The sequence below is a fragment of the Mesocricetus auratus genome, unplaced genomic scaffold (genome assembly GCF_017639785.1).
Source record: "Mesocricetus auratus isolate SY011 unplaced genomic scaffold, BCM_Maur_2.0 Super-Scaffold_100691, whole genome shotgun sequence".
Classification (NCBI taxonomy): Eukaryota; Metazoa; Chordata; class Mammalia; order Rodentia; family Cricetidae; genus Mesocricetus; species Mesocricetus auratus.
The window spans coordinates 2,694,245-2,832,647 of record NW_024429267.1 but is presented as its reverse complement, the minus strand read 5'-3'; the positions used below and the strand labels follow the sequence as shown (position 1 = coordinate 2,832,647).

Here is a 138,403-nt window from a genome sequence, read left to right as displayed (position 1 = left end):
GAATATTTAAATTTCACTTAATATACAGAGTTCAGTTAATTTTTTTTCTTTGTCATAACATACCATTTGTAAGACTAACATAAAATAATCACATTCTAGTAGTAAACCAAAGGAAAAAAATCTGCATTGAAAATTACAAGATATCTCTGAGATAAACAAGATAACAAACAGAAACTAATGCCACATCTGACAGAGGGCTAATCTCCAAAATTTACAAAGAACTCAAGAAGCAAGTCTCCGAAACACCAAAGGATCCAATTAAAAGTTGGGGTACAGATCTAAATAGAGAATTCTCAATAGAAGAGGCTAAAATGGCCAAGAGACACTTAAGAAAGTGCTCAACATCCTTAGCCATCAGGGAAATGCAAATCAAAACAACTCTGAGATACCATCTTACTCCTGTCAGAATGGCTAAAATCAAAAACACCGAAGACAATTTATGCTGGAGAGGATGTTGAGAGAGGGGAACACTCCTCCACTGCTGGTAGTGCCAACTCGTACAGCCACTTTGGAAAGCAGTATGGAGATTCCTCAGGAAAATGGGAATCAATCTACCACAAGACCCAGCAATTCCACTCTTAGGCATATATCCAAACGAGGCAAATTCATACAACAAGGGCATCTGCTCCACTATGTTCATAGCGGCATTATTTGTAATAGCCAGAACCTGGAAGCAACCTAGATGCCCCTCAACTGAAGAGTGGGTAGAGAAAATGTGGTACATTTACACAATGGAGTATTACTCAGCAGAAAAAAACAATGGAATCTTGAAATTCGCAGGTAAATGGATAGCACTGGAAGAAACCATCCTGAGTGAGGTAACCCAGTCATAAAAAGACAAATATGGTATGTACTCACTCATATATGGATTTTAGACATGGATCAGGATAGTGCCAGTCTGCACTTCCACTGATAGAGAGTCTGGGAAACAGGAAAGAACCTAAAAGATATGCATAGTACCCAAGAGAAGAGGAATGAGGCAAGATCCTCTGAACATATGGGGAACACGGCGAGGGGTGTGGGGAGGGGGAGCTGGGAAATAGAGAGGAGGAGAAGAGGAAGAGAGAGTAGGTCATGGGGGAACAGGAAGGTTGACTGGGGGAGTAAAATAGGGGGAAGAGGGAATCATAGGTTAGAAGACAGATCAGGCACCATTGTGACCTCTAGTGATCTAAAGGGATGACACCAATTGGCAAGCTAAGCAATAGTGTAGAGACCACCCCGAATGCCCATTCCTGATAATGAACTTGATGTCTATAACCATCCTGGAGCCTTCATCCAGTGACTGATGGAAGCAGAGGCAAACACCCACAGTTAAACACTGAACTGAACCCAAGGACAGAGATAGAGGAGCGATGAGCAAATTGACAAAGAATGGGCTGGCAAAACCAGCAGATACAGCTGATCTGAACAGGGGAGAGCTCTTGGACCCCAGATCGACAGCTGGGAAGCCAGCATGGGACTGATCCGGACCCCCGAATGTGAGTGTCAATGAGGAGGACTGGGCAACCTATGGGACCCTGAGCAGTGGATCAGTGTTTATCCCTGGAATACAAACAGACATCGTGTGTCCATAGCACAAAGAGGGATGCTCTCTCAGCCTGGACTCTTAGGAGAGTGCCTGGACCCTACCCTGAGTGAAATGACAGACTCTAGATAATCCCCTATGTGGAAGGAATTGGCAATAGGGTGGGAGGCTGGGGGAGACGGGGGTGGGGAGTGGGGGAATGTGTGTGGGAGGAGGGGAGGGAGAGGGAATTGACATGTAAAACAAGCTATTTAAAATTAAAATAAAAAATTTACACCAAAAAAAAGAAAATTATAAACTATCTCTGAGATAAAGAAGATAACAAACAGAAAGACTCCAAGTTCACGGTTTAGAAGTCTCAGTAGCCTCAGAGTGTAAAAACTTCACTGAAGGGATCTCTATACATTTGCTGTTACCCCAGTCATACTCCTAGCAGGCTCCATGTGTATGCACCTGTGTGAAAACTGGCAGGCCATCCCTAAAAGTGTGTAAAAATATAACTACGATAACTAAGTGTGTTACTGATGCAAGGATAAAGTATGTATCAAGATAACATTCCAGAAATAAACTCAACTGACTAACGAAAAAGGCTCCAGTGGGACTGGGAATATAGTGTAGTGGTAGAATGCTTGCGTAAGGTGCATGAAACCCTGGGTTCAAGTCCCCAGCACCATGGAAGGAAAGAAAAACCCCAGTGAAATTCAGGTAGGAGACACTCTAAATAAACAGTGCTGGAGCACTGTATGGGAGAAAGTCAGCCTTTGTTCTTACCTCACATGGGCCTGGAAAGATGGCCCAGTAGTTAAGTTACTGATCTTCCAGAGGACCTGGGTGTAATTCCCAGTACTCCATAGAGGCTCACAACCACTTGTAACTTCAGTTCCAGAGGATCTGATGTGGCATACACATACATTAGGCAAAAAGCAAATACTTTAGAGACTCCCTCCCTCCCTCCCTCCCTCCCTCCCTCCCTCCCTCCCTCCCTCCCTCCCTCCCTCCCTCGCTCCCTGTCTTCCTCCCTGTCTCCCTCCCTGTCTCCTTCCCTCCCCCCTTCCTTTAATTTCTATCTCTCTCAGCCTAAGAGTTGACAAGATGGCTTAGTGGGTAAATGTGCTTGCCTCTAAGCCTGATAACTTGAGTCCAGTCCCATAAAACTATGCAATGGAAGGAGAGAATTGATTCCTGAGAGTTGTCCCCTCCCCTCCTACATAAATGTAAAAAAATAATTTTTTTAAAGATCATGGACTGCCAGGCAATGGTGACTTGTGCCTTTAATTCCAGTACTTGAGAGAGGCAGGTGGATCTCTGTGAGTTCCAGGATATATCCAGGACTACATACTGAGACTGTCTCAAACAAAAACAAAACAGAATGTTCACAATAACTGTATTTATAAAAGTCAATCCTTGGAAACAAAACTAAGAGGACAGTGGATAAGTAAACTGTAGAGAACTAGGAAGTAGTTAGTGGCCTTTAATACCAGCAATCAGGAGACAGAAGCTGGCAGATTTCTAAGTTCAAAGCCACCCTGGTCTATAGTTTCAGGACAGCCAGGGCTGCAGAGAGAAACCCTGTCTCAGAAAAACCAAAAATAAACTGTAGAACACTTATACAATAAAATGTTATATCACATTCAAAAAGAAATTGCTGATATGTCCAACTACATGGAAGACTCATAGATAGTGAAAAAAGCCAATTATGAAGTAGTATGCTGCATGGCTTCATTAATAGGAAGTTCATATGCAGGCAGATGATCTAGGGAGGAACTGACTAGAAAAAAGCACAAGAACATTTAGGGTGACCATGTTTTACACTTGGATCAGAAAATGAGTCCATATTTGTACACTCAAGATTCATGGCGAGATGGCTCATTAGATGAAAGTACTTGCCGCCAAGTTTAATTTCAGAACCTGCATAACTGGAAGAAGGGAGAACCAGCTCCCACAAATTATTCTCTGATTTCTACTTACATGCTATGCTACGTGATCACACAAATATACACACATGATAAATTAAAAAATTTTTAAATTTGAATTTTACTAGATTTGTAGTTCTATATAAGCTATATAGACTTAAAGAGGTATAGCTGACTTTAAAGAAAAATAGCTCAAATGTATCAAATTGTTCATATAAAATACTTTAATGTCTCTAGTGCTGTATTGTGAAGATTGAGCTATATTGTATACTAACTTGCTAATAGCCCTATGTGGTAGATACTTTTATCATGCCCATCCTACAGATAGGTAACTAGTAGGTTTACATAGGACCATATACTCTAGAAGGTCTTTGAATAGCATAAAAAATATCAACTGCAAGGAAACATTGTCCATCAACACTTGTTTCGATTTCAAAAGGACTTTTTCCAGACTGCTTATTAACACTTGTTTCAAAACACAAAGACAGGGCCCTTATTAACACATTGTATCAAAACACAAAGCCAGGGCCCTGCGATAGCTCAGCCAGGAAAGATCACTGTGACCAGACCTCATCTTTTGGTTCCATCCCTGGGACCCACATGGTGGAAGGAGAGAACCAGCTTCTTCAAGTTGTCCTCTCACTTCCAGATATGCAGTGACATCTGTGCCAGTACATTACATATGCACACATTTGGGGTACAGCTACAAGTACACATATACTATGTAGCCCTGGCTGGACTTGAAATCAGACCCACATGCTTCTGTCTTCTGATTGTTGGGGTTAAAGGTGTATAACAGTACTTCTGGCTAATAAATGTAATTTTTTTAGAAAAGGGATAGGTGATATTGTTTCTGTGGTGTTAATGGGGGCTAATTTACATTTTTCTAAATATTTTGTTTATTTTTGAGGTAGAGTTTTTCTGTTTGTCCTGGCTGTCCTAGAATGTACTCTGTAGACCCAGGCTGACCCCAGACTCACATCCACCTATGTCTGCCTCCAAAGTGCTGGGATTAAAGGTGTACACCACCATGCCCAGCTGCTATTCTAAGTTATTTTGTGCTGCTATAACAGAATATCTAAGACTAGGTGAGTCTTAGAGTGGAAATTTATTTCCCATATCATGGAGGCTGGGATGGTGAAGATGAAGGGCGGTTGGGTTGTCTGGTGAGGGCCTCATCCTGTAGAGCAGAATGCTTTTGTTCCTGGTAGAAGGCAGAAGAGCAGGGTAGCCTGCCGCTGCCAAGTGTTGAGTCTCTTTCATGAGAGCTGGAATTTGGAAGAGACAGGGAGGTGCCTAAGCTGCTGTGGTAACTAACACCTGACTTTTGGAGAGGCATTATGGCGTTGCACCCTCTCACTTTGTGGGAGTTGTAATTTGGCCTGCATCACAACATAAGGTTTGTGTAGTGAGAAGCTCATTAATAGATTTTTGGTGTGCTTAATTGTAGTGGATAATTATTTGGTCAGCATTCTACCCTAATATTGCCAGGTATACTTACTGGTTCTAGCACAGCAAATCTAAAAGATTCAGCAAAAATCTTTTTAGGTTTCATAAAACCATTATCAGTAGGATTAAAATTAGGAAAAGGAGATTGGGAGAAAAGTGGTAAAGGTTGGACTTGTCAGAAGAACTTAACTTGTAGAGGTTGCAAACCTTCTTGTAGCAGAGGCCCTGAGTAGCTGATAACCAAAGCTTCAGTGTCCACAATCTCAAGTCAGGGAGGTACTTGGGAAGTTTCTAAATGCTAGTGTTTCCTGCTCTTGCTATCCCATAATGGTTTACTTCAGCAATATATACAGTATACACACACGTCTTAACTTTACATGACATGCTATAAAGCTTATTTATTATATATAGCATTATAGTTACATGCTTAGCATATTTAATAAGGCTTCATCTGTATCCTGCCATCCAATACCTTTCGCAAAGGAAAGCACTATACAGCTGTCTGTATTTTTGTTGTTTGTTTGTTTTTTTTGAGACAGGGTTTCTCTGTAGCTTTGGGAGCTGTCCTGGAACTTGCTCTGAAGACCAGGCTGGCCTTGAACTCACAGAGATCTGCCTGCCTCTGCCTCCCAAGTGCTGGGATTAAAGGCGTGTGCCACTATCACCTGGCCAGCTGTCTGTATTTATGGACCAGTGATTGTTCATTCTTGTTGCTGTAGGTCAGGTAATCTTAGGTCAGTGCTTTTCAGCCTTCCTAATTCTGAGACCCTTTAATACAGTTCCTCTGTTGTGATGACCCCCAGCCTTAACATTTTCATTGCTTATATTTTGCTAGTTATGAAACAAATATTTTTGAAAATAAATCTTTTTTTGGTTGTAAATCTGTATGTGCCTTGGTATTTGACCTCACCTTCCACCTTGAGACAGGTTACTTTGTTGTTAGATGCTGTATACACCTGACTAGCCGGCCCATAAGCTTCTGGGGATTCTCCTGTCTACCTCCCATCTCACAGTAGTAACATTGGGATAGTAGACACTTGCCACTTTGGCACTGAATGTGTTCTGCATATTTGAACTCAGACCCTCATGCTTGCACAGCAAGTACTTTCCCCACTGCACCATCTTCTCAGCCTCGTGTGTGTGTGTGTGTGTGTGTGTGTGTTTTAAGGTTTCTCTGTGTAGCCTTGGCTATCCAGGAATTCTCTTTGTAGACCAGGCTGGTCTAGAACTCACAGACATCTGCCTGTCTTTGCCTCTCAAGTGCTGGGACCAAAGGCATATGCCACCACACCTGGCCCCAGCCCCTCTTGTGTTTTTTGAAGTGTATTGTTGCCAGTAGAGAGTATTCTTTAGATTAAAAAAATGAACTTGAGGAGTAAAAGTAACAATAATTTTATTGATTTCATACTAGTATAAAATGTTTTGCTAAAATTGTTTTATTTCTTCAAATTGATGCTTTATTAATATTTGGGAGAGTGGAGTTTCAATTAGTGTCTGTGGATGTACCCTCTTAAATATGTCAGAGCCTGTGAGCCCATTGTCTGACTGACTGTTCTTTCTGTGTGCAGGTATGTCATTGATGGTGCCACTGCTCTTTGGTGTGCTGCAGGAGCTGGACATTTTGAGGTTGTTAAACTACTTGTTAGTCATGGAGCCAATGTGAACCACACCACAGTCACTAACTCAACCCCATTGCGGGCAGCATGCTTTGATGGCAGATTGGACATTGTGAAATATTTGGTCGAAAATAATGCCAATATCAGCATTGCCAACAAGTATGACAACACCTGCCTAATGATCGCAGCATATAAGGGGCACACTGATGTGGTCAGATACCTTTTAGAGCAGCGCGCTGATCCCAATGCTAAAGCACACTGTGGAGCCACAGCATTGCACTTTGCAGCCGAGGCTGGTCACATTGACATTGTGAAAGAGCTGATAAAATGGCGAGCTGCGATAGTGGTGAACGGCCATGGGATGACACCGTTGAAGGTAGCTGCTGAAAGCTGTAAAGCTGATGTTGTTGAACTGTTGCTCTCTCATGCCGATTGTGACCGCAGAAGTCGGATTGAAGCCTTGGAGCTTTTGGGTGCCTCCTTTGCAAATGACCGTGAGAACTATGACATCATGAAGACATACCACTATTTATATTTAGCCATGTTGGAGAGGTTTCAAGATGGTGACAACATTCTTGAAAAAGAGGTTCTCCCACCCATCCATGCGTATGGGAACAGAACTGAGTGTAGGAACCCCCAGGAACTGGAGTCCATTCGGCAAGACAGAGATGCTCTTCACATGGAGGGCCTTATAGTAAGGGAACGGATTTTAGGTGCTGACAACATTGATGTTTCCCACCCTATCATTTACAGAGGGGCTGTCTATGCTGATAACATGGAGTTCGAGCAGTGCATCAAGTTGTGGCTTCATGCACTACACCTCAGGCAGAAAGGAAATAGAAACACCCACAAGGATCTGCTTCGATTTGCTCAAGTCTTCTCACAGATGATACACCTCAATGAAGCTGTGAAGGCCCCAGACATAGAATGTGTTCTGAGATGCAGTGTTTTGGAAATAGAGCAGAGCATGAACAGAGTTAAAAATATCTCCGATGCTGATGTCCATAGTGCCATGGACAACTACGAGTGTAACCTCTATACTTTTCTGTACCTGGTGTGCATCTCCACCAAGACACAGTGTAGCGAAGAAGACCAGTGCAGAATTAACAAGCAGATCTACAACCTGATTCACCTGGACCCCAGAACGCGGGAAGGTTTCACCTTGCTACACTTGGCTGTCAACTCAAACACACCAGTTGATGATTTCCACACCAATGACGTCTGCAGCTTTCCCAACGCACTGGTCACGAAGCTCCTGCTGGACTGTGGTGCTGAGGTGAATGCCGTGGACAATGAAGGGAACAGTGCCCTCCACATTATCGTCCAGTACAACAGGCCCATCAGTGACTTTCTGACCTTGCACTCCATCATCATCAGCCTTGTGGAGGCCGGCGCACACACTGACATGACAAACAAGCAGAATAAGACTCCACTAGACAAAAGTACGACTGGGGTGTCTGAAATACTACTCAAAACTCAGATGAAGATGAGCCTCAAGTGCCTGGCTGCCCGAGCAGTTCGGGCTAATGACATTAACTACCAAGACCAGATCCCCCGGACTCTTGAAGAGTTTGTTGGATTTCATTAAGTGACTGGATGTGTAAAATCGTTTAATGTGGTGCTAAAAAGTAAAGGACTTTAATCACAGACAATAGAAGTATGTGTTCATAAATTGTCCTTTCCTTTCCACTGCCCTTTCAGCCCCTCCGTCCTTGGTTCCGTTTGGCTCTGGTCTCATGTATTGATTTCAGCACACTAAACAGAAGCAGCACTGTTGAGGTGTAACTGGAAGGTGTTGGGACATTTCTTTGTTTCTTTTTTTTAAAGGGATGAATGTAAGATATTTTGTGTAATGGGGGCATTTGTGATTTAAAATTGATGTTTTAAACAGCTGCCTACAAAAGTATTTCTGTTAAGCTGGTGTCAGCATGTCATCTGTGCAGCAGTTTTGAGGATTTCATGAAGAAAATGAACTAAAAAGGAACACTGAGAGCAATGGGAGATGCTCGTGCCCTGCGTGGATGGTTCTCACTCTCACTGTGCGTGCAGAGTGGTACAGCACATTTTACACCAGGAGGACTCGAAACACTTAGCTACTGATTAATAATCTGGAAATTATGTGCAGTTATTGATGGAAAGTTGAATTCATGGAAATAATTGCATTATGCTGGGTAGTGTCTTCTAACTGGTAATCTTAGCTCAACCTTGTGGACATTGCTAGACTCTACCCTTAGGCTTGAGTTCTTCCGGTCTCTGTTTTAATGATGGATCTAAATTGCAGTCATGCATTTGATTGTTTTGCTCACAGATCTAAATAAGGAGTACGCTGTATTATGAATCATTGTCATAGTATAGCTAGATATTCTGTCCCCTTTTAGCCCTTTCCTCTTGTGTTGTATCTTTAAAATCTGGAAACTGCCTTTCCAGAGGGCATTTATTTCTGTCTCCCTGTTAGGTGTAAGATGAACGAGGACACACTTCTGTCGTTTTTTAACTTAGTCCATTGTGAGATGTAGGACACCCAGGAGTAGGGTATAGGAAATGAAGTATTTGATGAGGAAAATGATTCTCTGTCACATGGAAGGTATGTCTCAGAGCTGCAGACTTTTCTACCACAGAATGTGGTACTGAGGTCTTCGTTTTTTGCTTTCTTTTATCAGCAACATTTCAGTTCTCGTATTCTGTGATTTTTCTCTTAAGCATCACAGAAATTCAAGTTAAGGAATACTTGCTTCTACTGATGCTGGGAATGATAATGAAAGTAAAACTAGTTGTTCCTGTAATTTTTCTCTAGTGCCAAATGACTGCCCGAGCTACCCCTAGTGCATGGTACCGTAAGTGAAGACCCACAGCTTCTTGTTTTCTTTAGTGAAAAGCATTGTCATGATGCAACATCAGATATAAGCTTTAAACAACCTGTAAGATTTCACATTTTACCTGTGGATATTGCATTTTAAAATGTATGAGAAAGGTTGCAGTTGGAGCAGTATAAAAAAACGACCAAGCCAAAATCAGCACCTAGGGCCTTAACAGAGATATCCCACAAAATGAAATACCTGGGAGGGAGGGCGGGAGAGACTTGAAACTTCCTGCTCCAAGGGTGTGAGACACAGTTGCTGTACTTGTGCTTTGTGTGTGTTCTTGCTTCAGTTAGGAGTGTCTGATGGTGACTTCTTTCATGGTAATAGATTTCTATTTTCCTAACTTGAGAGTTTACAAGGAATGATGACTTAAAGGGAGGTGTTGGAATGACCCCAATTTGGGAACTTCTGACCTTGGCCTTCCTGACATGACTCAATGACTCATGTCTCACCTTGCTCTGGCAGCTCTCAGTGGCCTGGAAGAGATGACACACTGCACAGGTGAGTCAGTCCTGCCTCTGCCCAGGTTCAGGTCAGGTTTTCCCTTTTTGGACTCTAAGGCCCAATATGGACAGTGAGGAATAGCTGTGACACAGTATTCAGTTGGTTCCGTTTTTTAATGTGTGTGGTTTTTAAACACTCAAACTTAAAGTATCAGATAATGTTGCATGTTTTAAAAACATTTTTCCCCTTCACTTCCCAGGACCAACACTGTTCTAGACATTATTTATATATGAGGATAATGATAATATGTGCATATTCAGAGATAGAATTTGAGGACAGCTTTGAAGCAGGGAGGACAGTGCTGGAGAAGGTGGAGCAAACTGAACATGCTGGTGGTAAACTGGCTAGATTTGTCTAAACTATAGTTGCACATTGTGCACTCCAGCTGAGGATCTAATTCTGTGTCTAATGTCACTCCAGATTTGCTTTGGGGAACACCTGTGTAAAGCCATCATTGGAAGAAGTCATCTTCATGCCTGGTTTTTCCATTATTTTGGTAAAATTCTTTAAAAAAAGCTCAGCCAAATGTTCCATAAACTTCTGTTCTTAAAGAAAAATAAACAGGTGTGGAAGGTGATAGCTTTGTAGCTGGCTCACTGGGTTTCTCCTGTAGCCATGCCTGTCATTTGATGTTTGTTATTGGTAGAAATATGCTTTGAATTGTAACTCTTCCTTGGCAGTGTTAGTGATTTCCCAGAACACTTTCTCTGTCGTGTAATGTAAATTGTCACATAAATTTGGATGTGCCAGGAGTGCAGAAGGGTGCTTTCCACTTTTTATGCAGTTAGGAATTGAACACTTGGTGTAAGTGACTAACTCCAGTCTGGGCAGCAAACCCATCCCCTTACTTGCTGAAGAAGGGGTAACTGACTCTGACACCATGACTTTTTACAGTCTACCCTGATTGCTGTCACAGCCCAACCATCCAAAGATTCCCCACTGTGGGGACTTTAAACATGCAAACCCAAAAGCTGCCGGCCCATCTGCCAAGCTTTGGTTTTGCTAGTTTCTGAGAAGGGTTTTGATCTCATTATACTAATAGTTGATAAATGGTGACTGTGAGGACTTTAAGCATGACAGCATTGTTTGACTGACATAAACTATAATTTGGGAGCAATGCCTCCCTAAAGGCAACACTGTATATTATACACATGTTTCTGAAAATTCAAGTTCCAGAGAGCAGTTCTGGGTGGACAGCATTTTTCGTAGTTGAGGGAGCACCTTGGCATCAGGCTGCTTTGCATAATTCAAGTTGAAGAGCTTCCTTCTTGGAATAGGACAGCCAGAGCAGTGTAGTCTGTCCTTTGCTGGTTGAGAAGCGACCAGTGGCTGGACTCTGAGTAGGTGGATGACAGCATCTGTGCTTTATTATGACAGGCTTCTAAAAATCGGAAGTGTTCTTTCTCAGCTATCCAGATGCCAGTGCGCTCAGTAGCGCACCCTTCTCACTGACAAGACTTCCTGCAACGTTAATTGGGAGGAGTAAAACCTTCAACTCTGCCTTTTGCTCTGTGAACTGATTTCAGTCCAGATTCTAAGCTGTGCCCACTCCCACTTTGAAAGTGCACAGCTCCTTTCTGGATATCATCTTACAGCCCCTCACTATGTACATACTCAGAGGAGCTTCCTTAGACGTTTCTGGTAGACCTGCCCAAACCTTGAGATGGGACGGGGCATACAACATCCTTTTCCCAACCCTGGGATCTGGAACAAATCCTCCAGTGACAATGCTGATACATTGACTTTTACAGATGTAAAGTAAATGTGGTCTCTAGTCCTAGGTCTGTGGAGTATACCTTTGTATTAGTGTATTGGGAAGGGGCAGTGACTTGATGGTTATGGGGACTATATCTTTGATGTGTTGCAGGGGTGATTACTGCTAAATTACTGTCAGCTTTCCTTTAGGGGGTGAATCATGGAATGAATGGCCTCATCAGAAAAATGAAGGCATGAGGATGCAAGCCTGCAAGGCAAGGAAACAAGACAGGTTTTGTATCCCTTTCTTATTGGGTGTTATAAAATGTGTGCATGGCTTTTTTTGTTGTGCTCAGTAATTGGTAGAGGAGAAAAGACGAGGGGACCCTCCCTGTCAGCTTTCCTAACCAATCTTTTCAGAGGTACATAGCTGGGGAGTAAAATCTGACCTTAACCTAGTGGCAAGCCCCTGTCCTTTGTAATGTTCACCGCACCCTGCCGTCCTCGGTGCAGAGGAGCTACATCATTGTAGTCTAGTAATTCACCATGGTTTATTACAAGCCAGTGACGTCATTCTATCGTGCACTCTTGTTAAGCCATTTATGTGACTTTAATAAGCATAGTAACCTTGCTGACTGCACCCGAGGTCTAATAGTGATTTATATATTGCATGATGTCTTCTGTTTGAGTTTGACATGTAGAATCACTTTTGATTTCATGGCAATTGACAGTCCTAATGGCTCAGCTAATTTGAAACTAACAACTTTGCTGTGTAAAAGGAAAAATGGTGTTGTGTTCAGTAAATGTTTGAAAAAAAAAGTATCTTGAAGTTTTGTGTCTTTATTGTTCAGTGTGAGATCTTTTGTTGAGTTTCTTCTAGAAGGGTTGTTGAAGTTGTGTGTGTGTGTGTGTGTGTGTGTGTGTAAATCCTATATTAAAAGCTCAAATAGTAAAACCAAGCTCTCCCTGTGTCCCATTTGGACTCTGTAGAGCCAGTCATTGCAAGTTTTCTGTGTGTGTATATATAATTTCTTTTCACTTGAAAATGCAGATGGACTTATGCTCATTATTTAATATTTTAAGCATGTTTTCACTTCCATATATACATTTTAAAAATACAACTTTATAGCATTTACTTCTGTATATGGTCTTAAAGTTCGTTTATCCAGATTTTATTGGTGGGTATTTAGGTTTTCAATTTTCTAAGTAACGTGATAGTGAACGCTCACATGATTTACAGCCACTTAAGCTCGTTGCTAGCATTGGATCTTCTGCTTTAAGTGTCTAAATATATTTACAGTTCTGACAGATTGTTAAATTGCCCACCATCTTCCCTGTTCCTATATTGACAGGCACTAGGTATTACCCCATTTAGTTTTTGCCAGGATGATTAATGAAGAACAGTTTCATTTGGTTTTTATGTGTGCTCCTTTAACACAGTGTTTGTTTCCTTTGTGCTTGGGCTGTGGTCATTTTAGTGCTTATTAGAAAGTCTGTGGAAGCTTAAAATGAGTTTTCTTTCTCACTTGGTAATTAATTTTTTGAAAACAGTTATCAGAACTTTAAATTTTAAAAGTACATTTATTTTGCATGCTTGTGTGTGTATGAGTGTGTGTGTGTGTGTGTATGTGTGTGGTGTCGATTTTAAACTACTTTCAGAAGTCAGTAATCTATCTCTGCCATGAGCTCATGTCATCAGGAGCTGGTTCAAAATTTATAGTTTTATCAAATTTAGTAAACTGAATTTTGTATCCTGCCTGTCAGTCTGTCTTCATTCCACAATCAGAACATTTTTTTAAATTTGTACTTTCTTTGTTTGAAATACACAAGCTTTTATGGCTTTTCTTTCCTCCTTTTTTTAGTTTAAACTTTTAAGAGACTTTAAAATTGTTATGTGTAGGTGTGTGTGCCTGTGTGAATTATATTTGCCATATATATATATATATATTATATATATATATATGTGCCCAAGGAGGCCAGAAGAGGGTTGTGAATCCCCTGGGCCTGGAGTTGCAGGAGGTTGTGAGCCATTCGGTGTGGGTGCTGGAAGTCATACCCAGCCTCTCCACAAGAGCAGCGAGCACTCTTGACTGCAGAGCCATCTCTCCAGCTCTTTGACTTAAATTTTAATCTACCAGGAATTTACACAAGTATTCTGCTGACCAAGGAAGTATTTTCCATAGATTTGAATTATAAAGTAAATTCCTGTACCGTAGTTGGGTCTTCTCACTTCCTCCTCTGCTGTGCTGACCTGGAAGCACAGGCAGCTCTCAGGATTGTGACTTCTTCCTACTGTGGCAGAAGGTACTTCTCTGCACAAGCCTCAGGATTTGTAAATTGGGGCAGTAATATTATCTAACTTGTACTGGAGATCCAATGAGACAGTTAAAATGCCTGGCAGACAAATGACCAGTGTTTTTAGATAGTCTAGAATCTCTTCATCTGTGTGTGTGTGTGAGGGATGCACAGCCTTTTCATTGTTGTATGCTTATTTTTCCACATGGGCATCAGTGCCATGTGTTAAAATGTAAACTTCCACATTGACTTACTCTGTGTGTGCGTCTAAGCACATGTGTCATACTGGGTGTGGCACCAGGAACTTGCAAGAGGAGTTGTTTCTCTTCACCATGTGAGCTTCAGGGATCCAACTCAGGTTGGCAGATTTACTAGCTGGCACCTTTCTTTACCTGGTGAGCCAAATATAGCAATGGCTCCTTAGAAGATTATTTTGTGGGGTTGGAGAGAAGGCCCTGTTACCATCTTAGGAGCATTTGCTATTCTTGCAGAGCACCTGTGTGGTTCCTAGCACCCACATGGTGGTTCACAAGCCTTAGTGCCTTTATTTTCAGATGATCCAAAGCCTGACCTCTGAGATTACCAGGCATGCCGGTGGTGCACATACATACACAGGTAACACTCATACACTTAAAAAAATACTTCTTTAGGAAAGGATCATTTTCTTTAGCACTGAGTCAGTGGTCATTTAGAAAGTTGGGTTTATAATTCTAAGCTTCCCCTCCATGACTCCTAGTAGTTGGTCTTAAACTCAGTATGTAGTGAGGATGGCCTGGAACTTTTACTTCCTCCTCCACCTCCCAAGTGCTGGGATAATAGGTATATGACACCACACCTGGCCAGTTCCTGTGCTGCTGTGGATCAAATCCAAATCTTCCTCCATGTTAGGCAAGCACCCAACTAACTGAGCCACATCTCCAGCCCTGTTTGTTTTTTATGTTCATTTTTAATTGTGTGTTTGCATGTGGGCATGTGTACATTAGTGCATGTGCCCATGGATAGCCGAAGAGTGTCAGATCCTCTGGAGCTGGAGTTACAGGTGCTTGTGAGTGCCTAGTGTGGATTCAGTCCTCCACAAGAGCAGCAAGTGCTCTTAACCTCTGAGCCATCTCTCTGGTGCTTCTCTGCTGTATTTGAGATAGGGCTGTTATATAGCTCAGGCTAGCCTAGAACTATAGCAGGAGTTCCCACAGAGTTTTGCAGCTGGTTTGATTCTGAGGGTTAGCACCTGGGCTTTGATCTGCCTTTTGTGACTGCTACCTTTCGTGTCTACTACCTTCTCTTTGAAGTGTACACATCTTATCTGAGTTTCCTAAAGGATCAAAGCCCATGCACAACTTGGTTGCAGAAGAACTCAGAAAACCAAGAGGTTCGTGGCCAAGAATTGCTTTGGCATTTGTCTCTTTGGGGAGCTTTAGATAAGAGGTTTTGGTATGTGGAAATTGACTTGCTAAGGTGTACATTGATGTAACACTAAAAAAACCTTTGTAAAGCTACAGTCAGTTCACCAGCAGCTGAGTCCCTGGGGCCGCAAAGGCTAAAAATCATCCTAGAGTGACCCTGTTTCTTCCACTGACCTGTGTGAACCAAATACTTGACACAACATAGAACTCTCCATTCTGCCCGTCTTCTAAGACACCATACCTAATGAGCCCCCACCCAAAGAAAGATCCATCTCTTTAGTTGAGTCATAAAAATGTCTTTATGTACAGAAGTTTTTAAAACTTGCTGCTTTTTAAGTTTTTACTTTTTCAGGAGCAGGTGAACTCAGGGTCTCATGCTTGTAGGCAGGGTTACCACTGGGTTATATATGTATTTCCAGCTTTCTCTTTACTTTTTATTTGCATGGCCTTACTAGGTTGCCCAGGCAGGCCTTAAACTTGGAATCCTCCTGCCTCGAGAGTAGCTGGAATAGCAGGTCTATGCCATTAGGCCCGGTCTTGTTCTCTCTCTCTCTCTCTCTCTCTCTCTCTCTCTCTCTCTCTCTCTCTCTCTCTCTCTCTCTCTCTCTCTCTCTCTCTCTCTCTCTCTCTCTCTTTCTCTCTCTCTCTCAGGCCTAACAAGTATATTCCATTTATTATATAATTGTATATACACACTTCCAAGTGTTAATATGTTAGAGGCCCAGATTTAGATTTGGGTAAATTTATAGAGATCTGAAAAGATCACTTAGTGCAACCCTTTCATTTCATGCTTGGACATTTCTGCTTAAGAGTAAACAGATTCAGAAAGGTAGAATTGAGAAAAAGGAGAGAGTATAAAGGCTGAAGGCTGAGGAGGTACAAGTGGGCATGATTCATTTGCCTTTTGGCCGTTTAGTTGGTCTGGGGACCTGATGGGATAGGAGTCCTGGGACTGTCTGCCTCTGAGTCCAGAGATTACGACTGGAGCAGTTTAACATCATAGTAGCACAGGTGTCAGTCTCCAAAAATATGCCAACCTGTTGATGTCAGGCAGTGAGATCTGACTGATGGTGTTGGAGAGAGGACATGCTGAGTCTGGTAACATACTTTTTTGTTTTGTTTTTCAAAACATTAAGAGTTTCTCCATGTAACAGCCCTGGCTGTCCTGGAACTCACAGATCTACCTGCCTTGCCTCCTGGGTGCTGGGATTAAAGGTGTGCGCCTCCACTCCCAGCTTGATAACATGGTTTTGAGTGTGGGTTTCTTCATTCTCTTTTCCCCAGTGACCTCATTCCTAAGGACAGCCACTGATATTTCTTTTGGAGGAAAATGGGCTTCTGAGTTCAGGGTTTAGTTTCACTGTTTTAGCTTTGGCCCTTGGTTTAGCCCATCTGAAGCTGGGGAGATGGCGTTCCTGGCTTGAGTCTTGATTTTTGCCGTCCTCTCTTGGCCTCCTTGGGCACCTATGTTCTCTCTCCCTCTCTCTCTCTCTCTCTCTCTCTCTCTCTCTCTCTCTCTCTCTCTCTCTCTCTCTCTCTCTCTCTCTCTCTCTCTCTCTCTTTCTCTCTGTCTCTGCCTCTCTCTCTCTCTCTGTCTCTGCCTCTCTCTCTCTCTCTGTCTCTGCCTCTCTCTCTCTCTTTCTCTCAGAAAAAAAATAACCCAAATTATTTCTAGTTGTTTGTTGGGGTTGTGAAAAGTGAATAGCACGAGAATAGAAAGGAGATGCTTTGGTTTGAGAGTGGCCTCTCTCTAAAAGAGAGACACAGTCAGTATGTGGGAGGGTTGACACTGAAGGCCCAGCCTGGAGGAACTGGGACGCTGTGAGGGAAGAGCACCTAGCCAAAGATGGGGTGGGTGGGTGATGGTGGGGGGCGGAAGTCCACCACTACCACGGTGCATAGATGTTCTGGTAAGTGAGGCCAGGTCGTCCTTGGGAGAAATGGCCACACAATGGATAAGACTGTTGGTTGTTTTTAAACGCCTTTTAGAAAATTTTCTTAAATATATTTCTGACAGTAAAGGTTGTACTGCACAGGGAAGCAGATGGCTTTGATGTGTCCATTTCCATTGCAACACAAGGGCTAAGGCATAAATTACTCTGCTGGGCACCCGGCATGCCCCTTGTCTTTGGGGCTTGTCCTGAGAGCTGGTGAGATACCTGTCTGCCTCTGAGGGTTAAGATTCTGAGGGGCCTTGCGTGGGCTTTGCTCAGTGCATGACAAAGAGGCCCCTCCACAGTGCTCCTACAGGAGCCCTTCTCCCACACATTAATGGGTGGGAGGTGTGTGTGCGTGTGCGTGTGTGTGTGCATGAGTGTGTGTGTGTGTGTTTGTGTGTGTGTGTAGGGGCTGATGCAAGGAAAAGAGGCTCCCCATCTCAGTGCATCTGTGCCAGGGACAAGCTGCAGCTGTAAGACAAGTGGGTATGGAGAACCATGGATTTATATCATCCACAGGCTCCCTGTGAGTTGCCTAGCAACCAAAGCAGCTGGAAGGAGCTGCAGGGGAAGCAGGCGGGCAGGACTGTGTGGGTGGTGGTCATTGCTGGAGAGCTCTGCTGCCTTCTGATGTTTGGAAGGTACCCAGCATCCTGACTCCCACCTGCCAATCTGGCACAGTCCTCGAATGTCGGCTGTCACCAGTGGCCTGCAGTTGTCACATTAAGCCACACAACTTTGGTTCATTCATGAAGAACCTTGGGAGTTTGTCTGGAGAAGGGGTGGCTGTGGCTTGGGAATCAAGTGCAGGGGTGACAGGAAAGTTATGCTGCCAGGCTGTGGAGTCCTGAAGCCACAGGTCCAGGTGGAGCGTGCACAGTGGACTTGTATTTGCCTGCTTCCCCTTGTGTTTCTTCAGAGATGGGCATGATAACAGAGCCCTAGCACCTTAGTGTTTGGGGCAGCAGAGTCCCTCCACAGAGCCTGGGTCTTGGAGCTGTCCCTTTAAGTCCTTAGGGATTGGTACTGGAGGCATCTCAACCTCTAGGAGAGAAGTTGCTGCAAACAAGGGCTTGAGGTCCATCCCACAGGGATCAGGCGTCATCTCTCCAGAGATGAGCTCAACACAAAGTCCACAGGTGTCTTCTTCGCTCCAGCTCTGTGGGGCTACAGGCCTGGGCCTGCACGCCTCTGGACCGGTGCCTGACCCCAATCAACTCGAAGGCTCCAATAGATCCTCATTCCAGCTCTTTAGGGACAGGGCCCAGTCCAGGCTCCCTCTTGCGCTTGGCACTTTTAAAGAAACCGAGCTGTGGGGCAGCAAAGGTAGACAGTTTCAGAGGTGGACAGACTAGGTGATGTTTGTGTCACCTCCTACTGTTCCTCCACTAGCCCCCTCAGGTTTGCTCCCTAAGAGGGCATTTCTAAACACCCTGCTCACTCTGAGTACCCCTGCTCCCAAATTCAGTGTGTGGACTGGAACCAGGTGGGTAGAGTCCTGGGCAGGGGATAAGAAGTCATGCTGTGTCACCAGCCCTAGTTAACACCCCTCTCTGGGGCCTCCCTCACTTTGTCTGTTGCAGGAGGAGTTCTTAACCGGGAGCTTCATAGTTGGAGGAAATTTTGTGCAGTTTTATTGTTTATTTATCTGTTTGTTTTCTGGTACAAGGAACCCCGCAGGCCTGCAACCTCTGTGGGCCCTGACTAGTGCCGTGGGAGCAGGCAAGTAGCTGGAGGAGGCTGGGCAGTGCTGGCTTCCAGAGATAGGACACTATAACAATAAGCACAGGGCCTAGAACCTTGAGATCAGACAGGAATACCGTCCCTGTCCCCACCTGCAGGAGCCTCACCTTCCACAGTGCCAGGACCAGCAGAGCCAGCAGCAAGAGGCCCCCCAGAGTGCTGCCCACGATGATCCAGATGGGGACCTGCCAGTCTTCTTGCTTGGAAATTTCAAATGTGACCTGCAAAGGGAGGGGGCCAGGGCCATACTGTCACAACTGCAGGGCTTAGGCAGCCCAGGGAAGGAGGTGGCCCCCTTGCAGAAGGGAGCTGCATCTGTTCTTGCCGTAGGGAGGGGCAGGTGATACAGCTGCTGGCCAAGGTCCCTGAACAGCCAGCTCTAACCAGTGGAAGTCTAACTGGGTGAACGATCTTTATGAACCACGCTCCTATTGGCGTTAGTTGGCTGCTCCCCCGATTCTTCTATATGCAAGCTACTCTTTGCTAGTCCTCCTGGCTACTCCTCATTTCCTGGTGTTGCTCTATTGCATGTGTGGTTTCTGAGCCCCAGGATCACTTGAGGAACTCAGGGTTATGTATAGGAAGCTTGGGAAGCTGTTCTAATTGTTTTCTCCTCCTTCCTTCCTTCCTTCCATCTTTTCTTTTTCTTTTTGAGGCAGGGTTAAACTGACCTTAAACTTGCCATGTAGCCAAGGATGACCTTGAACTACCTTTTAAAATATGTATATTTTAAAAATTGTTTTAAATTAAAATTACATTGCCCCGCCCCACCAGTTTAGGCCAGCATTTCTGAGATACAGCCAGTTGGGGGCAGCAGAGGCTTATGCCCAGCTGCTTGATTTTTCTCTAAGACTCATGTTGTTTAGAACAGTAGCAGTCTCCCAGAGTCTCATCTCTTTTTCTCTACCCTGCAGTCAAGGTCATCTAGGCTTATGTGGTTCTGTCTAGTTAAAAAGGAGCACGGAAACCTCTCACCCTCCACTTCCACTCACACCACACACCCATCGCTGCCTACGCTTCGTTAGAGCTGAGGTTCCAGGCCTGGGGAGGCAAAGGTGGGATGCTGGCCTAGGCTCTACCATGCCCAGGACAGCCTCATTGTGGGGCAGCCCATTAGGGAGCCACCCTTAGGGACATGGGTGTGGGTGTCTGGTCTCAGTGTCCTCTGTGTGAAACTCTGTGTGAGACACACAGGCTCCCTCTTAACCAGGTGTGTGCACGCGCACGTGCGCACTTAAGGTAGTCTCTCACTGGCCTGGAGCTAAGCTAGCTGGGGACCAAGCCCAAGGACCTGTCTTCACATCCCGAATGCTGGCATTGCAAATGATCACACCTGGCTTCTTTCTGTGGGTTTTGAGTGGGATTCTGGTATTCATGCTTGCACAGCAAGTACTTTACTGGCTGAGCCATCTCCCCAGCACCACCTTGGTGTCCCCCTCTTCTCACCTGGCGGCTGGGGTCCTCCTCTCGGAAGATGAAGGGACTGTGGAATTGCCTCTGCAAGGCCGCATTGACAGTGATCTTCATAGATCTGTACTTGAGCTGCACAAACAGGGCTTCCTCAGAGATGTCTCTGAGAGCTTTTGTTCCTTTCCCTCCCAGGCAGCCCCATGTGGGAGACTGCCCACAGCCACCTCTTCCTTTCCTTCCAGCCCTGCTGAAGGCGGCTAACTTACTGCTTTCAGAGATCTCAGCCACAGGTTCCCCGTCAGGTAGAAGCTGATTTCCTGGTTGGGGACCAGTCTCACATTGCAGATGATGGAGACCACGTCGGAGTTGCTGTGGTTCTGGAAGAGAGTTGTTGGGGCTGAGCAGGGGTCTGTGTTGACAGGTCTGGTGACCCAGAATGTGAGCAGGAGCTTGGGCCATCAGGCAAACCCAAGGCTGGACCAACTGGGAGAGGGAAGCAGATGGTAGGGGCAAGGATAGAGATGTATGTGGGAAGAGAAAGGACACCTGGGGACAAACCAAGGAGCTGTATTTGAAATTCCCTTCGAAGTTGTGCATAATGACCAGTGTCCCAGAAACAGAGTCTCCGTTCAACATTAAGGATTTGGTATTATCACTTTATAAGCAGGTTAAAAGATAGATGATACTGCAGCAGATTGCCATGATAGATACAGAAAAAGCACTGCAGGAAATCAAATTTCCTGATGCATACCTCCGGAGAGCATCTTAATCTCCTAATCAAGCAGTCCATCAGTCAGTCAATCAGTCAATCAAGCACTCTCTCCATATGTACGTACCCAGAGCTCGTATCATATTCAGGATCAAGACTATCCTGTCCACCCTGCTATCACTCCTATTTCCACTGCCCTGGTGATCAGAGCCAGAGTGATATGACAAGAAAAGCCATTTGTACGGATTGCATGGGAAAAGTAACAGACGAATGGAAAATCCAAACATCTTCATCTTGGAGCAATAGGACTTTATTTGAGTAAAGTTATTGTGGAGGTGGTCTTGTACTCTCCCAACTCTACCCAAGGTCAAATCATGGGTAAAGTGCTGCAGGCTTCAAAAGATTGTTCAGTGGTATTTGCAAGCCAGAATACTACCAAATCTGATGAGTTTGAACCCTGGGACCCACATGGTGGAAAGAGAAAAATGACTCCTGCAAGTTGTCTTCTGTCTTCCAATGGGTGCCATAGCACACACATACCCCCCGGATATGAAAGAATGGATGTGAAAAAAGTTGAGTACTTCTTGTAAGAAATGTGTTTGGAGCCGGGCGTTGGTGGCGCACGCCTTTAATCCCAGCACTCGGGAGGCAGAGGCAGGCGGATCTCTGTGAGTTCAAGGCCAGCCTTGTCTATAAGAGCTAGTTCCAGGACAGCCTTCAAAACCACAGAGAAACCCTGCCTCAAAAAACTAAAAAAAAAAAAAAAAAAAAAAAAAAAGAACAAAAAATGTGTTTGGATAAATAAGCAACAACCCACTGAGAAAAGCTACTGAGCACATCTAGGAATTCAGACAGCCCCCACCTGCCCGGTATTCATGATGTTTGTACTTTGCGCAGCTGATCCTCCTGCCCGTCCCTACCTGGTACCGGGACTACAGGTAGGTGCCATCACATCCTAGCACATGTGGTCTAGGGATTGAGTCCAGGCCTCCATGTATCACATTCAGCTTAGTAAATTATTTTGAAAAATAATTCACACTAGGTGTGGTGGCTCATGTCTTTAGTACCAGTATTTGGGAGATAGGAACAGGCAAATCTGTGAGTTCAAGGCCAGCCTGGTCTACATAGTGAGTACCAGGACAACCTGAGCTACAAAGTGAGACCCTGACTCCAGAAAAAAAAGTTTTTTACTAGCATATATTATTACACATTATACTGGGTTTCATCATGACCTTTACATATGTGCACATAACGTATTTGGATCATATTCACTCCACATTACCCTCTCTTGTGCTCTTAAGACTATTGCTAACTCCTTCCCAACTTCAGACCATTAAACCATTTTTAAATTACATTTTAAAGTGTATGTATATGTGTGTGTGTTCTGGGGATGGAACTCAGGCTTTCAGTTTGGCACAGTCCTTTATCCCTGGGCCATATCACTGAAGGCTACTCACTCCTCAATAACTCTTATTGATACACACTTGGTCAAGAGAGAAGCCCCTGGAACGGGGAGGCACGCTAGCTACACTCCTTGGCACCTAGTTTGGAGACACTCACCCGTTGTGGGGCACGGCTCAGGTCTTCCTCAGTTGGGGCACTCCGGTACTCTGTGCTGTTACCCCAGATGTTACAGGAAGTGTTGACCTGCATGGAGGGGGCATACACATATACACAATTCTGAACCTCACCCAAGCTCCCCTTTTCCTTCCTCCACCCTGAGATGCCCAGGGCCCTGGGAGCACCTAGATGGTGGGGGAGTTGTTTGGAATGTCTGTTTCCTTCTCTCTCTCCCCCAGGTTGGCCCCTGAGGAACACAGCTACCTGGTCGGTGAAGAATTCCCTCAGCATCAGCAGGCGGTTGCCACCCCTGGTGGCAATGGGCACAGTGATCTTCATCATCACCCCGTGGATAGGGAAAAAGCCCAGATTCTGCACCTGCAGCCAGAGGGGAGTCAGCACATGCGCATTTGAGGGATAGGGACAGAGAGCCTTCGGAGACCAGTTAGCCCTGAGGACAGGCCTCAGCAGGCCCTGGGTGTTAGCACCACGGAAGCAAGGCAGTACTGACAGAATGGGTTCTGGGCCTCTGGAGACCAAGGACCTCTCCTACCACAGAGTCCTCTTGGTCAGGGGGACTTGGTGGAGACTAAGTGGAGATGATGTGGTCACCGATTGGGGAGGATGCCAAACTGAATGTGTTGTCTACCTGGCAGGAACACATTCAGGGGACTTCAAGCTGGGTTTTGGGGGTCAAGAGACTGGTAGATGGCTCTGAGCTTCCCCTGGATCAGCTGTGTGGCCTTGAGCAAGACAAGCCATGTGGGTGTCTGTGTGCAGACGTTTTCAGCCATTAGCCTACTCCAGCCCTCACTAAGCTTCAGAGAATCCGACACTTGCATGCAGGGTGAGGAAACCCTGGGGCTGCTCAGTGACTCCCTGTCATTCTCCCTCCTCATTTAGTAAGATCAAGAGCCACCCTTCCCAGCTTCCCTTGCAGCTAAACACCATGTCATGGACGTAAGAGGTAACTGCTGGTGTGGGATGAAGCGTCTTCTTCTGTTTTGCTTTTTAGAGGCAGGGTTTCTCTGTGTAGCCCTGGCTGTCCTGGAACTCACTCTGTAGATCAGACTGGCCCTGAACTCACAGACATCTGCCTGCCTCTGTCTTCCGAATGCTGGGACTAAAGGTGTGCACCACCACCACCCGGCTCAAGGAAGCTTTTTAACAGGTAGGGACAGACACACTTCTCTCCTCTTCCCTGCAGGCTGGGCCTAAAATGTGATGGATGAAGCTGCAGCCACCTGGGCTGTTAGATGAAGCTGACCCTTTCATGTCTAGGATGCTGTTAGATTGCTCAATGACTGTGGAAAGCCATCAAGTGTAGGTGGGAAGGTTTTTCTTTTCTGGAGGAACGTAGGCCTTGGTGTGTTTAAAATGCTGTTCTTTTTATTTAAAATCTTTTTGGAATACCCTAAAAACTCCCCCCACGCTAGCCTGGATGTCTTTCAGATGAGGGCAAAGCCCAGAAAGGGAAAGTAATTTTCTACAAGCCGAATAGTGAGTTGGTGACAGAGCTAAGGCTGAGCCCCAGCATCCGCAATGATTCTAGATTCTTCCCTCCAGTTGTGGTGTGGGGTTCTCAGTTCTGCCGCCTCACTGGTCTCTCAGGTGCCCTCCAGCCTTACCTTGAAAACACAGTTGAAGGGAGGCCCAATGCCATCATATCTCTCCAGGGAACTGTTGGCCTTGACCTCGTAGTGGCTCAGACTGCTGCTCCTGCATAGACAAAGGAGAAACTGAGTGTGGGCAGAGTTAGTGCTGACCAGATGGAGAGCCCTGGAGGCAGGCAGGCATGTGCCCACTTCCTGGGACCTGTCTTTTATGGCCGCTAGGGCCTCTGTGTTGAGAAGGCTTCATAGGCTTAGTGGAAATGAGTGCTCAGGGCGGAGCAGCTGCCTGCCATGTGGGTGGGCATGAGCCTGAGAGTCCTGGGTTGGGCACCCTGGCATGGCCTCTCTGTCCATGGTAGAGCTTCTTTGCAACCTTGTCCCAGAGCGCCCCCTACCCCGTGTTTCTGTTATGCCCTCCTTTCTCTGTTGGTGGCTGGGGACTTCCCAGGGGGCAAGGCTGCTTCCTCAGCAGACTCCGCCTAGTACCCTCTAAGAGGGGAGGAAGATCAGGCAGTGTGGCTGGGGCCTGAGTTCCTTCTCAGTGACAAGTGATGTTGGGAATTGCTGGTGTAGTGGTAATAAGAACAGTTTGGCTCCCTCCCTCCCTCCCTCCCTCCCTCCCTCCTTCCCTCCTTTCCTCCCTCCCTCCCTTTCTTTTTTTGTTGGAGACAGTCTCATGTAGCACAGGATAAGATCACTGTAGTACACCCTGAACTTCTCATCCTCCTGTCTCTACCTCTGGCATGCTGAGATCTGAGTGCTGGGATTATGGGTTTATCTGGCTTTTACGGTGCTGTTGATGGAATGGGGGTTTATGAACACTTGGCCAGCACTCTACTAGCTGAGCCACAATCCCAGATTAGCTCCGTGTGTCTCTTCACTCCACTTTTGTACTGTATACTCCAGGCTAGCTATCCCTCAAGCTTCCCGATGATTCTCTGTCTCTGCCTCTAGGAATTGAGCTGGGGTTGCTGGGCTTATGCAACCCCAGCCAGCCATTTCACTGGCCCCACACAGGTTGACTTTAAAAGAGTTTTTCTTTTATTTTGAGTTCTGTGTACATATGTGTCTGTGTGGGGGTGAATGCGGTGTCTACAGAATTCAGAAGAGGTGTCAGATACTCAGGGACCAGAGTTACAAGGGTGGTTGGGAGCCATCTGATGTGGGTGCTGGGAGCTGAACCCCAGTCCTCTGGAAGCCATTGCTCCAGCCTGCTACCTTGACTTTGAAGAGCTCTGTGTGCTGGGGACCTACTCCTGCCTCCCTCCATGCTGTCCTCACGCCCCTCCCCTCCTCCTCCCCCAGGTGCATGTCTGACTCACCTGGTGAAGAGGACATCTGCTTCGTATTTGAGGTGGAAGCGAAGGAGGGCTGTGTTGTCATCTGTGGTGCTGTCTTGCTCATGACTGTCACTACAAGGGGGGGGGGCGGTGTGGGATCAGAGAGGACACTGGCACAGAGATTCTAGAAACTGAAGGGAGGATGTGCTGGCTTTTCAGGCCACTGGGTTGTGATAAGGCCATCAAGGGAAATGCCCAAAGAGAGTGTGATGGTTTGTATTGACAGCCAACCGAACTGGTGGTCCTGGCTGTGAGGGGTTGTTGTCTAGATTGGCTTAAGTGAGGCAGGAAGACCCACCCCGAATGTGGGCGGCACCATCCCCTGGGCTGGGCTTCTTATGGAATAGAAAGGAGAATTGGATCTGAGCACGGGATTCACCTCTCTCCTCCCCGGATGCAGATGGATGTACTGTGCACCAGCTGCCTGAAGCACTAGCCGCCATGCCTTCCCCTCCATGGTGGGCGTGTCCTCAAACTACCAACCCAAACAAACCCTCTTCCCTTTAGTTCCTTGTGTCAGGCATTTTGTTACAGTAACGAGAAAAGTAACTAAAACAGAGAGGTAACCAGGACTGGAGGGGCATCAGATGAGCGGCAGGACTAACTGTCCAGCTCCCAGATGTCTTATTAACACACTGTGTTGTTGGAAGTCCACACAACCAGCTAATTGTGAGGGGCTGCTGTGTGGACTGACTGATGGACCTGAAGGGGTTCTAACCACAGCTGCCTAAAGCTCTCTCTACAGGACAGCCATTGTCGCTTGTGGCTGAGCTGCAGCATAGTAGGTGTGCAGCTTCCCCAAGCCCTCCCCCACGCATCTGCTCAGCTTGGCTCGACAGTGGGCTACTGAGGGCATAGGCGAGCACAGGGTGAGGCAGGAGCTGCTGGGGGTGAGAGAGGGGTGGGCCTGACCTGCCAGCACCCAGCTGGATCTGAAGGTGGTGCAGGAACACAGACTTGCTGAACTCGAAGTCCAGACGGAAGGCCACCTGTGGAGAAGCGGGCCTGAGTGGGGAGCTCTGGGGGTGTGCTGGTTTGCACCTGCCTTTGACTACCCTCAGAACCTCACAGAGAATGATGGAGGAGAGATGGGGTTGTAGAATAATGGACTGGGGCCACCATGGGTACAAAGACAGCAGATTTCCATGGGGGTGTTCACCCCCCCTTTTTTTTGAGACGGAGTGTCATGTAACCCAGGTTGGCTTCAAACTTGCTATGTAGCCAAAGATGGACTTTAACTTCTAACTTCTGTCTCCACCTCATCAGTGCTGGGGTTACAGGCATACCCCAGGGCTTCATGCATGCTAGGCAAGCACTCTACCAACTGAGCTTCAGCCCCAGCAAGAAACTAAGAATCCCCCACAAGCCTCCCCTGCTCCCCAGGCCTCTGTCTGCTCCCTGATTTCTGGGTCCCAGTTCTTGTCCCTCCCTGCTGGGCCCCCAGGCTCCACCTTGGCCTTGGCCCTGAAGAAGGGGTAGCTGACGTTGCAGACTTTCTTGTGTAGCCGCCTCTCCTCGTTGACACACTCAATGCTGTTGTCTGAGTCATCCTGGGATGGGCAAGACAGTAATCAGGCAGGCTCCGGTCCCGGGTCTGGAGCTCACTACATGCTCACAGCCAGCCCCTCACCCCACCCCAGAGATCACCCCACCCCAGAGATCACCCCACCACTGGTCATGGGAATTGGGTGCCTGGAATGCCACTTTCTGACTATCTGAAACACAGAGGGCCCCTGAGACAGAGGCCAGGCATGAGGTGACCCAGGGGAGGGCCTTACTCAATGGCCAGGTTGGTAGATAGGTGTTCAGATGTATGCTGATTGTCCCCTTGTGTCTGGGGAACTGGTTAGCTGCAGGTGGAACTCTGAAGTCTAGACCTCACTCAGCCTGTGGACAGTGGCTAGGCTGGTATCGACACTTGGTCCACTTAAAGGTTGGAAGCCACTTCCCATGCTCGGACCTCCCTGCCTCCTGAAGCTCTGAGGCCCTCTGAGTGGCCATGCAGTGTGTGTGTGTGTGTAGATCCTGGAGCCACACAATTATATTGCCTGGTCTCCAGTGACTGTGTGTGGACAGTCCACGCTGAACACAGCATTCTTTTTCCCCCTGCTTCCTTGTGGACACAATAAGATCCCTGCCCTGTTATCCTGCCATGATGGACTGTATCCCCCAACCATGCTACCACTTCCTCCCAAAGATCCTATGTTGAACATGTATTTAGTGTTACCGTGAGGCTGGGAATTGTGAGGGAATGGTATACAGGCAGGCATGCAGAGTAAGCAGAGGGCCCAGGGATGAATGAACGGGGCATGCTAGAAGGGAGTGGTGATTAGGGGTGGGTGTCAGGGTATCGGGGTAAGAAAAAGCAGGTGGGAGCCTTGAATATGACCATAAGGTATCTAAGCTTTGTCGTGAAAGAGAGGGGAACAATGGGGGTCTGATCTTTGTGGGCATGTACACAATGGTAGTACATGCACGCATGCTTCCAGGTCGGGCCCGGATGGCAGCCTCGGGTATTCCTTCTGCAGTCTCAAAAGACTGGTCCCCAGCTCTGGGTGCATGCTGAAGTCCGAGGGAGCTCTCAAAGCTGCCTGTGTATAGACCACCCACTGAGGTCCCGCCGAGGAGGGACAGGACATAGCTGTCATACCACGCTTGCTCCTCTGCCTTCGTCCTTGGTCAGCAGCCAAGGTCTTACCTTCTGGATCAGGCTGGCAAACTGCAGGTTTTCTGACTGCGAGATGTTGAGGACAGTGCTGTAGGCATTCTCCCCTCTGTTCTCCAGCGTGGCCTCCACTGCCACCCGGCGGCGTGTACTCTCTATGATGAAGACAGTGGTGTCGAAGGACAGCGTGTAGGCGGAGCAGTCCTGTGCAGTCTTCCTTAGCACCCGCTGGCAGTACTCCCTGGGGAGAGAGGCCGCCGGCTATCAGGCAGGCAAGATGGGCGGGGCATGAGGGCTGGAGCTGAGCCTCAGGACTACACAGGGATACGGGAATGGAGCATGTGGCCAGCCTGTGCCTGTGGGAACAGCCACTGAGAGAAGGAGGTGGATGGTGGACCTGCAAAGAGCTCATGTGTCTAGCCTACCACCTGCACCAAGCCGCCCCCCCCCCTCCAGTCACAGGCTCTGCCTACTCTGAAGTCAACTCTCTCATTTGACCTCACTAGTCACGTATGTTCTTTTCACTTCACTTTTGGCTTTGGCTACCAGGAAGCGCAGTGCTAAATCTTGATGGCTTACCGAGACAGTATATTCCTTTATCCTTCTGTCCTGCTTGGACGTGCTATTTCTATTGGCTGTCTGCATCCTGGCATTTACATTTTATCTCATCACATAAAAGTTAACAAAAATTATTGTAAGGTTTGTTCTATAAGTTAAAAATGAGCTCATGAGCTGGACAGTGGTGGCCCATACCGTTGATCTCAGTACTTGGGAGGCAGAGGCAGGCCGATCTTTGTAAGTGCGAGGCCAGCCATTGGTCTGCAGAGTGGAGTTCCTAGACAGCCATGGCTACACAGAGAAACTGTCACAAAAAAGGTGTCCATGGGCATTGCACCTCAGTTTACCTTATGTGCTCGTCTGTTTCCTCCAGGAGACTGTGGGTACTGTGTTTGGCCATGTCATGTGGAGGGCAGAGGACAATTTGCGAGGGTTGGTTATCTTATTTTACCATGTAGGTCCCAGGGGTCAAACTCAGGTTATTTACCCAGAAGCAGATTTACCCACGGAGCCATCTCACCAGCACCCCTCAGAGAGACTGGAAAGCCCTGGTGGTCAGCTGGTGGACCCTATCTATTACCCAGGGTCAGGACTTAGAGGACAAGACTCAGAACCCTGGCTCATTTGTCTTTTCCTTCTATATTTTTGTTGTTGTTTGCTTGCTTGTTTTTAAATTTACTTATTTGATGTGCACGTGTATTTCTTCTGCACATATATTTACATATCACATGTGTGCCTGGTGCTCATGGAGGCCAGAAGATGGCATCATATACCCTGGAAGTGGCGTCACAGATGTTTGAACTGGGTCCTCTGAAAGAATAGCCAATGCTCTTAATCACTGAGCCATCTGTCCAGTCCTGTTTGTTTTTTGACAAGGTCTCTTCATTCTGGCTGGCTTGGAATTCACAGATAACTTCTTGTCTTTGCCTCTCAAATTCTGGGATTAAAGGTGTGTGCCACCACACCTGAGCTCCCCTTCCCACTCTCTGAGAGGGTCTCGGGTAGCCCAGGCTGACCTTGAACTTACTAAGTAGCCAAGAATGCCTTGGATTTCTGACCACTTCCCTGAGTGCTGTCACCATGTATGGACCACCACATTTACTTTATTCTATGCTTGGGCTTGAACCTACGGCTTTGTGCATGCTAGGCAAGGGCTCTATCCTCTCAGCTACATCCCTAGCTCCCTGGCCCCATTTCCTATCTGTTTAGTAGCTTGGGCACCAATGGAAGTGTTCCATTCTCCAAGAAGCTGGAGAGGTTACAGTAGGTTAAAGCAGCTGCACTGGGACAATCCAGCCCCGAGGAGCTCCAGGCCACCAGCAGGGAGGGGTCAAGGTGTGTGAAGCAGGGAGCCACTCACGTGGCGGTGGGCAGATCACTCCGAGCATCCAGTACAAGGTCAGGGACACAGTGCTCATCCTCATTACAGCCGTTCCAGAAAGGCACCTGCAGAGAGAGCCAGTGGGGGTGACTGGAGAGGGGACCATGATCTCAGATCCTAGAATCTAGAGCCCCCAGCCTTTGTCTCTACACACCAGATGGTGCTCTTCCTGCCTTGTCATCCCCCAACACACCTCCTTGCTGATTTCTTCACCCCTGCGTAGATTCTCCCTTCTCTAAGAGAAGGCGCTCAACCAGGCTGGCAGCACAGGCTGCCCCGCCCAGCAGCACAGTTCCAGTCAACAGGAACTGCCCGTCTGTTGTGTATAAGATGCTGGAGATGTAGGCTGAGAATGACACGGCATCTGCTCTTGGATGGCGGGGATGACTGACATGTGAACAAACAGTTATAGTGTGAAATGTGCAAAAAGCGGAAACGCTAGGGCCGGAAGAGGCAGAGGGAGGGCGGGCTCTTTGAGTCTGTAGGTGTTCAGGGAAATTTCCAAGGTGGTGACTGTGGGTCGGAGTATGGAAGCTCTACCGGGTGAGTCGGATGCACCAGGGCAGTGGGAAGTCCAAGAGCAAGCTACAAGTACAACGGTCCTGAGGCTGAAGAGATGTGAATGCAGGAAGTGACTCCAGAGTTCAGAGCTGTGTAGAGAGAGGCCAGGCAGAGGGGCGGCCTTCCCATAAGGCCTTGGGTCATCTCTTGTACCTGATGGTGTCAACAAGCACTCTTGGCCCTGCTGGACAAGCGTGCTGAGGGACATGAGGAGGATGGACTGGGAGGGGCGGGGCTAGAAGCAGAGTGGCCTGGGAAAGTAGCTGTAATACTCAGGTCTCAGGGGCGGGGTCACTAGGACCTAGAAACTCTTAGAGCTGAGGGAGGGGCCTGGAATGTTATCTGACTCTTTTTCACATTCTGCAAGGCAGACAGCACCATCCAATCAGAACCCTAAGATATAGTTCAGGAGCTTGGCGTGTGTGTGTGTGTGTGTGTGTGTGTGTGTGTGTGTGTGTGTGTGTGTGTGTGTGTGTGTGTGTGTGTGTGGCTCATCTACAGTACAGGGCCTGGGTGCTGAAGCCTGGCTCAGCCACGGTCACGACCATCAGCACATGGTTACGGTCTTGACTGGGGGGTGGGGGACAGAAGATCTGGTCTCATTAGCTCCTCTCAAAAGACAGACTGGTGTGGAATATTCCTTTACACTGTGTGAATATATGTCACTATGATTGGCTTAATAAAGAAGCTGACTGGCCTATAGCTAGGCAGATAGGTTTAGGTAGGAGAACCAGACTAAGTGAATGGTGGGTAGAAGAAGGAGGAGTCTGAGCCAGACTCAGAAAAACAACAAGGGAAATTCATAGATGAGGTAAAACAAGCCTTGGGGCAGCACATAGATGAATAGAAATGGTTAATTTAAGTTGTAAGAGCAGGCTGGAGACAAGCCTAAGCTATCAGCAGAACATTTATAATTAATACTAAAGTCTTCGTGTGGTTACCTGGGGAGTGACTGGTGGGACAGAAAAGTTTGCCAATAGACTGGGTCCTGGGTTTGGACACATTGTTAGAGATACTCGTCCACAAAGATACTGTATACTCTTCACCAAGCCTGGGCTGGGGTCCTGGTGGCTCAGGTCTCCAGCCCAGCCATTGACGAAGAGTCACTCCTCAGAAGTTCCAGCCAGGTGATGAAGAGGGATGGTTATTGCACTCGGTGCCACAAACTATCTCAACCCAGGGCCTCGTGTAGTCTAGGCTGGCCTTGAATTTGTTAGGTAGCTGACAATGACTTTGAACTTCAGATCTTTCATCTCCTGGCTGCTGGGATTGCAGGAACATGCTACTACACCTGGTATATGTCATGCTGGAGAGAGAAACCATGGCACAGAGCATGCTAAGCAAGGCCTCTGGCAGCCAAGTCACAATCCCAGCCCTCGTTGCCCCATAACTGTGTCTGGTGGCGCACATCTGTAATCCCGGCACTCTGGTGGTGCCGACACAACAGAGGACTCTGGCTCTACCTTCCACTTTCCCCCTACTTTCCTCACTCCCTTGCCCCGGAGACGCTGCAGCTTTCTGGGCTTTAAATCAGGTTCTCCTCAGCTCTGAGCTCTGAGTCCAGACTCTCCTTTAAAGTCAAAGCCAAAGCTGCTTCCTGCAGGGAGTTCCCTGTCCGCCATCGGGGCTGGCTCACATCCTCCATCTCTACCTGGGGTCAGGATCCTGGGAGCATGAGGGTCCTGGCTTGGGCGACTACTGCACGTGAATCTGCCTCACGGGCTTCATGAGTGAGCAGTGTAAACTCCGTCTCCTTGCTGTGCAGGCTTGTAATTATGGTATTAAGAAAGTCGGTGACTGGAAGCAGAGAGCTTTCTTCCCCTGCCAGCCCAATGACTCACACAGGAGAAAAGGGACCCGGGAGAGCAGACGGCTTGGTGGGAGGCTGGGAGGGGCTGAGGGAAGATGCGTGTTGTGGGGAGGGCTGGAAGGGTGTACAGGGAGGGGTACTGTGGAGGATGGGAGGGGCTGTGTGAATGTGGGCAGGACAGTGAGACACTCTGCTGCCAACCCTACAGACCCATCACAGCGCTGGAGAAATCCAAGCAAGCACTCGGGTGACTTTGAGGCTGCAGGCTGGACTTTGAGGGAGTGCCTGGACCTCAGAAACTCCAGGTTTCTGAGCGCTGTGATATGATTAAGCCTTTTCCTGACACTTATAGTCCAATGTCACCTTCTGTAAATTCTGCCTGCTCTCCCAACCCGCTTAGACAGAAATGGGGAGACCTTGAGTGGACTTTCCAGGGAGCAAGCCCCCTACGCTATTAACAGAGGTTCCTGGTGGCCTAGAGCTGGAGGCTAGATGCTGAGGGGCGAGGCTGCTGCCACTGGCAAAGAGAAGGCTTTCCTTTGGGATACTTAGTGGCAAGTAGGGAGAGTTCATCAGAGTTAGCCACTCAGCAAACTCAAGAGCAAGCTCAAAGCGGTTGAGTCCTCCCCTGCAAATGAGGGAGTGTGAGCCGTCACGGATCTCTTCTGGGCCTCTGCATTTCCCCAGGAAGCCACTCAGTGCTCCCCGTGCAGAGGACATGGGAACCCCACAAAGGAGGCGTGTCCTGCCGTTACTAGCTGTGGGTCTCTGAGGACAGGAGGAGGAGGCAGGAGGGTGAGGGAAGGACCCCTCCACACTCAACACATTAGAGGTTTGGAGGTGGATGTGTGGCAGAGGGGCCTCACGCACCGACACTCTGAGTGTAGTGGGCCAGCCGTTGTCCAGCATGGGGCCTTGGTCAGGATCCTCCAGGGAGTACTCCACAGAGAAGGTCACAGGCTTCACGTAGTCTGCAGTGTCCTGTGGGGTGAGAAGGGCAGAGTTCAGGGAGGGAGAGGACTGTTCCCTGGGCCACACTCTAGGCTCGAACTTCTACCTCTCTAGACTAAAGGACAGCAGCCTGTGGCCCTCAGGGCGGGTTACCAGGTGGACAATGGTTCCTATCAAGGTGGAAAGTGTGTGCCAGGTAAAAAGCATATGCCAGTCTTGTGTCCTGAAGTTTTACCACACTCCTGTTCACCCTTCAAAACCCCAACTCTCATGGCTCAGATTCCTTGGTCCTTCAGGAAGCCTGGCAGGCACCTTCCTCCTCCCTCCAGAATGGTTACTTCGGCTTCTCCCATGGCATTGAAGTCACTTAACCGTTTTTGTCTTTGTTTTGTTTGTTTCACTATATAGCCCAGGCTAGCCCCAAACACAATCTTCCTGCCTCGGCCTCCTGAGAACTGGGATTACTTACAGGCATGTACCATGCTCAGCTGGTGTGCCTGACTTTCCTCCCCATCAAGGAATAGTCCAGAAACGTCTTAGTGTGGCCCAACCATTGTGATATGGCCTCATAACGTTGAATAAGTGAGTGAACGAAAGAACGTGTGAACAAGACAAGGAGATTCAGTTTGTCCTGACTACGGATGACAAATGACGGGCACTCCAAGCTGCCTATAGCACCTGTGCCCGAGAGCTATAGTCAGCACACTTGGCATTCTGTATAGAGGCAAAACTCTTTCTCATTCAGTGATGGGTACCAGGCCGTCACCTCTCTTGGGATGCCAGTGGTCCACATGCCCATGCCTCTGCCTGCCTTACCAGGTCTCCATCTCCATGCCACCCTGCTCTTCTGACTTTCGTCACGGGTGGTGGCTCTCTCTCTCATCGTCTCAGATGAACTTACTTCCCCAATTTCATTCCTTCTAGGGGTGCGCGTCTGGGAAAGCGGGGGTTTGTGGTACAGTGGGTGGTACAACCAGGAGGGCTTCTGTCTGGGGCCTGAGGAGGGGTCCTGGCCAAGGTTGGCCACACTGCTCTCTGGCTATCCCATGAGGGCTCGGAACTGGCCTGGCACCGATGGGGCCGTCACTTCCTACAGATGTCCCTCCACTCGGTACCCTTCTTGTAGGGCTTGCGGCCTGCTCATGGGCTGCTGGGCTCACCAGGACGTGGAAGTTGATCCTTTGGCAGTGTTCCTGGCCAGAGGAGAGTAGCACAGCCCTGTTGGTGAACTGGTCTCCGCCCTCATCCAGATGTGCCCGTGGCATGTACCGTCTCTCATCCATGGTGGCATTGTATCTGATTCCTGGGAGAGGGGAGAGGGGAGAGGGCAAGACCAGGCTGGGTCTTCATCCCATCCTAGATTGTTCACCTCTGGGCTGCCCTCATCCCTCACAGGCATCTGGAAGCTAGAAGCTTCCATATTGGGAGTAAGAGATATGGTGAGGAGGAAGGAGATGAAGAGGAGGAGAGAAGGTGTGAGAACAGCAGGAGGGAGGAAGGAAGGGAGAGAAGTGAGCCTTGCAAAAATGGGAGGGACGGGCCGGGCTAATGTTGCTCAGTGCTGTTGACCAACAACCTCCCCAGCCCTCCCTCCAATGCCTCCACTATCAGACTTTCTGCAGCCTACAAAAATCTGACAGGAATGATAGTGTCTTCTGTCCCCCCAGGCAGCCCTCTAGTGGCTGTATCCTTGAATCTTTGTTCTGTCATAGATAATACTTCCAAGAAAAGTGCCCAATCATTAGGCAGGGTATGTCTTCATCTCTCCCTCACAGCTTTTCTTCGTCTGGTTTTGTGTCATCACTGGAAGGGCTACTACCTGTGATCTCTATTACATCTTTCACCTCCAGGGCTGCATGGTCCAGGAAGCAGGCACCTGCATCTAATCTGATGTAAAAGGAGAGGACCCTTCCCAGGCCCATGGCCCTGCTGGGTGCCACACGCCCAGCTCCTGGTCCCCAGCTCCTCACTGCTGGCTCCAGGTTGGCTCCTTGAGTCTGTCTGACTCCTGGACACCTCTCTGTAGTCTACCGTCTGCCTTTTGCATCCCATTTAAGATACAACCAAGGGACGTTCCTCGGTCCCTGGCCTTTCCCATCAGCTCTGCCCACCACCACTCTTTCCCTGGCAGGAATCTCTTGAAAGGAGAGCATCAGAGACTATCTAGCAGGCATCTAAGGTGCCTCAGGGTGTGACCTGGCACTTAGAACCCATTTCGGGAAAGGCCCAGGCAGTAAGCTAGAACAATCACAAAACCCACAGAGAGATTGGAGCTTGGTTTACCGACGGTTGCTGTCTGGAAGTGGGGTGCCAGGAAGACAGGCATGAAGCAGAGGAAAGCAGCCAGACAGGTGGCATCCCTCCCATTGCGATTGCAGTCCTTGTGGAAGATGTTGATCTTGGGGGGCTCAAAGTGGAGGCTGGCGTTGATCTGAACCACGGGGCGGGCCCTGGAGAAGACAGGCACTTCAGCTAGGACGGGCTGGAGTTCTGACTGCCTGGCTGGGACCGAGGGACAGAGGGACAGACCTAGAGGGTGTGGTGTGGTGGATGAGACAAAGAAACCTCAGGAAACTACAGGATTGATTGGCCAGAGAGGGTGGTTGGGGGCTCAGCAGCTTCAGGGCTCTGGGATAGCCCTCTCTCCTCTTCCTCAGGGTTGTTCTTGCTGAGGACTGGTTTACCTTCACCCCTCATGTCCAACCCAACATATATTCAATCAGCTGGAGAGAGAGGGGCTGAACAGATGGCTCAGGGGTTAAGAGTACTGGCTGCATTTCCAGAGGACAGTAGTTCAATTCCCATCACCAACTTATGTGGCAGCTCAACCATGTGCAACTACAGTTCCGGGAATCTGACACCTGCTTCTGGCCTGTATGGGCACCAGTAAATACATGCATACAGACAAAACAGTTATAAAATAAAAATTAGAAAGGAGAAAGGAAGTGTTATGAGCTTGACTAATCCAAGGCTTTCCCAGAAGCTCTCCAAAATGACAAAAGGAATCTAGCTCTGTGTCCTGGCTCAGGAGCTGACTTGACAAGGCCAGTCTGGGGCTGAGGCCAGAGCTTTGAAGGAGTTGAGGTTTCAGTTACTGAGAACTTGGCTTTCCCCCTGAAGAGATTAATCACTCTAAGGCCGCCGTGTGCTGTAATGTTCTTGAGGTGCCCTGTGTCCTCTTTGTGCAACAGGGCTTCATCCCATTGGATGACAGTTTCTGCTGACTTCTTCCCATTTCTCCCCCGAAAATAGCATATAAAATAGAACATAAAACACTTCTAAATAAACCCACTTGGCATAACAGATAGCTTGTGCAAGACCTCCTGATCCCAAACTTATCTGTCCCCTCATCTTCTGATCCCCTGGTCCTCTCTCTCAGGAAGGAACAGTGGAGCAAAGCAAAGAAAAAAGAAAGAGAGGAAAAAGGAAAAGGAAAAGGAAACCCATGTCAGGGCCAGGTGCGGAGAATGTAGCTCAGTTGGTAGTACGCTTGCCCAGCACGCATGACGCTCTGGGTTTGATTCCCAGCGTCAGGTAAACAAGGTGTGGTGGTGAGATGGAGTGAAGAGGCTCAGACGTTCAAAGTCACAGTGAGTTTACAAACCAACCAACAAACAAGAAATCCCATGCCGAGGCCGCACCCCAGGTCACTAAACTGAGTGAGGCACGAGCGAGCGTGTTTAAATGGCGTCTCTCAAGTTTTAATCTGCATGCAGCACCTCCTACAGATATCTTGTTATGGCACAGATCCAATGCCGTCGGTCAGCACAGACTCAGAAAGTCCACTGGGCCCTGGAGTGAGGCTGAGTGGATGGTGGATGGAGCATAAGTGAGGGGCAAAGGGTCAGATGCCGAAAGTGTCAGTGTTAAGGTGATGAAAGATGGCTGACCTTTTCTTCTTCAAATTTTAAATTAGTGCAAAAAAACCTAGATAATGAAATTGATCTCATCAACAAATCTTTAAAAAGCTCCAATCAGCCTGACACGATGGCATAAAACCTTTAACCTCAGCAGAGACAGTTGGGTCTCTGTGAGCTCGAGGCCAGCCTGGTCTAGATAGTGAGTTCCAGGCTAACCATGGCTACATTTTAAAAGTAGTAGTACACAAGAAAATGCATGGGCTTTTCTAAAACACTGATGTGGAACCACAAAAAAAAAAAAAAAGGAACCAGGTAGTGGTGGCACTTGCCTTTAATCCCAGCACTTGGGAGGCCAAGGCAGGTGTACCTCTGGGAATTGGAAGCCAGCCTGGTCTTGGGGACAAGAAAAGGAAATGAAGAGGGGTTGGAAGAAAGAAACCCCTGTAGTCTGTGTTCATTCCGTGCTGGAGGGGAGGAAAATGCCTTCCAGAGGAGGCTCAGCGTTCCCTCTGAGTGCCCTGGGAGGCTGCAGTGCGAGAGACGCTGCCGAAGTCAGAGTGTAGGAAAAGTTCTGGGGTGAGGGACAGATTGTGGATCTGAAAGAGGTCAAAAGAATTAGGACTCCAAGGTTACACAGGATGGGGGAGGCTCATGATTAATTTGGGTGACAGAAGTTAAAATCAAGAGGCAAGGGACCTGAAGCGGATCTTTGAAACACTCTATTCAGATAACCCTCAGGGAAGTCGTCTAGTTAGAGAAAACAGAGGAACCAACCACAAAACCACAGCATTGCCCAGGGCGCCCACTGCCAGGTCCACCAGCCCATCCTCATTGAGGTCCAGTTGTCCATGGATGCTGCAGCCAAAATGCTGCAGGCCGGGAGCCAGCTCCGAGGCTGCTATTCTCTGCGGGAAGAGGAGAGAAAGGGTGTGTGTACTGTGAGCCCAGGTTAGTTGGGGGGGGGAGGTGGGACAGACAATTCTGAGCTCTGAGAACCTGGCAGCTGCCTCATCAGAGAAAACCCGACCTTTAAAGTCACTGTTTTGGATGAAAATATTATGTCTCAAAATATTCCCAACAAGGTTTGGTGGCTCACATTTATAATCCCAGTACTTGAGAGGTGGAAATAGGATCATGAGTTCAAGGCCAGCAAGGGCAACACAATAAGACCTTGCCTCAAAAATGTAAGTGCTGAAGGTGTAACTTAGTGCTGAAGTGCTTCCCTGGAAGGTACGAGGCCCTAAGTTTGATTCTCAGCACCACACAAAATAAAATACTTGGTGAACGTCAATGTATTTTACCTGGGCAGTGGGTAACAAAGCCACTGACGTTTCTACCTTGGTGTATTTATTTGACTGTCTTACTAATAAAATGTGTAGGCAAATTACAACTATTTAGATCATTAACTCACAACTGTAGTTACCTGGACTGGGCTTTATCAATAATCAGTCAGGGAAGGGAGAGGGGCTCATGGAGGCCCTACCCTTTACCATTTATCTATTGATAGATTCTGGGAGAGAGGGGTTCATTGTCTTTGTTGTGTACCTATTGTTGAACCGCCAAGCTCCAACACGTAGCTCCCATAGTTACACAGATGGCCCTGGTAAATCTTAGCCAGTGTTACCAAAACCAAAACCAAAATGAGTGAGAGGTGTGTGTGTGGGGAGTGAACAGAGGTTGTAGGGAGGTGAGAATGGTCAGTATGCATGGTGCACATATGTGAAATTATAAATCAAATGGATAGGCCAGATGTAGTAGCACACACCTTTAACACCAGCTTGGGAGGCAGAGTTAGGTGGAGCTCTGTGAGTTTGAGGCCAGCCAGGGCCGTGCAGGTCAACCTTTTTTTCCAAAACATGAAAGACAGAAAGAAAGAAAGGAAAAGAGAAAGAAGGAAAAATAAGATGGGGTTGGAGAGATGGCTTAGTGGTTAAGAGTACTTGCTCTTACAGAGGACTCAAGTTTGAGTCCCAGCACCTGTGTTTTAGCTCACAGCCATCACCTGTGTGTGGATTCCCAGTCAGCGCTAACTCTGGTTCCAGGGAATCATACATCTTCTTCTGACCTCCATGGGCACCAGGCATGCATGTAGTACACACATACATGCAGACACCACTCATATATGAAGCAAATAAGTATTTTTAAAAACCCTGGCTACCCTTGCAGAGGACCTGAATTTTGTTCCTAGCATCCAAATGCCAGCTAACTCCAATCCAGGGGATCCAATGCTCTCTTCTGGCCTCCTTGGGCATCGTAAACACATGCATGCAGGTAAAACATTCATACACATAAAATAAAGACAATTATTTTAAAAAAGAGAAAAGAAGCTGGGCAGTAGTGGCGCACGCCTTTAATCCCAGCACTTGGGAGGCTGAGGCAGGTGGATCTCTGTGAGTTCGAGACCAGCCTGGTCTACAAGAGCTAGTTCCAGGACAGCCTCTAAAGTCACAGAGAAACACTGTCTCGAAACCCCCCTCCCATAAATAAATTAAAGAAAAAAGAGAAAAGAAAAAGAAGCGTGGGCAAAATTATGATAGCTTCGAGGCTGAGGAAGGTCACATTTGAGCTGGGATGGCTCTGTCTGCAGTGAAAATGGAGCCCAGCTGGAAGTGTCCCAGTCACAGGGGTTCCTTTGGAGGAGTGACGTTTGGTGCCTGGGATTTTCATTGGACTGATTTTGTCGAGAGGATAAAGGTGTATATGGGGATAGGATGGGGGATACCCTGGACTTCAGTGTACCCATGCCAATCTTTCCACTAGAGGTAGGCACAGCCAGGACAGACAGGATCCTTCCTGCAGGAGGGCATGCAAAGAAACTGAACCGCAGGAGCACGTGGGAGCTGCTCACACTCCCCACTCTCCACTCTCCCCAGTCTCTGCAAAGCCCCACCTGTATGGGCTTCTTCAAGATGCTGCTTTGGAAGCCGTGGAAGATGTAGATGGCCCCTCTGTGGCTGTCCTCTAGAGGGGCCCCCACCACCACATCATTGTAGGAATCTTGGTTGAGGTCTTGAACAGAGGCGATGCATGACCCAAACCGGGCATTCTGGTAGCTGTGGGAATCTTTCAGAGTGCCGTTATACACGAACCGGTTCTGCAAAACCAAGCCCGGGGAGAGGCTCAGGTAACTGGACATAGGCTCTGGGATCTTGACTCCCCCTGCCTGCATTCCGTTTCCCAGAAGCTTTCCCAGTGACAGGAACCTAGATATTAGAGGTCAGGGCAGAGAGGCTCCTGTCCTTCCCAGCTGGCTCCTGCAGGTGGCACTGGTCCTCTTGGGAACCTGGGTTCCCTCGAGATTGGCCAAGTCAGAGTAGGACTGGCCCCTCCTGGCCACAGTACCTGTCTCAGGTTGTAGACATACACCTTGCCTCGTTCTCGGCCCTCGCTGAAGTACATGGGGGCGCCCACCAGCAGGACATCTGTCACTCTGTCGTCATTGATGTCCACCGAAGTGATCTCACTCCCAAAGTAGGAGCCTATCTGCGGCACATGGATGGGAGAAGGATCGAGCTGGTTCCCCAGGTCTCACACTGACAGCCCTGGCCAGGAACCTGGTCGTCCTTTGACCTGGAATGTTTGGGGTCCTGGTGAGCCCTCCCTTCTCATGCCCAGTTTCCCCTCCTCTCCTCTAGGCGGCAGACTTACCTGATTTCAGGGTATCCTTGTCTCTTTCCCTGTCTCGGTTGGCGGCTCCTCCCCACCCTCCTATATTTCCATTACTCAACTTTAATTATGGTTATTTATTCTTCGGAGCAGTGATGTATTATAATGACAAAAAGCAGAACTATTTATTATAATGGCAAAAAGGAAACCACATGAAATTATGAAGACAAAAAAATGAGTTACTCATAGTCTCAACATTCAGACACAGCCAGCATGAGTGTTTTACTGTATTTTCCTCTGCTCTGTTGTACAGTCTTTACACTGTCAGTTCTGATATTGAGAGATGTTTTTATTGTTACAATGAGATTGCTCTTCATCTGTCCTGATTATTAGGTATAACAATGTATGTAACATCCAGAGCCTTTCTCCAGGACATGTTTTTCTTCATAAAGGCCCTATTTAAAAAATTATCCTTTGAGAAATTTCAGACAGGTGTGTACTGAAACACAGTCAATCCACTCTCCAGATCTCTCCTCCAACCCCCGCAAGTCCCCTTCAGGTGTCTTCCCCAGCATCATCTCTTCTTTCTTTAAAAAGCAACCTGCTAAGTTGGGTGGTGGTGGTGGCGCACGCCTTTAATCCCAGCACTCAGGAGGCAGAGGCAGGTGGATCTCTATGGGTTCAAGGCCAGCCTGGTCTACATAGCAAGCTTAGGACAGTCAGAGCTACATTGTTTTATGCCTGGAGGTTGCGGCAGAAGGAAAATTTAGGCTTCCAGTGTCAGAGTGGCCTGGCCCAGTAATCACCAGGCTTCTGACCCCAGCCAGGCAACTGGAAGTCTCTGGGTTTCAAGTAACTCATGTAAAAAAAAAAAAAAAAGGCGTGCACCATCATACTCAGCTCAGGAGTCTATCCTTAAGTCTAAAGACTTTAACGTGGTCTAGGGATGTGGCTTAGTTGGTAGACTGCTTGCCTAGGATGCTGAAGCCCTGGGTCTGAGCCTCAGTGCTGCATAAGCCAGATGTGGTGGTGCTTGCCCATAATCCTAATAAGGGAGGTGGAGGCAGGGGGATTGGGAGTTCAAGGCAATCCTCAGCGATATAGTGAGTTCAAGGCCATCCTGGGCTACATTAGACCCTGTCTCAAAAACAAAAACAAAACAAAAAACCTTTAAGGAGGGAGATAACAATACAGACAGAAGAAAAAGAAAATAATGAGCCTGGGCTGGGGTGGGGAAGGAGAGCGGTATCTCTGTAAAGTAATTCTAAGGCAGATAGGAAAAGTCAACTAAATCTGTGGCTTCAGCCATGTGGTCACAGGAATCTGGAATCCACATAATTTTGCTGCCTTCAGCACTACGATTTCTTGTTTAGGTGTTGGAGGTGGAGCCTGTCAGGAAAGGGTCTTGGGTTATCAGCATATTCCCTGTAATTCCCAGGTCTATCCTTTCCTTCCTGAAGGAGCTAGACCTGAGTGGGCTGGATTGGGGTGGAGCGTGGTGGGGCATAGTTTGCCAGTCTGAACATGAGGGGCATACCAGTGCCCCATTGGCCTGGAAGAGGAGTAGGAGAATGGTGACCCTCTGTAGCTAGGGCTCAGGTTGAGAGGACTGTATCCTGATGATAGGTTATGGGCAGGAAAAGCTGCAGGATGGGACCGTTCTCAGGCCAGGGCCTGGGCGGGGCTTAGCTGGGGTCCAGGGTACCAGGGATGCTATCAGTCAGGAGATGCCAAGGCCTGGTCTAGGGGCTGATGGGAGTCAAGAGGTGACATAATGCATGTGACTAGGTCAGGGACCTGCTGTACGATCCGGAGAAGCTGTGTTGCTTCCGAGGACCGTGGCTTCCTTGGCTGCTGCACTGAATCATTTTGTTCCTGCCACCTGTGCTCACTCACTAGAGCCTTCTCATTGGCATCCTAACCATCTGACACAACCTGTCACACAGTCTGGTTGTCAGCCACATCCCAAGTAGGACAGTGGCATTAGCAATGAGCTTCACTTCCAGGAAGAAGGAAGAAGCTGGTGTCCCTGTGGGTCTTGCTGTGGGGTGGAGGGGTGACGTAAGAAGGCAGCCCAAGGAGTGTGACTGTCCTTTCAGAATACCCCAGGGCCAGGAGAATCCCGGGTCAGGTAGCTCTGCACCGATGCTACCTGGAGCCGCTTAGCGATTCCTGAGCACACGAGGCAGGGACTGACTGGGCTGGGTAGCAGCACTCTAGAGGTAAGAGGCCCCGTAAGATGGAGGGAAGAAGTTGCCTCAGGCATTCCTCAGGAACTGGCCAGACTTTGAGCAGAGGAGACAGTGCAGGTTCTATGATATGACTGTTTAGGGTGGTAACTGTTTTGGCAGGTACCTTCAGTCACAGGGAAAATTGGAACTGTGCCCTTGCACAGGGGGTGTTGGACCTTCTTGTTGAGAGGGAAAAGCCCCTTTACCCACTCTGCCTTGGTCGGACCCTAACCTTTGCCCAGAGCCTGACCCCTGAAGCCAGCCCTCTATTACCTGCTCGCCCCGAAGAGCCTGGTGGATGGTGAGGCTTCTGTTGTTGTGCATGGTGAATAGAATGACTTTGCCCGTATGGTTGAACCTGGGGGCTCCAGCCACATACACCCGTCCCTGCTTGGAGGATACGACCGATGTCACTGTGTACCCTGCCAAAGGGAGAAACAGACTGGTCTCTGGTGCTAAGTGTCCACTATACAGCCCATCATGTTTTGGCATGAGGAGGAATGGTGAGTTCTCCTTCCCTTGGACGAATAAAATGAACCTGGAGACATAGCTCGGTGAGAGCATGTGATTGGCCTATGCAAGGCCCTGTGCTCCATCCCCAGCCCACAAGAATGGGTGCTGACAAGCCTTGCCCTTTGTCCTAGGGGAGACAGGTTCAGTGTGATGCAGCTCCAATGGGACCTGAAGCCTCAAGGACTCTGACAACTGACTGAGAGTCTAGAAGCTTCCACTGAAGTGTGCGTATGTTATGGGGAGCTACCTGTCATTTATTCTGTGTGTTCAGAAGCTGGCACAGGTGTGTGGCATGTGGCTAGGGTGAAGCCAGCCATGTAGGTAGACCTGGATTTGCCAACAGGCACAAAAGTGCCTTTCAACGGGGCCCTCCTCAGCCTTTGTCACCAGCCCATGGGCCTCACCTAGGTATGCGCCATGGTTTTTCAGCTCCTCGGGGAACTCCTTAAGGTAGGACTCTCGGTGAGGAATCACCTTGCCTGCACTGGTCTCCTTCAGTACCGCCCCGTTCCAGTCGTAGGCTCCCACAGCTCCCAGTAGGATCCCATCCTGGCACCAAGGAAGGACATGGCATCAGACTCTATTTCTAGGGACCCCTTGCTGAAAGCACCCAGGTCTTGCAAACTCTGAGGCACCATGAGTCACCCGGGGTACCTCTGCCAGGGTGCTGACATAGAAACTCAGCTTCCAGCTGGGGCTCTTGACTTGCAAACAAGCCCTGAGACCATCGTGCTCCATCTCATCCTTAGCACCAAATGGGTCAAGTTGGCCTCAAGGGTGGGAATTTAAAAACAGATAAAGGAACATTCTAGAAATAAACTCCAAACCCAGGACAAGCCTTCCACATTTCCTTGGGCTTTTAAAGCACTCAGGTTTCTTGTTACCTTCCCACCCCACCACTCCCCCAAGCCTTGCTGTCCACAGGGGACTGACAGCCTTTTGGGGCGATTGCAAAGGCCCAGAGTCAGATGAAAGGCAGTTTCACTTTCTAGGAACAGAGAGCTGTAGGGCAGAAGCAGAGTGGATCGAGTCAGGTTGTGCAGAGAAGCCAGGGTCACAGAGTTTATTTCTTTACTGGCTTGGAGGGTGTCTCTTGCCACACCCTTCAGCTGCAGGACAAGTGCATGCTGCCACGCCTTTGTATAAGACAGGAAGTGTCTATATTCCTGACTCTCTGGTCATTTACTGAGAACTGGGTCCCTGTACCCTCCTCACCTCTAGTGTGAACGGCTCACATGACTAGTGGCCACAGGAAGGCAGACAGCAAGCACTGATGGGGGTGGGAATAGTGCCTGGACAGCAGTGCAGGAAGAGGCTGGTGAGGATAGTAGCGGGGGGGGGGCTCCCACTCCCTTCCCCCACCATGCCTGGGAGATTCAGGAGAGGGGCAGCTACCATGTATGTATCTTAGCTTTGGGCTTTAATTTTCTTTTACAAAAAGGGGTTCTCTTTGTTTAAGGGGTTGGGAGGATGGCTCAGTCAGTGAAGCGCTTGCTTTGCAAGCCCAAGGACCCGTGTTCGGTCCTTAGGACTTATGTGAAAAACAGTTGAGCAAGAAGGCACGTGCCGCAGACTCAGTGCTGGGGAGGCAGAAGCAGGTGGTCCAGGCTTGCTGGCCGGCCAGCCTGCCATACTTGGTGAGCTTCAGGCTAGTGGCAGACTCCTCCTCAAAACAAACGACAACAACAGAAAAAAATGTTGAATCCTGGGGTTGCTCCCTGACTTCAATGTACCCAGGATATGGCTCAGTGGTAGAGTGGTTGCCTGGCACGGGCAAGCCCTGGGTTCCATTCCCCGCACCATAGAAACTGAGCATGATGGTGCACACCTATAATCCCAGCACTCGGGTGGTGGAGGCAGAGGGATCTAAACTCAAGGTTACCCTTGGTTACATAGTGACTTTGAGGTTAGCCTAGGCTCTATGAGATTCTTACTCGTGTGTGTGTGTGTGTGTGTGTGTGTGTGTGTGTGTGTGTGTGCGCGCGCGCGCGGTGATAGAACCCAGGGCCTGATCAGTGCTAGCCAAGCACTTTGCCAGCAGCAGCTTTGGACTTTTGCAGTATGGGCAGGTGAGGTCACTCCCCCCTCTCCAACCCTCCTTGAGTGTAGCTGGCTGGCTGGATTCAAAGATCCCCTGGCATTTCAGAGACACAAGTTGATCTTATCCAACAGTTGAAAAGGCCAGTTCTCTGGAGGGCGAGCTTCCCATGTGGAAAGTGTTTGCAACTATAAATAGGTTGTCCTGGGGAGTGCCTGATGCCCTGTCATGTTCAGAGTCTAATGTTCTAATTAGCTCCCTGCTCCACTCAGCTGGGAGGCACTGACAGTGGGCTGGACCAAGACTGAGTTCCGGAACTCAAATTCCTGTTGTCCACTGTCACTGCCAACATTCTCGATTTAGGAGGATACTCCTTCCTGGTGGAGCACTTTCTCATCCAGTCCCAAACACCCTCTCCCATGGGAGCCCATAGGGGCCCTGGGAGGGGGCAAACTGTTCTTATCTGCACTTGAGGCTCAGAGAGAGGCAGTAGCTTTCCCGAAGTCAGAGGCAGGGCTGGGTCTTTGGACAGAGGGTGGGTGGGGCGTCAATAAAAGCCTCCACAGTTCTCCCAAGTCCCATGAGGCTCCTGGTTTTCTACCTGAGCCCCTCCAGGAGGAGGGCCGTCCTTTCTTCCCATCGGCTTGCCCAGTCCAAGTTTGTGGCTGCACGCTAGACTTGTTGGCTTCTGGAAAGGTGCTGTGGCTTTGCTGACAGCAGGGACCTCTGGTGTGCTGAGAAAGGCCAGCTCCACCCAGGGGCTTAGCCCTGCAGAGGGGGCCCTTTCCACCCTCCCTGTGTGGAGATGAGAGTTGCCCTGGACTTCAGGAGTGAGGAGCCAGGCGAGCTCCCATCCCACCTATGCCGTTGTACCCTGGCCACAGATGGACCTTGGGTCCTCAGGGGGAGACCTTTCCCCAAAGTGGCTAAGTTGGGGACAGGGGTCCTAGGAAGTGTATATGTGAAGGCCATCAAAACAAATCTCCCCAGGTCATAGTCTTTTCCCAGCTGAGGAGTTCCCAGGCATCCAGAATTTGGGGGAAAAATCTAGAATATCCATGGGAAAAAGGCCAGTACTTTCGTGGGGGAAGCCAGGCATGGGGCCCAGCTGGGAAACGACAGTGAAACATCTGGGGAAGACTGGCATCTGGCATCCCATGTTGCTTCATGGGCATGTCTGGATTCCCTGACTTATGGCCTCCAGGCCACTGTAGATTTATGGGGCCACTGAGCTTGCATGACACAGCCTATTAACTCTGCCTGGGTGGCCTTAACTACAGGGACAGTTCCAGAGAATATCTAGGGTCCTGGCTTTTGACTGGGGTAGTTTTGTCTCCCAGGTCATACTTGGCAATATCCGCAGACATTCTTGACCATCTCAGTTCAGGATTCGGGTAGGATGGTACTGCAGAGGGTCAAAGTGGTGTTCCTCCCATGGAAACCTTATAGCAAGAGTTCTCTAGGACATCCCACAACTGGGTGTCAACTGTTTATAATTTCCTCCAAGCCCTTGGAGCCCTAGACTTGGTTTCTTGGGAGACAGCTATAGTTCTCACAGGACTGCTGTTTTGATAGTTTGTAGGTTGATTTTGGGTGGCAAGGTTCATTTATGATTCCTTTTGGTACTTAGGCTGCATTTCAATCAATGCTCCCTGTATTTCATGAAGTTGTGTCTTCTTTCTGTGTTCGGTTCTCCCTCTGCCTTTTCTGTGTAGTGGGTGCATGCATGTAAGTATGCAGGAGTGTGTGCCCATGCAAGTGCCTGTGCATCTGGAGGCCAGACCAGACTATCAGACGTCTTCCTCTGTCACTATTAACCTTACTGCCTTGAGACCGTCATCTCTCACTGAACCGGAAGCCTATCACTTGGCTAGGAACGCTGGCCAGTGAGCTCTCGTGATCACCCATCTCTCTTTCCCAATGCTGAAGTTACGGGAGTATGCAGGCATGCCTGGTTTTTAATTGGTGCTGAGTATTTAAAATCAAATCTTTATTTTTGCCCTGTCCCCAGAGACAGTACATCAGGGATATATTGAGCAGGGATTGGCTGCCTGACTTCATGCAAATGTAAGCTCATGCCTCCTGGTGGCCCAGGTACCCCTCTGCTTCTCCTGCATCCCAGCAATAAGAAGGCACAAAAAAGACCAGTGGACATAGCCACCTAAATCAGGATCACTGTCACCACTAGCAGACTTCACAGGGCTCTTTTGAGCATGAAATGAGGTGCAGAGACCCCTGGGGGAAGTTTACAGTGCTGTGCATCTGGCCAGGAGATGCTGGGATGGTGGGACACCCATACTCACATCTTGCTACATTCACTGCAGTAGAACTGATACTGTACAGATGTGGCCTGGAAAAATCTGAGCCTAAGCCACATTTCCTAACATCTGCCTGCTGCTTGGCGTGCAGCAGGGATCTCTGACTCAGAGCTCCTGGGAGCCCCTCTTGGAGCAGCTGCTGGCTGCAGAGGGAATAGCTCACACAGTCCTTGTTCACATCACTTCAGTCTCAGTTCACCTAACCTTGCTGTGAATCCATTCTTTACCTGCAGCGTGGGAACCAGGAGTCCTGCCCTGTCCACATCACAGAAGGGTTCAGAGGATATGGTGGGGTGACAGGAATGTGTAATCAATCATTATGGGCCTGCAGACCTTTTCGGGAAACCATATAGTGATACCCCAGTGTACACACACACACACACACACACACACACACACACACACACACACGCACAGGCATGCACACACGCACACGCACGCATGCACACACATGCAAAGCCAAGACACCTGTTGTCTGAAGCATACCTGGAGGAGCATGCAATGATATAGACTCTTGGGGTTGGCAGGCTTCCCACATGGAATTCTCAGGACTTGACAATTTATTAAATGTTTCCTCAAAACACTGACTTTGTCCCTTGGTGAGGTTCCAGGCTCCCTTCTGAGTCAAGTCTCAGGTGAACATGGCCCATGACCCCACATGCTGTTAGTGACCCTGTAGCCTTTCCTTTGTTCAGGACACACCGGGGACTGCTGAAGTCCAGGGCAGAGTATGAACAGAGATGGGTGTTGCAGCCACCTTCTGGAGCTGGAGCCAACGGACACCTTCCCAACATGGATGCGGGCCCTGCCCCAGTTCGCAGAGGTCACCTCAGACACTGAAGCTATCAAGTACTTGCTGTTGATTTTGCCATTTGACCTGATTGCGTAAGTTTTTATGGATGGAATGAGACTTCCGGCCCTGGGAGGCACTCCCCACCCCCCACTCTGTTTCTTGTCTGAGTGTGCGTGTGTATGAATGTGTGCGTGAGTGTGTGTGAATGAGTGTGTGTGTGTGTGTGTGTGTGTAAAACATGTGTAGTGAGCTGACTTCTGAAGCAGGCAGGAGACAATAGAAATGAGTTGAAAACCTTAATTTTCAGCCGGGCGGTGGTGGCGCATGCCTTTAATCCCAGCACTCGGGAGGCAGAGGCAGGCGAATCTGTGAGTTCGAGGCTGGGCTGGACCGACAGCCTCAAAAACAATACAGAGAAACCCTGTCTTGTAAAAACCAAAAAAAAAAAAAAAAACCACCTAATTTTCCCAGTCCAGTCCTTAGAAGATTCTAGGAGGCAGAGAGACATTGAGAAAGACACGAGAGAGCCATAAAAGGTGGGATGACAGACAGACCTGGATGAGTAGGAAAAGACAGAGGGAGTGGGGAGGGAGGAATGAGAGGGCTCTGTACCTCTACCACATGTGAGGAAAAGCCTGTCTGCGACATCTCCAGTCCAAAAGAGGTTTCGTTCTTGTTGGTGCCTAAAACAGGAATGAGAAGATGTTAACTCTGTGCATCACTGGTTAGTCCTGGGGCATCTTGGGAACTGGGGTTCTTTTCTGAGAGGGCCGTGAGGTGCACTGCCTCATCATCACTCTGCTATTGGGTATTAACAATCAAAGTGCGAGCGTGTGTGTGCATGCATGTACATGAGTGTGTGTATATGTGTGTGTATGTGTGTATGTGTGTGTACATGTGTGTGTGTGTGTGTGTGTGTGTACATGCAGGGTTACTCAGTTCTGCAAAGAGCCTGGGATAAGCCATGTTGCAGAACATGTGCACTACAAATGACTGTTAAAGTGTATGTGTGGTGGGGGGCATCAAACAGAAATGTGTGAAATTCACGTGTGTTTTGGGAAAGATGTGTTGTTTCTTCATTCCCATTGGTCACAGGTTCCTAAGCATTAACGGAGTGGATTCACACAAGACAGGCCATGTGTGCTGAAGGCCCACTCCACAGAGGGCCCTTGAACAAGCCATCAGAACTGTATTCTCCATCACAGAAGGCGACTGACTTCATAGGGGAGACCGCTGGATTGACCCTGTGAATTCCAGACCGTGTCAAAGCCTAAGCTTGGAGAGCCATCGTGTCTGTTCATTGTCATCTCAACACATTTCCAACTTCTCAAACTCTGGGATACTCATTGCCTCTTATTTCTTTCCACACCCCCTCTCCAGATGCTGGGAGCCCCACATGAGAACGGTCCACCACAGAAATACACAGTAAGAATGGGATCTCTGCAAATTGGATTCTTTGCTGTGCTCTCCCACATGCTGCTCTGCTGGGAAATTAAATCGTGTTCTTATTTTTTGAAACAGGGTTTGTTATAGCCCAGACTGACTATGTAGCTGAGGGTGACCTGATTCTGTATCTCCTGCCACAGTCTCCCGAGGACTGAGGTCACAGGCAAGCACCTTAGGCCTGGTTTTAAGCCTTGAGGTTGAGGCCAGGGTTTCATGCATGCTAGGTAAGTGCTCTCCCAACTGAGCTACATTCACAGCCTCAAACTACAGTTTTGATTTTCACAAAGTGGTAGAGTGAAAATCTGCAGGTTCTGTGAGAATATGTAGGGCCTGTGTCAGGAAATGGAGCCAGGCCTGCTGGGTTCAAACTGGGGTTGCCAGATAAAATATAGAGTAGCCTGTGAAATCTGATCTAAGGGAAACAATGCATAATTTTTCAGAGTAAGTCTGTCATAAGCACTTTTATTATATGTTTGCTAAGTCTGGCAACTCTAGTTCAAACATGCCCTCTCCCAACCAAGGTCCTCAGTAGTCAAGCAACAGAGTCACAGAAAACCCAGCCCAGTTAGACTGCACACAGAGTGGTGCCCAGCAGTGGGCAGTTGGGTCACACAATGGTTTTTGCTAAGCCACTGTGCTCTGTGAAATTATAGTCCTTGGGCAGAGGTGTAAGCCCATGAGCCCGTCAGTCACCTTCCAAGCTGAAGATCCTGTCCCCAAGGGCATCAACAATGTCCTTCAGGGCCGCCTCATCTGTGACATTGAAGAAGTGCTTGTCGTCAGGGTCGCTGGCGATGTATTTGATTTCATTTAGAAAAGTTTCTGGATTGATCCCTCTGCGGTTGTAGTAGCCCAAGACCTGCCAGGGAACAGGGGCAGGGACAACAAACCAGGACATAGTACTGACTTCTCCACGCAATTCACAGCCCTCAACCCCAAGGACCCGGAGGTGGGCTACAGCCATGAGCCTTTCTCAAGGTGCCACTGGCATTTAAAACAGATATTCTTTGGGGTTACCCAGATAAGACCCTATAGATTAGCTGGGGTTCTGGAATCTGGGAGGATTTTTGAGCCTTTCTCAAGGCGCCACTGGCATTTAAAACAGATATTCTTTGGGGGTACCCAGATAAGACCCTTGAGATTAGCTGGGATTCTGGAATCTGGGAGGATTTTTGAGCCTTTCTCAAGGCGCCACTGGCATTTTGAAAAAGATATTCTTTGGGGGTACCCAGATAAGACCCTTGAGATTAGCTGGGGTTCTGGAATCTGGGAGGATTGGAGGGGGCCTTTCTATTATTTTGAGACTTCCTGGCAAAAGAAGGAAAATGTAATCCCACACATTTCTGCATACACATGTACAACGTTAAGAATCAACTTAAAAACAAAGGAAACCCCAGCTGGCTCAGAACTTGGCATGCAGCCAAGGATGACCTTGGATTTCTGCTCCTCCTGCCTTCACTTCCTGGTTCTGGGATTGCAGGCGTGCACCACCATGGCTGGTATTATACGTCGCTGGGATGGGACCCAGGGCCTGATGCACATTCAGCTTGTTCTTCAGAGGAGGGCACAGCTTGTTGTGTCTTTGCTAGGGAAGCAGCTCCTGGAATTCCCCGGGGCTTTGAGGGCAGAGCCTCTGAGAGCAGCCAACTGCCCCAGGGCAGGGGCAGGACTTACAGCCACTGCATAGCGGGTCACGTTGTCCTTCTCACTTTGCCGGATCACCTTCTCCAGGTCTGGGCTGTCATGGGATTCCCCGTCGGTGATGACAATCATCACTTTCTTGGCCCCTTTCCTTCCACCCTTCTGGAAAGCCTCTGAGCTGGAAGTAGAGGCAGGGGTGAATCAGAAGAGGGATGTGGGAACGGGGCAGCCTGATGGCCTCTAGGGGGCAGCCGTGGGAGCCGTGGGCACCCCAGAAGCTCAAGCTCTGGACTGTGGGGACACCAGACCTTGAGCAGAAACCCACTTCCCCTTCGGCCTGGGAGCAGGCATCTGTGTAATGTTTACTGAAAACAATTCAGTGCTTTAAAGCTCTTGATAGGGCTCAGATAAGGGCTTGCTCACTGAAATACCATGCCTTTCACACCCCCTACGGCTAGATGCCTCTTCCTGTCCCCCCTGTGGTGTCTCCCCAATTCTGGGGCCGGAGATTAAACCACCAGCCAGGAGGGTGAGAAGTCTGGAAAGAATGATATGTAGATGAATGGCAGAAGTCCTTAAAAAGGGAAGCTCCTTTTTCTTAGAGAGACTTCTCCTGAGACTTCTCTCTCCTAAGCGGACTTGGGAAGCATAAAGTTTTCTTAAAGCAACCGACCGGTCTCTGTGTCATCTATCCCGACCATCTCGCTACATTCTCAGATGCAGGCCGCACAGCAGGTGCGACACTGGACCAGGATGCTTTTCCTCCAGCTGCTGAGCAGGGTCTTGGATGTAAGTGCATGTGTGTGCATGTACAATGTTGTGTGTGAGAGTGAACATTTGCATGTAGAAGCCAGAGGTTGACATTGAGTATCATCCCCAACATATCTTTTGAGACAGGAGCTAGCTTGTCAGTAGCCGCTAGGATCCATCTGTCTCCACCTGTCTCCACTTCCCAAGCACTGGACTACAGGCGTGAAGCTGGTGCTGCGGGAGCTGAAGAGCTCAACTCAGGCCCTCTTGCCATTTTCCCAGCTCCAGATCTGTTGCGTTTAAAAAGTGTAAAAAGGTTGCAGCCCCAACTCTGCTGTTTTGGTAGGCAGAGGGATGGGAAGGAGGGGAGATTATGGCCCAGTAACCTTCAGTGGGATACGTCAGTGGCTCAGATACACAGCTGCATGCTAGGATTTCTTGGGAGGTTTAAACATTTTTTGATGCTTGGGCCCTACCCAGACCCAAGCACTTAGGGGGTATAGTTTGGGCATTAACATTTTTCCTTCCTTCTTTCCCTCCCAACATCCCTCCCACACTCCCTTCCTCCCTCCCATCCCTCCCTCCCTTCCTTCTTTTCTTTTGTATTTTTCCATGTGTGATATGGAATGCATATGTGTGTGTTCACACATGTGTGAGTGCATGTACATGTGTACATCAGAGGTTGACATCAGTGTCTTTCTCCATCAATCATTGTCTACCTTATATATGGGGGCAGAGTCTTTGACTTGTCTAGCTAGCCAGCTTGCTCTAGAGACTCCTCATCTCTGCCTCTCACTGGGATTACAGAAAGGCCCCATGTCCACCTGGCATTTGTCTGAGTTCTGGGGATGAATTCTAGTCCTCACGCTTGTACAGCAAGCCACTTGGCCTGATGAGCATCTGTACTGGCTGGCTGACACAAGCCGGAGTCATCAGAGAGGACGGAGCCTCAGTTGAGGACATGCCTCCATGAGATCCAACTATAAGGCATTTTCTCAATTAATTGATCAATGAGGGAGGGCCCAGCCCATGGTGGGTGATGCCATCCCTGGGGTGGTGGTCCTGGGTTCTATAAGAAAGCAGCTTAGCAAGCCATGAAGAACAAGCCAGCGAGCAGCACCCCTCCATGGCCTCTGCATCAGCTCCCGCTTTCGGGTTCCAGTCCTGTTTGAGTTCCTGTCCTGACTTCCTCCAAAGATGAACAGTGATCAGGAAGCGTAAGCCAAATGAGCCCGCTCCTCCCCCACTTGCTCTTTGGTCATTCTGTTTCATCATAGCACTAGAAACCCTGACTAAGACAGCATTTCCCTAGCCTGGCACCGGTATATTCTTCAAAGTCTAGTGAGTGTTCAGAGTCCACACCACTTCCCTAAGGACTGAGAAGGTACGGTGCCCGGTGACCTCTTGCCTACAGCACATGTGGGATGAAGCCGCACAAACTTCTGACTTCCCCTGCCAGCACCACCTTCCCATCTGTCTGTGGAAATATTAAACACCAAATTCATGGGAAATATTTATCTGCGTTTAAATTGTGATTTCGTGTTGTGTAAAGGGATTTGCTCCTTTGTAAATTAGATTATAAATTCCTTGAGAATAAGGATTTTATACTTGTAATAGCAGCATTCTAGAAAGCAGACAACCATGGAAATTCAGCCAGGTTTTTGCTCTAACCAGCACTGGCTCCATTTTTCTCATGGAAAGCCCAGAACTAACTAACTAGAGCTTTCTCTCTCTCTCTCTCTCTCTCTCTCTCTCTCTCTCTCTCTCTCTCTCTCTCTCTCTCTCTCTCTCTCTCTCTCTCTCTCTCTCTCCTCCCCTTCTTTTAAAAGATTTATTTGTTTTTTGTTTATATGACATATATATGTGTGCCATGTGTGTGACTGATGTCGGAGGTTGTCAGATGAGGACATCTGATCCCCTGGAACTGAGTTAAGATGGTTATGAGACACCATGTGGGAGATGGGAACTGAACCTAGGTCCTCTGTAAGAGCAACCAGTGCTCTTAACTGCTGAGCTATCTTTCCATCCCAAGGCCTAGGTCTTGACAAAGGTAAACCAGGTTCTTGGTGGTCCTCCCATCATCTCTGTGAGCTGTTCACTTCCCTCTGCCCACACTGGGCCCTTTGCTGATTCTAGAAGGTACGGGGCATGTGCTGAGCCTTAGAGCTGCCTACTCAACCCATGATGCCCCCTTGTAGCCCCCTGTGGGTCAGTGCCCTCTGCTCATGGCTACCTCAGTGGCGTATACCCTGCTTCCCTATTGACAGGTCTGCCTGGTGGAGGTCAGGCCTCTCAAATTTGAGTTGAGATTAGAGTTAATACTTGTCAGAGTCCTGTGCTGGTTGGAAGCCACCAAGGCCAGGGACCACAAATCACTATCTTTGTTACCCCTTGGACTCATGGCTTAGATCTTGGCCTGGTAGTAGTTTCACAGACAAAAAGAAACAAAAACATCAAACAGACAAAAACAAAAACAAAATAACAAAACCAAAGGCAATAGCAGAATGAACTGGAGATAACCACATCACAATTAGGTGAGAAGACCCAAGAGAACTAAGCAACTAAGCTCAGCCCACTGTCAGAACTTTGGGAATTAACAAGTCACTGTTTGGAAGCACCAAACGGTGGGTGCATAGCAGGGATAGTCAAAGCAGTATCTGAGATTTGCACGCATGCACGCAAGCGTACGCGCGCATACACACACACACACACACACACACACACTTTTTTTTTACCGTGCAAATTCAATGCCGAATGCTGTGCGGGTCTCTGTCCCTCCTCTCTGCTCTATGTGGCTGGCAGCTTCCACCACATCTTTCACAGATCTGTAGTCGTTGAGGTGGAACTCATGGACTGCATCTTCTCCGTACTGAACTATTCCGACCTGCAAACCAGAGCAGAGGGTAGCAGAACCCTGACACTCAGACCTGCATTAGTGAGAGTCCGCTCTCCAAGGAGTCCTTCCTAGAAGAGACCACAGGCCAAGGGAAACAGGCTGTTCTGGGAAAGAACAGATGGCTTGATGGGACAAATCAGGGGCACAGAGAGAAGGGACTTGGTGATGAGAGGGATGGCCCATCAAGTTGAACATCTTCCTTAAGAAGATGGAGAATGAACACAGACTAGGAGTCTAAAGCATCAGGAGCCGGGGTTGGGGAGAGACTCCAGTTGATAAAGTGCCTGCCGTGTGCAAGGAGAATTCGGATCCTCAGCACCCATTTAAAGCTGTGTGTGGTGGTATCTGCAGGGGCAGAAACTGGTGGATCCCTGGAGGTCTCTGGTCAGTTACCCCTGCTGAACCAGTGCAGGTTCAATGAGAGACCCAGTCCCCAAAAATGCAGAGAGCAATTGAAGAAGACACCCGGCATCGACCTCTGGCTTCCACACACATGTGCACACGTATTTGCATGAATATATGTACATATCCACATGAACACATGAACCTGCACCCCTACATCCCAGACCTCACATCCAACTCCAACCCAGATCCCCACTCTGCAGAATTTATCAGGAGCAGTGTGTGGGTTTATTAGAATTTACCAGGACCCATAGGGCTGTTGACCAAACTCTATAACAAAAAGTCCCTGGAACTTGGATGAAAAGAGGTTTGACATTTCCAAAGTGGAGAATGCTTCGGCACTATTAATAGCTTCAAAATAAATGCCAAGCTGTAGTGACTGGTTTCAGAGACTTGGTGATAATGTGCTACTGTTGGATGGGTTCACCAAGTTCTGGGTCCAAGAACCCTTCGAATGCTGGGTACTCACCCCAGGGCACCAAGGACTGTCTTCTGGTGGGAGGGGGCTTGTCACTGTAGGACTTGGCTCCCTTTTAACAACCCTACTAGTCAGAAGGTTTCATAAAAAGCTTGTGTATGTGTATGTGTGTGTGTGTGTGTGTGTGTGTGTTGTGTAGGGTTCTGTGGTATATGTGTGTGTGGTGTATTTGGTATATGTGTATGTGTTGTATGTGGTGTGTATGCCTTAGTGCAATGTGTAGGGGTGTGTAGAATATGTGTGTATGTGTATAGATGTGTGGTATAAGTGTATGTGTATGCATTGGGGTATGTACATGTGTGTATGCATGTGGGGTATGTACATGTGTGTGTATGTGTATGCATGTGGGGTATGTACATGTGTGTGTATGTGTGTGGGGTATGTACATGTGTGTGTCTGTGTGTGTGTATGCATGTGGGGTATGTACATGTGTGTGTATGTGTGTGTATGTGTATGCATGTGGGGTATGTGCATGTGTGTGTATATGTGTGTATGTGTGTGGGGTATGTACATGTGTGTGTATGTGTGTGTCTGTGTGTGGGGTATGTACATGTGTGTGTCTGTGTGTGGGGTATGTACATGTGTGTGTATGTATGTGTATGTGTGATACAGGGGAGCTGGAGGTTTCTCAGGCGTCATCTTCAGGAATGCCATCCACCTCCTTTGAGACAGGGTATCTCATTGACTTGAAGCTCACCAATTAGTCCAGACTGACCGGCCGCTACCTTCCCAGCACTGGGATTACAAACACACACCACCATGCCTGGCATTTTGGCATGGATTCTTTCTGGATATTGGGTCACTCCTCTGGCATAGAAAGAATTTTACAATTGACACCTGTGACTTTGGCACTTCTGCCTCTTGGTCCTCATCCAGCCAAAATACTAGGAAATAAATGTAGCCTTTGTCCATCCATGTTTCACAGATGTGCTGGCAGCAAGTCCATTCCAAGTCACTCCATGCCTGACTCTTCCCAGCGTCCACATGCCTGACTCTTCCCAGCGTCCACATGCCTGGTGTTCCCAGGGTCCACATGCCTGGTGTTCCCAGGGTCCACATGCCTGGTGTTCCCAGGGTCCACATGCCTGGTGTTCCCCAGTCTCTCTGCAACCCTTTCTATGTCTTTCCCCCTTTCCCTGACTTCTGACTCTCTAGCCGTTGCTCTTCATTAGCGGAGTCAACCCCTGAAGGCACCCTTGGTGTGCACACCAGAACGGGCACCTGAGGCAGCAGGTCCCAGTGCTGGCTGGCCTTACCAGCTCCTACCCTTTCATGGGAAGATGCTGCCTACTGCTGCAGGGCCAACCGCTCAGGCAATGGGTTTTCAGCGCTACTGCTCAGCAGAGGCGAGCCCTGGAGACACTCACCTGGATCTGGCCAGGGCCAATGTAGAACTTTTTGAGGATACTGATGAGGAAGTGCTGGACCTCCACCCAAGGGTAGATGCTGTTAGAACCGTCCAGGACAATGATGATGTCCATGTAGGTCTGGCACCCTGGAAGCAGGGATACAATCAGGGCCATCAAGGAACCAGTGCCCACAAATGTCCAACATTCTTACTCAAAGACACCTTTTGTGTGTGTGTGTGTGTGTGTGTGTGTGTGTGTGTGTGTGTGTGTGTGGCCAGAGGTCATTTCTCAAGAGCTATCCACCCTATTTCTTTTTCACAGGGTCTCTCCTGTAGAATACTTTTCTTATTTTTCTTATTGTAAGCTAAGTGAGCTGGCAGTAAGCCCCAGGCATCTGTCCTGTTTCGGCTTCCCCAGTGCTGGAGTTATGAGTGTGCATCGCCATGTCTGGCTTTCTACATGGGTGCCGATACGGAAGCCTCACGCTCCCATGGTAAGCATGTGCCCAGTTCCAAGTCTCTCATGTTCTGAATGATCATCTAGAGACCAGCGGAAGAATGATTGTTGACATTTGTCATCCCCTGCATGGATGGCTGTCTCAGGCTAGGCACTCATTTGAGCCACACAGGCAAGGCAGTTAGGACACCCTGGTTCTACATCACTACCCAGTGGGCTGTTTGAACAGAGCTGAAACTGAACCTGACCCCTTTGCTCCCATCAGAGCCTGATGGCTGTCGACCAATCAGTGCTTCCCTGGACACTGCCCCTGCCGGAATCAGCACCATTTCCTTTACTGCCACGGGCAGGTGGTGTCTTCCACTAGCAACCTGGATAAATGGGCTTCACGTTTCATAAAGGAGTCATCAAGGAAAAGCTGGCAGAGTGAACTCTGGCATCAGCCTGTGTCTCTTGACCTGGTTACTCACTGGCTGCGCAGCCCGAGGGCAGTCCCTCTCAGTTTTCTGTGCTGTAAAAGCGGCATAATGACTAAGAGTTGCCATCAAGGGTTAATGGGGAGACGATTCCAAAGGCAAGAGCTCAGAGTCTTAGCTGGTCCTATTTTTACTCTTTTTTTTAAGACAAGATCTCATGTAGTACAGACACTGTGCCCCGTCTGTCGTCCTTCAGCCCTCTCTCAGCAGACATCAACCTTGGGGTGTCTGTTCTTCTCAACAGCCATCCACTTTGTGTTTTTGAAATATTCTATCACTGAGAAATAAGTTATACTACTTTGATTTCTCTCCTTTCAAGACAGGGTTTCTCTGTATTGTTTTGGAGGCTGTCCTGGAACTCGATTGGTAGGCCAGGCTGGCCTGGAACCCACAGAGATCCGCCTGCCTCTGCCTCCCAAGTGCTGGGATTAAAGGTGTGTGCCACTAATGCCCGGCTGATTTCTCTTTTAATTTCACTGTTTTTTAAAAAGACAACTTGTGCGAAGGGGGTGGAGAGATGGCTCAGTGCTTAAGAACACTTGTTGCTGTTGCTAAAGATCCGGGTTCAGTTTCAAGGACCCTCATACTAGCTTACACCATCTGTAACTCCAGTTCTAGGGGATTCTTCTGGCATCTATGGGCACCAGGCATGTACATGTACACATACATTTTGCATGCACGCAAAATAGTCATACATACAGAATAAAAATAAATAAATCCTTCTGGGTGTGGTGACACAAGCACATGCCTTTAATCCCAGCACATGGGAGGCAGAGGCAGGTGGATCTCTGTGGGTTCAAGACCAGCCTGGTTTTCATAGTTCTAGGACAGCCAGGGATATGCAGAGAGACCCTGTCTCAAAAAACAAAGCCCAAACCAAACAAATACAAACAAACAAAAACAAAAATCACTCACTCAATCAATTGATGAATCATAAAAATATACCTTGGGAAGAACCTGTTTGTTTACAGGTTTGTGGCTTTTGTGTGTGTGTGTGTGTGTGTGTGTGTGTGTATGCACATGTGTGAGTATGTGTGGACATCAGGTATCTTTTTCAATCTCCCTCCACCTTATCTTTTGAGGCAGGGTCTCTCACTGAACTAGGAGTGCTCTGATTTGGCTAGACTGCCTTAGCTAGCCAGCCCTAGGAAGCCTCCTGTTTCTGCCTCCCCTGTGCTGGAGCGACAGGCACATGCCACCAAGTCCAGCTTTTGATGTGGGTGCTGGGGATGGACCTCATGTTTGCACAGCAAGTACTTTGCTGGCTGAACTGTCTCCCCAGCCTTATTTAGGTCTATGGTTCTTAAACAGGGCAATCCCCCTCCTCAGCCTTCCCCCAAGCCCCCTTATCGTTAGAAACTACATAAAGGGCACCTTCGTTTGCAGAGTCCCCAGGGAGTGATGCCCTGGGCCAGGGCAGGAGGGCTCCACCACAGCCAGCAGCAGACAGCAATGTCAGGGTTGTGATGTCTCACTCCCTAAGAAACTCCTTGGTGCCCTTATCTTCCCCTGTGCTCTGGAGCTGCCTGGGACACTGTGAATGGACCCCATGCCTCCCCACCCCACAGGTGGCAGCTGACTAGACAGCAGTTCTCCCTTCCCTCCCCCAGCAGCGGGTGTTGAGGGGAGGCTGTCTGAGCCAGAGGCGCTAATCCCCTCGCCCTCCATAAACAGGCAACAGCTGCCTACTGAGGGTGTTTAGTCCAGAGGAAATGGTGAGGCTCAGAGCCAAGAAGTCTAGGCTTCTAGCTCCCCAAGTTTGTTTCGGAGGGAGGCTCTGGGCAAGCTGCCCAGGAACTCTGACTTGGTGTAACCATCACCCAGGTTATTTCTGTTCTCCTTGGCTCTCCACTCATGGGCTCTCCACTGGGTATCAAGAAACACCATTCACACAGTAGTCTAAATGGGTGATGCTCCAGTCTGGCCTGTTATACATGATGGCCTGGCAACCTCCTCCAAGCTCAAGATTCTACAGGAAGCTTACATGGAGGCCACGATGGTTTTCATAAATTTAACCAATTTGTTACCAATTGTCACACTGTGGGGTAGGGCAGCCTGGGATGAGGACCATACAGGGACCAGCTAGAAGGGATTCCTCTGCCCAGCCAGGAGAAGTGACTCCTTTCAGATCTCCCAGAGGGCTGAAGCAGTCACAGAACCCACATGCTGCTCTGTAGGTACAGGTAGCAGTGAGCAGAGCCCACACCTCCTCACTCGACTACCAAGCGCAGTCGGAGGAGCCTCTGGGGTAGAAGGTACTCACTCTGAAGTGCTGGGGCCACCGTCTTGGAGAACCTGAAGTTCGAGTTGACTCTTGAGCACATGCCAGTGGTGTAGTAGGAGCTTCCACACTCGTGAGACCAGAGAGGGCTGCAGGCCTGTGAAGCAACACAGCACAGAGCCCAGCTACGGACTTCAGACAGGACTCAGCCTCAACCTCCAGGACTCAAGACAGCCGTCTTTATGAGTACTGGCCTTCCTACTGTGGAGGTTTCGGAGTCTCACTGAACTCTCTCTTGCTGCAATGCGCTTGACTTTAGATGTAATGGGGGACAGTGCAAACTGGATCCCTGTCCCATTCTCCATCCTGTAATCTGGGGTGCTGGCTCTTCCTCCTCTACTTGTCCACTCCGTGTACCCCATGGGGGTCTGAGGAAACCTTTTATCTGCAGGGGAAGACCTTCCAAGTGTCACTAGGGTGGCTCTTCTCTGAGAAAGCCCTCACTGGGCAAATATCCAGGGCTGGAGCCCAATGACACTTTACCAGGAGGAGAAGAAAATGAATGCCTCTGCTCCATGGAATTTGCTGCCAAAAACCACTGTGTCAGGCTCTTGGTCAAGAGCCAAAGACGAGTTTCTCTGGGAGGCAAGGACACTGAGAAGGGGAGCCCAGCATCTGTGCCACTCATCAGGTAAGGACAAAAAAAGCTCAATCCCTTTACCTTCCTGGACTGTCCACTGAAATGAAGGACCCAATCACCAGGAAGACCCACACCCAGGTAGGGTCTGCCCCTATTGGTCTGCAGGGATGGGCCATCTGGAGGGTGGAAGAGACATGCACACAAGGCTGTGCAGAAGCACGTGTGAGGGTGTTTGGCTGACCCTCTCCACAGCCTGTCAGTGGGTCTGTGCAGGTGGGGAGGCCGGGGTTGATGTTCTTACCAAGAAGCTGTTGTCCTTTGGGTTGGTGGCAAGGCTCAGGCCGAGGCGCATGTTGTCCTTCCTCTCAGACACATTGGACAAAGTGACCCTGCCTGGAGCAGAAGAGAGACCCTCAGCCCACACCCACTTCTGCTTGTCCAGAGCCTGCTGCCCCTGGTTGCTTGAGGTGAGCCCATGGCCCATGCTCGACTGGAGGGTAGCACAGATCTTCCTTTAGATGTGTCTTTATTCCTTCCTCACTTTCTGGGAGGACTCTGCTGAAGCTCGTAGAGTCCTAGTAACTGCACAAGGCCACACAACAAGCCCACAGCACAGCCTTCACCGCCTCGTCTAGAGCTCTGCCTTCTCTAGCCAGCTAACTGCACCCCGGACATACCACAGTGCCTGTAGAGGTGGCTTTCTCTAAACAGGGACACCCCACCCACCCCTCCTGGGAACACATACCATCTGAGGTTCAGTCATCCAACACCCATTTTATACCCAAGTGCCCACCTGCCACGTGCTGAGTAGCACAGAGTAGCCCCCTACAGCTGGTGGCTTCAGCCAGCTGTGGACAGATGGATCTGCGGCAGTACAGAAACCACAGGACAAGGACACAGTGAAAGTTCTCTAGATCATCCTTTCAGGACACGGAAGGGATGGAAAAGAGCTTGGAATCTCCAGAAGCAAAGTGTGTGTGCATGCATGTGTGCACGTGTATAGGTGTGGGTGTGGGTGTGGGTGTGGGTGCATTCACGTGTGCATGTGTATCTGTAAATGTATGTGCTCGTGTATGTGTGTGGGTGTGTGTGCACACATACTCAGAAGACAAGGAGTGGGAGGAGCTGATGCATGTTGGTCCTAAGCTGCTGTAGAAACCCATGTTCTCTGCTGCGGACTTTAAGAATCTGCAACAGCAGAGGGCCCTAGAATTGTGGCTTTGTGGCCCATGCAGGACTTTTGTCCCTTTTGTGGGCAGAGGAAGCTCAACCACTATCTGTTTGCCCTTTAGGACAAGAAGGAAGTATTTAGTGGAGTGGTGTGTGTGTGTGTGTGTGTGTGTGTGTGTGTGTGTGTGTGTTCAGCATCTCCCCAGCTCTAGCACAGGCTGGAGAGTACTTCCATGAGGAAAAGCCTTGATTTGGGCATGTAGCTGCACAACGATTGCAGCGTGGCCATGCTGAGTGGCTTGGAATCCTAGCCTACTGCTTACTAGCCAGGTGGTCCTGGGCTTGCCCTCTTGCCTCCTCATTCTGTCACTGCCTCATCTGTTGGATGGTCCCCTCTCACTCTGTGTGGTGGGAATTGAGTGAGCAGAAATGCCTAGATGGGTGTGGCCAGGCCTATCTCCCAGGTGCACACTGCCGAAAACACACAGACACAGAGCTAGCTGCTGATACTCCTATTTCACGATCAGAAACATGAACACATTTGTTCTGTGAGACTGAAAACCCTGAGCATATGGACATTGAATGAGTTGGGAAGATGTACAGAGCGGGACACTGTCCTACACAGCGGTTGCAGGGCAGCCGTAAATCCAGGTTGGCCCCTGGAGAATGGCGAGTCATGCGACTGAGCGAAAGATGCCTCATCTCTTGGGTCCCAGGTTGCTCCTCTGTCTCTATATCCCTATTTCTCTGTGTATGTGAAGGTCTGGTCAGAGCACAGCCTTGGGTGTCTTCCCTCAGGCACTGTCTATCTTTGAGACAGGTGTTTCTCCTACCCTAAACTTGTCTAACTAGCAAGTGAGCTCCAAGAACATGCTTGTCCCAGCCTCCCTGTCACTGGGATAAGTACCACCATGCAGGCTTTTTTAAAATGTAGATTTTAGAGCTTGAACTCAGATCCTCATGCTTACAAGGCAAGTGCTTTACTGACTGAGCCATCTCCTCAGCCTAGCTTCCTCGTGTGCAGTGCGAGCATAGTGATACACCTCACAGGACAGCTAGAAGGCAACAGGTGACTGTAAATGTAGACATTTGTCAGTCTGCACTATATGTAACCTGGGCTGAGAGGAACCATGTGACTATGAACATGGGTGATGGGGAAGTCCTTCTGTGTATATGTTTGTCTTATTGGTTGATGAATAAAGCACTGTTGGCCAATAGGGAAGCAAGATAGGTGGAACTAGGAGAGGTGGAAGATTCTGGGAAATGGAGGCACAGTGAGTCACCATGTAGGATAGGAGAGGAGTAAGAGGTCCAGACCCTTTCTCCAGTAAGAGAAGACCACGTGGAAATACTCAGATTAGCAGTTATGGGTTAATAATTAAGTCAGAGCTAGCCAATAAGAAACCATAGCAAACGGCCAACAGCTTCATAATTAATATAGCGTCCTGCGTGTTCATTTGGGACTGACGGGAAGAATGCTCATTGCACATGGGTGTGTGACTGAGTGGCTGTCAGGGAGAGGCCAGGGGCTGCTTACCCAGGTTGAGCTTTGTGCAGTTGCCCTGGGTTACTGGACACTTGTACACGTCTCCTGTCTTCTGATGGCCATTGGTTTCCAGTGGGGCACCCACAACCAACCTGTGAAGGGAAAGAATAAGAACCAAGTGGTTGGGGAGGCAATCCTTCCCTCGGAGGCTGGCCTTGGTGGTGGTAGGAGAGGAGGAATGGGGTGGAGGACTCCTCTGATGGGGGGAACTGGGCTTTCAGCACCAAGTTGGGGGGACCGGTGCCAGGTCTGGGGATACAGAGGTGAAGACCTGCAGCATCCATGGGAGGGGTGATGCAGGGGAGAAGCTGAGGGACTGATGGTGGTTGGAGGGCAGAGGAGCCACAGGAGCCCCATTCCATCCCATGGGGAAGCCTTTTGACTTGCTCAGCTTGGGTGAGGGTTGTTGCTCAAGGGCCAGTAAGTCTGATTTAGGTGGTCAAGGCAGCCAGAAGGAAGAAGGGGCTCCCTGCCTGTGCCCGTGCCTGTCTGCTGCTATGTGGAGGAGGATGGAAATAAGCTGAAGCTCCAGCGTGAGATAATCTTGAATGATCCTCGTGGCCCTCGGACCAATGACGGTGCTTTATGAGCGACACACAGAGGAGACACAGGGAGAAGGGGAGGCTAGGCCATCTAAGACGCTATTGTCACAAGCCAGGGGGCACCAGGTGCCCCTGGCATCTAGAAGGATCAAGGAAAGAGTCTGCCCCAGAGCCAGGAGGGAGGCAGACATGCCTCCATGTCTGTGGGAGACCCTGCTCCTGCTCCTGCTGCTGAAGGGGGTCTCTGCAGCCTCCCACCCACAGGAAGAGCACACCTTGCTCACAAACACACATTCCCAGGGAAGTGAGCCACACACAGTGCAGAGAGGGAAAGCTTGTGATGGTGGGGACACATACATACAAACTGGTACACTAAGATCCCCTGTGGGTGATGAATTCCACGGTCATGATGACCCTAAGGGAGTCCAGATGTGCAATTGGCCTATATGTCTCATTCCCAGCCTCTAGGGGGCAGTATTATCCCAAGAGGCCACAGCAACCTGTGACCTGAGGTGAAGCCTAGATGACCACCTGCCCACCTGTCAGTGTGTGGCGTTCTGGTACACCTGGAGCTCTCTGGACCTTGGGCATTTGTACAACTCCCCGTTCAAAGATTTACAGTTAATAGTAGGCTAAGAACGGTGGCCTCTGAGCTGGGAAGTCGGTAAAGAGCTTACTGTGCAAGCAGGAGGACTCAGCTTTGATTCCCAGAACCTAAATTTAAAAGGTCAAGAATGTCAGTATATTCTTGTAACCTTAGCACTGGGGTGGGGTGGTAGAGATGAGTGGATCTCAGCGGTTCAGTGGCCAGGGAGTCTAGTCTAATTAGCAAGTTCCAGGCTAGGGAGACATGGCCTCCACAAAGCAATATAGATGGTGCCTGGAGAAAGCACCAGGGTTGATCTCTGGCCTCTACACATATGCATGAGTGCTCAAGTACCCATACATAGGAGTGTACACACACACACACACACACACACACACACACACACACACACACACACACACACGCACACACGCACGCACCCCAACCCTTTCTGGGGATAGTATGTTGTCATGGAATGGGTACTCCAGTTCACCACAGTGAAGCTGCCAGGCCCTGAGAACTGCAGAATATACAGGAGTGGGTTAGAGGAGACAGGCAGGAGCTCTCCTGACCCCATTCATGCAGCAGCTGCCCACCATGCTGCCTCTGGGGCTCGGACTACACAGGACGGCAGCGGCTCCTCATGGCCAATGTTCCACCTCCATGCTGACAGAGAAGGATGCCAGGCTGAAGGGGGCTTGACAGAGCTTTGCTAGAAAGGAAATGTCTGTGAAATAAGAGTCATGGTTTCTCCCTAGGGAGCCAGATAATGACAGCCTCTAAATATAGCCCCTTATTAGGTGTGCCTGGGTCTGACTGGCAGGGGTTAATTGGGCCTATAAAATCTCTTTGTCTAGACAACTTTTGGCTACTTAATTCTGGGACAGACTGCGTAGGCCATGCTGCTGCCTTCTCTCAGAGAGAGGGAGGAGGGCGAGGGATTTTAGATGAGTGCTGAAACTTCAAGCAGGATCTGCTGTAGTGTGTTCTAGATTAGGGCAGCCACTACCATCTTCTAGGAACCCCCTCCATGTGTCTTCTAGAACTCACTCCCAAACTGCTGTGGGTGGGTTCCTCACTGCTCCTTCCACTTCCAAGTGGAACACACAGGTCCAGGGCTACTTGGAGGGTCCTGGGAGTAGATGGGGACTTAGTTGAGAATCCCAGAGCTGGGTCTCCATCCTGGTCCTGTTACCAGTTTACTTCTTGGTACAGAGAAATTTAACCAGTCAACCCTCCGTTTTCCTGGCTGTGAAATGGAGCTAACCATTGCCGAATTGCCAACCTCTTACTCTCACTAATGCTAAGAGACACTGAGACGCAGAAGGGGGACTGTACCTGGGTAAACTATGCATAAAGATTGGTGACCGCTAGCAGTTGGTCATGTGTCCTGGCGGTGGGGAAGATGGAACAAAATGACAATAAATCCATTAAGTCCTCACAAACAAATCTGCATCAAGACTGCTTGAGCTTCTCAAAGAACAAGAGTGGTTCCTGTGTCCCGTCTCCAATTCTCCCAGAAATCATTTCTTTGGGGGTTCCTGGCACTTTTGGGGGAGCAGGGCAGGCTTTACTGTCCCCATAATACAGATGCAGAAATGGAGGCCCCGAGAGGGAAGCTGATGAACACTCAGTTTGTGGCAGGATTAGGACTACAGGGCTTGTGGGATAGCTTCCTCTGCGGTGCTCCAAAGGCCTCTGCCAGAGAGGGAGTCTGGGCCACCCCTCTCCCTCTGGAGTCTGGGTATGACGTGTGCCTGGTGGGGTTGAGGTTTGGAGGGAATGATTCAGGCTTGTTTTGAGGGGCTAACTGCTGAAGCTTTGGGGGAAAGGTCCACGTCATCACCAAGAACAGCCAAATTGCTCGTGGGGTCTGGCAGCCCTGTCACACCCCCCCTTCCCCGACCGTGGCCTCAGCTTTATATAGCTATATGCGGCCTTGGAGCCTGAGGGGCCCTTTGGGCTGGATACTCAATACCTTCTGGTATGGGCATCAGACAGCAAGGGAAACCAAACGGTTGTGGCAAACATGGGCCTTCCATGGCTGAGGGCTGTGCGTCATCAGCTGTGGGCTCCCAGCATTCTTCCTAGGGAAGTGATGGCTGGAGTGCTTTGGCCTGGAGGGGAGCTGGCGTCCGTCCAGCATTCATTGTAGCTATAGGCCTGTAGGAGCACCTTCTCCTGGCGGCTACCTATAAGTAGGGCTGTGCTAAGGGAGACGTCCACCTATGGACAGCATGGGCTCCTGGCTCCCAGCAGGACATTGTGTGATTGTGTGTGTGTGTGTGTGTGTGTGTGTGTGTGTCTGGTCTGTAGCCCTCCCTCCTGACATCTACCTCATAGCCTTTCCCTGGAGACTCTACAGGGATCATTCTCACATCCATTTAGTTCAGGATGTAGCTTCTTTGTCAGAGCACTTGCCTTGCAGGCTGTGATCACCTGATTGTGGTCCCCAGAAACTCTTAAGCACACCCACCCAACCCTGTCACAAAGAAAGGCATGGTGACGTGTGTTTGTAAACCCCGGACTCGGAAGGCAGAGACAGGAGGATGGATCCTTGAGGATCACTGGTCAGCCCACCCTAGCCTTTTGGCAAGCTTCAGGCCAGTGAGGGACCTTGCCTTAAAGAAAACAAGATGGACGTTGGCTGAGGAACAAAAGCTGAGGCTGTCCTCTGGCTTTCACATTCACGAGCACCTACACGCATGCACATGTGTACACACTCCACCACATTACTGTGCCCATGAGAAACACGGCAATAAGGAGCAATAAGGAGCAGATTCCTGTTCCCAGCTCAGGTGGTGGATAGACCATTAGCATCATATACATTATTTCTGTTTTTTTTTTTAATTACCTCTGTGTGTGTGTGTGCGTGTGCGCCACAATGCATGCGTGAAGGTCAGAGGTCAGCTTGTAGAGTTGGTTTTCTCTTTTTATCTTGTGGGTCCCGGGGACCACACTCAGGTTATCAGGGTTTGCGGGACACACTCTTAACTACTAGACCATCTCACCTGCCCTCCTCCGTTGTTTAATCAAATACCTGGAACTATCCCCCAGCTAGTCTTAGGAAAACAAAAACTCTCTTGTTTTGAGTATGTCCTACTTACAACAGCCCCTTGAGAGGGAACCCTGCACTCTAGATGTTTCTAGGTACCTAGTAATGGGTGTGAAGACCACGGGAGCTGGAGGAAAACGTACAGTCTTTGAGGAGGCATCCAGAACCCAGAGCAAGGACAGACTGGGTGCCAGGTACAGGTACAGGCAGAGACAAAGCTATCTTAGGAGCCAGTGTCCTGTCTCTGGGCCTCACTCAAGTCGTGGAGGGTAGAAAGCGGGCAGGCAGGGGCCAGGCTCTAAGCGCAGCCAGGTCTTTTACTGCCTGTGTCTGCCAAGGCAGGTGTGAGCAGCTCAGCTCCCATGCAGATGGTGGAAGCCAGAGTCCGTGAGCACTAGTCAGACAAGAAATTCCAACCGAGGGGCCAGCTTCTGCAGGGGATCCTGAGTCTAGCGCTGGTAGGAGCTCCTTACCAAGGGCAGACTGTAGGCTCAGTTCCCTCCCTAACCATGGCAGTACCTCTCAGCAATGCTTGCACCTTATATCCCAGGAACCCCAATAATCAATGATGACCCAATCTATTTTAATGAGTCATGTGTACACAATGTACGGACACATGGTTTTGGTTATGAAGTCAGCTGTGCACACTGGAAGCTTGTCTAGAGGCAGTTTCAGAGCCAGGACTCCAAGTTCAGTGTTCCCTCTCCACTGTGAAAACTTAAACTCAGAGTGGCAACAGGGCTGCCCTCCATAAAGCCAATGGGCCCATTTCTCCAAGGGCCCTGGCTTCTCCCCCTCTGGACTCATTCCTTCATCATTTGGTCTTTTCTCCACGACTTTGGACTTCAAAACCACACCTGGCCATCTGTCCCTCTTCTTTTCTTGCCTTCCCTTTCCCCTTCTGACATCAGACAAAGGCATGGTGTGTCTGGGAGTTCACCAATCTGCAGAATGAGAGAGAGAGAGAGAGAGAGAGAGAGAGAGAGAGAGAGAGAGAGAGAGAGAGAGAGAGAGAGAGAGAGAGAGAGTCCTCCTTCAGTGAGGCGCTCCCCCCTCCACCCCCTTCATGGAAAATGTAATCTCCTCCAGCCAGGGTGAGCCCGGTGGCTAATGTGTTCAAGATGGGGCCTGGGAAGTGCTGAGCACAGCAGGCAGAGCGTGTGTGTGTGTGTGTGTGTGTGTGTGTGTGTGTGTGTGTGTGCTCGCACATGCGCAGCAAAGCCCACCCTGGGCTGTCAGAAGAGCAGTCAGCACTGTGGTTCTTGTTGGGCCAGCAGGGGGTCGTGCCCACCTTGGCCCAGGCACCTGGCAAAGCCTGGACTCCTAGAGGCTGGGAAAATGAATTAGTTCACTCTTTGCTGGCACTTCCCTTACCCTCCCCGACTCCAGAAAACTCTTGTGAGAGATTTGAATCCTCTGTGCATGTCTTAAACAAACACATCTACTGTTTGTTTGTAGAGTTAATGTTAGGTGTCCATGTGAATAGCATAGGGAACCCAGACATTTGGTCAAACACTACCCAGGTGTTCCGGTGAGGGTGTTCTTGTATGTGATAAACAAATCTGTAGACCGAGTAGAGCAGACCGTCTTCTAGGACGTGGTGGGCCTTGTTCAGTCTGGTGAAGGCCTGATAAGAGTGGTAGGGTGGCCCATCTAAAAGAATTCTCCCTGCTGGACTGCCTTTGACTTTGATGCACCAAATCAAAGGCTCCTTCAATAGGCCTCTGGGTTGAAAGAAGGGATGGGCCGGACAGCAGGCAGTAACCACTCAGTAGTGATTGTCAACCTGGGTCCCAGACCCAAAGTAGCACGAGTCCCCTCAGGGATTCTTTGGGACATGAAGTGTGTTGGGCCCAAGCCCAGACAGCTGCAGAGTCAGGTACCGGCGATGAGGCCCAGCCTCGAGGCCCAGCCTCTATGTTTCCCCAGTCTTCTGGGGGTGCTGATGTGCCCTTGACTCTGAGGACTGCAGGGTGCTTACACGGGAGAGTGGAGTTGGTGGCTCCTCTGGATGCAAGGGCTAAGTCCCTGCTCCCTTCCCTCATCTGCCCTAGCCTCTGAGGCTCACTAGTGCTACACTGCTGCTGGCCTCTGTGTCTCATTCCCTTGGCCACCCATCATTTAGGGTCTTCTCCAAGGCAGCCTTCCCTGCCACATCTCAAGCTGCCTCCTCCTCCTCTTTGCACTTGGTACGACTTGGCACTCTCCATTCTTTTGAAGTGGAGTCATTATACAGGCCAGGCTGACCTGGAATTTGTGATCCTCTGGTCTCAGCGTGGATTACATGTGTGTGCGCTATTTTCTGTACATACTTCTCCACTGTCTTTATCACCCTTTAGATGATGTCCTTAATTGTCCAACAGCCTTCACAGACAGTTCCCAAGTGGGGATTGGAAAATGGCTTGGAGTCAGTTCTATCTTCCACCATGTGGGCTCCAGGGATGGAACCCAGGCTGTCAGGTTTGCTGCCTACTAAGCCATCTCATTCCTGCGCCCAAATCCTCCTTTATCTAGCCAGAACAGTATCAAAAGAACGATTCCATTCTGTTTAGATTACAAAGGGAATCTGTGTTTGTTGAGCAGACTTCATACCTCCGATTCTATGGGAACTGAAACCAGAAAGGCCCTGGCTTCCTTTTGAACCCAGGCAGCACCTGCAGACTGTTGGGGGATGTGTGGGGGGGTGGGAAACCTGGAATCTGTTCACCTATGTGGCTTTCCTTCCTTCCGCTTGGAGGCTTGTGGCTCTCTTTCCACTTGGAGGCTTACATGTAGACATCTTTTGACATCAGTTTATGTCAATGATCCCATTAGGCCCTGAGCTGGGCCTTGCCCCACCCCTTCCTGGATATGCTCTTTCCTGTGGAATGAGAAGTCCTAGGGTGATGAGGACAGGACCCAGAGTCCATGTCTCCTGTCAACATTCTCTGAGAGCCTGGGCTTCCTCTCTGGGTCTCTCTCTGTGTGCACAGAAGTCAGAGGTCAACTTTCAGGTGCCATCCAGCTTGCCAATTAGGCTAGGCTGACTGGCCAGAGAACCCACTATCTCTGCCTCTCCAGCTCTGAGATTGCAAACATGCATCACAATGACCCAGATCTAAGGATCAAATAGGTCCTCATGGCGAGCACTTTACCAGCTCATCCTTCTCCACCCCACTACCTCTGGATCTTTCTGATGAAGTACCACATTACTGAAGTTGGTAGCTAAGCAGTTTGCCAGGGTGTGAACAGAGGGTGTGTGTGTGGTCCCTGGAGGCCCGCTGGAGAGGGAGAGTGGGTCAGGAGAAAGTGTTAACTGAGGCCAAAATCTATCTTTGCTGCCCTGGTAGTGGTCTCTCAGCCTTGAGGGGAGCATCTGATATGGATGGAGAATACAGTCCAGTCCAGCCCAGTTCTTCATGGTGATAAACCACTGCTACATTTCACATTGGCGGTACCTCTGCTGACAGATGATCAGGGAAGTTTCTGTTGCACGAGCTGTTGCCAATACTAATCGATGCAGGAGCTTTGATTTCCCATGACATGACACCGGTAGATGGGCTGTCACTCTGAGGGTTGGCTATGGAGGTGGTCCTTTGCATCTTGGTGCCTGGCCTTAGCACCTGCTGACCTCAAGGGTCTGGCTCCCTGCCTGGGAGTTACCTCTGTATGTCCATTTTGTTTTCCTCCCAAAATCACAGAAGCACTTAGAACAGAAGAGGGAACGAGTGAGGGAAGGCAACCGGAAGGGAGGTTCTCAACCCAGCTGAGGTGAAAATGAGCACCGTGCCTGCTGGCTGCCTGCTTTGTGCCACATCGGAAGGGCGCCAGCCTCTCAGCACCTGTCCCCCTCACACCCATGCAGGGCACGTGCCCATTACTCAGCACGCCACACTGTCCTCTGAGTGTGCAGTCTCCCACCCCAAGCCCTCTGACTGCTCCCATTCCATCCACTCCCAATGCCCCTTCCTCAGGAAGCCTTCCAGGACACCTCAGCCAAAAGTCGTCTTAATTCCCATGATGCTTTGCTCGCATCTCTAGTGTGTCTTTCTTTCCTGTAGATAACTGGCCTCTAGGAAGCAGAGACTTCCATCCACTTTTAAACTGGAGTTGGTCAAGGCACATGGCGTAGTCCAAGCTTGGTGACTACTGAATGAATGGATGGGTGGACAGTGGAGGAGGCACTCACACTGCCGTGTCAAGCTGAGTCCTCTTGGTTACTTGGGATAAAGCTTCCTGGTGAACTTGGCTGAGCTCTCCAGGGCTGAGCTTTGCACAGACTCCTTCCCTGAGCATCCTTTGTATGCTCCGGGTTCTGTTTTCCTCCACAGAAAGGCTGAATGCCACATGTAAAAACCCTTCCTTCTCTTTCCAGAAGGCTTGATAAGCTCTGGCTTATTTGTCCAAGCCACACTTGGAGAATTTTTTTTCTTTCCATTTTGTAACAACTCTTTTCCTTTGAAATGAAACCTAAGCACTGAGGCCGTTTAGACAGATGTTTCTCAGTGGGACGTGCGGCTCTAATTTATTGATGTGTGCAGCTCTGACGGCTCCCCGGCTACTGCCTGGGTGTCAGGAACGGCAGCCCCTCTGATGTTCCTGCTGCCCTCCGTGCAGGTGCTCACTGTTAAGAGCAGTACACAGCGAACCTCAACAGCCCTTTTTAGGGTGTTCCTGGCCGGGGACATGGCCAACAAGGAAGGAAGCACGCTCACAAATGTCAAACCGCCCCCAAACCGCACAGCTGGCAGAGGCTGAGCACTACAGTGTCCCTGGTGGGTCTAGCGCTCTTTCCTGCAGCACACAGGTCTGGGAAAGGGGAAAGGGCTCGGAGGCTACAGGACAAATATACTATTGTTCCTGGGCCCAGCAGGGTGCTTGCTGTTAACTCTGGCCTATTCCACTTGGGCTAAACAGCCTAGCATGAATCTCCTTCCCCCTCTGGGCCTCCATTCCTCATGTAGTTCAGGCTAGCCTTGAACTGTCTGTGTAGCTGAAGCTAACCTTGATCTTTAATCCTCTTGTCTCAATCTCAAAGTGCTGGAATTACAGGTGTGTAGCAGTTTATGTGGTTCTGGGGAATCAAACTCTGGGCTCCCTGTATGCTAGGCAAGTGCTCTACCCACTGAGCTTCATCCCCAGTTTACAACGACCCCATGGAGGGGGAGAGAGAGAGAGAGACAGAGACAGAGAGACAGAGACAGAGAGACAGAGAGAGACAGAGACACACACACAGAGAGACAGAGACAGAGACAGAGAGACACACACACAGAGACAGAGACAGAGAGACACAGAGAGACAGAGAGAGAGAGAGAGAGAGACAGAGAGAGAGAGGGCACTCCAATTTCGAAGTTTCAGAAATGACTAGAGATGCTAGGTCACTCAGCTGGAAGCTGGTAAAGACTCACATCTTAGGCCTCCCCCTTTTCTTGGTCCCTCCTTGAGAAGGAGACGGGGTACAAGACAGCTGCCAACCCAGTGTCGTGTCTCAGCATCCTTTAAAACCCTTTCTGTTTGCCTCAAATCTCAGATGCTCTTCATTTTCACCTCTGGTTCATGATGAATAGATATTCTTTTAAAAATGGTTTATTGTATGTATAAGAGTGTTTTACTTGCATGTGCATCTTCCCACTTGAGTGTTCTGTGCCCGTGGAGGATGGAGATGGGTGTTGGATGCCCTGGAACTGGAGTTATAGATGGTTGGGGCTGTCATGTGGGCCCTAGGAAACAAACCCAGATCTTCTGCAAGAACAGGTGCTCTTAACCACTGAGCCACACCCCGCTCCCATCCCCATTCTCACAGAATCGTTCTTATTCTGAGAAGCCCCAAAGAAACAGAAAGGCTGAAGACTCACTGAAGCTACTGGCGAGTAAAGTCTGTCATTATATTTTAAAAAACGACCCCATTTGCATTCCAAAGTCATGAGCTCTGCATTTGGGAAGGGGCAGAAGGCAAAGAAGATGGGAGTTGCAGCCCCGCTGTGCTGTCTTGGGTTGCTCAGGCTGCTGCCCTCTCTTACCTACCTGCTTGTCTGGCTCCACTGTGGCTGAACCTTCCCTACTTGGCAGGGAAAAGGGGTCTCAGTGTTTCCTATACAGGGGCTTTTCTGAAATTTAGTATGGATCTCAGAGTTCTAGAACCTTCTTCTCTCTTCTTACTTCTTTCTGGGGGCCTGCATTTCACACTTGAGCTACTAGTGTGAGATGAGCCCTACTCTTGGGGCTCACAGCTGCCCTTCTGTACCTCTTAACTTTCCATCACATTTCCCCCTTTACTTTTCTGTTTCTCCTAATTGGTTTTTCTTACAATTCTCTTTCCAGATGGCTTTGTGCTAATGGTTTAGCCTGACTCATGGCAGCTGAACCAGGAGGGGAACATTGTAGATAGATTTAAGAACCCAGGAGAAAACTACAGAGACATCACCAAAACCCATCTCAGTTCAGAAACAAACATGGCACCACTGGTTGTGTGTGGAAGCAGGCACTGGAGGCGGGGTGCTTCTGAATGGGCTTGAAATCCCAAGATCTTGGCAGTGTTACAGTCAACGATGGTTAGAAGGAAGCATTCTCTCTAAGCCTGGGGGAAACCTGGTTAGGTTAATGGGGGTTGATCACAGGTTTATTGAGAAAGACATTTACAGTACAATGTAGTGTTTTTCTAATTTTATACAACCACTGAAAATGTGGCTGCACTCTGATTGTCAATGAAATGTCAGGTTTGTTTATTTGTTTTCTTTTGGTGCAGGCTGCTGGGGGAGAGGCTCATCTGCTGGGATGTCACACTATGGCAAGCCCACAGATTTGGGTAGAGGAACCATGAATGGGCCAACTTGTGCCCTCTAGTGCCAGCTAGGGTAGGTGCAGCTGAAGCTGTTTGGTGTCATTAAAAACTATCAGGTATAGAATGATGGGATACACCTTTAATCCCGCTCAGCATTTGGGAGGCAGAGGCAGGTGAATCTCTACGGAGTTCCACGACAGCCAGGGTTACATAGTAAGACCATGTCTCAAAAACGACCCTTAGTGTCCATGGGAAATTGACTCCAGGAACTTCACGGACACCAAAATCTGCAGCTGCTCAAATTCCTACATAAAATAGCTCAAGATGGGGCCTGGCAAACGTTCCAGTGGTCAGAGTGCTGCACAAGCGTTGGGACCAGAATAAAAAGCTGGGCATGGCTGTGTGCCCCTGTAGCCCTAGTGCGGTGTAGGGTGGGAGAGGAGACAGGAGAATTGTCCAAGCTTGCTGGCTGCTAGCCTAGCTCCAGGTGCAATGAGAGGTTCTGTGTCCACAGAATACGGTTGAGCGTGGAAGAGCAGGAACCTGATAGCTTCTGTCTTTTCGAGGCACGCACAGGGGCATGCCCATCCATAATACATATGTGTGTATTCAGCATACTCCCACCCTTACACATGCAAAATGTCTTAGCATTTGCATAGATCCTACCCACATCGTCTCATATAATTTAAATCACCTCTAGGTTTAACTTTCTAATGTAAAGCAATGCAAATAACTATTTAAATGGTTACTGTAATATATTATTTAGAGGACTAATGATAAGAAGATAAACTGGACATGTTCAGTACAGATGCATTTTTATATAATATGTTCAATCTATAATTTACTGGAATCTATGGACTCAGAACTCATAGATGTGGAAGGCCAAGCGTACCAGCCTTGAATTGGTAGGAATCTGCTTGGAAGATGGTGTGGGTTTCAAGCTGAGTTTGTTTGCTCCCTCATGTGAGAGACTCTCTTTCCCTCTGGACTTAGGAAGGGTGTAGGGAGTCATAGACTAGATGTTGGCTTTGGAGAAGGGGGTAGGGCAAGGAGGCTGCAGGCCACTGTGCAGGGGTGGAGAGAGAGGGTAGAGGATGGGAAGAGGCAGACCAAGAAGATGCTGAATTGGCAGTTCTCCCTGGCTTCCCTGAACTGGCCAAATCCAGTTTATTTTCTTTCTTGGGGGTTAGTAACCAGGAGGCTTTCTTTCAGCATTTCCACTCCCATGACTGTGTGTCTTCTAACCCATAAAGCATACTGTTTGGCCCCCTGCCTTTTGGAGTTCAGCACTAAGAATATTCTCTGGCTGTAAGGCATGCCCTTGGCTCCAGCCCTGCTGCTGTCTCTCTGTGTGTGAGGAGTGACCTGGGCCATCACTCATACCCTTCAAGCCCTGGCACTTTCCTGCGTTGATCTGGAATTAAAGACATAAATAAATAAAAGCGGAGCAGAGAAGGAAATGACGTGGAGCCTTGAGAACCGGGTGCCACATCTTTACACTGCTCCTGGGTTTGCGCTGGGTTCTGGGGCCGACAGCCCCCCCCCCCACCTCCCAGTGGCTCTTCTCAAGACTGCTCTGTGTCATTTGGGGGCATAAGGTGCTCCAGGCCCCATCAATGAGGACAACTGCCTGGCTTTCTACTCCCTTCCCCAAGCCTCCCACAATCCCCTCTCGCCTTGCCTGTCTGGCGTGCCAGCGCCTGCCCAGTGGCTTGGCCTGGGGCCTAAGCCAGCGTTTCCCTAGAAGATGGTTTCCCCCCTTCTCTCCGGCCCTCATGCAGTGGGTGTCATCCTACACACCAGCTTTGCTTCTGTCGTGATTTATCCTCTAACCAGCATGAGTCAGGGTGTGGATTTTTTATTTGTTCCAAGGGAAAATAGCAGAGGGCATTTTTGTGCTGTGGGGTTGGGAGCCTGCTCAGCAGACCTGAATTGGGAACAAAGTAGAGCATAATCCTCAGGGACTTTTACAGCAATAAAGATCAAGGCTGCCCCAGGCCTGTCTCCAAGAAAGGGGGACCAGATTGAAGATCTGTCATCTGCCCAAGCAGTCATTCAAGTGCCTTTTCCTTGAAGCCTCCCTCTCTTCCCCCAGGGAAGTACGGTGATAGACACTCTATGTCATCTCCTCCTCCTGCCTCATAAGGATGCTCTGAGATTTGCATCCCTGGGCCCTTTTGTTGGATGAAGAGACTGTGGTACAGAAAACGACTGTGATGTGTTCAAGTCCATGGCTTGGGGAAGTGCTGAGCTGGGAAGACACAGCATTTCATATAGTCTGAGCTGTCCTTGAACTTGCTATGTAGCCAGGAATTATCTTTTGGTCCTCCTGCCTTCACCTCCTGAGTGCAGGGATAACAGGAGTGAGCGAGCCGTCACACCAGATATACATGCAGCGCTGGGAATTGAACCCAGGGCCTAGTGCATGCTAGGCAAGCACTCTATCAATTGAACCCGCATCCCCAGCTCTATCAATTGAATCTGCATCCCCAGCCCCATTGTGTGACTTTGGAGACTAGATTTTTCCAGCAGGGAGGCTTTCCTCAGCTGTCCGCCCTCAATGAGCCTCTGGGTATGGACGTGGAGAACCCTGGGGTGATACAAGCTTGCTAATAAAGGTGGCAGGCAGAGAAAGCCCCGGGAAAGAGCTAGTGCCTTGCTCTGAATAGGCATCAACCACAGCATCTTGTGGTCTGGGATCCAGGATGGCAGGTGAACTGTCTCTTTGGTACTTCTCACCTAAGTGTCCATTAGTCCCGGGGGAGCTGTCACAGGAGGTGGAAGCTGCCCGAGCAGGCAGCTGGAGATGAGTTTCAGCCCTGGCTCTCTTCCACTACTTGTCATGGGACTCGCTTTAGTATCATCCTACCTCTGGGCCCTGGCTTCCTTATAAAGTAAAGGGGTTGGGAAAACCTCTCAGATCATGCCCCCCAGTGGGGTGGGGGCGGCACAGAGGCACAGCAGCCCTGAAGGCCCACCCATGGCACTGTGTGATCCATGTGGGCCTCCTGGAGCTGCTCTTAGCCCTGGACCTCCTCTATCCCACCTCTGCCTCTGAGAACTGTGTTCCATGAAAGGCTTCAAAATGGCGGTTCTGCGCCGGGCAGTGGTGGCACACGCCTTTAATCCCAGTACTCCGGAGGCAGAGGCAGGAGGATCTCTGTGAGTTCGAGGCCAGGCTGGACCGATAGCCTCCAAAACAATACAGAGAAACCCTGTCTCGAAAAAAAACCAAAAAAAAAAATGGCCGTCCTGCTTTTGGGACGAGGAGCTGTCTGTTCTGGCTGGCATCTCCACAGCACAGATATCATGCCTGATAGGGCACCGGGGAGAGACTGGGGGTACCTTCTACTTTTTCTTTCTGTCACTGTGATAAAATACTCTGACCAAAAATAACTTGGTGAGCAAAGGGTTTATTTGGCTTTAACTTCCAGTTTATTGAGGGAAGTTAGGGCAGAACCGTGAAACAGGCACTTGAAGCAGGATCCATGGAGTACCACTTTCTAGCCAGCTCACTCTCTGCCTTGTTCAGCCAGCTTTCTTAGCAGCCCAGGATCAAATCCCTAGGGATGGTGCTGCTCACAGTGGTCTGAGTGCGCCTGAACTAGCCATCAACACAGTGCCCCCCTGACACGCCCACAGGCTAGTCTGACCCTGGCAATTCTCCAGTTGAGGTTCCCTCTTCCCAGGAGACTCTAGGTCAGGTCAAATTTGTTTGTTTAGATTTATTTAATATTTTGATTTATGCATGTGTATATGAGGCTGCACGAGTCTGCGCACACCACATACCTGCAAGGCTAGGGGTGGCAGACCCCTTGGAACTGGGGTTACATTTGGGTGTGCGTGCTGGGCACCTGGTTCCTCTGCAAGGATAGGAAGCACTCTTAACCACTGAGCCATCTCTACAGCTCTGCTTGTCCAAGTTGACAATAAAAACAAAGCAGAAGAGGTTAGTGACCCGTGCCAATCATGGGTATTCCAGACCTTGCCATCTCAGGACTACCATGTGATGCCATGCGTCTGGTGGAGGTGACGGCGAGATTTGTACCTTGCCATGGAGAATATTTGCTTCCAAACTTTGCTGCTGTCTGGGTCCTTCTCCTCCCCGCTCAATCTACCCACGACACTCGCTGTCACATGGTTCTTGAAGCCTCTAACCACACCGCCCGGTTACATGGTGACCAGAACACCCTGGTCAGAAGGTGGGGACTTGAGACTGGGTAAGTGAAGGCAGAACACACCTGACCCCATTCCCAACAGCAACCATAGCCATGCCCCAGATGTTTTTTCTCCCCAGAGAGGTTTCTACTCCCCTAGGGCAGCCTGGACTCAGGAGCCGGAGGCAGCTCCTACAGGGATAGCACCTCACCCACTTTCCTCCCTTGTCTCCATCTTCTCCCTGCAGGCCGCCCTCCTCCATCTTCTTTGTGCCCAGGATCTCCCTTCCTTCGGCCTTTATCACTCCGCTGTGTGTACACCCCTCCTTCCCACTTGGCGCCTTGGGCACTTGTTCACCCAAGAGATGGTCCGGGCTCTGGGAAGCTTCACCTAGGCATCTTACTTCCCTGTCCTTAAGGGTACATGTTGAGCCATTGAGACACTGATGGCTTCCTAAGGAAAGCAGAGTATGGGGGAGAGGTAGCCTCCTCTTGCTTGGTAGCCTCCAACCTCTACCCAGTCTCCAACAGAGATTTGGGTGAAGGAGAAAAGAAGAGGGGAAGGATGGTGGGGACGATGGAGGGGGAGTGAGGAAGGGGAAGGAGAATGATAAGCAGGGGAGGAGGAGGAGAGCAGAAGGCAAAGAAGGAAGTGGAGAAAGAAGAGGAGGGAGGAGGAAGATGGGACGGACAAGGGAGACCGGGAAAGTGGAGGAGGATGATGGAGCGGGGAGAAGACGGTGGTGGGGGAGAAGGAGGGGCGGGGAGTGGAAAGGAAGATGTTTTGACATCAAAATCCCACTTTACCACCCTCTCGGATTTCCCTGCCATGATGGAAACTGATTCCTTCTTATGTACCCCAGACCCTTCTGTGTGCCACTCTCTAGGCACGTGTGAGCTAGAATCTGTGTTCTGTGATCATGCCTGTCACTTGCTAGCTGGGCTTGGCCCTGTTCCTTCTGCACACGGGTATGCATCTTCCTAGTTCAGGAGTCCCCAGCCCTGGCTCTCACAAAGCCACAAGAGGAACTGGAGACCGGGCAGGACAGCAGAGGACTGCAAATCTTGGGCTACACTCAGTAGAGCTGCTTCTGTTGTGTCCCTTTGGGCCTAGCCAGGATTCTGCCTGGGGATATCTGGGCCCTAGGCTCATTCTTACATTTACTATGTCCTCTCTTAGAGTCTCAGTTGCCTCTCCTGTAAAATGGGGACAAACTTATTTCATTTTCAGGTAGCCTGAATCTCTAAACCTGCACTGTGATTGTTAACTTTGACTGTCGACCTGATGGGATTTACAGTCGCAATGGAGAAAATCTCTCCATATGTCTATGAGGATGTTTTCAGAAAGATTTACCTGAAGAGGAAGACCGAGCCTGAATGTGACCCACAGCATTTCATGGGCTGGGGGCTCAGACTGAATACGAAGTATGAAGCGAGCTGAGTGCCAGTGTTCATCTCTCTCTGCTCCCTGACTGCAGATGCCATGTGACCAGCTGCCTCCCGCTGTCACCATGCCTGCTATACCATGATGGACTCACCACTCTCTGGGAGCCAGAATAAACCCTTTCTCCCTCCATTGCTTGCGGGCATTTTGTGCTAGCACTGAAAAATGTAACTAATAGAAACACCCGGGACGTTTACTATGGCCTTGTGTTATCAAAGTCCACATAGCCCTGAAAGTGTCTCCTTTAGCAGACTGTTCTGCTTTGCAGAGAGCTGAGGTTTCTCCAGTCAGGGGCAAAGCTTCAGGAACAAACTGAGACCTTATGGGGCCCAGCTCTCTTTCTTCCCAGCATGAGGAGGCTTCCTGCTCCAGAGGATGCAGGCAGGAGCTTCTGGAGGCAGGCACTGGAGCATGGGGACATCAAATGGTCTTAATCACTTCAATGTAAACTCACTCAAGTCATGTGGATTGAATTTCTCTGAAAATACACAAGGGCTTAAAGAACAGGGGCAGAGAACACTCAGTCCCCGAGGAATTTGTTTTCTCTTTCTCTTTTGTGTCCCTATGAGTGTTGTTATTGTTGCTGAGACTGAAGTGTGTCAGAAACGGTTCAAGATGCCTACAGAGTTCCTGAATGCTCAGCAGAGTCCACGAGGGTTCCGAGTCAGGGATGGTGAGCAGAAGGCAAGGGAATAAGAATAAAAAGCACTGGCTACCCCACAGGGCCTGTTCTCTCATCTTAGTGTGGCTACTGATGCTCCATAAGGATTCAGCATGATGACTGGGATGGAGGCAGGGGCGCTCCCTGTGGGTGCCTGGGGTAGGTGGCAGTGGGCCCGTTCTTCCCTGGAATACGCTAGGATCCGAGAGTGATGCATTCTATCTTGGTGGCATTCCCTTGTCTTATATTCACGATGTCGTACAGATAGTGGGTGAGCCTTAGAGGCCCATCTCCCTGCTGGAGACCCCTGGGGAGCAATTTGAGTAACACAGATCCCCTGGGTCTGACCCAGAAGACCTAGCCTGTGGGTGTGAGCTCTGTCCAGGGCTGGGTGCACAGGAGCCCCTCCACCCTCAGCCACAGTCTCTATTTCAGGCTTCCCTGCCTCCAGCTGCAAGCCCCTTCCCGCTTTGTGGATTATGAAACACACGTAGATTCCGGGTGCTCTTTAACCTTGCCCAACACTCCCAGACGGAGTGGGGGAGGGTTCGGAAAGGTGGAGTCTTCCAAGCTCTGTGCTCCAAGTTCTCTCCTTTGTCCCCCTTTGAGGTACCTGCTGGCATATAGTCACATCAGCAGCTGCCAGAGGCCAGGCATAGTGGTCAGCCAGTGTCCCTCGAGTGACACTGCCATCAACCTCTCACCCAAGGTCCTCCTACAGGAACTCCCAGGAAGTGGCTGGGCAGGGAAGGCTGGGTGAAAGGAAGAAGCAGAGAAGGGAATGTGGGGCTGGGTCGTGATTGCCACTGTGGGAACACATCTCTGGGTATGTCTGGGAGGGGTCATCTAGACTAGGCAAGACCCCGCCTAAATGTGGGTGGCACCATTCCATGGGATGCCCTTACCCCCACTGAGCTGCAGCTTCCCCCATTCTGCTTCCTGACTCTGCTGCGGTGCTTCCCCCGCTATGCCGGACCGGACTGTGCCTTCAGACTGTGAGCCAGAACAAAGGCTTTATTCCTTCCTCAAGTTGTTTTCTCAGGCATTTTGTTACAGTAACAGACAGGTAACTAATACATGCAATTGTTGAATGTAATAATGAGTAAGGCTCCTGTCACTGAGGATAGGACCCCCTGAAATGTCCAGGCAGCTGCGGTCCACCTCACATGTAGTACAGCTCCCTGCGTCTCTAAGGCTGCTTTCTCTGTCTTTCTCAGTCAGTAGTGGCTGTAAATATGCTCAGTCTAGGGGCTCCAGTGGGTGTGGCACTGCCCATCCACCTGGGTCATAAGCTCCTTCCCACAGGGCTCTGGGCCATGCTTGGATCAGCAAACTCACATAAGAAATCAAGTCTGTCACCTCCTCAGATGCATCTCCTTCTCCAAGGCCTCCCAGAGACCCTGGCCAAGGCTCCCTGCTTTTAGAATCTGTCTGAGTTTTTGCCCTGAGCAAGATGCTGTGCTGGCTGCTCTCAGATTGCAGGGACATCACACTGGTGTCTCACAGGGACAGGACCATGGAGTGAGAGGTTGCTTCCCTTGGCACCTTGGAAGTGATATGTCAAAGGGAAGGCCTAGGGAGCGGAAAAATCATTCCAGGACAGAAGAAATAGAGAACGTAACCCCATAGAGATGGGTACAAACACTAGCAGGTCACTTTTTTGTCACTTTTTAAAAAATCATTTGACTCCTTGCCTCCTCAGTGGGTCTGAGACGTACCCCTGAGCAAAACCAGGCTTTTAGCATTCCATTGCTGGGCAGAGCCTGTGAGCTTAGTAACAAATGTTTAATAAACACTGCTCGAAATAAGGTCTAGCTTGAAAAAGTCCATTCAACCTAAGGTTTTTTTTTGAGACATGGTCTTATGTGCCCCAGGCTGGCCTCATTATGTTACCAAGGATAACCCTGAACTTCTGATCCTCCTGAGTGCTGAGGTTACAGGCATGTACCACTGTAAACTGCCTATGTAGTGCTAGGAATTGAACCCAGGGCTTCGTGCTTTACCAGTTGAGCTATATTCCCAGCCCCTCAACCTAATCCTGTGTGTGGTCATGCATGCCTGTTGAGTGTACAAAAGCATGTGTGGGTGTGGTTGCACATGCATGTGGTGTGTGTGATATATGCACCTAAGGAATGAATGCCAGCCACTATGCCCCTGACTCCACAAAGAATTATGACCCTGCTTGAGAGAAAAAGGTGCTATGAAAAGGCAAATACAGACTTCTGTGGGGACAACTAATCTGGGGAAAGGTGGGTCACAGAAGGATTCTCAGGGGAAACGACACAGAGGTCACATAGAACAGTGTGAAGGAGGGCTTTCGATTTCAGCTGTAAACTACTAGGAAAACTGCACAAACCATGTGAAACAGCCGTTTTGAAGCACCAGGTAGCAACCAAAGCAGAGCCTGCTCTCTAAGGAAGCACTGCAGCAGCTAGCCCACTCACTCCAGCTTCCCCTCTGAGGGCATTCTCCTATGGGAGCCCAGCAGGGACCAACAGCAGAGCCTCACTGAAGATCTGACGTGATTTACCAGTGACAGATTCTAGGAGCTTGGAAAACCCTAGGCAGAGGAAATACAAAGAGAAGTGCCCCGAGACTCCCTAGGTTCAGACTCCTGGCACTAGACACAAGCAGAAAAGTAGCCACAGGGAAGTGACACACCATAGTCAAAAGAAAAATGACATCTTCACAGGTGATGCAAAGTCAGAAGGTCATGGGAAGTCATTTAAAATGGTAAGGTCATCGAAATGGCTCAGTGGGTAAAGGTGCTTGCCGCTAAGCCTGTTGACGGATCTCTGTGAGTTCGAGGCCAGGCTGGACCGACAGCCTCCAAAACAATACAGAGAAACCCTGTCTTGTAAATACCAAAAAAAAAGCATATCTAGTTATGTAATTATGATATAAAATACTAAGATATAAAATAAGATATATTAGATGCCCTAGGTGGTCTTCTCTGATCTTCACATGAATGCCTTAGCACCTCCTCCAAAATAAATAGATAGATAAATAAATACATATATGTAATTTTAAAAAATGGATCATAGTAAATCAAGAATGCATATTTTAATCTCTAGGTTGAACCATAAAAGTAAATGAAGGAAGGGATGTATAAGGCAGGGGGAGTAGCTCAGCGGCAGAGTGGCTGCCCAGCATACATGAGACCCTGGACCAATCCCCAGCACTGGAAACAACAGGACAACAAATAACAAGAACAGTAAAAAGCAGAAAAGAAGAAGGCATGAGACAAGCAGGCATGTCACATGAAGAGACTATGTCATTAACTATGCTATTTATTATATCAAATGTCCAATTAAAAGGCAAGGCTTATCAGAATGGATTAACACCTCTCGTATCATTTAGAGAGGAGTGATTTAAGTATACGGACATGGGGCTGAAGACATGGCTCAGTGGTTAAGAGCTTGTACGGCTGTTACAGATGACTTGAGTTCAGTTCCCACAATCCATACTGGGTGTCTCACAACTGTCTGTAACTCCAGTTGCAAGGGAACCCAGTGCTCTCTTCTGGCCTTTGGAGGAAATTCTACTCATGTGTATATACCCACGCATAGACATACACATATGCATATACATAATTAAAAATAAAAACAGCTCTTCCAAAAAGAAAACCCACTAAGGTTACATAAATGCTGAAAGCAGGGGCCTAGAAAAGAGTGGACAGGAATTTACTATAAGATAGCTACTGTGCTCACAGTTTTTCAGGCAGTTATATATACATATACCTACTTATATATGCAATATAATTACCATATAAACATTAAGATATAACATAAGATGTATTAGGTGCCATAGGCATCTTTACTGTCAGTTTGGCACGCACAATCTACACTCCCCTGAGAGGGCTGTCTCAAGAGAGGAATTGCCAGATCACACTGACTGACCTGTGGCCACATCTTGGGGGGCAGTCGTCTTGATTGTTAGTTGATATAAGAAGGCCCAGTTCACTGTGAGTGGCAACGTTCCCTGGGCTGGTGACTCTCAGTTGTGTAAGGAAGCCAGCTAAGCACGAGCCTGAGAGTAAGTCCCCAAGCAGCGTTATCCCTTAGCTTCTGCTGTACTTGCTTGACTGTGACTGAGTTCTGGCTAGGGATGATGTTGTTGTGGACTAGTAAGCAGTCCTGCTTTCTGGCTCTTGTCCTGACTTTCCTCTGAGGGACCTTGACCTGGAAGCATAGCCAATAAACTCTTTCCTCCCCAGGTTGTTTTTGGTTAGAGTATTTTATCACTATCACAGCAACAGAGTGGAAATAGAATATTAGGCTATAATGCTAAATTGGTACGCTTAATAACAATTTATATACCTAATTAACAATTTCAAGATATATAAAGCAAAGCTGACAGAACTAAATGATGAATTCCCAATGATCTCTGGAGACTTTAATACATCTCTCTCAGAAACTGATAGAATAAGCAGACCAAAAGACTCTCCCATTCACCAAAAACTCACAAGACTAAAAAGTGAAGTTGTAAACATTTGAACAGTACAGCCATGTTTATATAACTGACATGCAGAAAAACACCTACCAAAAAGCAGAACAGACTGGCCGAGAGACATGGGAATTTATTAAAATAGACCATATCTTGATTTATACAATGCGAGGCTGGAGAGATGGCTCAGCAGGGAAGAGCACTGGCTGTTCTTCCAGAGGACCTGGGTTTAAGTCCCAGCATCCACATGGCAACTCACAACTGTCTGTAACTCTAGTTCCAGGGATTTGGCACCCACACACACAGGCATACATGAAGGCAAAACACCAATGCACGTGAAGTAAAAATAAATAAATCTTAAAAAATAAAACCCATCAAAATCTCCAAATTGATCCTTATGAAACTTTAAGGAAATTGGTACACCTATAGCAAGATACACTGTGACTAAGGGAGACAGCATTAATTGCTAATGAGAAGCGTGACAATGCGGACCTGTTACAGAATTTAAAGACCCTGAAAATGTAAACAGGAGGCCAATGGTTGATACTTTGTCAGTAGCACTTGAATAACACGGGCAGATCTCTGGAGAAATGCAATCAATACTAACACGAGTGAGCAACTGGAAATCTGCGCGGCCCATTATCTCCCAGAAGGTGGATCTCTACTGAAAATCTGACCACAGCAATGTACAGAGTGAGAGACTTTGGAGTGCTCAGTCCTGAATGGGAGGTCTTTATCAAGCCCCGCCCCCCAAGCCTGGGGGCGGGGTCTATTCGAAACGAGCCTTTGGAAAGACTGTAAGAGGCAGAGATGGTGGGTGACTCCAAGGAACATCTTCCCGTACAAGCCTGATGCACATATACTCTCACAGAAATTGACAGCCCACACGAGACCCACACAGGTTCACGCCAGACAGAATCCCAGCACGGAAAAGGGGAGAGGACGCAAAGTCCCATCTCTGAAGGAGTTATTTACACTTGATACTGCCGGGAAAGGGAAAGTCAGTTTTCTCCAATGGAGTATCTCTGGGTTTATTAACCACACTCCAGTGTAGGCTCCATGCCCAGGAGAAAAATTTGTGGTTCTTGTACGTGTGCTTCTTGTTTTGGCATTTTTTTTGTCTTATTGTCTTTGGTTTGATTTTTTTCAGAGAGAGAGAGAGAGAGAGAGAGAGAGAGAGAGAGAGAGAGAGAGAGAGAGAGAGAGAGAGAGAGAGAGAGAGAGAGAGAGAGAGAGAGAGAGAGAGAGAGAGAGAGAGAGAGAGAGAGAGAGAGAGAGAGAGAGAGAGAGAGAGAGAGAGAGAGAGAGAGAGAGAGAGAGAGAGAGAGAGAGAGAGAGAGAGAGAGAGAGAGAGAGAGAGAGAGAGAGAGAGAGAGAGAGAGAGAGAGAGAGAGAGAGAGAGAGAGAGAGAGAGAGAGAGAGAGAGAGAGAGAGAGAGAGAGAGAGAGAGAGAGAGAGAGAGAGAGGGGGGAGGGTCTGGGAGGAGTTGGAGGAGTGAAAAACATGACTAAAATGTATTATGTGAAAAATTTTTCATTAAAAAGAAAGAAAATCTATCCACAAAGGAAACCCCAAATGCCACCCTGGAGGACTCCTGGGAGTCTGAGGGGCAGAAGGAGGATAGTTTTCAGCACAGTTCTGGAGCCTGAACAGTGGAGATGCCATATAATGTATGATGGACAAGAAGGTGAACAAGCCGGTCTGCTTCATGGGGCAAAACAGAAACAAACTTCCTAAAGACACAGCTGCAAAGACTTGTAGGAACAGACTGAGTGTTAGCCAATCAATGCAAGCTTGAACTCAAATTACAAGGGCCAAAACAAACAAAAAACTCCAAGTTAAAAAACCTCAACCCATCTGTCAAAAATACTAACAATATAGAAAAACTGATGTCTCAATACTTACAAGGAAAGCACCGGATCAAATTGAGTACTTACTTGTTGATAATGTTTAAAAAAGAAAAGACCAGTGTCATGGAGCTAGTGATACAACTCAGCAGGTAAGATGCTTGCTTAGCACACACAAAACCCTAGGTTTGATTTCCAGCACCACATGAACCAGGCATGGTGGGACATGCCTGTAACCCTGGCACTCAAGAAGTGGAGGCAGGAGGACCAGGCCATCTTTGTGTATAACCAGTTTGAGGCCAGCCTGGGCAATGTGAGACCCTCTCTAACACACACATACAAACTGAGACCTGAAGAATATTTCTTTAATGGGGTGATCTCTACAATCAACAAATGAATAAACCACAGCCACCAACTTATTTCATTATATAATACTCAACACTCCCCCCAAGAAACGACCTAAGAGTGCTTGGTGTCACCTCTTCCATAGCCACTGCAACAAGACAGGAAATAAACAGTGGTGTGAAGACTGCAAAGAAGAAACAAAGTGTGCTTATGTGAGACGACCTGAGTAAACCCTTAGACAACCCCGAAGAGTCACAGCAAGGACAGGGTTTGCTGCTGGGCGGGTGAAGATGCTTGCCACACAAACCTGGCAACTGGAGGTGGACACCTGAACCCAAAGTGGAGGGAGAGCTAACCCCCTAAAGTTGTCTTCTGACCTCTGTGCAAGAGTGTGGTACATCTCCAGTCACACACACACACACACACACACACACACACACACACACACACACACACTCACACACACACACACGCACAAACACATGCACACGCGCGCACACACACTAATAATAATAAATAAAAATAAATTTATAAAAAAGAGACCATTAGCAAGCTAGGCAGGCTATTAGAAATGATAAGTGAGGTGGTAGTGCCTTTCGGGAGGCAGAGGCAGGCAGGTCTGTGAGTTCAAAGCCAGCCTGGTCTACAGAGGGAGTTCCAGGACAGCCAGGACTACAAAGAGAAACCCTGTCTTGAAGACAATCAAACAAAACCAAAACAAAAAACAACCAAGCCCCCCAAAATCAATTACATTTTTCTGTAGCAGCAAGACTAGAAAACAAAATAAAACATCATTTCTAACAACATAAAATGCACATATGTAGAAATTAGTGTAAAGATAGTCAAGACTTTTACACCAAAAACTGTGAGAAAAACTTAAAACTGAATAAATTAAGGAACCAGGACACTTGCTCTTATTATGACTTCATTTATCCTCATATTTATCTATATACTTAGTATAACTATAATCAAACTACCAGCGAATGTTAGTGGAGGAAAAGTCGGCAGATGGAACAATCTCTCCGAAAATGAACAAATAAGGAGAATTCACACGCCTGACTTTAGGTTTTATTTTAGTTTTTTGATATAGTCTTACATTGCCCAGGCTAGCCTCAAACTTACTATGTAGCTGAGGATGCCCTTGAATTCATGATCTTCCTGCCCCATGTCCTTATTGCTGGGACTACAGATCGTGTCATCACTCCTGGTTTCTGCAGTGCTGGGGCCTGAACCCAGGCCTTTGTGCACACTAGGCAGGCACTCACACCCCAGCCCCAGCCTGAGCTGCTTGGTTTTTCTGATACATTTTGATAAACAGATAAATAGAACAGAAGTGAGGCAAGCAACGGACCCGCAGGTATGAGGTCACCTGACGGTTAACAAAGGTGACACTGGAATTCAGTGGAGAAAATGACCTTTCCACAGGAGCTGCCAGATCAATCCCATATCCACACAGGCAGGCAAAACAAAACCGTGTTTAGTCTTTAGTTCACATTGTATGCAAAGTTAATTGGAATTCAATTATTCATGTAAAAAAGAGAACCAACAACTTCTTGAATAAAACAAAGGTGAAAATGTTCAGGATGTGAGAAGAAGCACAGATTTCCTAAATGAAAACAACTAACCATGAGGTAGTCGATAAACAAAGAACTTAAGCTGAATGTGATGTAATCCCAGTCAGGAGGTGGAGGCAAACGGGAAGCCTGGTTACATGGGGAGTCCCAGGTCAACAGGGCTATGTGAGACTGACTCAACACACACACACACACAAGTGTGATCACACTTCATTGTATACATGAATGAAATTCTCAGCAATAAAGAAAAAATTAAAAATAGACATCAGCATACAAATAAGGCAAAAAAAAACCCCACCTCAAGACAGATTAAAAGCATCATTTGTTAAAAGAGGTAGAGAAGGCAAGCCAAGCGATAGGAAACGTATTTGCAACCTTTCTGACACAGGGTTTATGTGTACACTGTTTTTAAAAGTCCTATAAATCAATAGTAAAAGATGTGTATCACAGTTCTTAAGATAGGCAAAAGAGGGCTGGGAGACAGCTCACTGGGTAAAGTGCTTGCTGTGCAAGTATGAGGACCTGAGTTCAGATCCCCGCACCAATGTAAAAGCACGGTGGTGAGTATCTGTGCCATGAGTCCTGGGGGTGGAGGCAGGGGCTCACTGGATAGCCAGTCTGTCTGAAATAGTGAGCTTCAGGTTCAATAAAAGATTGCATCTCAACAAACAAGGTGGAGAGCAATGGAGAAAGACACCTGATATTGACGTCTATCTCCTACATGCACAAGCACTGGCAAGTGCACCTGAATACACATGCATCACACACATGCATCACACACACACACACACACACACACACACACACACATGCATGCAGGCACAAACACACATGCATGGGCAAAAGGCTTGACCAGAAACTTCACTAAGTACAACGTCAGAATGTTCAGCTTTTGAACAGCTCAATACTATTAGTATACAGAGAAAAAGTAACTCAATCTACAATATACCAGCACCAAGTGTAGTTGGAATGCCTAAAATTAAGATGATAATACCCCATGGTAGTGAGGATGTGGGCTAACTGGGACTCTCTTATTTTACTAGAGAGTTAAAACCATAGACCACATTGGAGGGGGGGGAAATGCTTGGTAGATCCTCCTAACGTCAATCATATACCTACCCTTTGTCTCTAACCAGTAAAAAGGATGACAAATGTTCATCAAAAGAGATGCCTAGCAGCAAAGGGACAAGAGCAATGACACCACTAGAACAGTGCAAATCAGAAGCAATTCCAGTATCCACCAGTAACAGAATAAAGCAAGAGTGACATAGTGATACAACAGAATTCTACAAGCAATGAAAAGGCATGAGGTGAAATACTCAGGATGCTGTGGTCAGCCTCACAGACAGTGTTAAATTTAAAAGGCCAGGTGGAAACAAGCACCTTTAGAATGACACCACACACACACACACACACACACACACACACACACACACACACACACACACACTGGCTTAATGTATCTATGGCAACAGGAAACAAAATCATGGTTATCTGGAGAGGCAATGACTGGGGAGGGGTGCAAAAGAGCCTTTTGGGTACTTGTGTGGTCTATGTCTGTATCAGGAGCTGAATGTTTGCATGCAGATATATGGAAAAGTTCATTGGGCTGCACACCAAGGTTAATCACACCAGTATGTAAGTTAGACCTAAATAAAATAATTTAAAAAATGAGGCAAAGAAAGAAGGAACGAGGATGTAGAGAGTGAGAAGAGGGGAGGGAAGAAGAGGAGGAGGAGGGACAGGGATATTATATGGAGGAGGAAAAATGGAATGAGGACTGGGAGGAGGAAGAGGAAGAAGGAGAAGGAAGGATGGCAGGGGAGAAAGATGAAGGGGAAGAAAAGGATGGAAATGAAGAGGAGGAGGAGGAAGAAGAGGTAGCAGTGAGGGGAGGAGGGACGAGGGGGAGGAGGAGGATGTCTGGCTGGGGGGCAGGGATGCAGGAGAGGGTATCATAGGAGGATGGAGGGTCTACAGGAGGGTCTAGAGAACTGATCAGTGAATGCTGAACAGAAGAAGGGACGGGAATAGAAAGATCAGAGGTGGGAGGACAGTCAGGGGTCAGATTGGGAAGAGCAGGGTGTGAGGCATCACTTAATCTGGAAAAGGGGTTTTGCACCCCCTGTTTTACATATGAGATGACGAAGAGACCATGACATTGGATGTTCAAGGTCCCAGGTGCAGGGCCTACCAGATTTTGACCTGCTAGGATGGAGAGTCAATTCCCAGGAATCAGGAAGCCTGGGAGAGCCAGCCTGGGCAGCTGGCAGGCCAGGGCTAGAAAGGAGGGCACTGGATATGAACAGCCCTGGGTTGGGGAACCCAGATCTCACTCACCACTTCTTGCCACTGATATCATGCTGCTGTACTGTGTAGCCAAAGAAGGCAGCACTAGGACCAGCGAAGACCCGGGGATTCCTGGTATCCATGTTGAAGGTATCCGTGAATCCTGAGTGGGAGCAAACAGAGAAACGGATGAGTTTGGAGGGTGCAGGTACTGTGTGTCTGGTAGGGGTGTGTCTGGAACTTCTGGCTGCTCATTTGCCTCAGAGAGGCTGGGCTTTGAAGTGGGTGGGTGTCCTTGTCCTTGAAGTGTCCCTGTGTGAAGTGATTGGCAAGACTCCACAGTATGATGGTGAAGGGGTGGCCTCAGTGCAGGAGGCAAAGACCCTACTCTGGGGAGATATAGTTTGAATGGAGAACTGTTTCTTTCACTGCAGGTACCTCAGTGCCTGGAGTCAAGGTCTTGCTTATGCATAGTGGTGGACTGAACACTAGAGATAAAGATGCTTAGCAGCACCCATTACTTTTACTCTGAGCACCTAGATTTCACACACACCCTGTGAGATGCAAGTCCTGCTCCTCTGTGAGGTTCATCTGTGGAAACTTCTCAGTATGTGAGCTGGGAATGAGAGCAAAGAGCTTGGGGAGCAGAGACAGGGTCACCTTCTTTAGGGGCCAGGCAGAGGGCTGAGGAATGAGGCTATTTGCAGAGAAAAGGGTCTCCCTCTCGACCTCAGGAGCCTCAGCACACTCTGTCCGTCATGGAGTTCGGTCTAGAACTGGCTGGGCCTCCCTCTTCCCCTCACCCACTCTCCCAGGGGAAGAAAGGAATAAAGCCTGGCCACAGAAAAGAGACATTCAAGTTACCAGAATCCAGTTGCTTCATGCATCTGCTCAAACCAAACTAACCAGAGGGTGGATTTCCTAAACATGATGTTGAGTCTGTCCCTCTGACCCTGGCTCTTACCAGTCCTTGGCTTTTCTGAAATTCATGGCTTTTTTTCTCTAGTGGTAAAGTGGGGGTGGATATAACCCTTCTCAGGGATTACTGACCTCAGATATAAACAAAACAAAACAAAAATTGTTTTTGATGAGATTCAGTAGGCTGGCTGTGGAGATGCTAGGAGGCTGGCTGGGCCATGTGCCACTCTTCTGCACCAAGTTTGGGGACAGAGGGGGAATCCACAGTTCCTTGATGGCTGTCACTCTGTGGCTGATGGCAGCCAAGCTCTGTCTCATATTCTGATTTGGCTTTTGAAAATGACCAAATGGTCCCAAGAGGTCAGAGCCACAGACTTACATGTCAGTGGGAGTCAGTTCTCAAACTCAGTTGGTTAAGGCTCACATGGAACCATGGTTTCCCATCAGGCCTCTTAGGGCTGAGGGACATGGGCCATGGTGACCCTGGCTACTGTCAACCCAGAGTTCCATGACAGCTTAATGCATGTGTGTTGAGTGTCCATACTGTGATGATCTTTTCTACCCATCTTCCCTCACTCTCCCAAATAGCTTCCAGGGAACTTAGGAGAGAGCAACCACAATCTCCCGTAAGAGCCAAGCCTAGTTGGTAAAGTGCTTATTGCACAAGGTTCAGCAGCAGAGGCTGATGAGCAGAGGCTGATGTTGACAGTAACGGCAAGGAGTTCTGTAGAACACAGGGGTTCTCAGAAAGCACTTTGTGGACCCTTCTTTCAGGGTTAAGACCCTTGTTACAAGTGAGCAAGGTAGGCACAGAGAGGGTGGGACTTTCCTGAAGTTCCCAGCCTTTCTTCATGCCCCTCTTTATTTTGTATACATGTATGTGTGCATGTATGTATGTGTGTGTGTACATGTATGTCTCAGTGCATGCATGTATATATATGTGAGTGCCTGTGGGGGTCATATGTTGTTTTGCAGTTGTCTTTACCTTTAGATTGAGTCAGGCTCTCTCATTGGCTCGAAACTTCACCAGGGAGGCTAGGGCAGCAGGCCAGTGAGCTCTGTGCATCCGCCTGTCTCTCCCTCCCATCTCACTATCGCTGGGATTACAAACACACACCACCACCACACCTGGCTTTACATGGCTTCTGGGGATTCAAACTCAGATCTTAAAGCTTTTGAGGCAAGTGCTCTACCAACAGAGCCAACTCCCCAACTCCCCTACCTTTTCTCTGCCACTTCTTTGGTGTGACTTTCTCTGCGGATCTTCACTTTGCAAAAAATGTCTGCTTGGTGTCTATTGGGGGGCAGGAATGCTTGCCTGGATGAGACACAAGGTCTTCAGGGTCCTCAGCATGCGGAGTGTGCCAACAGACTTGTCAATGGAGTCAAAAGTGATGCCAAGAGAAGCGTGGATAGGGTGGGGCCACCTGAGTGCTAATCTCAGCTTGGTCATCATTTGGTTGTGTGCCCATGGAGACTATTTCTGCTTCTCTGTGCCCCAGGTTCCAGGGCACTAGAGGGTTTAATCCCACATCATAGGTACGCCTCCACACATGTTAGTGGTTCTCTGGAGGCACACACACATCTGACTTCCAGTTGTCAGCGAACAAGCATCTGCCTTGAATCTCTGCAAACAATTGAGACTTGGAGACCGGGCAGCCAGAAGAATGCGAGCTCATCTGAGTACTGGCTAAGCACATCTGGGAGGGGAAATCTCCAGGCAAAAATGATAATATTTTGCATTCCCAAGCCAAGGGGAGGAATTAAGGAAAACCATCAGCTCATATTCTGCACTATTCAGGCTTGGCTCTTCCTCCACTTGTTTGCGCCATGGAGACTTGGCAGCAGGCTGGAGCTTCTGGACGCATCAGACATCAGAAAGATGGAGGCCTTGGTGGGCAACCAGGGAGTGTGGTCATCCTTCTGTATAAAGCCTAGCCTCACCCCCAAAACTGGGTGGAGCTAATAAAACCTCAACGAGTTCTAGAGAAAGAGAGCATGCCTGCCATCACTGTAATGGTTCATGCTAATTGTCAACAAGAAAGTATCCAGAATCACCGTGGAGACAAATCTCTGGCTATAAGGAATTATCTAGGTTATGATAATTGAGGTAGGAAGATCTGCTCTAAATGTGGGTGGCACCATTCCCTAGGCTGATCCACATGGAAAGGAGAAAGAGATGAGCACCAGTGTTTCTTGCACTCTGCCTTCCGACAGGGGATGCAATGTTACCAGATGCTTCAAGCTCCTGTAGTCACGAATGGACTGTGGCCTCACACTGTGAGCTAGGATAAACTCTTCCTTTCTCAAGTTGATTTTCTTGAATATTTTGTTGCAGCAACAAGTCACCAGTACACAGTCCCCACCAGAAGTCACAATATTCCAAAGCTGCCCACTGTGACCCCTCGGAACATGGTTATGTGGTGCTGGAGTTGCTAGGGAGTCCGCTCCCTGGCATCTCCAAGAAATGTGAGCACCTAGAGAGGGTGGGAAGCAGTGATGGCTGGAGAGTAAGTGCCAAGGTCAAAGGCACAGGAGCGGATTCCTCACTGTGAGACAACTCATTACAGGGCTGTAAGAAGGGTGCATGAGTACAGATTGGGTCCTTCTTAAGAGCTGCCATTGCTATGGGAAGACCTAAGCTGGGTGTTAGGAGGCCTGATCTCTTCCCTGTTTCCACTGCTTACTGGCTGTATGGTCTTGAACAAAGAGTTAGCTCTTTCCGGGTACCAGTCTCTCATGAGGATAACCATTGCCAGTCCCGATGTCCTGAGTCCGTGTGCTCCTCTGTCCTCATTTCCTACCATTGCATCAGAGATGAGGAGTTTCAAACGCTCCCTGGGAGCCTTCCTGTGGGCAGACAGGTAGCTTTTCCCCAGGAGTCTCCAGGGGTGTTCCTTTCCTCCCTGCCAGCACAAGAGTCCCTCAGCTCTGTGAAAGTGAGCTGCATCCCCCACCTCTCTGAGTGGCTCAGCACCTAGCCTGGCCTCCCTATTGTTATAGTCAGGGGGTGCAATGGGGTCAGAGAGGGAGGATGTTGGCTTTGTGACAGCAGGTCTTGTCTTACCACAAGTCTGACTCTGCAGAGTAAAGTTGCCTACCCTTGGGTCTTCTCAGGAGACAGACTTGAGTCCCTGTTTATTCCTACAAAGCCCACGTCACACTCTCTTCTTCAACAGTTCAGCAGTGTCACACTTCTTTAGCCATCAACGCCCTGCAGGACCTCTTGCCTCTGATAACCACGAATTATCCTTCTTCTTCAAAGGCAACACCATGGGGTCTAACTGTATATTCCTCCAGCCATTGGTATCCATGGCCAACCACCATATACCACTCTTCCTCTTCTTCTTGCCCCTCCATTCTCCTCCTCTCCCCCTCTTTTCCTGTTGAGAATCAGGAGCAGGACAGAACTGTTTATGGGTAGGGCTTGAATAGGTTCCCTTTCTCAGGTAGGTGCAGAACACCATGCTCTAATTGTGGGCTGTGTGTGCATGTGTGAGCACAGTCAAGGGATTGGAACAGGATGGGGTTATGCCACACAGGGGAAGCAGTGACTTCTTCCATAAGGTCTGGGAAAGTGCGTGTGGGGGACCTAAGGTAGGAGGGTGTCTGGGTGAGTGTTGGGGGTGGACAGAGAAGGGAGGAAGAGGGGGGGCTAAGCTGAGGGGGGGAGGTTTCCTTGGAAAGGCGTCATTTCTCTGTACCTCATATGAGCGCACCCTGGCTCAAGAGGAGTCTCAGAGGGACATTATCTCATTTGGGAAGAGCAGGTCCCCAGGTCACACCCTCTGCTGCTTCTGGCAGAAAGCAGCTCTGGTCGCGCCAGCAGCGAGAAGCAAACCCTGGTCCCTGCAAGGCTGAGGCCTCAGTGGCATTTCCTCTGGCTCCCTATGGTCCTGTCTCTATACGTGGAAAAAGATACACCAGGTGTCTGAAGACTCTCTCTCAAGAATAACGAGAGGGCAGGGCATCCTCACTCCAGAGGTGAAAGAGCCCACTATGAGAGTCTGGAAGACTCTGGTGGGCACCGGAAGGAGTGAAGAGTTAACACATCCAGAGGGCCTCAGCTCTAGAAGTTTCTGAGAAGGGTCACAGAGGGTTCTTTTCCCTTCCCACCCAATGTTCCCCCTGCCCTCTGCCAATGAGGCCTCTCATCTTGAGCCAGGCCTTCTGTGGCTAGCCTACCTCTCTTCTTCCTCAGTTTCCTTTCTGAATGAAGGCTCGCCTCCAGTCTGCCCCTTCTCTTTGGGACACAGGCTATCTAGGTCAACTGCATGCTATAGTTAGTACCAGTTCTCTCAGCTATCCAAAGCACTTGCAGATCTACGTGAGGAAGACCTTCCTGGATGGGAAACATCCAGGTGAGGGCTGGGCAGCCTGTGTGATACTGAGGTATCTTCACCTGGGTTATGGAGACCAGGCATTTGCAGGCCAGGTGGCATGCCCGCTGAAATAGAGATGCATGGAGAGGCGCCCCAAGAGGCAGAGGAGAGGAAGGAGGAAGTACCAGAAAGAACCACGGTGGCCCTTTCCCATTTGGGGTAAATCAGTAGTTTGCCAACGTGCTAGTTAAGCAGATGTTAACCTCATAGAAAACAGGCCTGGAAACTGAAATGGCACACTGAAGTTGGCTGTAAATAACATAGTTTTTCCTCCCAGCCTCAGAGAACTGTCCCATGCCTGCAGAGGACTCAAGTATGACTCCCTTCGAGAGTAAGAGCCATAGCTGGAGGATGGCCAGGGCATCTTTCTTTCTTAATGCCATTTCTCCTCTTCTCTAGGAAGGGAAATTGATTAAAACAGAACTCCATCTCCAGTCTTTCAATAGTACCTTAGTGGTTCCAGGCTATTCTCTTCACACAGTTTGAGTGATTTAAAACAAAACAAAACAATACAATATAAAAAACCTGAATGGATCTGGAACTTTCTTATTCAAAGCCTCCTGGAGTCCCTCCCATCCCCACCCTACACACACACACACACACACACACACACACACACACACACACACACACCACTGCGTCTGGAGTAGATTACACCATTCCCTTCTAAATTATAATCCTTATCACTTACTGTCCTCCAGCTGCAGGACCTTCCTTAGGGTCTCATACACTCAAACTCCTTCTACCTCGAAGCTGTTCTATTTGCCTGCAACACTATTCTCCAAGATGTGTGTCTGTGTGTCTGTCTCTGTGTTACAAGTGTGTGTGCTTGAGTGTGTGTGGAGGCTTGAGGACAGCCTTAAATGTCCTTCCCCAGTGTGTTGTACACTGTGTTAGCTGAGACAGAGTCTCTCACCCGCTTAGAGTTCACCAAGACCCAGGGGTCCACCTGTCACCGACTCCCCAGAACTGGGATTACAAGTGTGTGTCCCCACCACTGTTTTTTTCACATGGGTTTTAGAAATCCAACTGAAGTCCTCATAGTCATAAGGTAACTTTTCACTAACTGAACCACTCCCACCCCCCAAAACACATTTCATTAACTGAGCCATGCCCCTAGCAAGTTCACTAACTGAGCCATACTCCTAGAAAGTTCACTAACTGAGCTATGCTCCTAGAAAGTTCACTAACTGAGCTATGCTCCTAGAAAGTTCACTAACTGAGCTATGCTCCTAGAACGTTCACTAACTGAGCCATGCTCCCAGCAAGTTCACTAACTGAGCCATGCTCCCAGCAAGTTCACTAACTGAGCTATGCTCCTAGAACGTTCACTAACTGAGCTATGCTCCTAGAACGTTCACTAACTGAGCCATGCTCCTAGCAAGTTCACTAACTGAGCCATGCTCCTAGAAAGTTTACTAACTGAGCCATTCCTATCCTTTTCTATAAGATATTTACTCAGCTAGTGGCTCTTTCTCAAAGTCGAGTTTAAACATCAAGCTTGTGAGATTGGTTGACCATCTTATGAAGAACCCATTTTTCTCCCTCACGGCATATTCTTACTTTCTTCACAGTCAAAAATAATCGCAGGTGGTTTAAGTCACACAAAGGGACAGGGCCAGTATGTGCTGGAGCCTTCTCACAAGAGGTGGTAGTATTCTAGTGGAGCCCATTCTATATGGAGAGACACCTTGCTCAGCCTAGACACAGGGGTGTGGAGGGGAGGTGCCTTGGTCCTGCCTCAATGAGATGATAGGACAGACTTAGTAGACTTCCTAGGGGAGGTCTTACCTTCTCCAAGGAGCAGATGGGAGGTGGGGGGAGTGGGAGGAGAGAAGGGAGGGGAGGGAGAGGGAACTGGGATTGGAATGTAAAAAAATAAATTAATAGAAAAAATTCAAACTCAAACTGGCTAATGTAGGAAGATTTACACAGGGTATTTGGCAGCTTCTTCAATTAAGGATTTTCTCCACCCCAGGGCTAGGGAGATGGCTCTGTCAGTAAAGCATTTGCATCAGAAGCATGACTACCTGAGTTCAGATCCACAAAACTCATGTAAAAGGCCAGGGATGCTCACCTGCTGTTACGGAAAGCAGAGACAAGTGGAGCCCTGCAAGCTTACAGGCCAGCTAGCCGGGTTCCAGGCAGAGAGACCTGTCTCAAAGAATGTGGAGGGCACTTGAAGACTGACATCCAAGGTTGTCCTCCACATGACTTCATACATGTGCCATGCATGCATGACACCCACATCTGTGTACACACACACACACACACACACACACACACACACACACACACAAATTCTCTCCACTTCATCCCAAGAGATGAAATAAATTGATAAACATCTCACAGCACAGCACTGGAAGGAACATTGTCTTTTCTTCTACAGCCTTAGAACCTAGGGCAATGCTTAGCACACAACAGGTGGTCATGGCACGCTTGTGAAAGGTAGAAAGAAAGGATACACGTGTGGATACACTAGCCTGCAACACATAGGTTAACGGGACTGTGAGAGCTGTAGTAGTCTCAGGGAATGGAGAAATCTAGTGTGGGGAATTTGGCCCCAGAAATTTTAGCTCCAACCCCAGTGGGGCTCCTAGCTTGTGCTGCAACCGTGGGCCAATCCCTTCTTCTTCCTGGCTCTCAGCTTCCTTTTCTGGAAAAGGTGCATGCTGGATCAGGTGCCCAATCTCTAAATCCTAGCAGAGAGTTAATGAAATCCACGCATGCTCACTTCATCCCTTCACTCCTGGGGCCACTGTACAGCACAGCAGCTGGGGTGCTTTTGTCCAGATGAGAGTGGGATGGCGTCCAGCCTCAACAGCTGCCCCATGTCCCCCACTTCCCTGACATACTAACCAGCTCAAAGAGCTTGGTCTGGTTTCCAGGGCCTGGGCTTGGGTCTCACTTGCCTTGGGTGTGTAAATAAAGAGATCTGTGCATCCAAGATTAGCCTTAGCTGGGGAAGTAGGCAAAGCCGGACAAGCAGCAGGGCAAAGTTGGAGATGTGCAATTTGCGGCAGGGCTTTCCCTTAGACAGGAGGAAGGAGGGTAATGAGGGCCCAGAGGGCTGCCGGCCACCCCGTTCTGGTTCTTTAAATGTCAACTAAAAAAGGAGCTGCGGGGACCTTCCCTTTCAAGTCAGCAGGCTCGCCCAGCAATGGATGCCCACACCCATCTAGAAAGTTCTCTGGCTGCACAGGACTCAACATAGATCCACTAGATGCCACTGGCTTGGCTTGGGCATGGGAGGCTTTGAGGAGGGGAAGCTCCCTGAGGCTCATGTAGAAGTCCTTCTGGGTTTGGGTATAGGTCAGAGGTTTTTGTTTATTTTTCTCTGTATAACAGCCCTGGGTGTTCTGGAACTTGTTTTGTAGGCTAGACTGTCCTCAAATTCACAAATGGGTACCTGTTATCCTCTGTTGACCACTTGCCTCTCAAGAGGACAGCTGTCTCCTGAGGAAGCTTCAACAAATGCACATGGGGACAGCCACAGCAGCCAAGAAGTGACTCTGCAGCAATGGAGAACATCTAGGTCCATTCATAAAAAGTTCCCCAGGCAAACTGGATGCCCCATAGCGTCTAAGTTCTTGGGAGCAGAGACTGAAGGAAATCTGTCCTTCCTGGGTTCCACGTGGCTGCATCTGGTACACCTATGTTGTGGTGGATGAGAAAAGTCTAGGTGAAACACAAGAGATTAGCCAAATTTGTGTTAATGAAAAAGCAAAAAAGAGGACTGCAGAGATGGCTCAGAGGTTAAGAGCACTGGCTGTTCGTCTAGAGGTCCTGAGTTCAATTCCCAGCAACCACATGTGGCTTACAACCATCCATAATGAGAACTGGTGCTCTCTTTTGGCATGCAGGCAGAACACTATAAATATATAATATATAAATCAATCCTTTAAAAAAAAAGCAAAAAAGAGGGGTTGGAGACATAACTCAGTCTGCAGAGTGCTTGCCTAGTAAGCATGAGGTCCTGGGTTTGATCCTAGTGCTGGGTAAACTAGCTGTGGTGATCACGCCTGTGGTCCTGGTACATGGGAGGTAGAGGCAGGAAGATCAGAAGCTCAAGGTATCTTTGGCTACATAGTGAATTCAAGGCTAGCCTGGGCTATGTAAAACCCTGGAAATGGAGGAAAGGGAAGGAGAAATAACATAAGTGATGGAAAGAAACAAATGAAAAAGAAATTCAAGAAGAAAGGTTCCCGAGATGGTCAAAGTGTACTGAGCTTAGGGTCCATTTCTTTTGATTGACAGCAGTGGTCTGACCTTTGGAAAGTTCTTCCTAAACCCCCTTAGAATAAGTTGAAAGTTTGGCTGCATAAATTCAAACCCCAGGCTGTAGTTTTATCACCTGGGTGATCTTGACTAAGTGACTTCATATCTACATTAGCAAATATTGCCATTGCTACTAGAATTTACTGAATACCCAATATTCTGTTGGGTATTTGGTAGTATTTCCTTAAGTTGTCTTGGGTCACAGTGTTTTTAATCATGGCATCAGAGTAACTAATACACACCATGTCTGGGGCTGTGGGACCCTAGGATTAGCTGAAGACAGTGTTAGAAAAGCCGGGATCTTCTCAGGGTAAGAAGGGAGTCTTGGAAGGTTTGTAGCATGTCCCAAGCTGACTTAGCAGCATTCTCCTGGTTGTAGTGTGGAACAGCCATCAGAGACAAGGGAAAAGTTGGGGAGACATGCTAGACAGCTAATAACACAAGCAACAGGAACTTCTCCAGGACTCCTCAGGCTCTACCTGTCTCCTGGCCTTAGTCCTCCGGATGGACCAGAGAATGAAGACTTGAAGGGAGGCTTCAGGTCCAGGGTGATGTGGGACCAGGCTCCAGTGTAAAAGTGGGATAAGGGACTAGGTTTAAGATGTACTCAGGCAGGTCCAGACTGAAAAGACCAGGAAACATCTGGGTGGCAATTTGGTCCCATTTGGGATAATGGGCAGGGCCTGTTTCAGGGCCTGCCAGGGCCTCTGCTCCTGGCTGGCTTCACCGTCAGCAGCAAGCACATTCCATGGCTGATGACTGGCTTGCGGTCTGGCCTGGCTCTTTCGATGGTTTCTTCTGCTCTTTAAAACCAGAAATGGAGTTCTCCTTAAGTTTAGGGCATGAATCACTCACTGCTTGTGGCCTGGAAGGGGGATGGAGGGACAGCGTCTCTGTGCTCTTGGGTGCTTGCCCTCCCTCAAGTGTATAGGTGCCTGGGGCCAGCCGTGTGATGGATCCCAATTCAAACACTGGTTCTACCAGCTTCTGAGCTTCTAGCTAACATGGTCCTGAGTATCTCTCCACCCACCTCACAAGCCCAAGTCCAGAACCAACTCGAGGCCCCCCGTTTGTATCTCCTCACGTCTCAGACTCTCCTCAGGCCAGCAGCCCTGACCCTTTGCTTCCTACACCGTTCCTTCTCTTAGGACCCAGCCCCGTGAGACTCACCTCTCTTCCATTTCACCACACTCAATCTCAGGCTCTGGGTTCCCTTGCCTGGGTCACTGCAGTGGCCACCCTATCCTTCTGCTTACTTGTCACTGTCCTATGGTATTGACTTCCCCCGAATCTCCTCAGGAAGCTTCTCAACACATATTAGAACATCTCTCTGCCCTCCCTCAGATACTGTCAGTGGCTCCCATCTATGAAACCCAAATGCTCTAATTGTCATTTATGTCCTTTCTCAGTGGCCTCAGTTGGCTGTCCCATCCCTATAGTCTCCCACAGCACATTCTCCAGAATCCTGCTGCAGAGAGTTTGCCCAGGTATGCTGTCTAACACCCACCCTTCCTGATGCTGGATTGGCCCTTATCTGAAGTCTGCTTCTTACCTCTGAAACTTGAGTCTTCCATCTGCTCCCATATAGCTTTCTTATATATTTTCCTGTATCGTAGTCATTTATCCCAAACTCTGCCCACTCCTACAATAGCACACGTTCCCCCAATAAGAACATTCTCATCTACACCAGAACTCCTGATACAGCATCCACAGCATCTAGCTCCCACAGGCTACTGTGTTAGAACATCTGGAAGTGATATGCAAAGCCAGCCACGGGTCCTGCCTTGTCCTCAGACATCTTTCCATTTTCCATGGATGTATAGAAAGCCTTTCCCTTCACTTGGGTGCCTGCTGTGGCGGTGCTGTGTAAAGGCTGGGGATGCAGGCGATCAGAGGTGCACCCTCCACTCTTGCGATGCTTCCAAAGTGGCAGGAGAAGATGGCCAGGCAGTCAGAATGCTTTGAGGTGAGGAAGGACTAGCCTTGTGCTCACACAAGTGGGAGCCATAGACTGTATCTGCAGGGGTCAAGTGAGACTTTCAAGAGGCCTGAGATTAGGCAAGAGGCAGCCAGGAGAAAGGAGGGAAAGTACAGGGGACTATAGCATGGAGGCTGGAGGCAGCTGGTGTGGGTCTATGAGCACCCATGCATATGTCCCTGCTAGTGCTGAGTACTGAGTGCAGGCCATAGCTGGTCACGCAGTATCTGGCTGGCTTTGATAGTCTGGGTATAACCTAATAGCAGTCGAGAGCCAGGGAAGGCTTAAAGCTCAGAACCAGACAGACTTGGTTTGTATTTCAGCTTTTTTTTTTTGGCTGCTATTCAGAGAGGTCTGGATGGATGGGGTAAAAGGGACAATAAAAGCTGAAGTTGAGGAGCTGGGGAGATGGCTCACTTGGTAAAGGGATCCCTGGAACTTGCTGGCTAGTCAAACTAGCCAAATTGGAGAGCCCCAGGCTCAGTGGGAAGCCCTGTCAAACAATTAAAACAGGTGCATGGGCTGAGGAAATGACTCAGTAGATAGTGTTTGTGAAAGCACAAGGACCTACAGCTCAGATCTCGAGAAGCAATTAAAAGTCAGGCAGGTATAGCAGATGCTGGGGGTGGGAGGTGGGGTGGGTGACAGAGACAGAATCCCTCGAGCAAGCTAGATGCTAAGTTAGGTAGATTGGTGAGCTCCAGATTCAGTAAGAGAGCATGCCTCGATAAATAAAGGTGGAGAACAAACAAAGAAGACACCTAAGTAAACTTTGAGTCTCCATACACATGCATATACATGTGCATGTCCACTTGCACACAGTGTGACACACGCATGTGAACATGCACAGACACATGCATGCATACTGCACACTTCCAGTAAGATGGAGAGACCGAGGAAGGCACCTGAACTTGAACTTTGACCCCCCTCTGCCATGAGCACACAAACAGAACTGAAGGTGGCCTGGGACTTCAGGGTCCTAGGGTTACTCTGCCCCACCCCCTAAAACACTGCTTCTTCCTGAGAGAGCACTGTTTCCCTAGCCACTCTGACCTTGGCTTGGCCAGTGCCACACCCCAAATCATGCTTTCTTCATTGGGACACTCAACCCCAGCAGTGCCTGCAATCTTAGAGTGGGAGTGGCCCTCACAAGCTTTGTCCCCCACCTCAACTGCTGCTGGCCACCTCCCTCCTGGCCCGCCACCCCTGCTCTGCTCATCTGCCTGCAGCAGCTCTGCCTGGGACCTTTGGCAAATTCAGTCTTCCCAAGACTCCCCTTGGGTTCCCTGGTTTTCCCACCTAGTATCTATCAAGCAATCAAATAATTTATGGCCTCACCAGAGGACACAGATATCTTGTCATCATTGTGTAGTTCTTCGGCTCCTATCCCAAATTCCAAGCTACTCTGTGAAGTGGGAGCATGGTTGTATTTCTTGCCAGAGGACAGGCCTATGGAGGAGACCAGTAAGAAAGACTGGTCTGATGAGTATGTGACTGCAGGAACTTAGAGAATTCCCGACTTGGGTTTGTTCCCTATTTCTTGAAAATTTCAATAATTTTGAAACACGCAGCTGTGTGTCTGATTTTGTATGAAGTCCCACAGTTTGCATAAAGCAGGTCCTGCAGGTATGGTGAGTGGAGTGACCCCACTGACAGGAGCTTTGTCTACATATCATTTGTGAGTTTTATAATCTCCACCAGTTACCACGAGAGGCTATGATTTCCAGGAAAAGAGCAATTCTAGAAGGAGAGGAAATGAAGATGATTTTGTGGCTTCTTTTCTGGACAGAAGACAGAGTGAAGGGCCTGGGAATGTGCCAGACAGAGAAGAGATGGTAAAGACTGAGAGAGGTCTATAGAGAACCCCTTGTGGTCTATAAAGAACCCCCCTCCCCAGTGATCTACAGAGAACCTTCTAGAAGTCTATAGAGAACCTCTTAGCATTCTACAGAGAACCTCCAGTGATCTACAAAGAACTCCCCCCAGTGATCTACAGAGAACCTCCCATGTGGTCTACAGAGAATCTCCAATGATCTACAAAGAACCCTCAGTGATCTACAGAGAATCCCAGTGATCTACAGAGAACCTCACAGAAGTCTAGGAGATCCCCCCTAGCAGTTTACAGAGAACCTCTCAGTATTCTACAGAGAACCTCCAGTGGTCTACAGAGAACCCCTTGGTAGTCTACAGAGAACCCCCTCAGTAGTCTACAGAGACTCCTCAACTGTCTGCAGAGAACCATTTGGATGACCTTATACTACCCTCTTGTCACAAGTTTAGAAAACCTACCAAGCATTGTTCCTTAGTATTATTCTTTGTTAGGTTCCCTTGGTGGGTGTAGCTAATTAGGTTCTAAATCTCACTTCTGGCCAGAAGACCTGGCCCTGGTCCCCATGTGATCCTGGGAAAATCATGGGAATCACTCAACCATTTCATCTCAGTTCCCCCATCTATCTGAGATACATAACATCTCTGGCCTCTCCTGACACATAATAGAAACATATGGAATGTTCTTTTTAGACTGGTAAGAGTGGCACTCACTAGTCCTTTTGTGACCTTCCTGAAAAGAGCAGGTGAGCTCTGGAAATCACTGTCAGGAGTCCTGGAATCTGGCTCAGTCAGGTGATGCTGGGGGAAGAGAGCTAGCTGTGGGCCTCTAACACAGAGGCAGAAATACCTTCCCTTGTCATTCTGCTTGGCATCCTGGAGTGTGTTGCTATGGCAACTCCAGTATCTTGCCTACTTTTGAGCAGCACCAAAGCCCCAGGCTTTTCCTCCCTATAGCATCAGCCCATCCATTAGAGGCAGTAGCTAGGGAAGGGTCTGTCAGCCAAGGAGGCTGAGGAGCTGGACCACACAGAACATATCCCCCACTTCACCTGAGTTCTATCACTAGCCCTTAGTGCCTTTGGCTCAAGGTACCACTCAGTCAAAATGCAAATTCCTTTGGGTAGGAAGGATCAAATTGTCCTCACTCATTAGAGATGTTCAGCATCAACTAGGCCTGGAACTCTGAGCAGGTCTTGACTGGGTCAGTGGGAGGGAGAGTGGCTTATGGGACCACCTGGGCATTCAGTGGTACTTGGAGGCAGGCGATAAAACTCTTGGGGGTTGGAGGCTGACTCTGATGAACCAACCACCACCTGGGGATCACTCTCCTGCTCTTTCACTGTCCTGCCTGGAGGATTTTCTATATAGCTAAGAATGGCAGGGAGGCTGCCCTGCTCCTGGTCAGTGAGAGCAGGCATCTGCCTTCTGATCCCAGGCCCCCTGAACAGAGCCTTCCCGAGAGCATCATATTGCTTCTCTGTGACTCCAAGGCTCACTTTCTAAAGAGAACATCATGCATTAATTAAGAGCAGAGGCTTGTTGGTCTGAAGATCCAGTTCAGTGCTTGCTCAAGGTGTTTGAGGTCCTGAGTTCAATATCACTCCCATACTGGAAGAAAAGAGCAGGGTTCTGGGGAGATCTTGGCACCACCTTTGGTTCTATTCCTGTGGCTAGTTATTTGACTTGTCTCATGGAACCTGGCAATCAAAGCTGTGTCTCCATGAGGACTACATGGAATGTGAGAAAGGGCTTGCCACAGTGCCTGTCATAAACCAAGTAAATGATGAAGTGCTGTGGAGATAGCCCAGCAGTTAAGAGCTCCAGAGGACCTGAGTTTGGTTCCCTTCATGTTCAGGTGGCTCATAAACACTTGTAGGTCCAGATCCAAGGGATCCAATACCCTCTTTTGGCATTTACAGGCACCTCCCAACACACATGGCATGCGAATGCACACACACTCACACGCACAAAAGGAAAAAAAAAAAGAAACGATGAGAATGGCATTATCAGCTCCTGTGGACAGAGGCTTACAGTCTGCCAGGGACCATTTGGTACAGTGAGCATATGGGCCATTCACTAGAGCATCAGCCTGAGAAGTGGTTATTCTCATTTTACAGTTCAGGAAATAAGCCCCTGGGGGGGGGCTTGTCCAGGATCACCCACCTAGAAGGGATCCGAATCTGGGCAGTCTGGCTCCCCAGCCAGGTCACATGCTGGCTGTTACTGCTCAGCAGGCAGCTAATGTTCCAGTGAAAGAGGCGAGAGACAGCAGGGAGGAGCTGAGCCACATGGACTGCTCCCTCCAGGTGAGATTTCACACATATTATAACCTAGGTATTAAGGACACCATAGGAAAACTTCTGAGTGTAATTTATAGATGACTCCAGTTTCTTTTTGTTAGCAAACTGCTGGGCATTTGGCTGAGAATGGGGTCAATGATGATTGACACAATGGAGCTGGGACTGTCCCCACTTTAACCACTGCTCCCCGTAGCAGGCATTCCATGCTGAGGGTGTGCGGATGTTGCTGGAGCTCACCATGTCCTTGGGAGAAGGTAACATCACAGGGCTGTGTCTCCTTGGTGACAAGCTTCAGTGTAGGGTTAAAGAGGGTAGGAAGGGACTAGGTTAAGTGGGCAGGAGAGGTGTCATGTTTGAGACGATGGTGTGTGTGTTGTGTCTACATGTTCATGTGTGTGGTTGTATGTACATGTATATGTGCAGATGTATGTAAGACCAGCAGTCAAGGTCAGATGTCACTCAATCACACTTTACCTTACTTTTTGAGGACACGTCTCACTGAGCCTGGAGCTCTCTGATTCAGCTCTCCCTAGCCACCTTCTATCTCTACCTTCCCAGTGCTGAGCTAACAGGCACGGTGGCCCATGGGTTTTCTTTTCCTTACATGGGTTCTGGGGGATTGAACTAGGGTCCTCAGACTCGCATGGCAAGCATTTTACTGACTGAGCCTCTTGTGAGTTTTTGATGATGACAATCTCTTCTCTTTACAGTTACACTACAATGATCAACTTCGACTCCAAAAAGAGCTTGAAGCTTGCGGAGAGACAGTAATACCCCAAATTGGGCATTGTGGAGAGGAAAGAGAGTTCCTCAAATTTCCCCAAGTGAACTTCCATCCACACAGCAAGAGCCAAGACTATCAGCCCAGAAGATAGTTTTAGTTGAAGCAACAGGGATGGAACACTGGGGCAGTGAGTGGGGACGGGGAGGAAGAATGTGGGTTTTCCCGTCTGTTGCAGGTGGAGGAAGTTTCTACTCCTGGGGGGGAGAAAGCACGATTCAGGGAGGGCAAGTGGGAGGAGAGAGCTGAGTAAGCTCCTTGAGGACCTCAAGTCCTGTGTGACTGGGACCCACGAGAAGGCTGTGGTTTGCATCTCCTTTTTGAGGGGTGGGGGACACAGGTACAGTAGCTAAGCAGAAAGAGAGGGGAATCAGCCTATTTGATCAGGAACTCAAGGCCTAGCTTGTGGTGACTGAGGGGTTGGATGAGGGCAGGCAATGTGAGCAACTGCATCAGCCCTTCTGAGCTGGAGAGCAGGGTCCAGCCCTTTGAGTCTCCCGATAGCCACAGTGTGAGCATTCCACCTGGTTTTCCTGTTGACAGGGACCTCTACCCACTAAGGCACACCTTCCCCCCAACACCAAAGAACCACCTGCATCAAGATCAAATTGATTCTAGGAAAACTTCAGGGCCAAATATTAAGTCTTTTAGATTGTTCTGGGACAAAGACTCAGGGCCAGGTCCTTGCCAGGAGGAGTAGGGAGAGTCTTGGTTTATTGGGGTCCTGCCACATGTGTCTCTGAGCCTCCCGTATACCTCTCTAGACTTCTCCTGTGGACTTGAGCTTGAGAGGGATGGATCTGAGCAACTTTAGATCCTTAATAATGGAGCCTTGACTTATGATAAGGCTGCTGGGGAGGAAGATGGCTTAGTGTGGTGGCTCTCACCAAGCACTAGGTAAATTGCTTGCTCAGTTTTTGCAATATCTTAAAAAATCCTGTTACTATCCCTACCTTGTAGAAGAGGAAACTGAGGCACAGGTAGTAATTTGGCAGGGGCGGTAAGGCCTAGCTGCAAAGGTCAGGTCAATTCCAGAAGCAAGACCCTGGGGCCTTCATTCCCAAACTGCCTGATCTTGTCTTCCATTGGACCTGTATGCCTGATCTTGTCTTCCATTGGACCTGTATGCCTGATCTTGTCTTCCATTGGACCTGTATGCCTGATCTTGTCTTCCATTGGACCTGTATGCCTGATCTTGTCTTCCATTGGACCTGTATGCCTCACAGGTAAAGGAAACGCCCAAGCGTCCCCAGACCCTTCCAGTACACAGAGTCCAGACCGGTCAGGCACCTCTATGGTTTCAAAATGAAAACTGGTGTTGCGACACGCATTTCTACCCCAGTGCTGGGGATGTAGAGACAGACAGATCTCTGGGGCTCATCGACCAGCTACCTCAGCCAACTTGGCAAGCCCCAGGCCAATGGAAGACAGTCTCAGATGGATAGTACGGAATGATGCCAGGAACAGCACCTGAAGTAGTTCTAAAGTATTCACACTTATCTACACAGGCATGGAAGCATCCCCCCACTCCCCACCCCCCCACACTTGAGCACCCACCCATCCACCCTCACACACTTGAGCACCCCCACACAAATTGTCACCCTATTGTTCTTTAGTCCTGAGAAATATAAACGATGTCATTTTAGGTCCCAATCACTCTATGCTTTGTGGGGTTCTGTTCCTCCTCCAGGAAGCCTCCCTTGCTTATCTGGTAGACACTGAATCTCTCCTGTCTGAACACAAGCAGACTCTGGTTCCTCTGCTCCGTTCACTCCCTTGCTCCTCCGCCCAGCTACTTTTCTCTTAGCCACAGCAGGGTCCCGCCACAGGGGCACATGAGCCCCATCTTCTTGCAAGCAGATGTCCCTTCTAGCCTTGCCTGATACGGTTAATGAACCCCATACTTCAAAAACCCCAAAGTGACCAAACATGAGGCAGAAGTGGTTTTCTCCATAAAAAGGGAGCAATGAGTCACAAACCCTGTCTTGAGAGTCCTTTAACACCCCATCCCTCACTGCTCTGCCCCCTCCAGTTGCACCGACATTAACAGCCGCTGATTGACAGCCACTGTGGGCCAAGCCTCAATCAACCAGACAGCTTTCAAAACTCTGTGGCATTCTGTCTCCGTTGTTCCCCACGAGAAACACTATGGAGAGGTCACAAAGCCTGTGTGGAGTTAGGTTCCAAACTCTCACTCTTAGCTTTGGGGTGTTTGTACTGTCCCCATTTTCCAGGGCCACCTGTTTGGAGCCACCCAGGAGCTTTCATGTCCTTCCTGTGGCTGAATCGCTAGTGATAGCAGACAGTTCCTCTTCTGTCTAAATGCACCCGCAGTGGGCTTCCATCCCAGCAGCTTTCTAGAAGCGGCTTGTCCGGCAGTAACGCTTCCCCCGCCCCTCCCCCAACCCCAAACCACACAGGAATGTTGTTTCCAACTGTGTCCCTGGGATCAGAATGAAACCCAGTTTGCTTCAAGAGGCCTTTCATCTATAGGCGCTCCCAGAAGCAGCAAAGGGCAGGACAGGAAGGCACACTTGTGTCCCCAGACTGGGATAACTGACTACAGTTTGGAGAGAGCCGCCCACCCGACAGGGTGGGGGGTGGGTCTCTACTTGCACCTCTCCAGGGCACCTGTCCAACTGTCACCACCTCTGTCCCCTCCCACTGGTCTCAGTTAGGGCCAGTCCCACTCAGAAAGAGTGTCAAGGCCCGCAGCCAGTACCCAGTCAGTTGGTTCCTTAGGTTTTTGGCTCGATTCTGCCACGCTGTGAACCGGCCAGGAAAACTTTCGCTAGCCGCAGCATAGTGCGGCTGACTGAAGCTGCGCTGGGTATGGCAGTGTGGAGGAGGCCTGAGCCGGGGTATCCCAGGCTTAGAGCCCAAAGGCTTGCCTTTCTTCCCTTCCCGAGCGGGTGCCGGGGTTCCTGCTGCGCCCTCACACCTGGAGAACATTAAGCGGTGTTTCACTGACGGCGGCTTTCCCCCATAAATGCATAATTCCGAGTGCGAGTTGGGGACGCAGCTCTGTCCTTATGATAAGTGTCAAGTGTCATTCCCACCGTCCTAGGCTAAGTGGTTGTGACCCCCCCCCCCCCGGTGCCTATGATCGGGCTGAAGAGGGCTTGCCAACGCCTAACTGCTGAACTGGAGGGACTCGGGGTCTCTTAGGGCTCCTGGGTCTCAGGGGGCCACCATCATCTGGCTCTCCAGACTTCGGGATGCTTCACCTCCGGTAGCAGAAGGGCAGTCGGGTCACGATTCCTGAATGGATCAGTCCCCTTCCTCAGCTGGGAACTTGGATCCTCGGCAATGGAGGAATGCCCCAGTGGCCCGGTGGACACGTGGTAACTTGTTCCCACAGCTGCATGGGGGCACCCAAGGTGCTCACTGGTTCCAGCAAAAGTCCCTTTTTCTCTTCCCAAACACACCAAAGTCCTAAAGTTTCCTCGGCACACCTCCCTCCTTTGCTGTCTTGGCGGGATGGTTTAACTGCAGCCAGTTCCCTGCATACCTGTGTCCCCAAGTAGTGCCAAAGGAGGCGCATCTTTCTCCTCGCAGTTGGAGCAGAGGTCCTGGAGGACCAGGGAGGGGCTCCAGGAAGCAAAGGGAAGCGAGGGGGAAACGTACCTGGCCAGAGGCTGAGGGTCCAGGCCACTAGGAGGCCCCTAGGCAGGTCCATGGCCCGCGACGCAGCAGTGGGTGTCGCGATGGTCGCGCGGGGCTGCAAGCCAGAGCGCCAGCCACAGTCTGTGCTCTGTGTCCCGAGCCTGCACTGCTCCGGGCTCCCGCTCCCTGTCAGCGGCGCAGAGGAAGTGGGAGGACTCGGGCGGCGGGGAGGGGCTCAGACACGCGGCGGCCCTGGCTCCAGGCCAGTCTTGGCCCCTCTGCCACCTGGGCCGGCAACAGGCTGCTGCCCCGACGCCCTCTCCATGTCGCTCCCACCCAGCCCAATCTAGGCTCAGGTTTATAACAGATGATGGCTCCTGGGAGCCAGCCACCTCACCGGTGGAGCACCTGCATCCTTCACCCCCAACCAAATCAGGGTCTGCCCGGGAAAAGCGAGTTAGGTCAATTTTCTTGGGGGAAAGAACTGCATAAAGACCATAGGGGAACCTAAGATGACCCGGGACCACTCTGGGACAGGTCTCTTTTGGACAAGTTGGATGGATTCCCCCTCCTCAAACCATTTTGACACACTCCTTTGTCTCCTTGTTTCCTGGGACTCAAAATGTCAAGGCCACAGGGCTTCTTGGAACCCTGGAACAAATGCAGAATACCTCCAGTTTCCACTGCTCTAGACTCCACACCTGAACAATTCCAAAGCAGCCTGGAGGATGGACCAGGGACCACCACTTGTGGTCCAGGAAGCTTCACTTAGGACCCAGACACTACTCCCTAGCCACTGTAATCATGGACAGTTAACTTCAATGTACATTTATTGCCCAAGCTTTTAATCAGGTTTTGGGCCACAGTCTGAGGATGTGGAGGCTGGCCTTCCCAGCAGAGGAGGAGCAGAGGAAGCCAGCAAGGCTGGCTAGAGTAGAAGCCAGGGTAGGGAGAACCTTCCCAAGGCTCCATGTGGATCTGTATGTGCTCCTCTTTCTCCACTTGTCTTCAGGGTATTTCACAGAAAAACTAAATGGCAATTGATGTATTTATTCTCTCTCTCTCTCTCTCTCTCTCTCTCTCTCTCTCTCTCTCTCTCTCTCTCTCTCTCTCTCTCTCTCTGTAAGGATACTTGCACCCCCTTTCAGGAGCAGAAGCGGTTAGTGGATGGATGGATGAGAACAAAGGATGTTGAGGGGAAGAGAGAAGGTATCAGGTCAGGGAGATATGAGGACTTCCCAGAAGATTGACCATTCAGGGAGGGCCCTTGAGGATAAATTAGGTGTTGAGAAGGTCCACTATCTGCAAAAGCCAAGGAAGCTGTTTTTATCCTGGGGGAAGAGAGAGAGGGAGAGGGAGAGGGAGAGGGAGGGAGAGGGAGAGAGAGAGAGAGAGAGAGAGAGAGAGAGAGAGAGAGAGAGAGAGAGAGTAGGGTAGAGAAGAAAACAAAGGGGAGGAGAGAAGAAGGAGGAGGGGGAGATAAGAGGAGTCAGGGGTCTTAGGACTGAATCAGTGTTCTCACCCTCAGGGCCAAGTTTCAGAAAAGGATGGTATGATAAAGGGTCAGGCTTTCTTGCTGTTCTAAAAGCATCCATAGATCAAAAAAGCAACTTCTGTCTCTGTCTCTTTCCTACTTCTATGTCCTATGCCAGGATAGGACAGGGGCTGGAGCAGGCATGGGCTGGAGGGAGCAGGCTTGGCCTTGGGATGAGGCTGATACTGGATGGCCTATCAGGGAAACTCTGGGTGCTTGCTGGTAACAATTCAACCCTTGTAGCATCTGGTTTAATGTCTAGGCAGTTATTATTAATGTTATTTAACAATCTTCTTAGTTTGCTTTGTGGTACTAGAATGGAACCCAGGGGTCTCAGGCATGCTAAACAAGTGGTCTGCCTCAGAGAGACATCCCCAATCCTTCATTATGAAACTTTATTTTTGTATATGTGTGTGCACATTTTTGTGTGTGGTCTGACACACATATGCAGGCCAGAAGGTAACTTCGGGGATCTTCCTTAATCTATCTCCACTTTTACTTTTATTATTTAAGAAATTATGGGCATGTGTGTGTGGGGGGGGTATGTGTATGGGATCGCAGGTACCCAGGGAGGCCAGAGGCACTGGAGCAGCTGAAGCTGGATATAGTGGTTGTGAGTCACCTGACATGGATGCTGGGAACTGAACTCATGTCCTCTGGAAGACCAGTAGGCACTCTTAACTGCTGAGCCATCTCTTCAGGCCCTCTCCACTATATATTTTGAGATAGGCTCTCTCACTGAACCTGGAACTTACCAATAGGCTAGACTGGCTGGGTGCCCAGCAGCCAGGATCTTCCTGTCTCTGCCTTTCAGGTGCTGAGGCCACAGATGTGCTCTGCCATGCCCAGCTTTTATGCTCATGCAGGGATCTGAACCAAGTCCTCACTTTGCATTAAGCTTCATTTATGGCACACAGACAGCAGTGGATAAGTGAGGATTTCGTGAAGTGGATCCCAAGGCTTTGAGGAGCGCAGGGAATTGGATGAAGGGCTTTATGGAGCTGGGCTTTGAACTGATCAGCAGCACCATGGCACCTACCAACTCCTTACATGCCCAGTGCTCATATTGCTCATATCCATCTGTAATTGTGATGGAAACACGTCATGCAACCCACCATATAGTCCAACTATATTTGCATAGTCACAGGACTGTGTCACCACGACCGCTAATTTCACAATGTTGTCATCATCCCATGAAGAAACCCGGCACCCATGAGCCACTAGTTCCCTCACCCCAGCCCCTGGCAACCACTAACCTTTCTGTCTCTGTGGATCGGCATGTTCTGAGCATTTCATGTAAATGGACTCATCCAGACTGAGGCCTCTGTGTCTGGCTTCTCCCCCGTCGTAATGTCTCTAACATTCAAGCATGACATAGCGGTGTCCACATTTCATTTCTTTTTGTCATAAACGGCATTCTGTTGGATGGCAGCACCACAGTGTTTACCCATTCTGCAGGTGACGTTCTTTGGGGTGTTTCCACTTTGGGTTATGGTGAGTAATGCTGCTAAAGACATCTGGGTACAAGTTTTCATCTAAACGTATATCTCTGCTTCTCTGGGTAACATAGCCACAAAGTGTGACAATGGTCCAGGCTTAGGTGGTACCATGAAGCCTGGCTCTGTAACAAACCATACCGTGATACTTGTATAGAAGTGACAAGGCCCAGCAGTGCACATCTGCTTTTGTGGCCCTGTCTTTAAGTGATGCATGGCTGTACTTAGGAGTTGCATTGCTGAGGGTAATTTTATATTTGATCACTTGAGAACTCGCAACCAGTTTCCACAGTCTCTATGCCATTTTATGTTCCCACCAACCACCTATGGCCGCTGTAGGTAGTGTTTTTCTCTTTTGAAATCCACCTCACAACAGTGATCCCATTTCACCCTCCCAATAGCCCTGCAAGAGGGTTGGTCCATTTTTCTGTAGATAAAGACATTAGATAGGTGAAGATTTTTCCAGGTGCAAGGGATAGAAACTCAATACACACTGGAAGAAGCAGAAAAGCAAAATAAAAATCCTCAGGCAAGAAAGTGAAACATTGGGCTAGCTGCAGGCACTGGGCTAGCTGCAGGCATGGCAGGATCAAGAGAGTCAAATATATGCCTCACTTTCTTTTAGGTTTGTTTCATCCTAGTATCCTTTCCCACAGCAAAGTTTTCTGTGCCTTTCTAGAAAGACGGCAGCCAACTTTCCCAAGATTTGTCTTCATTGATTCTAAAGGGACAGAAGCAATCTTCCCTCCTAGATCTAGCAGAGAAGCCCAGGCCAGGGTTTGGGCTCACGTCCTGCAGTGAACAAATCATAGTGTCTGGAGGGCATGGTATTATAGCCAGCCCAATCTGGGACACACACCCATCCTTGGGGACTTGGGAGGAGATGGCACACTGACTGACAGGTCTGCTAAGACCATGTATTATAGGACAGGACTTCTCTAAAGAACCAGGAAAGGGGTTTCTTCTGGACACACAGCCCATAATTGCCAAAGCCACTACAAAGATCTATGCTTTAAACAGGACAGCGGCAGGAGAGTCACTCAAGTCCCCACAGCACCTACAAGTCGAGCTGTGAAGGGAGCTCAGGGATGCTGTCGGCAGATTCAGAACTTGTCATGTCTCCTCCAGAGGAGGAGGGAGGCATTCCACACCAGGACTACAGGAGCCTGGGCAGCCCAGAGAAAGTCCCATGGGTGGCTTCTCTAAGAAAGAACTTGCAGTGGGCAGGGAACAATTGTGGGGCCTTGGGTTCTCTAGGACTGTTAAGCTCTTCTTTCAGCGAAGTCCTTGGGGCAGCCTGGTCTGCCTTTGCTTTGGTGAGGTGCCTCTTTCTACTCTTTCTCTGCCTTGTCACTCTGGAACTGTCATCAACTGTCCCAGTTTGCTTTGGACCGATGGATTTCCTAGGTTTCTGGATGTTCAGAGTTAAAATTGGGAAGATGGCAGGGAGTGATGGTGCAGACCTGTGTTCTCAGTGCTTGGAAGCCAGAAGCAAGTGAGTTGTAAGTTTGAAGGCAGCTTGAAATGTACAGTCTCTCTCTCTCTCTCTCTCTCTCTCTCTCTCTCTCTCTCTCTCTCTCTCTCTCTCTCTCTCTCACACACACACACACACACATACACCCTCCCCCCCCGTCACTCATCCACTTCACTTTCTCCAAAACTTTCCCTGGCTCTTCTCCAAGTCTCTGTTCCAAACTCTCCTGGTTTCTTGTCTCCAGCCCCTCTCCTCTGCTCCAGGGGCCCCCAGTGCAGCCAGTCTCCATATAAGTGAGACTCATTGGAAGCCCTCCCTGGCTTCCAGGTCTCTTTCTGCAATCCAGTCACCTCTTGCAGATACGGCCTCCTGTCCATGTACCATCAGTTGGTTTGTGTTTAGGAAAAGCAGATTCTGTTTTGTTTTGTTTTTAAAATAAACTTGAATGAACTTACAGTTCCTGGAATACTCATCTTAGTTTAAAAAAAAAAAGAAGAAGAAACAAAAACCTATAAACTCTGAAGCTGATAAACTCTGAAGCCCTTACATGCCCACCAAGAAAAAACAAAGTCATACTACATTTGTTAGCTGTAGTTTAGTGACTCGCCAATGCTCTGGGCTAACATTTGTGCCGTGGGAGTTGACTGCATTTCTTAGGCGCCCCTTGTTTTCTGTTTCTCTCCCAGGTCTCATCACTAGCAGTGAAGTGAACGGGACTAACTCTGAAGATAGGTACACACCCCAGCAGAGCATCTCACCCAGACACTTCCTGCTTCAAAGCCTGTTCTGAGCTGTTGGGCAAGGTGGGTGCCGGCACTCGCCATACTCCTGTCCCCCAGCCCCAGTTGTAGTCCCGCTGCTGAGGGCAATGACTAAGCTCCACACACAGTCTATACCGAACCCAGGAGTTATTCTGAGATCTCCGTTTCTCAGGCCACAAATATGTTCAGTATTTTCAGGAAAGATATCAAAGGGAAGAATTATGTCCTGAGCATAAACAAGACACGCAGGGCAGAGGAAGCGCCTGTCAAAGGAAAAGCAAGGCGCAGAGTACGGAGAATTCAGATGGACTGAAAGCCCTTCAGGTGCAAATCAGCATCCCGAAAAGCCACTTCTCTCTCGTTTTCATGAACGTTTAAAAAATCGTTCTTTGTCTATTCCATACACGCACCCAACATATCTTGTTCACAGCCCCTTCCATTCACCTTAGATGCTCCCCACATACTTCCCCTCTCACCTTGGTGTCCTTATAATTTCCTCAATAGTCCGAGGAGTGAGCTCTATCCGTGCTGCCTGTGTGTGCATGCTGTGTAGGGTTGCTCACCACTGGAGCATGGGCAACCTAGCAGTGGCTGTGTCCCCAAGAAAAATGACTCTCCTTTCTCTAGAAACATCAGTTTTCAGTATCTCTTCAACTCGGCATGGGACCTCATGATCACTCCCCAGCCCCGTCTAGAATACTGACTTGCTTGATGTTTTTTTTTGGGGGGGGGAGCATGGGTTCAAGACAGTGTTTGTGTAGCCCAGGCTGTTCTAGAACTGCACTGTAGACGAGGCTGGACTCAAACTCAGAGATCTGCCTTGCTCTGCCTCCTGAATGCTGGGGTTAGAGGTGTGTGTCTCCACACCTGGAGAGGTTGGCTTGATCGGGTTTATGGGGGTAACCATAGCTTCTGTGAGTTCATGAGTGCAATGCATGCCGTGTCCAGAAGACAGCATGATACAATACTCCTCCCCATCTCTGCCTACTTTTCTATAATGCTCCCAGAGCCTTGGAAGAAGGTTCATATAGCTGTCCCATTTAGGCCAGAGCACTGATGAGACTTACCTGAACAAAACCTCTGACAGGTATTATGGTAATGCATGCCTGTCAACCTAGCATTTGGGAGGCAGAAGCAGGGGGACCAGGCATATCTTTGGTAAAGGTGGGGGTTAATTAATTCACTAGACCCAAGATAAATGATAAATGGGTGTTTTATTGGGGGAAAAACTTACACAGAACAATAAAGAACTGCCGCAGTGTTTTTCTGCCCTTCCGATTGGATCCCCGACCAAGAGAAAAAGCACCTAAGAGAGACCAAGCCTTGCCTCTCCTTTCCTCTTTCCCTTCTGAGGGCACCTGAAGCCACGCCCAAGGGGGTGTGGCCACCATTACAGGTTCACCGGCAAGACATTGCTACACTTTGGTACTCAGGGAGTTTGAGGCTAGTAGCTACCCTTAGTAAAGCAGAATGTTGGTGTTGCCATGGTGATTTTCTGAGGTAATTCTTTCTATTTTTTTATTTTTTGACACAGGATTTCATGCATCCCAGGCTAGCCTCATTTTCTTAGGGAGGTCTTCGAGACTTCCGCACTGGAGATGCATGAACTGAGATGTCTGTCAGGAAGCAGTCATGAAAGTTAGGGTCTGTCTGAGCATGCAAAGATAAAGATGGACGTGGCAAGGACACTCAGAAATCAGTCATCACATTAATATGATGTGGACAGAAAAAGAATTCCCATGATGCACAGGGTTCGTGGCCAGGGCACAGTGGGGAAATGTATTTCCTGAGCATCATGCCGAGATGCAGCAGCAAACCAGATGTGGTTCCCGGCTCCCTCACAGTCCAAATCCAGAAAAAGAGACAAACATGAAGGGCAATGGCCAACACAACAGCGGCCGTTGACAGGCTACTTGTTGATCCGGGCACTTCCCTCACATCAGTTCCCATTACCATGGTTCTTCCATGAAGTATCTAGTATCGATTCTACAGATGAGGAACTTGAGACAAATTAACATGGGCACGGAACTTGGAACAGGCAGAGCCAGGATTTGAACCTGGCCCTGCCTGACTTGTAAGCTTCATTGCTTTCCTGGCACAGGATGGGGAATGGGACAGTGATGGGGGCTGTGATAGGAGTGTGAATATAGTGCTGGAGTGTGTGGAGAAGTCAGGGGGGGTGGTCACAGCTGAGTGGGCCTTGCAGTGGGAACTACAGCATGCTAGAGTTTACAAAACAACAAAGACTCAGTGTGCTGGGGTGGGACGGTGGAGAGTCTGGGGCTCAGGCGGTAGAGTGATTGCCTGGCATGTACAAGGCCCTGGGTTCGATCTATAGCACTGCATAAATCCAGCGAGGGAGCGCAGACCTGTGATCCCAGCACTTGGGAGGTGGGGGCAGCAGGATCGGGAGTTCAAGGGTATCCTCAATTATATGCAAAGGATGAGAGCCATCTGAGCCATTTGAGACCCTGTCTCAAAATAAACCCAAAGCATACCATATGGGATAAAAGCAGTTAGAGGTGGCAGATGTGTGGGAACAGGGCGAACCCTGGTTTCTGGCTTCTAAGCCTGCGGGTGTCAGTTCCCTGTTGCCTCCTGATGGAGCCCCTTGTGAGTGACTTCTTCAGTCTTAAGCCTATGCATTAGCAGGGGAGGACTATTCAGATCTGCCTCACATATGAGTCTCAGGAGGCATGAGCAGAACACACACATACACGCAGACATGCAGAACATACACATACACACAGACATGTAGACACACACATACACACAGACATGCAGAACATACACATACATACAGACATGCAGACACACACCACAGCACATCAGGAATTACACTGCTTGTGTCCAGCCCAGTTCAGATCCACGTCACAGATGAGAAATCACTGCTCATGGAGTCTTGCAGGCATCCTCAGGTCTGCTTCCTGTTATTCTTTGGGGTGGCACTGAGGCCTGTGACCCCCCCCACTTTCAGCTGCCACCTTGGGTTATAGGTCATGGGAACCATGTCTAAAGTGACAGGGACAGAGCCCCAAAGACACTCTTTGGCTACACAAAAGGTCACAGACAAAACTTTTAACCGTTTAAATGTTCACAGTTTAAAACCAAACCCTAAAGATACAAGTCTTGGACTCTTGAGAGAGGGTTAATAAAGAGGTCAGCACAGTGACATCACTCCAGCCAAGTGTGGACTTCCAGTGCTGTAGTGACAAATGTGGTCCTTATTTCATAGGCAGTGAGAAAGTTTAAGGGGCTGAAGAGATGGCTCAGCAGCTAAGAGTCTTTACTGCTCTTGCAGAAAGATCTAAGTTCAGTTCCCAGGACCCAACAGGGGCAGCTTGCAACCACCTAAACTTCAGCTCCAAGGAATCTGACGCCCTCTTCTGGTCTCCAAGGACACCGAAACTCATAGCCACACACTGTTTTAAAACACAGTATTTAAAAGGCCTTCAAAAGTGAGGAAGGAGAAGCGAGGTCTACACACCCTAGACGAATCAGGAGGAGACTGGCTGCTAATGGGCCATGTTAGGCACCATCCTCACTTCTGGCTTTTGAGTGCTCTGTGGACATTGCTCAAAATCTGTAAAGATGGCATCTTCCCCCCATCTGGGCTCTGCTCACCCTAAGGCCCCGTACCTCAGTCTTCTGCACGCAGACCTGAGTCCTGCCTTCAAGGCCCCAAGAAACCAGGCTTCCTTCTGTTTCCCCTGTTTGGTTTCCTACCTCACTCTCAAACAGAGCCATGGGAAGCACACCTAAGGATGCGAACAGTGGGGCCAACAGCATGGATGAAGCTCACTGACGGTGGACCAGGGGCTTCATGGATGCTTTACAGGACTTCACCCCCATCTGCCTGCAAGGAATGCCTATTCCCTCTCAGACTCTGTTCTCTTGGTATTCTCCACTCCTGTGAGTGCTGGATCCTCTGACCTTTATCTACAGCTCGGAGCTCTGTCTGCAGGCTGTGAATGCTGGGTAATTCATGGGAGCAATCTTCAATCAACAGCCAAGGGGAGCTACAGGAGCTACAGACTCATGCTCTCCTGAGAGACAATTTGGAGGAGTGCTCTGTGGAATCTTCCAGGGGAGCCTGTGTGTCATGCCCCAGAGTCCAGCAGTGACACCCTCCTATGGCCACACCCTGGGTTGCCTTCCTTCCTTAGTCTGATATTACCTTGAAGTTCCCAGAGAAAACTACGAACACTCAACCTTTGATTTGAAACATAATTCAGTTTAGGCTCCATGGTTTCTAAAGGTGAAGCAGCTTGTCTTAGTTTCCACAAACAGAAAGTGGCAGAGGCAAGATTTGAACCCAGGGATGAGTGCAGCATTGATGGTGTCCCTATCCACTCTAATTGCACTGCCTTCAGACCCACTCAGACCTGGGCAAATGCCTAGCATGTTGAAGAATGCTGTGTATCTTGCCATTTGGGAATCCAGCTCTGGACCCTTAAGAATACACACACACACACACACACACACACACACACACAATCTTAAACTATTATCAGCCACTTACTCACAGTGTGAACAAAATTGTTAAGCTTCTCCAAGATCCCTGAGCAGAGAAGATACCTTAATAAGAATTATGGATATATATGATGCAGGAGCCCCTGGCCAGGAAGAGAAGCAGACCCATGCAGGTACAACTGAGGATGCCACAAAAATCAGCAGGTCCTGGCTGTCTATTTAGCTGAGAGCCAGCCTGAGCCCCCCTTTGAGTGGATGCCCTGGGAGGATGTTAAGAGGTCAATCAATGTCCTCAGCTGCATAACTAATCTTGGAAGATGATACTCAAGGTAAATACAGACTCAGACAAACCACGAAAAACATTCGTGACTGCTGGGCCAGTAACAAAAGTTATGCTGTGATCTCTGATGCCAGCCAGACTTCCTGACTAATTTCACTAAACCCAGCATCCAGAAGAGAAGAAAAGGGCTGTTCCTCCCCTATGTGTATTTCTGCCACAGGACTGAGGGTCTTGCCTTATCCATGAGGAACAAGTGCCTGCCAGGCTGGGGCAGCCACCCATGGGAGCCTACTTAAAGCTAGCTGGTTCCCCACTTGCTTCTGCAAGGGTGGCGGCCCACTGTCCTGTGCAGGTCAATCCAGATTGCCCCAGCTGCTGCTGCTCATCTCAAGCATGCAACAGAAATAAACATCCCCCAAGCGTCCTGCAGCTGGGATCAGAGGCCAAGCGGTGGTGGCTGGAGGTATGCTGGGTGGGATGTTACAGTTGATGCTTGAGAAACAAATGTTTCTGGGAGGGTTCTTTCTCCCTTTGGGGTGTTAGTGAGGAAAAGATGGGTGCCAGTGTTGGGACAAAGGTCTCTAGGCAATGTTCCCTTCAGTAAAGGCCAAATCCTCAGCATGTCAAGGAAGATTGCTGCGAGGGAAGTGGAGACAGTTACCTTTGTCTTGGCAGAGCTTGAAACAGGCCCAGCCAGTGACTGGAGCTTCTGCAGTTGCTGTAGGGTTGTGCAGTAGGAGTCTACTGTCAACGTTACAGGATCTGTATAACCTCTGGGCATGTCCTTGAGGGAGGTTCTTGATTGGGTTAACTGAGGTGGTAGACCCATTCTAAATGTTGGTGGCACAGTTCCATGGGTTGGGGTCCTAGTTTCATTTCTGTTGCTATGACAGAAACACCCTGACGAAAAGCAACTCAGGGGAGAAATGGTTCATTTTAGCTCACAATTCCAAGTTATAGTCCATCATAGGAGGGAAGCCAAGGCGGTAGAGACTTAAAGCAATACGTCACAACTCATCCAAAACCAGGAACAGAGAGAAATGAAGGCACACATATCTCACTATTCAGCTCATTTTCTCCACTGTTATATAGCGCAGCACCTAAATCTAGGAATGGTGCTAATCACAGTGGCCTGGGCCTTCCTACATCACTTAAAACAACACTGACAATCTCCCACAGACATACCCACAGGCTAACCTGATCTAGACAATCCTTTGTTGAGTCTCTTTCCAGGGTGTAGACCAGTGGTTTTCAACCTGTAGGTTGTGACCCCTTTGAGGGGCTGGACAACCCCTTCACAGGGGTTGCATATTAGATATTTGCATTATGATTCATGGCAACATTGCAGTTATGAAGCAGCAATAAAGATAATTTTATGGTTGGGGTCATCACAATAAGGAAGGTTGAGAAGCACTGCTCTAGGCTATGTCAAGTTGACAGTTAAAATAACCACCATGCTGGGGTCCTGGGCTGTGTAAAAAAGAGAAAGCAAGGTGAGCAGCAGCGCCCCCTCTCTGCTTCCTGACTGTGGTGCCATGTGACCAGCCACCCCACCATTCCACTTTGATGGGTAGTGCCCCAAACTGTAAAACCCTTTCTTTCTGAAGTTGCGTTTGTCAGATTCTTTTTGCACCAGCAAGTTGTAAAGTAACTAATGCAGGGTCTCAAGGAGCTTGGGCTCTGGGTCAGAGGGACTCCCTCAACAGCCGGAGGACTTCTCATTTACAACCAGCAGACACCATCTGTAAAGTGAAAATGACTTAGCACCAAGTTCTCACACAGCACTACCCAGGTGTCAGAGTGCTAAACTAGGCATTCGATCTATTTTAATTTTAATTGATATCAATAAAATAATGTCATTTCCCAAAATATTATTTTTCAAATTAATATTAATAATGTTAACATTACTAATCACAGCTCTGAGAAGCTGGTGCTATCTTCAACTCCCATTTTACAGATGAGAAACTAAGGCACAGTGATACTTGCTTGGAGCTCTTAGCTGGTGCTGGTTGGAACCTGGAGATGCTCTTAGGCAAACTGGCTGTACTACTCTTTTTTTTCTTTTTCCTTTAGATTTATTTATTTATATGGGTACTTTGACTAACATGTACATCTGCACACCAGAAGACAGCATCAGACACATGTGAGCTGCCATGTGGATGCTGGAAATGAAACTCAGGACCTTTGGAAGAGCAGTCAGTGCTCTTAACCACTGAGCCATCTCTCCAGCCCCATGGCTGTGTTACTCTCTTTTTGTTGTTGTTGTTTTGTTTTTTCAAGACAGGGTTTCTCTGTATTGTTTTGGAGGCTGTCCTGGAACTTGCTCTGCAGACCAGGCTGGCCTCGAACTCACAGAGATCCACCTGCCTCTGCCTCCCGAGTGCTGGGATTAAAGGCACATGCCACCAATGCCCGGCTTGCTGTGTTACTCTTGACCTCTATGCTTCTGCCTCTGCAGCTGCCATAAGCAACACACGAAATTTGGCCTAGCAAGGGCTGGGCTTGGTGCCCACCCCGTGGCAAACCCTCAATAAATGTTAGTTTTTTTTATTAACAGCACACGAAGCAACATAAAGCAGACTAGTCAAGTTTCCCGCCTCGTCTGAGATTCTTAATGATGCCTGACATTTGTTTAGTTGGGTTTATAATTCAAAAAGTTCTCCCAAAGATGCGCCCCATAATCCTCCCTGAAGTCCAGGAAGGCAGATGGCTTAGACAGCAGCAGAAGGTCAGTGGCCTGCAGGAGTTCATTCCACCATCAAGCAAGTCTTCATTAACATCCCAGAGCTTGTGTGAGCTTAAGAGACACTGAAGGCCCAAGGGCATGTGACTTACAGTGTGGCTAACTCTGATTGTGTTTACACAAACATTTCAACACTCAGCCGTCTAGACTGTGATACAATTCAGTCACTGTTCAGGCTCTGCTTGTATGCAGAAGCGATTGGAAGGGATCACCAAAAAGGCACATGTCACATGTTCACAAGGTCACCCACCTATAAAGAATAAAACTCACTGATCAGGTGTCAGATAATAAAACCTAACATTTGAGCAGCAGTTTCTAGCTCATAAACAGCTGTGATCTCATTTCAACCTTGTGATACCCAAATTTTTTTAAAGTTACTAAGGGCTTAATGTTAATGACACCTCATTCTAGCCAGAATTCTTGATTTTTTTTTGAAGCTCCACATCTGGACCCCTCTTACACTCATCCCTATACATCTGTGATGGTTGGCTTTAGGTGTCAACTTGACTGAGTTAAAGGATTTTCAGTTTGTAAATAAATATTCCTAGGAAGCATGCCTAGTTTCAAGTCTCAGCCGCAGTGCTTACGGATTCTGTGACTTTGGGCCAATTAATGAAGCTCTTAGTGTTTTGGAAGCCATATCTAGTAAGTGGAAGCAGCTGCTTCCTGTGCCTCCTGTGAAGATTAAAGTAACTAACATATGTACAGTGTTTGGAAGAGTGCCTTGCCTGTAGTAACTGATGCTTGTTTATATGAAATAAAAATACTGTATAGTTGTAGCCTACACATATTGTGGAAATGTAGCTCTCCTTAGGGTTTGGTGCGTCTTTTGCTTTATAGATTTTTTAAGGCTAAGTTGTTAGGTGCATACAAAGTTAGTATTGTACTGCCTTCCCAGTGACAAGAATTTTACATTAATTCTTTAGCAATGTTTTTGGGTTTTTGGGTCGTGAACTCTGTTTATCTGATATTAATATGATTTTACTGCTTTTCCTGTGGCCCGTGCTTGCGTGGGCTTTCATTTTGCAGTCTTCTCTCTCAGTTGTCTTTAGCTTTGTGTTTTAGACATACTCACATGAGTAGTACAGAGTTGTTTTCAAACCCAATCTGCTGAACTTGCCTTTTAAGTTGATGTGTGTATAATTTACTTTTCTGATACTGTGATAAAATACCACGAACATGGGCAACTTAGATATGAAAGTGTTTATTTCCAATCACAGTTCCAGAAGGCTAAGGGTTAATCCTGGTGGAAGGCCCAGCAGTAATCCCACAAACAGGGAGCTGAGGGAGAGCATCCCCACTGCAAAGAGAAAGAAGGGAGGAGGGGAGAGGGGAGAAAGCAGGGCAGGTGAGGCTATAAGCCCTCAAAGCCCACCCCTTAATGATGTACTCCTCCAGCAAGGCTCTGCCCCCTAAAGGTTCCATAACCTCCCCAAACAGCATCACCAGCTGGGGACCAAGTGTTAATATATGAGCCTGTGGGGAACGGTTCTCAATCAACTACCACAATGCACTTAGTTCATTTACATTTAAACCAACCATGGCAACAATGAAGCTGAATCTACAGTCTTAGTATTTGTTCCTTTTCCCACACCTCCTTGTTTCTTTTGGAGTGGATACTTTGTGATCATTCTGTTAGGTTAGAAGTAGTAAACTCATTTGCTATTCTTTACCGGTCCTCTAGAGATCCCATCATGTATAACTTATCAGTGAAATTTCAATAATGAGAAGCACTTTGAGCTTCTTCTTAGACAGTTCTTCAAGCATTTATTACACTTACAATTTGATACAAGTGAAAAGGATTTATTTTATTTTTAAGTATGTATATCCGTGTAGGGTATGTGAACCCATGTGCAGGTGCCTATAGGGGTAGCAGAGGGCACCAGATACTGATCCCTACCCGCCCCCTGGAGTCATAGGAGATGGTGAACTGTTACATGTGGATGATAGGAATCAAACTTCAGTCTCTTGCAAGAACAGAATGCCGTCTTTCTAATCCTCATTCCACTTTTTATTTGCAACTGGTCAGTTTTTAAACTCATCCACATAGTTCCCCCTTTTTATTGCTTTTTCCAACTTCTTTGATTTTCCAGATAGAATCATATTACATTTGTTGGGAGAATGGCATTCAAGCCAGGCCTAATGTTGTATGACTGTAAGACCAATGACTTAGGCAGGGAGATCACAAGTTCAAGACCTGTCTGTGTTTCAGAGTGAGTTCAAGGTTAGCCTGGGCCACTTAGTGCTACCCTGTCTCAAAATGAAAAATGAGGAGGGGCGTCAGAATGGGTAGAAGGACCTGGACATGTAGTTCAGTGGTGGGGATTTGTTTAAAGTACCAGAAGAGACAAAAGAGAGAGAATCCATTTGATACTTCCTTTAGAATTGGATATATGGTGTCAAATATTCTCATTTATATGAAAATATTATTTCACTTTTATTTTTATTTCTTGAGATTTATTTTTATTTCATGTGTATGGGTGTTTTACCTGCATCTATGTGTGTGTATGTACAACTTGCATGTCTGGTGTTCACAGAGGCCAGAAGATGATGCTGGATCTCTTGGAACTGGAGTCCAGGTGTTTTTGAGCTACCACGTGGATGCTGGGAATTAAACTCGGGATTGACTGCAAGAGCAGTCAGTGTTCTTTAACCAGTGAGCCACCTCTCCATCCTCTTGCATTTATTCTTAAAGGTGTTTTCTTGGGGCATAGAATTCTAGGTTGGCACTGTTCCTTTCCCTCTGAGAGCCCTGAAACTACTTGTTATTTCTGTTGAGAGGTCGACTGTCATTTTAATCCTATTGCTTCTTTAAAATGAAATGTCCTTTTTCTTCTCTATAGCCGCCTTTAAGATTCTTTTAAATAGTGGCTTTGAGAAGTGATGCTTTGTTATGAGTTTATTCTTATTTATTCTCCTGAAATGAGTTTGGTTTCATTTACCTTTGAACTTAAGCCCTTTCTTGGTTTTGGAATCTTTTCAGCCATTGCCTCTTACAAACTTTATGCCCATCCATTTGCTCTCTTCCTCCAATGGTGTTGTCAGTGCACGCATGTGCACACACACACACACACACACACACACAGCACACACTTTTGGATGTCAGAGGACAATCTTGGGTGTCATTCCTTGCCTCCCACCTTATTTGAGGCAAGGTGACTTGTTCAAAGCTATATATGCCAGGCTAGCTGGCCCATGAGCTTTGGGGGACTCTCCTGTCTCCGCCTCTCAGCTCCCTGTCTCCATCACCAGCTGGGTCCATAGACACACACTATTGCCACCAGCTATATGTGGGTCCAGGACTCTGAGCTTGGATCCTCACCCTTGCACAGCAAACACTTTACCAACTGAGCCATCTCCCTAGGCTCCAAAACGTTCCTTAAATGCTATTTTTTTTGGACATTTCATGTTTTAGTTTAATAATTCCTATTTGGTTTTTTTTTAGTTTTACGAGACAGGGTTTCTCTGTATTATTTTGGAGGCTGTTGGTCCAGCCAGGCCTCGAACTCACAGAGATCCACCTGCCTCTGCCTCCTGAGTGCTGGGATTAAAGGCATGTGCCACCAATGCCTGGCTTTTAATGTGTAGCCCAGGCTGGCCTCGAACTCGTGATCCTCCTGCCTCTGCCTCCTTCAGCAAATCCTACTGGCGTGCCCCACCACAACCGGCTTGATTTTTTTATAGTTGTTAAAATTGTAATTCTGATTCTTTTCCATCACAGCAAACCTTTTAAAGTCCAAGTCAATAAGCTGGAATTCTCGGGTCTTTTTCTATCGTATGATGTTTCTCCCAATCTTCATACAACGTAAGCCATTATAACTGAAAATTGTGAGACTAGACTGAAGTCTTGAACTTGACTCTGTAGAGAGGATTATCTGTTACTGGATTCTGGAGGTCATTCAGACCATTTGACATGTTAGTTATGTTACAGGGCCAGATGCCTTCTGGCAGGCCAGGGCCAGGGTCTGTGTGAGGCCTGACTTTCCAACAGTTCTTTTCCTGTGCTTGGAATAGCCTTCAGGGCTTGGAAGATCTTCATCACAAACCACAGACCATGACATTTTCCTCTATACAAATATCACGGATTGTTTCCTGGTCTCTCGGCAGCCTCCTCTGGACTTGCAAGTGTCTCCAGGGCCACAGCCGGCACCCGTGCTCTGCCAGGCTTGCTTCCTTCAAGTCCTTTCCTCTTCAGGTCTCAGCCAGCCCAGTTTTTTTCTACCTTGTTAGTTTTTCCACACTTTCAAGATGGCTTTTATAGGAAGCATTTTGCCCAGTTTTGCAAATTCTCCCTCTAAGGAGAATTTGCCTAGATAACTCAAGCTGTCAAAACTAGAAACATGATCCAAAATATGAAAATGTTGTTTCCTCATGGTGATCCTTAATAGCTTGTAAAGTTTAACAAGAATATATTAGAAATTTCCTATTTCAATTCAACTACTTCTGGGACAGTCATTTTGTCCAATAATGTCTAAATGATAATTCAAGGAAACTAATATTTTATCTATTAAAGAAATATTTATCAAACATATGTCATGTCTCAAGAACTGGTATAGGCAAAGCGGGTATCCTCTCTTCTTTCACAAACGATAGGCGGGGTGTGGGCACACCTGCCTTTAATTCCAGCACTTGAGAGGCAGAGGCAGGCAGAGTTCTATGAGTTTGAAGCTGGCCTGGTCTACATAGTAAGTTTTAGGTCAGTCAGGGCTACGTATCAAGATTCTTTCTCAAGAGAAGGGGGCAGGGCTGGAGACACAAAGTGTTTTACTTTTTAAGAAGCTGCTCTGAAATTCGATGTGAGATGGAGAGGAAAATTGGTTGAGAACAATCGATTGCGACAGGAAGGTGAGGGGGATGCCAAATGCTGCATTCATTGTGTTGCTTTGTTTGCAAGAACCAGAAAATTAAGCCTAAATGGATTTCAGTGATGCCTGAATGCATCATCCGTCACAAAACAAGAAGCCCAGAGGCCTCCAACAGAGGCCATCTCATCTCTTGCTTCTCGTTGTTCTTGGACTTATTTAAGATGGCAGCTGAAGTAAGTTCTATCTATTCTGTGTAACCATGCCAACACGGGATGGAGAAGGCTGCCCAGAATCCCCTAATACACCTTTCCACTTTTTTCCTCTGGTCAGACCTGGGATCTATGCCCACTTCAGATCTGAGGGAACAAAATATTTTGATAAAGGCTGGAGACCTGGCTCAGAAGTTAAGTGCACGTACACACTCTTGTTCTCAGTTCCCAGTACCGACATCAAGTGGTTCACATCCACCTACAGCTCCAGCTCCAGGAGATCTGACACCTTCTTCTGACCACCATGGGCAACTTCACTCATGTGTACAAATCTACACACATATATAATTAAAAATTGGAGAAATCTTTTAAAATATTCCCAAATTGTCATGATGGCTTAGGCAGATTGCAACCTTATCCTGCTTATATGCGATGCTAATTCTTCAGCAAAATTGGGAGGCTTGGCCAAAGGGGTGGAGAGAGGAGGAGGAGGAGGAGGAGGAGGAGGAGGAGGAGGAGGAAGGAGCTGAACTGTGTTTGGAAAGCAGCCAGTAGTGTCCCCTGTAGGTAGATGATGGCAAAGATGGGGCAGCACCAAAAGAAACCATTAGGTCCACAATTCCCAGAGTTTTCCACATGAGAACTTTTCACCCTGACCCTGAAAAAACAGCAATAAAAAGCCAGCGTGACTGTACACATGCTAATCACGCAGACCTTATGTTAGCCTGATGATGTAGACTCTGTTGCTATCCTTATACAATGACAAAATGGAGTCACAGAGTGTTAAGGAGTCTATGGCGGAGCATGTGATTGGTAGAACCTGGAGTTAAAGCTGATTTTGACTTCCTTGATACACTGTTTTGGGGAGGTTGTCATTATTCTGGTCCTTTGGAAGAGGAAATTGAAGTTCAGAAACATGGCGTTCATTTACCTGTTTATCCGTTTCCCAGAAAACTCACCTTTCCTACTCCAGGGGCTATAATAGACTCCAGGAAGGTGTTGCCTTTGACCTTACGATGTAGAAGACTAGTGGGATGGTATGTGTTGGATGCATATGGCATGGAAGGAAAGGGGGCAGCCCAGAGACTCACAACTGTGTGGCATTAGGTGAGTCACTCTCTTATCAGCCCCTCTTCATCCCATCGATGAGGGATGATTCCATCCCTTGGGTATGGGGAGAGCTGAACATGGCATACCCAGTTGACATCAGGTCACAGTTTCTCAGCCTGGAGGAAGAAGCTCATACTATGTAAGAGTATATGGGTGCATTTGGAACAGAGTGAACATGCTGGTTTGAAAGAAAATGGCCCCCAAGTGGAGTGGCACTATCAGGAGGTATGGCCTTGTTGGAGGAAGTGTGTCACTGTGGGGGCAGACTTTGAGGTCTTTTTCTCAAGCTTCACTCAGTGTGACAGTCAGTTGACTTCCTGTTGCCTGTCTATCAAGATGTAAGGACCCTCAGTTCCAGTACCAAGTCTGCCACTATGCACCCTGCCATGATGATAATGGACTGAACCTCTGAACTGTTGTCTCTGTTAGAGTTGTCATGGTCATGGTGTCTCTTCACAGGAACAGAAACCCTAACTAAGACAGTGACTGACAGGGACTGTGTGAGGCTGGCTTTGTAGTATCCAGTGGATGAGGTCCTCTAGGATAAGGTCCTCTAGGATGAGGTACCACAGAAGGATAGGAATGACTTGTTTGAGTACTTCTGTGGCTGAGCAGAGAACTGAAAGTTGCTGTTCTGGGATAAACAGAAACTTCAGCTAACCTGCCTGACTTACAGGACTCTGCCTAGGGAACAGAGTGGGAGGGCAATTTGCAGTGAGGTCATTTAGCAATTTCCTGATGTCACCTATGGCAAGGCAGGCTATAACACCAAACTTGAACTCAGGCCTGATATTACATCACTGGTTCTTTTTAAAAATATTATCTAGGGGGCTAGAGAGATGGCTCAGTGGTTAAGAATGCTTGTTGTTCTTACAGAAGACCTGTGTTCAGTTCCCAGCACTCACACCAAGATCTCATAACTGTTCACAACTCCAGTTCTAGGGGATTTGATCCCCCTTCTGGCTTCCCAGGGCACTTATATATGTGGTGCAGAGACAAGCATAAATAAAGTAAATCTTTAACAATCATACACACACACACACACTCATAATATTGCCTTGGTATGTAGCCTTGGCAAGCCTGGAACTTGCTATGTAGAATAGTCTGGCTTTGATTCACAGAGATTGTCTGACTCTGGCCTCCTGTATACTGGGATTAAAGGCAGAGGCCACCATGCCTGCCTGGCCCTTTATGTTTTCTTGAGACAAGATCTCATATAGCCTACGCTGGCCCCAAATTCACTATGTAGCAGAAAATGACCCTGAATTTACCATCTTCCAACCCCACCTCCCAAGTGCGGGCATCACAGGTGTGTATCACCACACTTGGGTTTATGCAGTGTTGGGATGGAACCCAGGGCTTTGCACATGTCACTCACTGTCTTAGTTGGGATTTCAATTGCTGAAGCACTTTACCAACTGAGCTACAGCCCCAGACTCCCCATGGGCTCTGCACCTTGGTGCATCTGTAAAATGAACAGTGGTACTTGATTCATCAGCTCTTTGTGAGTTTTAAAGGACATGATGTGAGTTAACATTTTATCATGAGAACAGACACAGGGCGAGAGTCATTACCAACTGCCAAGCACAGGACTGTGCCAGTCACATAGAGTCATGTTGCTGCAAGCAGAGAGCTCAGTGTTCATCCTTTATTCCGGGTACGGGAAGCCACCTGTAACATGAAACAGGTCTTTTATATGATAAGTACGGGTCTGCTCATCTGTTGATCTAATGTGAATGCATGCATCCCATTTCTCATCCACACATTCACCATGTTTTGGTGTGTGATCGGTGCTGGCGCAGTGAGATGGTCTTTTAGAAGCTCACGGTCTGACGTGGAAGGCGTGGCCTGAGTACTGTGTGCACCACACCTTTGGAAGTCAGTGTCCTGGGTGACACGGGGGAGAGACGGCCAGAGATGGATGGTAAAGACACCGAGACCGTTCTCCGATGCAGCCCACTGGAGTACTTCAGTTCCACCATCATGACACTGTGGGCTGATGACCCCTGTGCGCCACAGTGAAGGAGCTCTTTCACTGAGACCCTAATAAGTGTCAGGCTTCGAGTGACAGGCGTCTCAGACACAAGGAACTCTGGGCCCTAAGCTGTGACTGTGCCTTGCTGGTGTATGACCACAGGCACGCAACTTCCCCTCCCCATGCCTCAGCTTCTTAGGACAGCGAAGAATGGACTCTGCGGTCCTGAAGAGTCCTTCCAAGGAGCAACCAGCTGGTCCTTGTACTGGGATCCCCTTTCATCCTTCCCTCCCCTCCATAAAACTGCTGCACAGTGCTTGCTTTGGCAGCACACATGCAAAAATTAGAATAATACAGAGTAGAGGAGGATGGCCCTTGTGCAAGATAACACGCAAGCTCTTGAAGCGTTCCATATTTTAAACATAATATATAAAAGAAACCCCCACACATCTGGGCATCCTCTTGTATGCACAGTGCACCGCTGGGCAGGGACCAGCTCTCTCAGAAAATTGCTCCCAGGAGGAAATGAAATAAGACAACAGCAACCAAAGCACAAAAGCAGTCAAAACAGAAGGCCACTGCTTGCCGCTTTTCTGTGTTTACAGCAGGCACATTTGGTCAGCCTGGCTTTTTCCCGAGGAAGACTCATCTTTCAGTAAGTTGTGCCATGGCCTGGAGGCTCCATATTTCCAAATTCTGTGTTTGGAATTCTCTCTCCACAACATTTCAGAAAGAAGAGCCAACTTTGCAGTTTTCTCCAAATCTACGTATTGCCCAGGGATCGGGGAGGGGCTGAGACGGAATGAGAAGATGGAAACCCAGCTGGACCCCATACTTTCCATGCTGGGCAGCTTCCCAACCACAGCAGCAGAGGGAGGATGGGGAGGAGGACCCAGGGCACCTGCCTCCAGCAACTGGCTCTGTAACAGTATAAAAGAGTGAAGGGCAGCTTCTCACAGGCTCCCTTGCTCCCTTGTGTCTGGAGTCTGGTTGTAGTCAGTGTCAAAAGGGGCAATGGTGTGTGGACGCCTCCTCACCCTCCCAGCCTGGGCTCTCTTTTCTCTCTGTGGGAAAAAAATAGGTTCTTTCGTTTGTATTTACTGTTTTATTCTTCTCTCATATATCACATCCTGACTACGGTTTCTTCTCCATCCTCTCCTTCAGTCTCTCCTCCTCACCTTCCCTCTTCCTAAGATCTACCCCCACACCCTCACACCCCCACATCCCTTCTCCCTTTAGAAAATAGTAGGCCTCCCAGGGACATCAACCCAACCCAACACGGCATAATATGCTACTATAATATCAGGTACATACCATCATATCAAGGCTGGCAGAGGCCACCCACGGAGGAAAGGGGTCCCATAAGCAGGCAAAAGAGTCAGAGACAGACCCTGTCCACACTATTAGGAGCTGCTCAACCATAACATATATGTAGAGGATCTAGGTCAGACTCCTACAGCTTCCATGATCTCTGTGAGCCCTCAGTGGCTTGTGATCTCGTGGTGTCCCTGTCTCCTCTAGTTCTCCTGATCATTCCTCCCCCTCTTCCACAGGACTCCCTGAGCGCTGCCTAATGTTTGCCTGTGGGGCTCTGCATCTGCTCCCACCGGTTGCTGGATGAAAGCACTTAAGTTCCCGGAGAGTCAATGATGCCAAAAGAAGGGACGGGGAGAGCTTCCTCCTTGTTAATTGCCGTGGTGCACCAAGGGGAAAAAAATGATGCAAAGCAGGCTAGATGTCCTGGTTTCATTTCTGTTTCTGTGATAGAGTACCCTGGCCAAACTTAGGTGAGAAGGGGTTTATTTGTCTTATGGCTCCAGGTTCTAATCCATCGCAGAGAGAAATAAACGCAGGAGGGTCTGTTTGTTTGTTGACTCACTTTCTTCTCTTCTATACAGTTCGGGAACCCTGCCTAGGGAACGGTGCTGGCCATGGTGGGATGAGTCTTACCGCATCAATTAGCAATCAAGACGACTCCCATCCAATCATACTCACAGGCCAACTTCATCTAGACCTGCAGTTCTCATCCTGTGGGCCCCCAGCCCTTAGGGTCAAGTGATCCTTTCATAGGGGTCACCTAAGACCACCAGAAAACACAGATATTTACATGAAGATCCATAGCAGTAGCAAAATTACTGTTATGAAGTAGCAATGAAAATAATTTTATGGCTTGGGATCACCACAACATGAGGAACTGTATTAAAGGGTCTAAGCCTTAGGAAGGTTGAGAACCACTGCTCTAGACAGTTCCTCAATTAAGATACTCTTCCCAGGCGACAATTCAAAGCTAACTGTCACACAAAGCCACTGAGAGCAAGGCTCGGTTGTTTTGCCTTTATTAGATCATCCAAGGGTTTGAGTTTTAAGGAGGTGTCAAAGTCATGGGCTCTGGGATCAGATAAACGGACCCTGAATCTCAGCACCATCACTATTTGTGGGACCTTGAGCCAGTGACTTTACACCTCCTAACTTCGAGTTGACATGGGAATAGGTGAGCTGCTGCCTGTTGTATTGAATTGTATTGAATAGTGAGCTGCTGCCTGTTGTATTGAATGAGTAGCACAGACCTAATGTACAGCAAGCGTCTATTGAATGACTGATGAGCTCTGACAATGACGAAGGGAGGGAGCCTGAGCTTCATTTTCTCTTCATTAGAGATAGAGAGAAGAGTAAGTGCAGAGGGTGTTCAGGAGCCAGAGGGGAGTTCTTCCCCCACAAGAACTGCCCTCACCTCCCCAGGCATGAAGACTGATCTCCTCTGGCCACCAGGCCATATTAGGTGACTGTTTAAGGCAGGGGGCCTAGGACACCAGGTGAAACTCAGAGAGTGACAATAGGTGGGAGCATGAGAGGAAATAGATATTTTGTGGAATTGATTGTAAGTAGGAAGCCCATGATTCTATCTCCAACTAAATGGACCTTGTCATCCCGCTGTGCTCCCCAGTGTCCTCTTGTGGACCAGAAGGCGGTGGCAGGCACAGACCAACTCTATGAGTGGGTCTAACATAGATATTTCAAAAACCCACCTGAAGGTGTGGCGTATGGCCCAATTGGTAGAGTGCTTGTATAGCAAGCATGGAGCCCTGGATTCCGTCTTCAGCACTGCATAAGACTGGGGATAGTGGGACACGCCTGCCATCCCAGAACCAGGGAGGTGGAGGCAGGAGGACCTTAGACGTTCAAGGTCATAAGCCACTGCATAAGACTGGGGATGGTTGGACATGCCTGGGAGGTGGAGGTAGGAGAACTTTAGAAGTTCAAAGTTACAGCAGGCGAACAGAGTGGGCTTATGGGTAGAGGCTTTGATAGGAATGTAAGTCTGCAGTCACTTCAGGACACTGTCAAGCAGTGTCTCTTAAGCTGAACATGCAGAGGCCCTATGACATGGCAATTCTGCCCTAAGATGTGGTACCAAAGGACTTTCACTAGAATGTCTTAAACTCTATTGTGTGCAGTAACTCCAAATTGGAAACTGCTAAATGCTCATGAACAAAGGAGAAGGTATCACACCATTGTTGAATCCTCACACAGTGTCGCCATGAGAATGAGAGATCTTACTTTGCACGCAGCAATGTGAATCTATCTCCCCCAAACAATGTTTGGCAGTTTTTTCAGGGGAGGATATCATTTCATTTAAAGGCAGTTCAGAAAAACAGGTGGGGCTAACTGGGACCTAAGAAAGGTCCCAGTATAAGAGGAAGCTGAGGTCTCACTTTGGAGGGTGGTAAGTGCTAGGTACATGAGTGGACCTAGGTTGATTCAACTCCTGATCTGGTGCCATACAAATGTTCAGTTTGTCATAATGAATGTGTGTTTAACTTAGGATATATGTATACTTTCCTATCGGACACAAATACACATTTTTAAATGCCAAATACAAAAATAACAAAACTATAAAGAAGCTTGGAATAAAATCATGAAACCTTACTAAAAGCTAGAACATAAGAGTGAATTAAGTGAGATAGACCATGCATGTTCTTGAACAAAAAAATGAAATGTAGCATGACATCAATCTCCCTAAGCTCACATATACATTTCATGCAATTTCAATGAAAATCCAAATCTATATATTTTTCATTTAACAAGCTGATTCTTAAATATATATGAAAGAGTGAGATGCTCAAAAGAGTCATGATACTCTGATTTTTTTAAACGTTAAGCGCAAGGGCTGTAGAACTGGCTCAGAGGTTAAGAGCACTGGCTGCTGTTCCAGAGGACCCAGGTTCAATTCCTAGCACCCACAAGGTGGCTCACAACTGTCTGTAACTCCAATTCTAATGGACCTGATACCCTCTGCTGGTCTCCGTGGGCACTGCATACATGTAGTGCGCAGAACACACATACAAACAAAATTCCCATACACATAAAATAAATAATTATAAAATTTTAAAAAGTTAAGCATAGTCCATGAACCAGATGTTGTACTTGCTATATTGGATATCAGAGTTTATCATAATAACACAGTGATTAAGACAGTGTGCCATCAGCATGAAATGAAACAAGAGAGAGAGCAAGCACCCCGAAATAAACCCTCACATCTGTGGAAGCTTGTGGCAGCTGCCAGATTGGGCAGATCTATTGCTTATCCATATGGGGGAAAGTGAAATTAGTTTCCTACCTTAAGTGATTCGCAAAAAATCAATTCCAGATGAAACAGAGGCTTAAGCACAGAAGGAAAACTATGACACCATTGGAAGATAATATAACAGAATATATCTATGACCTCAGGCTGGAGAAAGATCTCCTAAACAAAACACAGTAAGTACCAACCATAAGGACAACATGGAGCAATTTAATTACATTAAAATTAATTTTTTTTCTTGTAGAACTTCCATATGACCCAGCCTGGGTCCACTCCTGGGCATATACCTGCATCCGACCACAAGGACATTTGCTCACACATGTTCATTGCTGTTCTATTCACGATAGTCAGGAAATGAAAGCAGGCTGGATGTCCATCAATTTATGGATGGATAATGAAAATGTGGTACAGACGCACGGTGGAATTTTATCCAGCTGTAAAGAAAAGTGGAAGTACGAAAGTTGCAGGAGAGTGGGTGGGTCTGGAGATTATTTCATCAAGTGAGGTGACCCAGGCTCAGAAAGACAAATACCATATGTTCTCTCTCGTATGTAGATCCTGGCCCTAAATGTTTATGTATGTATATATGTGGGTGAGAGTGGGTACGGGCCACGAAGCTAGAAAGGGGACCAGGAGAAGGGAAAGGGAGGAAGGAGGACAATAGAACACAGGTAACATGAAAGCAGAGAAGAGGCTGTGGGGAGGAAGGGGACACGAAGGGGAGTGGGGCGGGGATGGGCAGAAAGACCAACTAAACAAATCATATTAGAAAGTGCCATAATGAAGCCTAATACTTTGCATACTAATATTAAAATATTTTTACATTATGATTTTCTTTGTTGTTTAAAAT

The 138,403-nt window shown here is 48.5% G+C and overlaps 2 protein-coding genes, 1 long non-coding RNA gene and 1 other non-coding gene across 5 annotated transcripts in view; 3 read left to right on the top strand and 1 right to left on the bottom strand.

Moving 5' to 3' along the window:
* The window catches only part of Fem1b (fem-1 homolog B), a 20,408-nt gene extending 8,020 nt beyond the window's left edge, over positions 1–12,388 (top strand). The window contains exon 2 of the mRNA XM_040740363.1: positions 6,459–12,388. Within this exon, the coding sequence (XP_040596297.1) occupies positions 6,459–8,094 (1,636 nt within the window). The 3' untranslated portion in view covers positions 8,095–12,388. The remainder of the gene's footprint in view (positions 1–6,458) is intronic.
* Positions 12,389–17,232: 4,844 nt separating this feature from the next.
* Positions 17,233–112,295, bottom strand: Itga11 (integrin subunit alpha 11). The gene is made up of 30 exons (XM_005075577.4): positions 112,133–112,295; positions 92,090–92,201; positions 64,324–64,424; positions 61,918–62,009; positions 61,019–61,133; positions 57,842–57,969; positions 55,434–55,582; positions 51,982–52,126; positions 51,001–51,166; positions 49,474–49,544; positions 44,117–44,261; positions 43,473–43,621; positions 40,705–40,845; positions 40,253–40,456; positions 38,137–38,267; positions 35,786–35,952; positions 34,663–34,805; positions 33,422–33,532; positions 30,160–30,245; positions 28,275–28,482; positions 27,028–27,126; positions 26,489–26,565; positions 25,559–25,648; positions 24,252–24,342; positions 22,888–23,001; positions 22,624–22,710; positions 20,621–20,731; positions 20,391–20,486; positions 19,052–19,165; positions 17,233–18,511 (listed from the first exon to the last, which is right to left on the bottom strand). Exons 1-30 carry the CDS (start codon positions 112,182–112,184, stop codon positions 18,440–18,442), a joined length of 3,567 nt encoding a protein of 1,188 aa, XP_005075634.1. The 5' UTR covers positions 112,185–112,295; the 3' UTR covers positions 17,233–18,439.
* Positions 30,653–51,008, top strand: LOC110341922. 2 transcript variants are annotated; one of them, XR_002383918.2, is made up of 3 exons: positions 30,653–30,723; positions 48,764–48,953; positions 49,957–51,008. It is a non-coding gene; the product is annotated as an uncharacterized LOC110341922 (long non-coding RNA). The 2 variants fall into 2 exon arrangements; XR_002383917.2 differs by lacking the exon at positions 30,653–30,723 and adding an exon at positions 36,994–37,092.
* Positions 112,296–133,284: 20,989 nt separating the features above from the next.
* Positions 133,285–133,390, top strand: LOC121137729. Its single transcript, XR_005875035.1, has one exon. It is a non-coding gene; the product is annotated as a U6 spliceosomal RNA (small nuclear RNA).
* The last annotated feature ends 5,013 nt before the right edge of the window (positions 133,391–138,403 follow it).

What these genes read in the sequence shown, in the direction of transcription:
- Itga11 (XM_005075577.4), bottom strand. Translation starts at nt 112,184, where the DNA reads ATGGACCTGCCTAGGGGCCTCCTAGTGGCCTGGACCCTCAGCCTCTGG. An exon ending in GACCCTCAGCCTCTGGCCAG is followed by an intron (nt 92,202 to 112,132) that starts GTACGTTTCCCC and finishes GCTCCCACTCAG; the next exon opens with GATTCACGGATACCTTCAAC. An exon ending in GGATCAACTTCCACGTCCTG is followed by an intron (nt 33,533 to 34,662) that starts GTGAGCCCAGCA and finishes CTCACCCCACAG; the next exon opens with GACACTGCAGACTACGTGAA.